The sequence below is a fragment of the Macaca mulatta genome, chromosome 6 (assembly GCF_049350105.2).
Source record: "Macaca mulatta isolate MMU2019108-1 chromosome 6, T2T-MMU8v2.0, whole genome shotgun sequence".
NCBI lineage: Eukaryota > Metazoa > Chordata > Mammalia > Primates > Cercopithecidae > Macaca > Macaca mulatta.
In genome coordinates this window covers 7493714-7637892 of record NC_133411.1, presented here as the reverse complement: position 1 = coordinate 7637892, position 144179 = coordinate 7493714, and the positions used below count along the sequence as shown (strand labels likewise).

Sequence of the window (144179 nt, the reverse complement as noted above, 5' to 3'; positions counted from 1 at the left end):
CTGAGCAGAATTCTTTGAGAACCTGCAAATCCATCACTAGACGATGACAAACGATACACACTGCAGAGGGAAGAGAACATTTCACATCTGCACACTTCTTTTTTTTTTTTTTTCTTTTTTTGAGACAGGGTCTCACTCTGCTGCCCAGACTGGAGTGCAATGGCTTGATCTTGGCTCACTGCAACCTCCACCTCCCAAGCTCAAGTGATTCTCCTGCCTCAGCTTCCCGAGTAGCTGGGATTACTACCACCAAGCTAATTTTTGTATTTTTAGTAGAGACAGAGTTTCACCATGTTGGTCAAGCTGGTCTCGAACTCCTGACCTCAAATGATCCTTGGCCTCCCAAAGTGCTGGGATTATAGGCGTGAGCCACTGCACCTGGCCTCACATCTGCACACTTCTAATGAGAATCTGCTCTGCCTTGAAATTAGGCCTACTAAATTTTTATTTTTTTCTATTAAAGAACAGCAGAAAAAAAATTGCTCTTTGGTGACTCTGGTGGTGACTGAACATCCTCAGTAAGCCTAAATTGGAGGGTTAGAGAGCTGAGAGTGGCTGTTGGCTCTGGCCTACGTCCTTTTCCTGAGGAGAGCAGTAAAATACAGCAGAATGCTTCAGGGGACCTGTACAGGGGAGAGAACCGTTCTTTGCCTGAGACTGAGTGACCACACTCAGAGGCCCTGGACTATTTAAAGACTGATGTTCTGCACCCTTGCACAAAGGGCAGGAGTGGAGCAGGTCATAATCAGGTGTTGCTAGACATGGTATTCTGTAGGAACAAGATCCAGTGAAAACCATTTAGCTGGTTTTTGCCTCTTGGTAAACTGTCTGCTTGTGGTGAAAGTCCAAGTTTGGAATAGCCCAGAGAAAGGAGAATCCCACCTTTAGTGGATCCTTAAGCCTCAACACGAGTGATGTTGACACAGAGGTATGGGACATTGGAGATGGGAGACAAGAAATCTGGGTCCTGAGGTCCCTGCAGGGGCCTCTTCTGTGGCCCTGGGTTGATGAGTGTGGGCAACAAGTGACAATCTGGACAATCTGAGCTAATAGCAGCTGGACTGGAGGTCTCTGTGGCAGGCTAACATGCCAGGTCACAGCCTGGGTTAGGAGACTTCTTGGGGAGTAAGACACACGGGCATGCCAGCTTCTGAGCCCCTTAGGTTGTTGAGGCCTGCATTTGTAGAGGGCCCACAGACCAGCCCTCTCTAGATTCTCTGGAGGAGAAATCATTTCTCTTGATCACCAGGGAAAGCAGCAGGTCCAGGGAGGAATGGAACAAATTTCTGCTCCCAGCTTGTGGACTCAAAGGAAGACAAAGGGCTTGGTCTTGCCCTGCCCTGGATTGGCCTGTCCCAGTACCATCTTGGTTGCCTTCTTGGCTCTGTGGGTCCTACGAGGCAAAGACTTATTGACAGGACCCTCAAAGGACAAAGAGGCTCTCAGGGTCACCCACAACCAGAGGCAGGGATTAACCTTAACCTGGTGAGATCTAAAGGCATTTAGCAAGGTGGTGTTTGTGGGTAGAAGGCACAGGTGTTTGTTGGGTAGAAGCATTCTATGGGGGAACATTTAAAACATTAGTGACAGATATGTTAGATACTAGAAGTTGATATGAATAAATAGAAAATAATCCCTCTCCCAGCTGGGATGACAATATTTTAAAGAAGATAGTCCTTAAATTGAGACATCCAATAATTGATTTTTTTGGAGGAACTTGATAAACTTATTATAAGATTTGTCAGAATCTAAAAAAACTCAGAAAGGAGTGGGAAAGGGGACTTGTCCTACTTGGTATAAGGACATTCGGTAAAGATGTAGTAATAGAAACAATATGGTATTTTCGAAAGAAAAAAACAGCCAAGGAAACATAGGACAGAGCTCAGAGAGAGAGAGAGAGAGAGAGAGAGAGAGAGAGATCCTGGGAATCTCACATGGGAATAGAATATACAACAAAAGTGGTACCTCCTTAAAATAATAGAAGATAATGTAAGTGATATCTTTGTAATATAGAGGTGGAGAAAGACCTGTAAATCCCAAAATGTCATAACTGAAAAAACTATTGATGAATTTAGTATTACCATGATAAAGATTTCTGTTCAACGCTACCTGGGAGAAGATATGTATAATGTCTAAAACCATTGAGTGAAAAATAAGTAGACCATACAAGGAAACATTGACATTAACAAGGAAAGGGCAAGAACCCCACTAGAAAAATGAACAAAGTATGCAAAGAGGCAATTTACAGCAGAAGAAACATCAAAGACTTGCAAAAAGAGAGAGTTGTTTAAACCCACTAGTAATTAAAGAATTTGCAAATTGAAAGACACACTTTACATCCATTAAAACTCTCACTTTATACCATTAGGCTTGAAAACATTTGCAAGTTGGATAATAATGTCACTTGTATCTAGGGATAGAACTTTCTCCAGGGTGGGGATGGGGGTGGAGGGTGTGGAGGGGAAGTATAGACTAGTGTACTCATTCTTTAGAGCAATCTGTCAGAATTAGTGACATTAGGTATACACATAGCTATGCCTAAGCAGGTCTGCTCCTACAAATGGATACTAAAGAGACTCTCACCAAGGTTCTTAAGGTAACCTGCATGAACATGTTCATGGCAGCATTCTTTATGTGGGTGAGAGTCGGCTCTAGGGAACAGATGGTTAGAACATGGAGCAGGCACCTGTGATGGTGCAGTCTTCTCTGTCAACCTGGAAGCCTCCAGTCCCCAGTTACTCAGTCAAGCCTCATGAAGGTGTTGCTCTAAAGGAATTCCGTAGGTGTAATTAAGGTCTACAGTTGTTACTGGAAAGGGTTCCCAATCCAGACCCCAAAAGAGGGTTCTTGGACCTCTTGCAAGGAAGAATTTGGGGGGTCAAGAGTAAAGTGAAAGCAAGTTTGTTAAGAAAGTAAACGAATAAAAGAATGGCTACTGCACAGGGAGAGCAGAGGTGTGGGTTGCTTAACTAATCATACTTATAGTTACTTTTTGATTATATGCTAAACAAGGGATGCATTATTCAGGAATTTCCTGGGGAAGGAGTGGGCAATTCCTGGAACTGAGAGTTTCTCTCCTTTTTAGACCAAATAGAGTAGCTTCTGGGCATTGCCATGGTATTTGTAAGCTGTCATAGTACTGGTAGGAGTGTCTCTTAACATGCTAATGTATGATAACTAGTGTATAATGAGCAGTGTGGATGACCAGAGGTCACTTTCATTGCCTTCTTGGTTTTGGTGGGTTTTGGCTGGCTTCTTTACTGCAATCTGTTTTAACAGCACACTGAGCCCTGGCTCCCACGGGCTGCCTCCTGATGCCTCTGTCATGGCCCCCCCTTTTTTTTATGAGATGGAATTTCAGTCTTGTTGCCCAGACTGGAGTGCAATGATGCCATCTTAGCTCTCCACAACATCTGCCTCCCAGGTTCAAGTGATTCTCCTGCATCAGCCTCCCTAGTAGCTGGGATTACAGGCATGCACCACCATGCCCGGCTAATTTTGTATTCTTAGTAGAGACAGGGTTTCTCCATGTTGGTCAGGCTGGTTTCGAACTCCTGACCTCAGGTGATCTGCCTGCCTTGGCCTCCCAAAGTGCTGGGATTACAGACGTGAGCCACTGCGCCTGGCCTATGGCACTTCTTAACACTTCAGCAGCAAACACCAGGCAGCTGTTGCCACTGGCCTCCTAGCTCCTACTATAGGGCTTGGGGGTCAACTCCCCCAGGACTTACCTTCCAAAACCAACTTTCTTCATTTTGTATTCTAGGTACAAGACAGTGATTTACTTCTCTTTTCTCCTTCTTCCTACTGTTCCTCCCCACGTTTTCAGAAAACACTTCTGTCTCCAGTCCCTTCTTGGTCAATCTGGTTTTGGTCAATCCCTGTTCCTGATCGTCTTTTCTCATCTCCCCACGATGCAGAAGGTGGTGAACCCAGGAGCTGAGGAAGGAGGTTTCCAGTTCATTTACATTAAGGGCCTTGGGGGAGAATAAAGCTCAGAGCAGGAGGGAATAAGGAAACATTTCCTTTGTTTGTATTTGGTTGGAGTTTCTCACATTTGAAAACACTGCAGTATCCATGAGTTGGCCTTGCGGAGGGTGTTCCTAGGTAGAGATGAGAATGGGGAGGCAAGCTCCCAGGCACCAGGCAGGAGGTGTCTTGTTAGCTAACTGGGCAGAGGTGGAGGTGCAGGGTCATCTGCGGCTCTGGAACTCTTCCAAGGCCTACTTTCCCTTCACTCAGCCTCTTAAGTAGCGATTCCCCTATTGTGGGGATTGGACCCCAGAGTCCTCCAAGGAATCTTAACTGGTTGCCTGCATCTTTGGCTTCGCTGTGATCTAATTGGAGGAGGGACCAGTTTCTGATACTCATCCTCTGATTTATACATATGCATTTTTCACCTCTGGCCTTTAAATGGCCTCAGCCCTAGCTACCATATGCCCCTGCAGTTTGCACTTTAACTGATCGTAGTTCAGCTGGGGTGCTTGTTTTATGGGAGTTTTGATTGATTTACCTGCCCTCCCACCTTCTTTTTAATTCCATGGAATCTGAGGTTAATATGAGGTTTTGGAGAGGTTATAGATAAAAATACCAGTGGCAGTTACTCAAGTCCAATATCCACTGTTAGCTTCCTTGAACTCCAATTCTTAACCTATATTCTTGCCAACCTAGCTATTGGGTATAGGTTTGCCTTTCCTGGAGAATTAACTGGACAACTGGGGAGTGTCTCAGGATAGCATAGGCCAAGGTAGGGGAGTAAAAAGGAGGTTGGGCAAAAGGGAGGAGTTTTCTATCCTGTCCCAGATTTCATATTCAATTTGATATCCATTACTGTTGTGGGAAGTCAGGGACCCTGAACGGAGGGACTGGCTGAAGCCATGGCAGAAGAACATAAATTGTGAAGATTTCATGAACATTTATTAGTTCCCCAAATTCATAATTGTATAATTTCTTACACCTGTCTTTACTGCAATCTCTGAACATAAATTGTTAAGATTTCATGGACACTCATCACTTCCCCAGTCAATACCCTTGTGATTTCCTATGCCTGTCTTTACTTTAACCTCTTAATTCCATCATCTTCCTAAGCTGAGGAAGATGTATGTCACCTCAGGACCCTGTGATGATTGCGTTAACTGCACAAATTGTTTGTACAGCATGTGTGTTTGAACAATGTGAAAGCTGGGCACCTTGATAAAAGAACAGGATAACAGTAATGTTCAGGGAACAAGGGAGATAACCTTAAACTCTGACTGCCAGTGAGCCGGGCAGAACAGAGCCATATTTCACTTCTTTCAAAAGCAAATAGGAGAAATACTGCTGAATTCTTCTCAGCAAGGAACATCCCTGAGAAAGAGAATGTGCCCCTGAGGGTAGGCCTCTAAACAGCCCCCTTGGGGGCAGCTGTCTTTTATGGATCGAAGCCAAAGGGATGAAATAAGCCCCGGTCTCCTGTAGCATTCCCAGGCTTATTAGGACAAGGAAATTCCTGCCCAATAAATTTTGGTCAGACAGGTTGTCTGCTCTCAAACCCTGTCTCCTGATAAGATGTTATCAATGAGACTGCGTGCCAGAAACTTCATTAGCAATTTTAATTTTGCCCCATCCTGTAGTCCTGTGATCTCACCCTGCCTCCGTTTGCTTTGTGATATTTTATTACCTTGTGAAGCATGTGATCTCTGTGACGCACACCCTATTCGTACACTCCCTCCCCTTTTGAAAATCGCTAATATAAACTTGCTAGTTTTATGGCTCAGGGGGCATCACGGAACCTGCTGACACGTGATGTCTTCCCCGGACACCCAGCTTTAAAATTTCTCTCTTTTGTACTCTTTCCCTTTATTTCTCAGACCAGCCGACGCTTAGGGAAATGGAAAATAACCCACGTTGAATATTGGGGGTGGGGGTTCCCCCGATATCTGGTGCCCACCATGTCTTTTCTACTTCCCTGCAAATAGGTATGATCTTTATTCCCACTGTATAGTCTGTTCTATCTTCTGTCTCCTATCAGGCCCTGTTTCTTTTCTCTTTTGTTGATATCTTGAATTTTGTCCCTCCATCCTTAATCCCCACCCCTCCTCACCATGCAACCAATGATTTAATCCAGGTACCACTAGGGGCTAGTACCACAGAGGCCTCATTGGGGCGCCCTTATATCATACCACCTGTTTCTGTGGACAGGGAATGACTCGCACTAAAGGTACCTTGCAACTGGCTCATATTATCAGAGGACCCTGGTCCTTTCTAAATCTCTAGCCTTTCTTCATATCCCTCATCACGTGTTTTAAGATGTCTGTGGGAAGCCATCAAGGCAAAAGAGAACTTTAAGTTCCTTGTTCCAGCCCAGAATTTTGGGAAAGAAAGAAAGAAAGAAACAGAGAGAGAGAAAAAGAGAGAAAGAGAGGAAGAGAGGAAGGAAGGAACAAAGGAAGGAGAGAAGGAGAGAAGGAGAAGGAGAGGGAGAGTCACAGTGATGTAGGATTGGAACCTTTCTGCCATTTTGGCTTGCAGACTGCCTTCTATCCCAGAACAGCTGAGAAATCTATGAAGCTGAGATTCTGAAGGACCCAGCTTAGGTTCTTCCTCTTAGGCCTCAGTTCCCTTCCTTTTCCAGTGGCAGCCTTAGCTCCCATGGCCCTGAAACACACATTTATCACTTCCTTTCCCAGAAGCCTCTAGTCCCCCAGAGCACCCAATGCATCCTTTTTACAAATGGAAGAACTAGGATGGCTTTCTAGATGTTTCATTGTCTTGAAACATCTTCACTCCTGCACAGTGGGGCTCGGAAACCACTTCTCCAGGCTTCTCCCTCCCCCACCCCCACAGAAACAGGATCTGGTCTTAGCTTCTGGGTGATGGGCTGCCTTCCCTCTACTTCCTACCAGATCTTCTGCCTTCCTTTGAGCTCTGCTGGGCTGGGGATCTTAGTGTTTTTAAATTTCCCAGCTCATTTTTTCCTTCTGGCCAGTTTTTTTGAAGGCAGTGGGGGCAGGGGTGCAGTGTTCTGTTTTGTTGTTGTTGTTGTTTTTGTTTTGCTTCTTTTTTTTCTTTTTATTTATTTATTTTAATTTTTATTTATTTATTTATTATTATTATTATACTTTAAGTTCTAGGGTACATGTGCATAACGTGCAGGTTTGTTACATATGTATACTTGTGCCATGTTGGTGTGCTGCCCCCATCAACTCGTCAGCACCCATCAACTTGTCATTTACATCAGGTATAACTCCCAATGCAATCCCTCCCCCCTCCCCCCTCCCCATGATAGGCTCCAGTGTGTGATGTTCCCCTTCCCGAGTCCAGGTGATCTCGTTCAGTTCCTACCTATGAGTGAGAACATGTGGTGTTTGGTTTTTTGTTCTTGTGATAGTTTGCTAAGAGTGATGGTTTCCAGCTGCATCCATGTCCCTACAAAGGACACAAACTCATCCTTTTTTATGGCTGCATAGTATTCCATGGTGTATATGTGCCACATTTTCTTAATCCAGTCTGTCACTGATGGACATTTGGGTTGATTCCAAGTCTTTGCTATTGTGAATAGTGCCGCAATAAACATACTTGTGCATGTGTCTTTATAGCAGCATGATTTATAATCCTTTGGGTATATACCCAGTAATGGGATGGCTGGGTCATATGGTACATTTAGTTCTAGATCCTTGAGGAATCGCCATACTGTTTTCCATAATGGTTGAACTAGTTTACAATCCCACCAACAGTGTAAAAGTGTTCCTATTTCTCCACATCCTCTCCAGCACCTGTTGTTTCCTGACTTTTTAATGATTGCCATTCTAACTGGTGTGAGATGGTATCTCATTGTGGTTTTGATTTGCATTTCTCTGATGGCCAGTGATGACGAGCATTTTTCCATGTGTCTGTTGGCTGTATGAATGTCTTCTTTTGAGAAATGTCTGTTCATATCCTTTGCCCACTTTTTGATGGGGTTGTTTGTTTTTTTCTTGTAAATTTGTTTGAGTTCTTTGTAGGTTCTGGATATTAGCCCTTTGTCAGATGAGTAGATTGCAAAAATTTTCTCCCATTCTGTAGGTTGCCTGTTCACTCTGATGGTAGTTTCTTTTGCTGTGCAGAAGCTCTTTAGTTTAATTAGATCCCATTTGTCAATTTTGGCTTTTGCTGCCGTTGCTTTTGGTGTTTTAGACATGAAGTCTTTGCCCATGCCTATGTCCTGAATGGTACTACCTAGGTTTTCTTCTAGGGTTTTTATGGTATTAGGTCTAACATTTAAGTCTCTAATCCATCTTGAATTAATTTTCGTATAAGGAGTAAGGAAAGGATCCAGTTTCAGCTTTCTACTTATGGCTAGCCAATTTTCCCAGCACCATTTATTAAATAGGGAATCCTTTCCCCATTTCTTGTTTCTCTCAGGTTTGTCAAAGATCAGATGGCTGTAGATGTGTGGTATTATTTCTGAGGACTCTGTTCTGTTCCATTGGTCTATATCTCTGTTTTGGTACCAGTACCATGCTGTTTTTGTTACTGTAGCCTTGTAGTATAGTTTGAAGTCAGGTAGCGTGATGCCTACAGCTTTGTTCTTTTGACTTAGGATTGTCTTGGAGATGCGGGCTCTTTTTTGGTTCCATATGAACTTTAAAGTAGTTTTTTCCAATTCTGTGAAGAAACTCATTGGTAGCTTGATGGGGATGGCATTGAATCTATAAATAACCTTGGTCAGTATGGCCATTTTCACGATATTGATTCTTCGTATCCATGAGCATGGTATGTTCTTCCATTTGTTTGTGTCCTCTTTTATTTCACTGAGCAGTGGTTTGTAGTTCTCCTTAAAGAGGTCCTTTACATCCCTTGTAAGTTGGATTCCTAGGTATTTTATTCTCTTTGAAGCAATTGTCAATGGAAGTTCATTCCTGATTTGGCTCTCTGTTTGTCTGTTACTGGTGTATAAGAATGCTTGTGATTTTTGCACATTAATTTTGTATCCTGAGACTTTGCTGAAGTTGCTTATCAGCTTAAGGAGATTTTGGGCTGAGACAATGGGGTTTTCTAAATATACAATCATGTCATCTGCAAACAGGGACAATTTGACTTCTTCTTTTCCTAACTGAATACCCTTGATTTCTTTCTCTTGCCTGATTGCCCTAGCCAGAACTTCCAACACTATGTTGAATAGGAGTGGTAACAGAGGGCATCCCTGTCTTGTGCCAGTTTTCAAAGGGAATTTTTCCAGTTTTTGCCCATTCAGTATGATATTGGCTCTGGGTTTGTCATAAATAGCTCTTATTATTTTGAGGTACGTTCCATCAATACTGAATTTATTGAGCGTTTTTAGCATGAAGGGCTGTTGAATTTTGTCAAAAGCCTTTTCTGCATCTATTGAGATAATCATGTGGTTCTTGTCTTTGGTTCTGTTTATATGCTGGATTATGTTTATTGATTTGCGAATGTTGAACCAGCCTTGCATCCCAAGGATGAAGCCCACTTGATCATGGTGGATAAACTTTTTGATGTGCTGCTGAATCCGGTTTGCCAGTATTTTATTGAGGATTTTTGCATCAATGTTCATCAGGGATATTGGCCTAAAATTCTCTTTGTTTGTTGTGTCTCTGCCAGGCTTTGGTATCAGGATGATGTTGGCCTCATAAAATGAGTTAGGGAGGATTCCCTCTTTTTCTATTGACTGGTATAGTTTCAGAAGGAATGGTACCAGCTCCTCCTTGTACCTCTGGTAGAATTCAGCTGTGAATCTATCTGGTCCTGGACTTTTTTTGGTTGGTAGGCTATTAATTATTGCCTCAATGTCAGAGCCTTCTATTGGTCTATTCAGGGATTCAACTTCTTCCTGGTTTAGTCTTGGAAGAGTGTAAGTGTCCAGGAAATTATCCATTTCTTCTAGATTTTCTAGTTTATTTGCATAGAGGTGTTTATAGTATTCTCTGATGGTAATTTGTATTTCTGTGGGGTCGGTGGTGATATCCCCTTTATCATTTTTTATTGCATCTATTTGATTCTTCTCTCTTTTCTTTATTAGTCTTTGTAGAGGTCTGTCAATTTTGTTGATCTTTGCAAAAAACCAACTCCTGGATTCATTGATTTTTTGAAGGGTTTTTTGTGTCTCTATCTCCTTCAGTTCTGCTCTGATCTTAGTTATTTCTTGCCTTCTGCTAGCTTTCGAATGTGTTAGCTCTTGCTTCTCTAGTTCTTTTAATTGTGATGTTAGAGTGTCAATTTTAGATCTTTCCTGCTTTCTCTTGTGGGCATTTAGTGGTATAAATTTCCCTCTATACACTGCTTTAAATGTGTCCCAGAGATTCTGGTATGTTGTATCTTTGTTCTCCTTGGTTTCAAAGAACATCTTTATTTCTGCCTTCATTTCGTTATGTACCCAGTAGTCATTCAGGAGCATGTTGTTCAGTTTCCATGTAGTTGAGAGGTTTTGATTGAGTTTCTCAGTCCTGAGTTCTAGTTTGATTGCACTGTGGTCTGAGAGACAGTTTGTTATAATTTCTGTTCTTGTACATTTGCTGAGGAGTGCTTTACTTCCAATTATGTGGTCAATTTTGGAATAAGTGCGATGTGGTGCTGAGAAGAATGTATATTCTGTTGATTTGGGGTGGAGAGTTCTATAGATGTCTATTAGGTCTGCTTGCTGCAGAGATGAGTTCAATTCCTGGATATCCTTGTTAACTTTCTGTCTCGTTGATCTGTCTAATGTTGACAGTGGAGTGTTGAAGTCTCCCATTATTATTGTATGGGAGTCTAAGTCTCTTTGTAAGTCTCTAAGGACTTGCTTTATGAATCTGGGTGCTCCTGTATTGGGTGCATATATATTTAGGATAGTTAGCTCTTCCTGTTGAATTGATCCCTTTACCATTATGTAATGGCCTTCTTTGTCTTTTTTGATCTTTGATGGTTTAAAGTCTGTTTTATCAGAGACTAGTATTGCAACCCCTGCTTTTTTTTGTTCTCCGTTTGCTTGGTAAATCTTCCTCCATTCCTTTATTTTGAGCCTATGTATGTCTCTGCGTGTGAGATGGGTCTCCTGAATACAGCAGACTGATGGGTCTTGACTCTTTATCCAGTTTGCCAGTCTGTGTCTTTTAATTGGAGCATTTAGTCCATTTACATTTAAGGTTAAGATTGTTATGTGTGAACTTGATCCTGCCATTATGATATTAACTGGTTATTTTGCTCGTTAGTTGATGCAGTTTCTTCCTAGCCTCGATGGTCTTTACATTTTGGCATGTTTTTGCAATGGCTGGTACCGGTTGTTCCTTTCCATGTTTAGTGCTTCCTTCAGGGTCTCTTGTAAGGCAGGCCTAGTGGTGACAAAATCTCTAAGCATTTGCTTATCTGTAAAGGATTTTATTTCTCCTTCACTTATGAAACTTAGTTTGGCTGGATATGAAATTCTGGGTTTAAAATTCTTTTCTTTAAGAATGTTGAATATTGGCCCCCACTCTCTTCTGGCTTGGAGAGTTTCTGCCGAGAGATCTGCTGTTAGTCTGATGGGCTTCCCTTTGTGGGTAACCCGACCTTTCTCTCTGGCTGCCCTTAAGATTTTTTCCTTCATTTCAACTTTGGTGAATCTGGCAATTATGTGTCTTGGAGTTGCTCTTCTCGAGGAGTATCTTTGTGGCGTTCTCTGTATTTCCTGGATTTGAATGTTGGCCTGCCCTACTAGGTTGGGGAAGTTCTCCTGGATGATATCCTGAAGAGTGTTTTCCAACTTGGTTCCATTTTCCCCCTCACTTTCAGGCACCCCAATCAGACGTAGATTTCGTCTTTTTACATAATCCCATACTTCTTGCAGGCTTTGTTCATTTCTTTTTCTTCTTTTTTCTTTTGGTTTCTCTTCTCACTTCATTTCATTCATTTGATCCTCAATCGCTGATACTCTTTCTTCCAGTTGATCGAATTGGTTACTGAAGCTTGTGCGTTTGTCACGTATTTCTTGTGTCATGGTTTTCATCTCTTTCATTTCGTTTATGACCTTCTCTGCATTAATTGCTCTAGCTGTCAGTTCTTCCACTTTTTTTTCAAGATTTTTAGTTTCTTTGCGCTGGGTACGTAATTCCTCCTTTAGCTCTGAGAAGTTTGAAGGACTGAAGCCTTCTTCTCTCATCTCGTCAAAGTCATTCTCCGTCCAGCTTTGATCCGTTGCTGGCGATGAGCTGCGCTCCTTTGCCGGGGGAGATGCACTCTTATTTTTTGAATTTCCAGCTTTTCTGCCCTGCTTTTTCCCCATCTTTGTGGTTTTATCTGCCTCTGGTCTTTGATGATGGTGACGTACTGATGGGGTTTTGGTGTCGGTGTCCTTCCTGTTTGATAGCTTTCCTTCTAACAGTCAGGACCCTCAGCTGTAGGTCTGTTGGAGATTGCTTGAGGTCCACTCCAGATCCTGTTTGCCTGGGTATCAGCAGCAGAGGCTGCAGAAGATAGAATATTGCTGAACAGTGAGTGTACCTGTCTGATTCTTGCTTTGGAAGCTTCCTCTTAGGGGTGTGCTCCACCCTGTGAGGTGTGGGGTGTCAGACTGCCCCTAGTGGGGGATGTCTCCCCGTTAGGCTACTCAGGGGTCAGGGACCCACTTGAGCAGGCAGTCTGTCCCTTCTCAGATCTCAACCTCCGTGTTGGGAGATCCACTGCTCTCTTCAAAGCTGTCAGACAGAGTCCTTTGCATCTGCAGAGGTTTCTGCTGCTTTTGTTGTTGTTTAGCTGTGCCCTGTCCCCAGAGGTGGAGTCTACAGAGACAGGCAGGTTCCCTTGAGCTGCTGTGAGCTCCACCCAGTTCGAGCTTCCCAGAGGCTTTGTTTACCTACTTAAGCCTCAGCAATGGGGGGCGCCCCTCCCCCAGCCTCGCTGCTGCCTTGCGGTTAGATTGCAGACTGCTGTGCTAGCAATGAGGGAGGCTCCATGGGTGTGGGACCCTCCCGGCCAGGTGTGGGATACAATCCCCTGATGTGCCCGTTTGCCTAAAGCGCAGTATTGGGGTGGGAGTTACCCGATTTTCCAGGTGTTGTGTGTCTCAGTTCCCCTGGCTAGGAAAAGGGACTCCCTTTCTCCCTTGCGCTTCCCAGGTGAGGTGATGCCTCGCCCTGCTTCAGCTCTCGCTGGTCGGGCTGCAGCAGCTGACCAGCACCGATTGTCCGGCACTCCCCAGTGAGATGAACCCAGTACCTCAGTTGAAAATGCAGAAATCACTGGTCTTCTGTGTCGCTGGCGCTGGGAGTTGGAGACTGGAGCTGTTCCTATTCGGCCATCTTGCTCCGCCCCCCTTTGTTTTGCTTCTAAGAAAGCAATTACCTTTATTCCTCTCCCAACATAACAATCGTGGTAACGGAATGTGATTGCTGGTTTACTGATGTATTTAATGTAAGTAAAAAAAGGAAAAAGAGAAAAAACCCAAATATAACTATTTACATTGTATTAGATACTATAAACAATGTAGAGATGATTTAAAATATGAGGGAGGATTGCATAGGTTATGTCAAATACTATGCCATTTTATTTTTGAGTCAGGGTCTTGCTCTGTCACCCAGGCTGGAGTGCAGTGTTGTAATCTTGGCTCACTGCAACATCCGCCTCTGGGTTCAAGCTATCTTCCCACCTCAGCCTCCAGAGTAGCTGGGACCACAGACATGCACCACCATGCCTGACTGATTTTTGTATTGTTTGTAGAGATGAGGTTTTGCCATGTTGCCCAGGCTGGCCTCATACTCCTGAGCTCAAGTGATCCTCCCACCTCGGACTCCCAAAGTGCTGGGATTACAGGTATGAGTCACTGCACTCAGCCTATGCCATTTTATATGACACTTGAGCATTCTTAGATTTTGGAATCTGTAGGGGTTGGGGGTGGTTCTGGAACCAATTCCCCATGGATACCGAGGGATGACGGTACTTCATCTTGGTGCTCATTTGGAGAAAATGCTGTGGTGTGGCCACAAAGGCTGGTTGCTTCCCTATGTCTATTCTCCTCTTCTTCCACAGTAACAGACCCCAGTTTTGTTTGAGGCATAAATAAATGAAAAATGTTTCTACCTCTTTTGGAGTCAGCTTTTGTCCAGTAAGACGTAAGCAGAAATGTTGTGTGAAGTGTCTAGGAACTATCTTCAAAAGACAGAGGCATAACTTTCATCCTCCCGTCCTCTTTCCTGTTGTCTGGAATGTGGATGTGATGGCTGGAGCTTCAGCAGCTGCTTTGGATGATGAGGCAATGTACTGGGAACAGGAAGGAGTTAGAGAGAAGTAGCCTGGGCCCTGGCATCCATGGGGTCACTATACCTGTCTCCCAAATAAACCTCTGGTGTGGAGGCTCCAGACTTTTCATGCTAGAGACTAAGTCAGGACTTCTTTCAGAGACTAACCATCTGAGGTGATTTTATGTGAGATAATAATATATTTTTATGTTTTAATTTCTGTGGGTTGGAGGTTTTTTGTTATAGGTAGCTGAATCAAATCCTAACATACTTAAGGAAGGGAGATTAAGACTATTGGTTGATTCATCCTGGTGGCACAAGACGTGAGTATTGATGAGTAGTTGGTGCAGGAGGTGTGAAGAAAAGAGAGAGGTTCAGATGCTACTCACGTTTTATGCTTGAGTACTGCACTGGCAGAGCTGGAGGTGGGGAGAGAAGTACATCAAGGAATGTAACGATCTTGGTTTGGGTCAGAGAACACTAAGGCTATTGGAAATGGGGACCTGGAATTAAGGAATAGGCCTTGGGTACAGATTACACTGAAGTAGTAGGTAGAGACGTACAATGAGTGAGATCACCCAGGAGTTTAAGTTACAACATAAGATGGTAATCAGTTATAAGTAGCAGGCAAGAAGGAAACCAGGAGGAGCAGGGGAGTGGGCGGTGGGATGGGAGGCACAGGGGAGAGAGGACAGAGAGCAGAGCAGCCTCCCCAGACAGAGAGATGGGGTGGGCACCAGCCAGCAACACCAGCTGCTGCTGTTCATCAGGTAGCCACTGGCCAGGTGTCCACACTTAGTTTTCTAGAAAACTCCCAAGTGGGAAGGAAGTTTTAGGGAAGTAATGGGCACTGGCACAGCAGGGAGGAAGCAAAGGCTTAGAGGTGCTGCCAGGAGCAGAGCTGACGGTTCCTGAGTCCAGGTGGCTGGGGAGCGAGTGTAGCCCGAAGGGGCCTGGAGAGAGGGTACCTGGAAGGGGTGAATGTCAGGGCAGAGATTGCTATGAGGATGGGGACCAGAGTCCATGGGAAGGAAGAGGAGTGAGGAGATAAAGGGTGGTGTTTGGGGTGGGCACTCAGAGCTTAGAGGTGGGCTCAGATGTGGGTGCACAGTGCTTCCTCTGGGTGTTCAATGGGCCAGTGGTAGCCTGCAGCAGGTTCCCGGCCCAGGAAGCTGAGGGTGAGACTCGCCGGCCTCTCTGAGGAGGGAAGGATGCCGAGGTCCTCATTCCCAGGGTGGGGGATGCCCAGCTGACTCCTTTATAGCCCCTCTGATTCTGGCTGTTCACGCCAGGACCTTGAGCCCATTAGCAGGCACTCTCACTGCGTCCCTGTTCCAGGCAGGGGTCCCCTTGGTGCTCTGGGGCTTGTGCTTAGCGTGGTTGTGATACCAGCTTGGAAGGTGCTGAATGCAAAAGGAGGTCTGTGTGACTCTAGAACACTAGAAAGAGGGGCTGAGTTTTGCGGGCAAACTTATTCGGATGGCCTGACTCAATTTATCTTTCAAGAAAAGGTGTGATATGGGTCCCACTCAAAGCACCCAGACAGCTTCCATGGAGGCCCTGGAGGTTCTGCGCATTTAGAGCCCGCTGCTATCCCTTCCCCACCCAATGGGCGTTGGGGCCAGACCACAGCTGGCTCAGCCACCCTGCCTGCAGGGAGACCCGCAGCTGCTGGCTGGCACCTGTTCCCCAAAGGTAAATGCTGGCTCCTTCTCTGATGTTCACTGTTGTCGCTTGAGTTTGGCAAATGCCTCCCACAATATTTACTCCAGCATTCCTGCTCTCCAGGAGATTCTTAGTACACAGTCCCTACCTAATGAGAGGGTCTCAGAGCTCCTGTAATAAACAAACCCGCCTTCCATGGCTCACCCAGCACAGTCCAAGGTGACTGGGCTGAGAGTCTTTTCCTGAAGGTTCCAAGGAACCCGATCCTGTCTGGCTCAGCCACCTGGCCCTGACTGGCCCTTTCTGCCCCTGGTGACCTGATTAACCACAAGTCTATTCCAGGTTCCTTCTTACTCAACCCCCTGTCTACACTGACTCCTCTCGCCACATGAGAGAGGATTATAAAATTCAAAAGGCCCCAAAGATCCAACATGTTCAAGTCTATAAAAACACATCCACCCTAAAATGCAAATCCTGATAGTGCATCAGGATCTAGAGTGTTTTGAGGTCTCACGAATGCATGATTCTTGTCAAAATGAAGCTTTTGGAGAAAGTATATCTCCCTAAGATTTCAGCTATATCCTTTTGTTGTTAGTAATGTAAAAAAACAACTTTTTCTAGTTTTTTAGTTTTCTGTCCTAGCATATGACTACCTGCAGCTAACTCAGTGGATTGTAATATTTTTAAAACCTCTCTTTGACTATTTGGGTCCAGGTAAATGGCTTGGCTGACTTTCCCCCACAGAGTAACCCAACTGATTGGGGATGCTTGTTTGTAGCCAACACACCCATGTCCACACACTCTCCCTACCTGGCTTGCTGGCCTGGGTGGTGACGTCCAATCTTAAGTATGGATCCCTGTTGTCTTGAACACATTTCCTTCCTTAAAACCTTCAATTAGAGGAATGCAATGGGGATTTTCATCACACTGAATACCACATCTCAGTGGCAATTACAGAACAATGAAGACAGATCAAAACTTGTCAGTAGACAGACATTTAGAAGGAAAAACCTTTTCAGTATTTTGAAAGAAAAATAAACAGAACTCAAGTCAACATACACATACTCATGCATCATTGGAACTTCTCTGTTAAGGGGGATGTGTTTAGATCAAGGTCCACGTGAACCCCAAGTAAATAAATGCTATCGGGGGAAGCAAGGGGCACTAGAGGTGGCAAGGGGTGGGGGTTGATGGTGTAACTGGTGCCAGATGGGGTCCTCTGACCAAAGTCTGGGCTTTCCTGGGAAATCTCCCCACTCTGTCCACATAGAGATGGGGATGTGTTATAGTTGGAGTTCTTCAAAGAAACAGAATCAATAGGCTGGAAATTTGGGAGGAGTTGGGGTTACTGTCTTGGGTCTGAGTCTCACAAGGCAGTGGTCTGGAAACTCAGGCAGGATTTCCAGGTTGCTGTCTTCAGGAGAATCCCTTCTTCTTTGGGAAATCTCGGTCTTTGCTCTTAAGGCCTTCAACTGATTGCATAAGACCCACCCATAGTATGGAGTGTCATCAGTTTTAGTCAAAGTCTTCTGATTTAAAGGTTAATCATATCTCAAAAAAAAAAAAAAAAAAAGCCTTCATAGCAACATCCAGACTAGTGTTTGGCCAAATGACTGGGACCATAGCCAGACAGGTTGACACATAACATTAGCCACCACAATGGGGGAGCCTTTCTCCCTGGACCTCTGCTGGTTGGATGGGGTTTCTGATGTCACATTCCCTGCTGGTGAGTCCCTTAGCATGTCCTTACCTTACTTTCCTCATTTCTGAAATGGGATCGTAATTGCTCCCTCCCCATGGGGCTGCTGTAAAGGTTGGGTTGTGGTGAGGCTCGGACAGTACCTGCCCCCGGCCAGCTGCTGCAGGGTGCTGGTGAGAGATGCACTTATTCAGGTACGTGATTTGGTGTCTTCTCTCTGGTTTCTCCCTACCCGCTATTTCATGGGGTGACCCGGTTTTCATGTTCCTTGTTTCTTCAGGTGAGGTGAGTGTGAGTCATATTACACGGTCAAAACAGAAGCCATTTGTAAGAAACTTCCCTCCCTGTATTTGAGAAAAGTGGAAACCAAGGGTGGAGGTTTGCTGGATGTTCAGGTGTAGGTCCCAGATGTGGAGGGTACAGGGTGCTCTGGGGTACAGGATGCTCCAGGGTACAGGATGCTCCAAGGTACAGGATGCTCCAGGGTACAGGATGCTCTGGGGTACAGGATGATCTGGGGTTTAGGATGTTCCAGGGTACAGGATGCTCCAGGGTACAGGATGTCCTGGGGTACAGGATGTTCTGGGGTACAGGATGCCACAGGTACAGGAAGCTCTGGGGTACAGGATGCTCCAGGGTAGAGGATGTTCCAGGGTACAGGATGCCCCAGGGTACAGGATGCTCCAGGGTACAGGATGCTCCAGGGTACAGGATGTTCTGGGTAGAGGATGCCCTGGGGTACAGGATGCCACAGGTACAGGAAGCTCTGGGGTACAGGATGCTCCAGGGTAGAGAATGTTCCAGGGTACAGGATGCTCCAGGGTACAGGATGCCCCGGGGTACAGGATGCCCCAGGTACAGGATGCTCTGGGTACAGGACGTCCCGGGTACAGGATGCTCTGGGTAGAGGATGTCCCGGGCTACAGGATGCCCCAGGTACAGGATGCTCTGGGGTAGAGGATGCTCCAAGGTAGAGGATTCTCCAGGGTACAGGATGCTCCAGGGTACAGGATGCTCCAGGGTACAGGATGCCCCGGGGTACAGGATGCTCCAGGATACAGGATGCTCCAGGGTAGAGGATTCTCCAGGGTACAGGATGCTTCAGGGTACAGGATGCTCTGGGGTACAGGATGATCTGGGATTTAGGATGCTCCGGGGTACAGGATGCTCTGGGTACAGGACGTCCCGGGTACAGGATGCTCTGGGTAGAGGAAGCTCCGGGTACAGGATGCTCCAGGGTAGAGGATTCTCCAGGGTACAGGATGCTCCAGGGTAGAGGATTCTCCAGGGTACAGGATGCTCCAGGGTAGAGGATGCTCCAGGGTACAGGATGCTCCAGGGTACAGGATGCTCCAGGGTACAGGATTCTCCAGGGTAGAGGATTCTCCAGGGTACAGGATGCTCCAGGGTACAGGATGCTCCAGGGTACAGGATGCTCCAGGGTAGAGGATTCTCCAGGGTACAGGATTCTCCAGGGTAGAGGATTCTCCAGGGTACAGGATGCTCCAGGGTAGAGGATGCTCCAGGGTACAGGATTCTCCAGGGTAGAGGATTCTCCAGGGTACAGGATGCTCCAGGGTACAGGATGCTCCAGGGTACAGGATGCTCCAGGGTACAGGATGCTCCAGGGTACAGGATGCTCTGGGGTACAGGATGCTCCAGGGTACAGGATGCCCTGGGGTACAGGATGCTTTAGTGTACAGTTGAAGTAGACACAGGATTTGCAGGTACGTTTGATTTTCAGATAAAAACAATCAACATTTTAGTGTAAGTATGTCCCATACCAAAATCACTAGCTGTTTATCTGAAATTCAGCTTCAACTGGGCAGTCTATATTTTTGATAGCTAAATTTGGCAACCTGCCTGAGATAGGAAATGTGACCCTGCAGGGACATGATTCAATAATTCAGGACTCTTTTTTTTTTTTTTTCTGGGTTTCCACAGGACCAGCCCCCTCTGACACCTCATCAGAATCCCTGGGGATTTGTTCACACTCCTCCATTTGTTCTTGTAACAGATGCTTATTGAGCACCTGATGACCAGGAAACTGGACTTTGTAACAGTGGGGTGAGGGCTATGACCCAGTCAGGGTGTCAGGAGGAGAGGGGCAGGTGTGGAGAAGCATAGAATGGGCAGGACCAACCCAACCTGGAAGGGGCACGGTGGCCTGTGTGGGGCTGATCTAGCCTTGCCCCAGGCCAGGAACAGAATGAAGTCCACTCTGGTGGGCAGAGAAGAGGTGAAATTCGGGGAGGCAGTGAGAAATGGGGGGTTCCTCCGTGCCAGGTAGTGCCTAGGCAGTTGAGTGCACCCATGCACAGACCCTCGCCCCACATAGAAAGCCATAAATTCCAGTTCAATACACAAGGAGCGCACACCGTGAAAGCTGTCAGATTCAAAATGGAGTCACTTGTGTCAAACTCTGACAAATAGAGCCAGGGAAGCAGCAGGGGTCTCACATACCATTTGCCTGATAACAGGAACTCTCACAAGAAATCATCCCAAACTGCAGCTCACTAATGAGTCACACGAGGGCAGCCAGCAGCACCAGGACAGCCCCCTGCTTACACAGGAACACTCGTGTGGCACACTGTTGCACAAGCCCCATACAAAACGACAAGATTTTGTATATATGACGAACCCTAGCTAACTAACCCTAGCTCTGAGACTGCAAGTCACACCCAGCAACTGCTCACATTTGCCCATTGGCATGCACCAGCTCTGGCAAGTCACTGCCAGCCCCAGTGAACTTTCTTTCAAAACAACTCAGGCAACTCCTCTTTCCCCTATCAACTCTAACTTTTCCTTTGTTCTCTGTACCCACCAGAGGTCACCCCGGTCTGTATGGATGTTCCAGATTGCAATCCTACTTCTTGTATATTATTCCAAACAAAACCTTCTTATTTAGAGATTCATCTCTATTTTTTTTTTTTATGTTGACATAATCTGGTGTCAGAAGTGGTGTTTGAAGCTGACTTTCCTTGAAGAGATCAGCGCCCCTGGAAGGATTGCATGGGGTGCCCACACTGGGGCTGCTTGAGTGTCCCTGGCCCTGGCTTCCAGGGGTTGCCTCCTCCGCTGGTCCCATGACTCTTTCTTGAGTTGAGCTCTCATTTTTGTTTCAGTTGAGTTCTTTGGTTTTATTTGGGATTTGTTTGCGAGGGGTCTTTTCCCCTTCTGCTGCTGAGGTCTCCTATTAAGAGGGGTGGTATGGTTTGGCTGTGTCCCCACCCAAATCTCATCTTGAATTCCCACGTGTTGTGGGAGGGACCTGGTGGGAGGTAATTGAATCATGGGAGCAAGTCTTTCTCGTGCTGTTCTCTTGATAGTGAATAAGTCTCACGAGATCTGATGGTTTTAAAAAGAGGAGTTCCCCTGCACAAGCTCTCTCTCTCTCTCTCTCTTTTTTTTTTTTTTTTTGCCTTCTGCCATGCATGTAAGATGCGATTTGCTCCTCTTTCCCTTCTGCCATGATTGTGAGGCCTCCCCAGCCATATGGAACTGTGAGTCCAATTAAACCTCTTTCTTTTGTAAATCGCGCAGTTTAGGGTATGTCTTTATCAGCAGCATAAGAATGGACTAATACAAGGGCCTTTTCTTCCCCTGATTTATGGAGGACTTTCCCTCCTGTTAAGGAAGGCTTTGTTGTCTTTCCCAGTGAGCACATACCTTATTCTTTGGCTTCATTTCGCACACCTGATATTTTGCTTTTATGTGTTTGGCCTTAGTGCTGACTTGCCTCGATACATTAATTTAAAGTATGGGCTCTTAAAGTCCAAAGGCAGGCTAAGATCGTTCCTCTCTTCTGGGACTCTAGCTGGTGACACGTTCAAACATTCTGGAGGTCATTCAAACAGTTTGTTTTTCTTAGAACTACACGAAAAGACCCCGACTTAAAATCAGATAGTCCAGATAGGATGGGCATCTCCGTGGGTCACGCAAAGCTTCAAGCTGCACCCAGGACTCAAGGACTGCCTTGCTGCAAAACACTGCCTCGAAGCCAGCTGGGCTCTCTCCCCTTGGGAGCCTTGCCCACCTTCCCACGCCTCCTCCTCAAGCTAAAGTCTATTTTCCAAAACTCCTTGGCTATTCTGGCATACTGACTATATAAGTAACAACACTTGAAAAACAGCAGGTACAAAAAAGAATCATTTGACCTTCATGCTGTTTCTTAAAAGCAAAAGATGCAATTCCCATGTAAAAGACACACTCCCTGAACCAGAAGGGAAGACAGTCTTATCTTCAAGGACTAGGAATTAAAGCGAAGGAAATACTGCACAGACCTTGTTAGAGTAACTTTTATCTTTGAAGCCTCCTCACACAATTTGGTTCAGAGCCTTCATAAGATTAGCTATCCGGGCTAGTGAAAAGCCTCCGAGTTTAGCCTTGTTCCATTTTTTCAGACATATATTTAGAATTCAATTCTCTTTTTATAAACTAATGATTTTGTATTACTATGTTTTATTCATGACAAAATGTTTTAAATAAAAACTGTAAGATCTTTGTCTATATGTTTATATAATTTTAAAAATATTTATATGCTATATGATATGATATTTTTCTACCAAAATGTGTAAAATAACTCTATTGGCTTAAAGAAAAAACAAACAAGTAAAATAATTTATCACAAATACAGTAATCATCCTAAATTCCTTTTAGTTCACCTGATTTAATTATCTTTGATAAATAGGCTGACTTTAAATCGGCTGACAAAATGAAAATGAAGATACCTTCAGAACTGTTAGTACATTTTGTTTTTTTTGGAGGCAGGGGCCTGGGTTTCTTGGCCAAAGGTTATGTTTGTCTCTGTTAAATGATTTAAAAATCATAAAAGTATGTGTTTGACCAAAGAACAAAAGTACAGATAAGAGTACAATGCAATGTCCATTGTTTCCTGAATATTAAAGACAATAATTTAAATATTTGGGTTTTTCTTTGACAGGAAAATAATTTGAAATAATAACTAGCTCTGTCTAACATCTCAGTTTGCATAAGTAATCTAGGTACAATTGTTAAAAATAAAGTGAATATAAATGGAATAAATGTCGATAGTTAAACTTTGCATGAAATTTGGAATCTTAGATATGTTATATTGAATTAAATAATAGAGACTCATAAAATAGCTGAGTCATTTCTTTTTTTCTTTTTTTTTTTTAAGCTCCTGGATACATGTACAGGACGTGCAGGTATGTTACATAGGTAAATGTGTGCCATGGTGGTTTGCTGCATCTATCAACCCATCACCTACGTATTAAGCCCAGTGTGCATTAGCTATTTATCCTGATGCTCTCCCTCCTGCCATACATCCTCTACCTTCAGGCCCCAGTGTGTGTCGTTCCCCTCCCTGTGTCCATGTGTTCTATATCTGGGTCATTTCTAAATAAAATACTGAAACATGAATTGCTAAACATAGATTCAAGTTTACTTTTGGTTTCCTAAATTGTATAAAAAGACAAAAGATATTCGGGTCTATTAGTAAATAAATGTGTCTTCCTCCACATTGAGAAGTTGCTCTATAAAATATGTTTTTATATATATATATATTTTAAGACAGAGTCTCTCTTGTCACCCAGGCTGGAGTGCAGTGGCACAATCTCAGTTCACTGCAACCTCCGCCTTTCAGGTTCAAGCGATTCTCCAGCCTCAGTCTCCCTAGAGGCTGGGATTACAGGCACCAACCACCACACCCAGCTAATTTTTGTATTTTTAGTAGAGATGGGGTTTCACCATGTTGGCCAGGCTGGTCTTGAACTCCTGATCTCAGGTGATCCGCCTGCCTTGGCCTCCCAAAGTGCTGGGGTTATAGGTGTGAGCCACCGCACCCAGCCGAGATTATAAAATATATAGTCACGAGCTGTTAATATATACACAATACATAATAGTTTTTGGGTTTTTACTAAAAATTAAGGTTACTAAAAATTAAAACTTCAAATTAATATATGTAATAGATGTATATTCTGTATGCAAAATATACACAAAATAATTTTTTGTATGGGAAAGGATGTTGTGTGATCTCAGGGACAAAGGGAATACAGATGATTTTTGTCCTAAGGTAAAATAACTGAATGTTTCAATATAAAAAGGGGGAAATGTAGGACCAAGACTGGGGGCGTAGGAGAATGCTGAATGGGCTGAGCAGCTCGTGCGGAGTTTGTGAAGAACGGTCCTGGCACAGGGAGCTGGAGTTTCGTGTGTGACCAGGCTGGCTGGGATTGGAAGGGAATCGTTTACAAGTGTTTCTGAGAATTGAGCACTGATTCAGGGCACACTGATAAAGGCCTGGAGACTGTCCTGTATGTTTGGAGCACGGTTTCCTTAAGATGTTGATTTGCTCTTATGAAAAAAACAAAACAAAACAAAGCATTGTAAGGGGTTTTGATTTCAATTTTGAAATTGGTTTCTTTAAATTTCCAGCCATCTTTTGAACTACAGCTTTTCCTGTTTTGCAGTTTCTGTTTAATTTCGAGTCGGACGTACTGTCTTCTTCATTTAAAATGATAATTTTATTTCTCAGTGTAGAGTTTTCCTCTTAAAGTGTTCCTGATTCAGGTTCGTAAGGGTCTGGCTTCTTCCCATGTCACTACATGCAGTCTGTGAGTCATGCATCATTGCCTTCCACTCCTCTTCCTTCTCTCCTTAAAAAGGCACATCTTTTTGCTTAACTAAAGTGGTGACTTTCTCCCTCAATTTTTTTGTCCTTTGCTGTAGCTTTTACCCCTCCAGATCTGACTCTGCTATTGCGGTTTGATGCTGAGAGTGCTTCTCTAAGGCCTAAGAGAACATTTTCTTTTATAGAACTTGATTCTGTACTCTTAGATTTTCTCGTGGTGCCTAAATTGCTCTATGTAACCAGGCCGTCTCACATTCTTTTAGTTTTTCTGAAAGCCATGCATTCCCCTGCTCAGGTATTGGTTCTCTTGATTATATGATTCCTCTATAATATCGGTGTACACGAACAACCTTAGATGCCTACTATTCCGTTACCTGATGGAATTCAAGTGCTTTTTCATCAGGTTTGCCTTCCAGGTTATCTAAACAGGCTTCCTCTAAAAAGAAACAGTCATATTGTAGGAAATGTGTTTTGTTTTGTTTCTACCTTTTAGATGAACAGCCTAAGAAACAGAGATAATGTGTTGTAAGGCAGGTTCGTGTGCTTTGTGCCAGCTTTATTAGGTTTTTGATTACTTGGGAAAATGGTCATCTCTAATTCAGGTCTAAGATTTTTTTCCTCTCAACTGTGTAACTTTTTGTGTTTGCTTTTAATATCTTTTAAATATCATTCTGGGTAAATAAGTGACTATTATTTCTCAGTGGCAGGTGATATTATTTTAATTAAATATTTTAAGCCTTTTAACATCTTTGACAAACTTCCCAAAATCAGATTATAATTAAAGTCTTTTTAACCTAAAATTGACTTTGGGATTTTTCAGTTGGTTTCCTTAAAGGCCTCAAAGGAGGTATTTCTCATTAGGCTTATTTGATCTATTAGATTATGGAAAAAGCACTGCCAAATAATAAAGTGATACTAGATCTTTTAAAACTTATATTTAAGTGGATATGTTATTGATGTGAATATTTAAACATATGACATTTATAAAAGTCTTATAGTTCTGATGTGATGCTGTCAATCATGATTCTGGTTGTTATCTTAAAATGCAATAGAAATAACTGAATTTTCTTGTCGATTACTGAACTTCATCGAATTTTAATTATGATCATTGTAAGTTCTTGTCATCTACAGGTAGACTTTTCTCTAAAGGCATCTGCTATCAGATTAATAAAAAAAGACTCTAATGAGTGCTCTTAAATATAGGCTTCTACTAAGTTTTAAGATCAGTGGACTAAATAAAAATTTCTAAAATTCAAATGAAAAACTGATGGATTCATGAAACTTCTAATCAAGATGAAGCAGAACAAAACTTAATTATGTGAGATTGAATAACTGATTAAAAATTATGATTTTGTTGATATTTATTTGAATTATTGTTGGTTCTTTATGTGAAACATTGTTGATTCTTAAATGTTTTGCTTTCCAGATTAAATATGAGTTTCTGTTTTAAGCTACCCATAGTTTGCAGCAATTTGGTGAAGTATAAGTGTTATAAATGAAGGTGAAAACATTTATTTTTTTTTCTTCCAACTTGATCCTTCAAAATTCAAAAACTGTTTGTGAATTTTTAATTTTATGGTGATATAGCTATTTACATAAGTTCAATACAAATCTGTTTTCTTTATAACAGAATGCATCTAGAAATGTTAATTGTATTACCAAGATTTTAGTAACACATCATGTTTAAAATTGTGTATAGGCACTATAGATAAAATCCAAAGCTTGCCTTGAGGCTCTCTAGCCTTAAAAAAAAAAAAAAAAAGTTCAAGCCAAGATTAAATCACGATTCTTGCTACACTTATGTAAATAATCAGGCCAAATCTGATGAAACTAAATTTATTTTACAAGTGAATTATTCTTACTCTGATTATCTTTGGCAAATATCAGAATGACTATCTATCACCTGCCGTTGGACTGCAGCTCTGTGCATTGTTTTGGAGTTCTTGTTATCTACCTGCAGGCTGTACTAGATCCTGAATTCGAGTTCTCCTCAATATCTGGTTACAACCCTCCCAGGAAGAATGAGAACTGTTGTCTTCCTGAGGCCCTGTAAGCTGAAACTGAATGCATTTCAAGGGACAAATCTTGTGCCTAATGTTTGGACCATACAGAGAGTTCACCAAACTGCCCAGTGCCATAATCAGAGACATTTGCACAACAGTTTGCCAACTTCACGCTATAGACAGCTTTTCCTAAGACATCAGAGCAAGCCTCCATATCATAATGAGACTCCTATACTCTTACCTTTGTTGCTTGTCAGGATTATGCCGAAGGTAAAATTTCACAGTTAGTAACTGCTACGGGTAACTTGACAGAACTTGACATAAAAATTCCTTTAGTCCATCTAGTGGGCAACTTTAACAACAACCTTAACACAGCTCTTTGTTCAAACTGTACCAGTGGTCCCTTTTGTAGAGCTGGTACTCTGCTTTAATTCAGCCAAGTCATGGAATGCTACTCAAAGTCTACAACAGGCCTTGCCCAGCTCCCCCTAGCCTTTTGATTAGTTTAGTTGTTGCCCATAGGCTTGGGCTTGTGCTCTTGATCCAAAGCCATTGAATATACTGGATTTTTTTTTTTTTGAGACAGATTTTCCACTCTTGTAGCCTAGGCTGGAGTGCAGTGGTGCAATCTCGGCTCACTGCAACCTCCGCCTCCCAGGTTCAAGCGATTCTCCCACCTCAGCCTCCCAAGTAGCTGGGATTACAGGTGCCCACCACCACGCCTCGCTAATTTTTGTATTTTTAGTAGAGATGGGGTTTTGCCATATTGGCCAGGCTGGTCTTGAACTCCTGGCCTCAGATGATCCACCCACCTTGGCCTCCCAAAGTGCTGGGATTACAGGCGTGAGCCACCACACCTGGTCATAAACTCAATTTTTTATGCTCCTACATAATAAATAATTGTTCTGGAACATAATTGAATTGTGCATAATTCAATTTACTCTGAATTATTTCCTTTAAACGTTGTACCTCTTGTCTGTCCAACCTCTGCAGGAATGACACTCCAAAAATAGTAATGCTGGCACAGCACTTTAAAATGATAGCCAACACTTATGGAACTGACAACATGAAACTTTACAGTGGACTCCAGGTAGACTTAGCCTGAGAGCTGCTTTCTCCAGACCGCCTTGGTTGCTGAAATGTGGCTAAGAGGATTTTGACACTAGCTCCTATTCACCAATCACTTCCACTGAAATAGGACCAGACCAGCAACCAAGGACAGGTGTGCCCTGGCACAGCAGGACAATCAAAACCTAACCACAGAGTAGTTGATCCACAATACTTTCAGAGAAAGATCTTCATCAAAAGGGGGAAATGTAAAAGTTGTAAGACTCACAGTGGAATCACTGGTGTCAAACCCTGGCAAATGGAGCTGGGGAGGGTGAGAATGGGGGTGATATGGTTTGGATTTGTGTCCCCACCAAAGCTCACGTTGAATTGTAATCCCTGGGTTTGGAGGTGGGGACTGATGGGAGGTGATTGGATCATGGGGGCAGTTTCTCATGGTTTAACACCATCCTTCTTGAGATGCTGTCATTGAGCTAGTGAGTTCTTGTGAGAGCTGGTTGTTTAAAGTGTGTAGTACCTCCGCTATCTCTCTCTTGATCCTGCTCCAGCCATGTAAGATGTTCCTGCTTCCTCTTTCTCGTCTGCCATGATTGTAAGCTTCCTGAGGCCTCCCCGGAAGCAGAAGCCACTATGCTTCCTGCATGGCCTGCAGAAATGTGAGCCAAAGAGGTTTAATTAAACCTCTTTTCTTTATAATTCACCCAGTCTCAGGTGTTTCTTTATAGCAGCGTGAGGAAAGACTAATACAGGAGGGGCTTTCATGCATTATTTGCCTGATAATAGGAACTATGACAAGAACTTTTTCCAAACCACAGCTGACTGGATAAGTCACACAGCACAGCTAGTTGCTTATTCATAAACAGTTGCCCAATGCACTGTCTCACAAACCCAGTACAAAACTACAGGGGTCTAACTCTAATTCCAAGATTAGAAGTTGTATCTAGCAGCTACTGACACTTGCCAGTCAGCACTCACCAGCTGTTGTAAAATGCTGCCAGTGCCAATGAACTTTATTTTAAAATAACTTCCATAACCTCCTCTTTCTCCAGGAAGCCTTAAGCTTTCCCTGTATTCTTTGAACATGCCAGAGGCCATTCTGCTCTGCATGTATGTCCTAGAGTACAATCCTACTTCTTGCATATTATTCCAAATAAAACTTTGAATCCAGAGATTTCATCTCTTTATTTTTTTAAAATGTTGAAACATCTCAGGTAAGGGGCAGCAAAGTTCAGGGCAGGGCAAGGGGGTCCGGGAGATGGGATGGGGTGGAGGAGGTCACCATCACGGACAGAGTGGACAGGAATGGGCCTCACTGTGAAGGCGCATGTCAATCCAAGGCTTTTGGGTGAAGGCTGGCTAGTAAGTATTGGGGCAGGAGCACCTCAGGTGGGAGAAGGCAAAATCCCCGAGGCAGAGAGCAATGGCTGGCACACTCCAAGGACTGGGGGAGGAGCAGGAGAGGGGTCCCAGTAGAAACGGAGAATGGGAGGCCTGTCCTTGGGGGTCACCCGGAGGCTGTGCAGTTAGTGAAGGGAGACACTCAAGGGTGTTCTAGAGAGGCCTGGCATGACTCCCCTGTCTCCAGAGCTGAGTATTCTGTGGGGTGTTAGGGTTGGTCAGTGATTTCTAGACCAGACCCAAGTGGCTCTTCACAGGCCTTTCTGGTTTTCACCGGAGAAAAGGCATTCTGGGGCAGAGCAGGACCACAAAGGCCAGCCAGGCCCAGGCAGCAATCCAGCCAGGGAGGTGATGGAGAAGGCGGTGCCCAGCCATGGGTCCTGGTCCAGGATCAAAGGCCAAGACTGGGTGGGTGTTGGCTGTGTGTATGGGAGCGACAAGGACTCCAGGATGGGTAGAGGGTGGGTTGTGGTGACCTTCACAGAGGAAGGCAAAATGAGTACACAAATGTTCAGGTGGTTGGCGAGTCCCTTGGGGACAGTTGAGCCTCAGGTGCTGTGGGTGGACACAAAGACCAGATGCTGTGATGGAAGACGTGGCTGAACACGATTTGGGAGTGTCGTCATGGACATGTCTCAGAGTGAAGCCCCAGCAATCAGCCTGGACTCCTCACACCGCTCACCGCCCCCGGGGAGCACGCTGTCACCAGGTGCTGCCACAAGTCTCCGTGTCTCCCCTTCCCCACACCATGGCCATTGCTGCCCAGATGTATGGTTGGCCTCTCTTTACTGGATGTCTGTAATGAATGGCCTCCCTATCCCGGGCCTTTCTGGTTTGGGCATTGGGGACAATCAAAGACGGCCATTCCTGTGCTATAGCCTCTCATTGTTCTAGAAACACAGCTCAGCCTTCCCTGTGCTTGTCTGGCTCAATGCGCCCATTGCTGGCTGTGCACCCCTCTGTTCCTCCAACCATTCCCACCATTTCTTGCCGCTGTGGCCTTTGATGAAGCTGCTCCGCTGCCAGGGATACTCCCTGACCTGGGCACGGCAACCCAAAGGTCAGAAGCTGCTCCCCAACCGCACTTGCTTCTATAGGAGCCAGGGCCCCCGAGCTGCTCCCCAGCTCACAGCGCTCATGGGAATCTGCCCTTGTCTGTGCGTCTCTTTCCTTCACTGGGACTTCTCTCTTCCAGGAGAGGCAACTTCTACCAGGGCACACAGGGAATTCGTTTATTTTGTCCCCAAAGTTCATCAGGTGCTGGGGCACCTCAAACAGAGGTCACTGACCCCCAAGGTAGCTCTCTGTACCCTTCCAGGGCTGGGGGGCATGCTCTCCCCTTGTTCTTTAGGCCTGGGGTGCTCACAGGTCAGGTGCTTCTAGACCCAGGTGCTGTACTGTCCCTTGGGGATCCTACACCCCCACCCGCCCATGTCAAAGTTTCTTTGTTAAACCCCCGGAATCATTCTCACCTTCAGAGCCCCACTCCCTGTGGCCCTGGCTGGATGACGGTCAGATGTGATAAACATGGGAACAGCGCGGCCCTGGGACTTCCAATGTCCTGTGAGCGTCGAGGCCCCAAGGTCACCTGCAGGGACCTTGTGTCAGGCTGTTCTCGCATTGCTATAAAAAATACCGGAGACTGGGCCGGGCGCGGTGGCTCAAGCCTGTAATCCCAGCACTTTGGGAGGCCGAGACGGGCGGATCACGAGGTCAGGAGATCGAGACCATTCTGGCTAACACAGTGAAACCCCGTCTCTACTAAAAATACAAAAACTTAGCCGGGCGAGGTGGTGGCGCCTGTAGTCCCAGCTACTCGGGAGGCTGAGGCAGGAGAATGGCGTGAACCCGGGAGGCGGAGCTTGCAGTGAGCTGAGATCCGGCCCCTGCACTCCAGCCTGGGCGACAGAGCGAGACTCCGTCTCAAAAAAAAAAAAAAAAAAAAAATACCGGAGACTGGATAATTTATAAGAAAAGAGGTTTAATTGGCTCACGATTCTGCAGGCTGTACAGGAAGCATAGTGCTGGCATCTGCTTCTGGGGAGGCCTCCGGAAGCCCCCGATCATGGCGGAGGGGGAAGCTTGCACGTCACGTGACAGAGTGGGAGCAAGGGAGAGAGAGTCAGTGCCACACTTCACAACAACCGGCTCTCTTGAGAACTCACTCACTCTCATCAGGACTGCACCAAACCACGAGGGATCTGCCCCTGATGACCCAAACCTCTCCCACCAGGCCCCTCCTCCAACACTGGAGGTTACAATTCTATATGAGATTTGGAGGGGGCATCCAAACTACATTAGACCTGCAGCTCAGGTAGCTCGCCTCCAGGCTCAGGTATGATGGTTTACTGTCACTGCCATCACAAAACACCACAAACATAGTGGCTTAAAGCACACACACCATGCAAGAAGTCAGGAATCCCAAAGTCAAACTGTCAGCAGGGCTGGCTCCACGTGGGGGCCCTGAGGAGAATCTGGCTGCCATGTACTGTGACTCCTGGCTTCTTCCTCACATCACTCCGACTCTTCCTTCTGTCGTCACGTCTCCTCTGACTCTGCCCCCTTTCCCTGCTCGGCTGGGACCCCTGTGATGACACTGGGCCCACCCGGACAATGCAGGGCAACGCCTGCAAAGCCTTCACTTCATCACCCTTGCAAAGTCCATTTTGCCCCTCGAGGTGACATAGGCACAGGTCCTGAGGAAGACATCTGTTAGGATGTCCTCAGAGGCCCTGAGTCTGCCGGTTGCACCGGGCCAGGCCTATGTTTTCGTCACCCCTGCTGGTCTCACCCATGGCAGGTCTTGGGCCTTTTATGTTCTGCTGGGATGGGCTGGGCTGTGCAGTGTCCTCACCACTGAGAAGTCTGCTCTTTGGTCACTGGAGAAGGGCACCCGGCCTGAAAATTACTGTTTGATAAAAGGGGTGCATGACCTGTGGTCCCCAGGCTGTCCCCGAGTCATTGCTAAGGGTCTTTCAGGAGACCTAACTGGGTTAACTTGCACGTCCTTAGAGGCGCATGTGCTGCAGGGCGCACACACGGGGCTGCTGCAGAGGCTGCTGTTGAACTCAGAACAACCCACCTCCTTTCTTCTCTTACCCGCTCCTCTCACCCATGCCAGCGCCGGGGTAGAGTCAGGTGACCCCCATCCCTCCCGCTCTGTGTTCAGCCTGACATTGCTGCAACCCCTTAAATATTAGATGCCCCCCTTCAACTCACACCGTCTCTTGGAGCCTCCTGGCCACAGATTTCCTTTTCATTTCTGCTTTCTTACTGCTCCCTTTACCTTTGATTCCTTTTAAGTAAAAATGGACAGGAAATATAAAGTGTTTTTCCCTACTAAAATGGGGGAAAAAAAAGAATCCACAGAAATAGAATTTGAGGAAGCTCAAGTGGGCAATTTGGGCCATTCTGTGTGAATTCTGTCACTTGCCGGCCCACGCAGCCCTGCTTCCTCCCAAGGAATCTTTGTTTCAAGGGCACCTCCCTGGCAGGCCTCAGTGGAATCAGTGCAGCCGCAGACCAGGCGACCCCAAGCAGGATGGGAACCTTTTATGGATGCGTCCCGCACTTCCACTCCATGTTCAGAATGATGGGGTAGGAAAACGGAGCTTTAGAAAGAAAGAAGGAAATGAGAGGGAAAGTAAATTATAGGGCACACTCTGGACTGATATTTTTGCTCAGGTCTTGCTCATGTGGCGGGCTCGTGTTCTGTTTGTGGTTGGGAAATGCCAGTCTTCTGTTGGTGGCTTGGGATGGGAAGGCACATGTCTTCCCGCAGGCAGGTCTTGCCAGCGGGTCTGCCTGGGCACGAACCCTCTGCACCGTAGGGCAGCACCAGAAGCTTTCGCCCCCCCGCCCGGATTCCTGTGCAGGGCTGTCTCCAGGACCATCCATTCCAACAGAAATTACTGGCATCCGGCTATCCTGGAGAGATAATCTGATCTAATGCAGCAGTCTGATTATTTCACACATGACTCTGTGTTTCATGTAGTCCTGGCCTGATGAGCTTTGGGGAGAAAAGTGATGAGCCTGGCCCAGAACCTCCCACGCATTTGCACACGCGGTCCAGAGGCTGCTGGACATGGGAAAGGGGCGGCATCTGGCCTCCGTTGCCCTCTTCTCTTGGTCCCTATTTCTAATTTCTCTTTCGTTAAAATGTTCCCTGTTTCTGTTCAACGCTGCACCAAGTCTTACAGAATCCACTCTGCACAAGACAGCTCTACCAGGGCTATGCATGGGACTGAATTCTGGCAGGCGGCTGGGAACAAGCAGGTGCTATTTAGCATTGATGCAGGCCCCACATGTGTGTTGAAGGGGGCAATGAGGGAATTTTGTTTTTCAGAAAGCAGCAATGTTTTCTCGTGGTTATTGGTGATGAAATTATAATGACTAGCCCCTTCCTTTCCTGGAAAGATTGATCTTTTTGTACCCAAATCATTTTTTTCTGTTCTTTCTCCTCATGCTCGAATTGCCCCTAAAGACGTCTGTTCCCAGCAAGGAGGAGAACAGGCGATGAGGGCCGATGAGTCAGGACTGCAGGGAACATCTGCAGAACCAAATGGCAGGACTGGGGTGGTCAGCTGGTGACTCAGCAAACATTTAACTGCAGGTTTTCATTACTTAAAGCAGAGTCAATAGAGGAAAATCCAATTAAAGCAAAAAGGTACACTTTGGCAGCTGGTGATTCACTGTCCTGAAGGAGCCAGTGTGGGGTTGCCTAATGAAATGAGCTGTTCTGACGCTGTCCTTTGTGGACCCTAAGACCAAAGAGAACCACAAGTTCCTTGCTTCCTCTTTTCTCCCTGAACAAAATCTCCACTGGAGAAGCGGAAGGACCAAGACCGCGTGTCCCTCCTGTCACTGGCCTTGGCCTCAGGTGCACTGACCTGCTCAGTGGGGCCAGGCCCTGCCCCGACCCAGCACAGGAAAGATGGAGCTGAGCGGGCTCTGGTGTGGCAGTGCCATGATCATGGAGCAGTGCGGGTGGCAGGGGTCTGCAGATCACAGAGGAGGGAAGGGCTTCCCCTGAAGCCAGCCACAGGTGGATGGGAGAGGCAGATGTTCGTGCTGATCTCCATGTTGACAATGATGCTGGAGTGGGTTGAGAAGTGGCCCTCACGAAGATATGTCCACGTCCTAAACCCTGAAACCCTTTCTTTTCTTTGGGAAATGGGGTTTTGTAGGTGTAGTTAAATAAGAGAGCTTGAGATGAGATCATCCTGGTCTATCTGGACGGGCTCTGAATTCAGTTCAGCTGCTGTTGAATCCCATGGAAGTGCCCTTGTAATTGGAAGGCAGAGGGAGATTTGACACAGACAGAAGAGGCTAGAAGAGGAGAAGGTCATGTGAAGATGGAGGCAGAGACTAGAGTGAGGCAGCCACAAGCCAGGGAGCACCCGGGGCCACCAGAAGCTGGAGGAGGCAGGGACGTTCCTCACCTAGAGCTTTTGGAGGGAGCATGGCCCAGCCAACACTGTGATCTTGGTCTTCTGGCCTCTGGAACTGTGAAAGAACAAATTTCTGTTGTTTTAATTGACCCAGTTTGTGGCCATCTGTTATGGTAGCCCAGGACATAAATAAAATGCCCAAAGGCACACGTAACCACGTCTAAATAGCTGGACAAGGACAAGCCCTCTGAATTCTGCCAGAACCACCTTTTCATTGCTAAGCTTGATGTCTCAGGGTAGGGGCAGACCAGGGCAAAAATGTGAGCTTTGCCAGGTACATTAGTGGCTGTGTAATAAATTACTATGAATTTAGCAATTGAAAAAAACATCTATTTATTATCAACCTGGGTGGAGTTGGAGACCATTATTCTAAGTGAAGTAACTCAGGAATGGAAAACCAAACATTCTATGTTCTCACTTATAAGTGGGAGCTAAGCTGTAAGGACCCAAAGGCATAAGAATGACATAATGGACTCTGGGGACATGGGGGAAAGTGTGGGGGAGGGAGTGAGGGATAAAATACTACACATTAGGTACAGTGTACACTGCTCGGGTGATGGGTGCACCAAAATCTCAGAAATCACCACGAAAGAACTTATCCTTGTAAGCAAGCACCCCCTGTTCCCCAAAAACTATTGAAATAATAATAATATTCAAAGAATCCCTCAATTTTTTATTAAAAAAACATCTATTTATTATCTCCCAATTTGCATGGGCTGAGAGTCTAGGCACATGGTCTAGCTGGGTCCCTTATGCAAGACCTCACAAATTTGCAATTGAGGAGTTGGCTGGGCTATGTCTCTTTGTGGGCATCGGGGGTCTTCTTCCAAGCTCAGGAGGTGGTTAGCAGAATTTAGACCCTTGCAGCTGAAGGACCGAGGTCCCTATCTACTGTGGGCTGTCAGCAGGAGCCACTTTTAGCTCCAAGAGGCACCTACAGTGCCCTTCCCTGTAGCCTCCTCATAATTTGGCATCTTATTTCAAGACCTTCAGGAGGATCTCTCTTTTTAGAGATAGCCTAGGCATGCCTTTAAGGGCTCAGCTGATTAGGTCAGATTCACCCAAGTTAATCTCCCTTTAGATGAACTGGAACTCAACTTACTGTCCTTAATTACATCTTCAAAAACCTCTTCATCTTTGCCATATAACGTAACATAACCATGGGGTGATATCCCATTCCCTTTGCCGTATTCTATTGGCTTCCCCACTTCAGGGCAGGGGATGATGTGGGTGTGACTCATTGGGGAGGTCACCTCCAAGTGTGGCTGGCTCACCTGCAGGGACTTCTTTCCTTGCTCTTCTTTGCAAGCTTCTGATTTCTTCCTAGCTCCTTTCCTTCCTCACCTGAAGCCCAGCACCCATGCACTGCTGGGATCTTTGCTCTTTCCTCCCAGTGGGACAAAGCATTGATGGCACTAAGGCCTTGGCGCTTGAATTTTCAGAAAGACCGAAACTTAAAGGGATGGCTTTCAGTGAATCCAATAATCTGCCACCCACGAAGGAGGAATCCTGTGGAATTTATTCTATACTCGATTCTGCTCATCAGAGTGTGGCTGAAGGTGGGTCAATTCAGCTCTTTGGTGTCTCTTTTCCCTCAACTGTGAACACTAACGTTCCCTCAAATGTTGACACTAACATGACATCAGATGAACGTAAATGGGACCATGAGTTTCCAGCTGTGAGTCTAGTGTCTGGCAGGGGCTCCCAATGCCCGGCCGCTCCATGACCTGCAGCCCTGTCTGAAGTGGTCCTGTCCCTGCAGGATGCTTTGATGCAGAGGGCAACAGAGGCCAGATGCCGCCCGTTTCCCATGAAACATGCATGACTCTGTGTTTCATTTAGCCATGGCCTGATGAGGTTTGGGAAGAAATGTAATGAACCTGGCCCACAACCTCCCACACACTTGCACATACGGTCCAGAGCGTCCTGCAGGGACAGGATCACTTCAGACAGCCAAGTGCCAAAGTCCTCCTAAAGGCTTCTCTGAAGGCAGATAGTTTGGAAAAAGCCAGGAAAAACATCGAATTTTAACTTGCTGCCTTCTGTCCAGGATCTTAGGGACTTCGGGAGCAATTACCCAGGACGTAGTACAGGATATTATTCTTTGTGCTCATGAAGTATGTCTGAAAGGCAGTAGGAGCGGCACAAAAAATAAAAATTCCAAACTCTGTTATAATAGATACTAAGGATGCATTGGAGGTCTTATCAAAAGAACAAGAATAAATATAAATAAAACATGTAGTGAACTACATGGACATAGAAGTATATTATCTAGTAATTTCTGCTTTGCATTTCTTGTTTTGACATGGCAGGAAACCAGGAGCAAACTTTCCATATGCCTGAGGATTTCTTACTTACAGCACTCTTATCTGTGAGGTCCTGGGTGATTAAGATGTGGTGGGTGGGACTTGAACCTAAATTCTGGCCTGGACTACCTGGACACCAGAAGGGGATGTCTGCCTGGAGGACACTCTGGCAGGTACAAGCTGCGTTCCTGGCTTGCGCTTTGCCCCACTAGGCTCAGAGGAACCCTGAGCACTGGTGGGGGTGGGAGGAGGGGCTGTGTCTTCTGTAAAGGAGAACTCTTCGTGTGCCTCTGGCCTTTGGTACTAAGAAGCAGAATGAACTGCTTCTTTAGGCTCCTTTCCTGGGTCCCCATAGCCTAACCTGAGGCCCTATGGGAGAAACAACCTTGCCTAGAAAAAATGTCAAGGGAAAAATGATATTTTCATGGAAGGCCCACAGGGTAGGCCTGAATCATTCACCATCCACTATCTAATCTATTTATTCATTTATCTATCCATCCATGCAACATCTATCCATCCATCCATCCATCTATCCATCCATCCATCCATCCATTTATCCATCCATTTATCTGATCATCTGTCCCTCCATCCATCCAGTCATCCAGTCCATCCATCCATCTATCCATTCATTCATCAGTTCACCCAACCCATCCATCCAATCACTCATCCCACAGCCCTGCCATGGCCTGGGTCCCACATCCTTCACTCAGAGACTCCTTGTCCCGTTGCACAAACGTGCCTATTAAATTCCCAGCTCCTGGCCTTGTGTGTTGGCTCTTGCCTGTAATCCCGGCACTTTGGGAAGCTGAGGCAGGCAGATCACAAGATCAGGAGATCGAGACCATCCTGAGACCATCCTGGCCCACATGGTGAAACCCTGTCTTTTCTAAAAATACAAACAAGTTAGCAGGGTGTGGTAGCGTGTGCCTGTAGTACCAGCTACTTGGGAGGCTGAGACAGAAGAATCACTTGAACCCGGGAGGTGGAGTCTGCAGTGAGCTGAGATCGTGCCACTGCACTCCAGCCTTACCACAGAGCAAGACTCCATCTCAAATTAAAAACAAACAAACAAACAAACAAACAAACTCAGAAATTTATTCTCACGGTTCTTGAGGTCAGAAGTCCAAATCAAGGCACTTCCAGGGTTGGTTTCTTCTATTTTCTTTCCTCAGGTTCCAAGGCAGTGCCGCACTCCTGGATTCATCCTACGCATGTGCAGGCAGATATACTTTATATTTCTAAGGCAGCAAACTGAAGTCACAAGGGCCCCATGTCTGGTCCCAGCATCGTAATACATTAGATGAGGACCCCCCCCCCGACTCTGAATTTAACTTCCTGTGCTTTAAAACAATCTTCCAGAAAATGGGGTCTCTGGGTTATACTTCCCTTGTCATAAAGAATCCTTTCACTCTTAGAAGTCATTGGACTAGGCTAGTTTTAAACCCCTCTACGTGAAGGCATGGAAGTGTGTTTGAACAGGCTCTGAGCTGAGGACTGAGCCTGGGGCAGACAGAACCCAGTTAAATCAGGGAGCTGATCCTAAGAATCTCTGAGGTCCTTTCCATTTATTTATTAAGTAAATAATTGGCATGAAAATTAGAAGTCATAGGCTTTGCTTTAATTTTTGATGCTATCTTTCTAGAGTAAATTTTAACAAGCTCCAAAATACCATTTACCAAAAACAGCTTCTATTCCCATTTGAATATGAGAAGGCCTGAAGCTTGGATGCCATGAAGTCCATGGCTCTGAGGATATCAGACAGGGACACAAGATCCCTGGCAGGCAAGAAAGGAGGCCCCCCCACCACAACAACCAGGAGCACAGAAAAGGAGGAGAACAAAGGAAGCAGTGTTACAAGAAACTGTATGCTGTTTTGGAAATTGGCATGTTTAATGGAAAAACAACACCATAACATGTAGAAACTAGAGTAAAGTGAGAAGAAAACCCTTGAAACAATGAGAATAGGATTACATAAATCAAGTATGTATGTGTGGGAGTATACACAGCATTTGGTAAAGGCGAGGAACATTATCTAATGCAAAATTATGGGAATCATTTAAAAGAGGTAAACTGCAAAGTTGTAGCTAGAAACATCCTTGAAGTTAGAGACTTAAAAGTTTAGTATTGACTTAATGTAATGTTGTAGTGACACAGGAAATTAATTGACCATGTTTAAGTAAAATCAGATTAGAAAAATCAATTATACTTAATGCCTGCTTCTGATCTATAAGCTGCACACTATTGCCTACTACATCTGCATCTCATGTTGCCTAGGGATGAAATGAGAAGACAGTTCTAAAAGGTATTTGAGAAATTAAAAACTTTGCAGATGTAGGAAAAGAAAAAAAAAGGATGTTTTCCTATGTGAAAGTTTATTCATGCTGCTTAGAATTATTCCATTGGATGTTACCTTCAAAATTATTTATTCAGAAACCTTTAATGACTCAAAAAATACTCTGTGATGGGTTTAAAAAAACATTATACTTTCAAAACTCATCATATCCTGACCTTGTTGCTGGTATCCTGGCTCACTGCTGTACAGTTATACATAATCCCGACACTCGAAGGTTGAACAAAGGAAACATGATCTATTTCAACTCCATTTTGTCAAGCAGTTTGTGTGTATATCTACTTTAATATCTCTATCATTTCCCCTTGTTTAAGTAAAAATAACTTGTTTCCAATAACATTTATTCCGGCATGGAAATAGACCTGCAGTAGTCCATTCTCACGCTGCTATGAAGAAATACCCAAGGTTGGGTAATTTATAAAGAAAAGAGGATTAATTGACTCACAGTTCCACATGTCTGGGGAGGCCTCAGGAAACTTACAATCAAGGTGGAAGGTATCTCTTCATAGGGTGGCAGGAGAGAGAATGAGTGCCAAATGAAGGGACAAGCCCCCTTTAAAACCACCAGATCTCAGGAGAACTCACTCATTATCACGAGAACAGCATGGGGGAAATTGCCAGGTCCTGCCCTTGACACGTGGGGATTATTATAATTCAAGGTGAGATTTGGGTGGGGACACAGAGCCAAACCATATCAAGACCTCTCTTAAGACAAACGCCTAAGTGGCGAAGAAGAGCTGGAGAGTGTGAATTTTATACAGCTCTGCCCTGCACCTAGCCTACTGACACAGAACACACCTTGGATTGCCAATGTGAAAGGCCAGGGCTCTGTTCGATCCTGCTGGGTCTCTTACTTTTGCCTTAACAAAAATACGTCCCTGGACACAGATCACCCAGACCACTGCCTGATACTCTGACACAGCTGAGGTTGGATGCACTGTGGGGGGGAATTTGTGATTTGGCACACTTCCATCTCCATCACCCCACAAGTTCAGAGTCAATGCCCTATTGATGGTGTATCTTTCATGCTTTCACCCAAAGGAAAGGATGCAAATTCACCTTGATGAAATGAACAGCCTGGAAGTGGATCCTAACTCAAGTGGTCAGCTTGATTGTGCCAAACCAATCTCACTGTTATTTGTAAAATAATGTACTGAGTTCCAGTTACACATCAGGCCCTGGGCCTGCTTCCCACACATTGCCTGTCTTGTCACCACAGCCCTCAACAGTAGATATGCACTTCAGAATTTCAGTTTGGAAAGTGGAAGCCAAGTGTCTGGGTGTAAGGCTGAGTGCCTTACCTACATGTGATAAGAGGCGTGGTTTTCTGATCAACAGCCCAGGACTGTTCAGTACTAAATTAGCCACATTTTGAGATTTTTAAAAATACGCTCTTGATTAGAAAATGATCTTGAATATTGACTAGGGCTGAGAAATTCCTCGGGTAAATGGCTTAAAACAAAAACTGAATACCAACATACATGTTAGTGTGAAAAGTGAGCTGAAGTGCCTCTTCAATAAATGGTGCTTAGGGCACTTGAAAATTGTCATTTTCCAGAATTGTTACTCTATAAGTTCTCCAAAGAAATATCTCTATAGTTCAGTAGTAGTTTAGGCTACATTTTGTGCTGAGCACACTATTTCACTTACATCAAGACATTTTAATGGAACTCTTTATCAATAATGTTTACGAATCTTTGTAATGCAAATGGCAGCTGAAGGAGAAATCTAAGTCACACTGATTACATTAATTAGATTTGGTTCAGCTACATTTCATTGATTTTTTTGGAGAACACCCATGATATACTTTAAGGTTTTCATTTGGCAAACCACAAAGGAGTCAAAGGACAAAAGATCAGAGGGTGCCAAGTGGGTCTCACTCACCATGGCTGGTGGGGAGAACACACGTGGAGACCCAGATAAATCCTGAGAGTTACTGAACACAGACCATGCAAGGACACAGCAAGCATTCTGTGTAAAGACGTTTATTGGTTTTAAAGATTTGTTTTCCAGAATCATTGTTTTTTTCTCATTAGGGCAGTGCCTCTAGATTATTTGACTCATGCACTCACCATCTTCCAGTGGTAAACATTTCTTTCCTATTGATTTATGCCACATGCATTTTTTTCTCTGCTTCTGAGGATCACAGAAGAGGATAACTCTGGAAATAGGATACACCAAAGTCTCCCCATGAATTGCAGTGAGGGTCTGAAAGTTCGCAGTCACTCACGGTATACAGATCAGCATCCTAGCATTGTCATGATGGCAACCACATTCATGAAATGAAGTCACATTGTAGAGAAGGCAGGCAGGAATGAAACCAAGCACATCAGGTGACAGCAGTTTCTGTGTTAGCTCAAGTAGTGTCATCACCAGTGATTGCCCAAGATCTAGAGACACAAAATGGTTGCATGTCTACAAAGTAGGACAGTCACTTAATTTACCACCAGTAGAAGAAAAGAGAAAGCCACCTCCTGGTTTTAACTGTGCAAGAGACACAGGGTGAATTGGCAGTGGGGGGCAGTGCAGGGATCTTTTTTTCCTTCTATGCGGCCTTACTGACCTGGGAGGACGGCCTCGCACCTGACCCCCTCATTGCACTCTATTTGTCTGGCCTTATCATGACCTTGAAAGAAAATCTTACTTTCCTCTGTTTTGATTGTTTCTGTTTGGCCAGCACACTTTGCTCCCGTGTTTCTTCTGGAACCAAACTAACATCACTTATTGCTTTCCCGAACGTCAACAGAGTTTGTTTGCCTTTCCAGTTTATTGACCACATTCTGTGGATCAGACAGGCCCTGGGCTTAAAAATGATACTCAATACTATGTGAATTAGAGGCTGCAAAAATTAGAAAGAGAAGTAGAACCTAGCAGAAAACTAAGAACAGAGCTGTACATGACTTCAGTCTTACAAAGTTCTGACTACAGTCCCACGGGCTGAGCTCCAAGCCCCTTACAGAAGCTTCCCAAAGCAGTTGGAGGGAATTTCTGCCCTCTGCTCCAATTTGCTTTGGGCACAGAATGGATCATGTGGGTGTTTCCCAGCTGGCTTGGAAGACTCGTGACTGTACTGATTCAATGGTTGGGTGAAGAGTGTGTGTTTGATGAGGGCAACATGAATTGCCTAATGGTCTCATGAAGCAACATAAAGGATCAGAAAGCCACAGTAAGGCAGTGGCCTTGTTGCTCCTGTCCTACTGTGGACAAGCCCCTCAAAGTCTCTGGGCTCGCCTCCTTCACTGCAGAGGGTGTAAAATTAGACTAAGTGGTCTTCCAGATTCAGTGACTCTACCCTCACTACAGTCAGGAAGTAAGCTCTGCCCCTTTAGAAAGCAAATGCCATTAAAATTTCGCCTGCTGTTGGATGGGGACATGGAAATAGAATTCCTACGCACAGGGCAAGCTCCACACACCAGGCTAGGTTGTCAGGTGGGACTGTGTCCTGCTTCCTGAAATCAGCTCCATGAATAGGGTCTCTGCAGGTGACAGGTGGCAAGGAGACTCCAGTTCTCCCATTCAAGGCCAGTGAGGACAGAGTCCACACTCCCTTTCAAGGTGCCCTCAGCCCCTCCTATTTCTACACCTGCCCTTCTTCTTCCCTTTGCCCAACCATGGCTCAAACCTGATTGACTCCATGAAATCTTTCTGGTTTTCAGTCAGAAAATCTCTGGACTTGCACAATGTCTTTAATTTCTGCAATGCAGTTTGGCACTTGCCTTGCTTGGTGCTGGTGCCTGTGTGCTATTCCTATCTTTTCAGTTGCTATCCAGGGAAGGGGCTGTACCTTAATCTTCTGCACGCCCTGCATGTAAGAGGAGAATGCTGAGTGAGTGGAGAGATGGTCAGTTGTTATTGGTTGATTTTTGGGTCAGTTGGTTGACTTAATGTAAGAACTGGGGACAGAAAGCAAGTATACCAGGTACGTGTATTTTAACCACTGTAATTGATCATTCTGAGTCGATATCTATGTGGGTTCTAATTAAAGCCTGCTGTAATGTAAATTTCCTGATACTATGAAAATGACACTTACATTTTGTTGACAATCTTTAGTCTCCAAAGCACTTCTGCTGCATCATTTTGGCCAATTCTCACACTGACCTGCTAGGAGTACACAGCTGAGGAAACCGAGGCTCAGGCAGGTGGAGTGACTGGCCAGGGTTACACGGATACATGGCTTTTTGTCTTTCAATCCCAGGTCTTTTTCACTCGTCTACATATTTTTCTCTTAAAAAAAGGTCAAATTTTGACAGATGGAGCTGAAAACTTTAAGCCTACATCCTGGTTTTTCTGAGTAGTGGATTTTAGAGACAGCAAGTCTTTGCAGGAGTATTGGCGTGTGTGTGTGTGTGTAAAACTTGGGGGAATAACCTTGCTGCTTACATAGAACTCCCTAAGGCATAAGCAGTTCTCAGTCCACCCAGACCATACGCAGGTCTTACCCAGCAGCGGAGAAGATACCCAATAACAAGGGTGATTGGTTCAGGAAAACTATTGGATGGGAAGGAGTTTTGCATTGAGAAGAGGACAGATGAGTTTGTGATTTTCTGTTTGTTTGGCTCTGTGAGCTCTGGCTTGGTTTGAGTTTCCACAGATGCATGGGTGTGTGGAGCTATCGGGACATGAACATTTGCAGCCACTGTCTGATTATTCCCTCGCTGTCTGTCCAAAGAGGAAGAGGTTCCTTGGCTTATGTGGGACTGTGGCCCCAGGGTCTAGGGCTCTCCTTCTCACCTTGGGCTCCAGAGGCAGGTGTCCACTTCAGCAGGGTGGAAGGAGGCTATGGCCAAGGCATGGGCAGCCAGGCCTGTGCTCACTGTCCTAAGGGTGCCTCCATGGCTGGGCACAGCCATGCTTGCCTATGAAGGGAGTCCACCAAAAAGGGAGTCTGCACTCCTAACAGTCCAAGCAATGGTTGAGTTTTACATTACTTCCTACTGCTTTTAAAGTGAGAAATTCTTACCAATTGAAGTGAAAAACGGTATTTCGTTCACTAAAGAATTGATTTCTTCTATAAGTTTCTAATAAACCCAATGGAAATGCCATGCAAAAAAATCAAACTCTGAGTGTATGGAAGGGGCGACACTGAGCTGAGTGTCTCTCTGCTCTGTCACTGGCTGTCACCCAGCCCAATCCGGGGTCAGACCAGTCTCCTGGCTGCACCCCTTGGTGCAGTTCTCAGAGACCAACGTGAACCTGTTTTTCAATCAGGTAATAAACACTACCGAAATGACCTGCCTGTGGATGTATTTTTCCCCCTAAAGTAAAACTGCTTTTAGTTTTCATTAGAAGGGGAAATTATTTAGAAAGGAATAAACTCAGGTGCTTTCCCTAGCAAGATGTTTCTGTCCTAGGTCTTTAATCTCCACAGTGTAATTCCAGGATGGTCAATAGCTCCAGGGTCCAAAGACTGTCAGCCAAATGTCAGGTTTCCGGGATGGAGAATGCCACCATAGAGGGTTGCATGAATGAACATTGTAAGTTCACTGTCATCAAGTTTCACGACTATTATGACCACAGGGAACCTGAGCAGGCCCTGCATTCTTAATACACTGTCATTCTGGTCTAGCAGAGCTGCTGTGTGCACTTGGGGGCAAATAAGAAAGTGGTAAAGAAAAACAAAAGTAACAATAAATTTGGTGAATGGCCAGCCCTGCTGAAAGGCATCAATCCTTGTTCTTGAAGGCGAGGCCTCTTGGACCTCTGAAAGCCTTGAACCAAATGGGCAGGTTCCCAAGTAGGCAAAACTGCCTGAAGAATTGAATATATTATCCCGGAAGACTTCTCCTCCCTCACAGTGGTAAGATACAATTGGCAACATCTGAACTTGATCCAATCATCCCTTCAGATCCTTGGCTGTTTCTGGGGACCATTTCAATCTACCTAATTTTTGCAAAGACTATGGGTTCCTAAGACTCATTTCCGGTACCTGACTTAGACTGCTGCTCTAGAATTACATGTTGTAGTATTTGCAATATTTAAAAAATTTAAGAATATCTGACATATTTTAAATGGAAGGATAGCCCACAATGACTGGATCCTTGAGGCAGTGTATCAGGTATGCATGATTTTATTTAAAATGTGTCCAATAAGACTTTCCACTTGGAATGAACATTTTTACCTCTTTCCTCATATTATTAGAAACAGTATTTCCTCATTTCATGGAGTTTCTTAGAAAGTTCTAAGTAACTTAACAGAAGAGAAAAATGAAATTGTGGGGAGATTAAATAACAGGAAGTTTACACCACAGCAAGGGTGCTCACCCATCCCAGTTTCGGGGGACACACAAGTGACTACTGGGTGAAAGAGACCCGGTCATGCAAATCATCATATGATCACTTGGTATCCTTTGGCAGTTCTGACATTCCTTGTCACTAGCACAGATAATAAAATGAGTCAGATGACCGCAGTGAATGGGAAATCGTCTTTTGCTTTTGGTGGTGGAGAGAAGACAGGAACACAAAGGCGTGGCCATAGGACCATTTCCTAACATCAGACGAGACTGTTCGCAGCTGACCACCCGTTGCTCTGAGCCCCAGAGGGCGCATCTGGTGTCCACGCCACCGTCTGCCGGGGGTGGCCGCAGCGTCCTCTGCCTTCCATCTAATGGCACTGGTTTATCTGTGGACAGCAGCACACCACAAATCAGCATCGAGGGCACATTTCCACCACGTGGGCAGTTGTGGTTTTAAATCACTAGAACCTGGCAATGTTAAATTTGTGTTTTCATGAGCCAAAGGTCATAGCACAAATGAGGTCTAAATGTCATCACAGCGGACCATGGGCCACAGAAAGACACATCTTCAAGTTATGTTGACTTTCCAGGAAGAAAAACAGAGATACAGAGCACAGCAAACACGTGCTGGGGACGCACGGCGGCGATGCACGGCGTCCCTATGAAATATGAACGGCGCCATTTACATGGAAATGGAGCCAGCAGGGGCACTGAGTTTCCTGCCGGCTCGTCGGAGCTGCTGTCATGGAAAGAAGCTCAGGGCAATGTGACCGGGGTGGGCAGAGGGGCAGGCAGGCTGGGAAATGTCACCATCTCAACATGTGTTCTAAAGTGACTTCGAGGTGATCATTCATTTATAATCGAAACAGAATCCGAATGGCGTTTGCTCCCGCTTCCTCTCTGTAAACACATCTGTTCATAAATAACTTAAACGTCTCCTTGGCATTCAGGATGCAGTTCTGGCTGGAGTAAAAAAGGGTGGAGGATGCACAGCGTTGAGGAGATGTCAGGGTACTGGTGTGTGTGTGGACAGGCGCTCGAGCGTCTACTGCACGTGGCAGACATCAGCCATCGGACACGGGCGGGGTGACCCAGCCATATTTTTCATGTGTCTTCACCAAACTCTTAAAGGTAGCTTCAGCTTCCTTGCGACTGAAGGACTTTTTTGATTTGCCAGCTTTCCTACAGATCCGTCCCTGCGTGAGATGAAAAGAAAAACCAGGTTAGAAGGTCACTGGGAATTCTGTTTCCTACCATCTTTATTAAAAACACACGGAGTCGTGGGGATTTCTGATGTCTGAATCAATGCAATGCACTGTCCACCAGCAGGGTGGGGGCAAGCCTCACTGCCCAGATGCAGAACAATTCAGCTCTGGCACCAAACAGATGGGGCAGCCTGGGGCTGGCAGCCTTCTAGGGGAGGGGGGTGCTGTCTTTACAAACCCACACACAGCATTGGCTGAATCCAAACTTGCTCACTTCACGGTGCCGGAGAGCAATCTCTGGCCCAGTTCCTGAGATACGCAGGAGGGGCCAGCCTTATCGAAAGGGCATCACTTCACAGCCAAGCATGCTCTCCCTGAGGCAATAGACTGTTCGAACTTTCTTTCCCCCCCTCCAAAGAATGCCTTTAATTACCACTTCAGATTCCATCTGTGATAACAGTGAAGATAAATGTATTTATAGAGAGATGTGTATATTTGTATATTTCTACAGATATTTTAAAACTCTATTTTTTAAAATTCAAGTTCCAGAGCCATTAGTGAATTTATTGGAATTTGTGTCACTTCAGCACCATTTTGTGAGGTGACGGTGGACATTTTCATGGAAGAAGAGACCTGTCCTCGAGGTCCAAGAGGGGGTAGAGCTCAGGGCAGGTGCTTTGTCACACAATCCCAGGAGGGGGTGGGGCTGGTGGAGAGAGCCACGTCCCCTCACAGTGACCAGGCGTGTTCTGCTCCCAAGGACAGAGCACTTGTCTCTGCAGTGGTCAAAAGGGACTGACCCATCTTCAGATGGCACAAGAGGGCTCTGGACTATGAGAAAGAAGAAATCAGGCAACACTGCCCATGTGACAGTATCTCGGGAAGCCCTGGAAAATGTGGCATATCTGGCACCAGAGGGGAGGAGCAGATGTAAGACAACCAGGAGTTGGGGTGATGCTCGCCTCAGTTGGACCTGTGGCAGCTCTCACTCTTCCAGTCTCAGTTACTCTTCATTAAGCCTCTTAATGGTGGATCAACTGAGACGTTCCCTTAGCCTCTGAGGCACATTTACTTCCACTGAGCCTCCCCCAGGCTCTCCTGGAAGATCTGCTCCTCTCCTTGGGCATCCCATGTACATGTTTTGCAGATGGGGCAGAAATGCCTGGAAAGACCTGGCTGAGCTTCGTCTACTGGCAGGTGCATGATTACCAACCATCGCCTGCTGTTCAGGAACCTTGGCGAACAGAATTTCTCTCTGAATAGACCCTCTGCACTCCCAATACGGGGCACTGGTGCTACAGCACAACTGTGGGCACATACTGGGATGTGAATAGGGTCCAGGCCTCCCCACCAGCAGCTCCAACACACAGCAGCCAGGAGCCTTGGACAGCCATAGAGGGCAGAAGCCACATGGGTCTGTGTGGCCACCAGCAAGTACGATCCACCCGATCCTGGCTCTCTAATAACCCACTGACAACTCCAGTGGGAAGGCAGCTGCAATGACCTCTAAATCTACTGGGCAGATGGTGCCTAGTCACCTGAAATGTGGAGGGGAAGAGGCCATTTCACATGCCTGTATTCGGAGCCTACCTAGGCTTCCTTCTCAATAATTGTCTTTTCAACAGTGGACACACAGGCCGATCCTTAGTTGAGGAGTCAGGAGTCCAGGGTTACCAAACTCTGCCTGCTCTGGATATCCCTCTGGTTTCACTTGTGCATCTGTCATTGGGGGCAGCAGGACTTTTCCTTTTTTAAAAAAAATTTTCTTTTTATTTTTCTTTCTTTTCTTTTCTTTTTTTTGAGACAGGATCTTGCTCTGTCATCCAGGCTGGAGTGCAGTGGCATGATCGTAGCTCAACAGCAACCTCAAACTCCTGTGCTCAAACAATCCTCCTGCCTCAGCCTCCTGAGTACCTAGGACTACAGGTGTGAGCCACCGCACTTATCTAATTTTTTATTTTTTATACAGATGAGGTCTCACTGCCCAGGCTGGTCTTGGACTCCTGGCCTCAAGTGATCTTCCCACCTCAGCCTCCCAAAGTGCTGGGATTACAGGCATGTGCCACCATGCACACCTTTTCAAAAATGCTGTATAGCTCACATCAGAAGAGTTGCTAAAAGGATGAAGGAAGATCGGAGGAGAAGACGACAGGAAATGGCCATTTATTTACTGCTAGCAACATCCCCATGCCTCACTAGGATTGACTCCTATTTTGAGTTTTATAACTTCAAGCATATTTGCTTATGTGATGTAATTATACTTGATAAAAAGAGACCACTCTGGCTCACGCCTGTAATCCCAGCACTTTGGGAGGCCGAGGCGGGCGGATCACAAGGTCAGGAGATCGAGACCACGGTGAAACCCCGTCTCTACTAAAAATGCAGAAAATTAGCCGGGCGCGGTTGTGGGCGCCTGTAGTCCCAGCTACTCGGGAGGCTGAGGCAGGAGAATGGCGTGAACCCGGGAGGCGGAGCTTGCAGTGAGCCGAGATCGCGCCACTGCACTCCAGCCTGGGCGACAGAGCGAGACTCCGTCTCAAAAAAAAAAAAAAAAAGAGACCACTCAGAGCTCATATATTCATAATCATCATCATTGTGGGCTGAGATCAAAGTCCAAAGTTATCTTATTAAACATATGAAAACACATCTTTCACATCTTTGCGAGGATGTTAGCATCAATTTCTTCCTTCTTTTTTTTCTCTTGAGACACAGTCTCGCTCTGTCATCCATCCAGGCTGGAGTGCAGTGGTACAATCATAGCTCAGTTCAACCTTGATCTCCTGGGCTCAAGAGATCCTCCTGCATCAGCCTCCCAAATAGTTGGTACTATAGGCATGCACCACCACATACAGCTAGTTAAAATTTATTTTTTATAGAGACAGGGTCTCGCTTTGTTGCCCAGGCTGGTCTCGAACTCCTGGGCTCAAGCAATCCTCCCACCTTCATCTCTCAAAGTGTTAGGATTATAGGCATTAGCCAGTGTGCCCGGCCAGCATCAATTTCTACATCAAGTGACAGCAAATATCAAGGGTTGATTTTTTTTTGGCTAAAACGATTTTTTTAAACCATCTCTATCCTTTTTCTCTATAATACTGAAAATCTATGGTATTATATGAAAATCCTGAGCTAAAGGTAGCTAGACAAATAGAGGCTCACAATCATATTGGAATATTCTGTGGCTTTTGGCATGAATCCACACTTTGCCTACTCTTTGTGAAAGTCTCAATTGTTACAAGAAACAACAAACAAAACCCCAAAGGAACAGACCACTCTTTGTTGCCTTTTCTTCCCTGTTAGAATTATGAACAGAAAGTCCCAGTGCTTAGTCAATTCCACAACCGGGAGACAGAGCCCGTTATGAGTCAGTCAGAGGCTCAGCGCATTTATTGCACTACACTGTTGATAAGGAGCTCTCATCTCATCTCCTGTCTCTTACACCCACGTTTACAATTAACAATTTTTTTTTCATAGGTTCATCTGATTCTGATTGGCTGTTTAAATTTGACACAGTGAAATGCTGGACTTGGAAGCCACTCCCTGCATTCCCCCTTTATTTTCTGGCTCTCCCAGTGTCACAGAGCTGTTTTTCTGACATGCCCTTGCTGTGCCCACTACACCAAGAAGAGGGGAACCCCTCCATCCTGTGTTCCCTGCTTGCTGCAGATGTTTGGGCACTCCCATTCATCCTTCCAGGATACAGTCTCTTGAAAAGTGAACTTTTGGGAATCAAGTGCAGACAATGTCACACATCATGACGAACGTCCAATAAGATAATGCATTTGAAAACACTGAGGACTTTGAACTTCATACAATTAATAGCGTTTTTCTTATTCTCATAACACTTACCTTTCTCCCTTGTCCAGTTCTATTTAATAATCAAAGAATCTAGTCTGAGATATTTCCTTTGAATGACTCTCATTTCTTCTAAAATATCTCTACTTGTGCTTAATGTTAAAGGGCGTGGATGTGACTTTTCACTCATCCACTACAACAGCTTTGTGTTATCACTCAGTGTTTACAGCAACACTTTTGATAAGTTACAATTTGTCTCTTTCCTGAGCCACACATGGTAAGTGTGTATTTATGAACAACTACAGGATTTTGCCATCACCACCTTAAAAGTCTCACTGTAATATCGAAGCCGAACAGTGTTAATGAGAATACAATTCTCCAGGGCTGCATCTGTCAAACAAAACCAGTAGGTGGTACTTTGATTTGATTCTTTTTTTCCCTTATGGCCTTTTGAGGGCCAATAGCAACGATTCAGCACGAAAACATTTCAACACAGCTAATAAGATGACAAGTGCCCCCAAACTTAGTCCCCAGTTCAGTCCCCATGTACTTGAATTTCAGCCTGGCACGTCTGCATCTCCCTCAATTGTCTAATGTTTCTCATTCATTCATTTATGCATTTATTCAATGTGTTGGGTGCCGGGTCTAACAAGACAAAGTGATACCAGGTCCCTGCCTTTAGGGCTTAGAGTCCGTTACGGGCAGATAACCAGGCATGTTGCAGCTGCTGGGACAGAGGGTGTGGAGCAGGCAGGGTCTCTCACTCTTGGTATTGTTGGCATCTTGGGCCAGGTAATTCTTTGCTGTAGGGGCTATACCTGCATGGAAGGAAGTTAGCAGCACCCCTGACCTCTACCAACTAGATGCTAGTAGCACCCCATGAGTAATGACAAGAAATTGTTTCCAGACATTGTTAAATGTCCCCACAGGAGCAAAATCACTCCTGATTGAGAACCACTGGTGTGTAGAACTAAAAGAGCCAGAGGCAGGAAGAGTCAATTTATTCTTTATTCATTCAGCAGTCGATTGCTGCAGGTCTTCCCTCAGTCAGGAACTGTGCTGGTGACCCGGACTGCAGAGCTTTCTAAAAAGAATAATTCTGGTCCTTATGGAACTTACAGCCCAGAGGGTATGATGGATTCTACATTGGGGAAGAGAGAAAGAAAGGAGAGGGAAGAGGGGTGGTGGTAGTGATTTGTGTGTTCAGAAATATTTCTATTGACAATAACGTAAGCTGAGCCTTGAGACACAGGTGGGCAGGTGTCTACCAGGCTATGGTGGGAGAGGACAAGGGGTCCCAAATTGAAGGTGTGAAATGGCTCATTATACTCATGGAACGATGGACAGATGCTTGGGGAAGGGCGAGGCTTGGGCATGGAATTTAAGAGTGTGTGTGTCTGTGTGTGTGTGTGTGTGTGCGTGCTTGTGTGTGTATTTGGTGGGGAAGGAGTTGCATAATTCAATAGACCTGGCTTCAAATCCCTGCTCCAATACTTCCTGCTGTGTGACCTTGGGTGAATCACTTAACCTCTCTGAATTCTGACCTTCTCATATGTAAAATAAGCATTATAATAGTATTATGTGGCACTAGATTCTATAAGAATTTAATATGTTAAAACATAAAAGATGCTTTGCTCCATGCCAGGCACAGGGTGAACACAATAAATGGAGCTTCTTATTTTTTCAACTATCTCAGAAGGTCTTCTCCTTTGGTAAAGATACTTTCATTCTGTCCTCTTGAAAGAACACACAACATTTCTGTCTTTTCATGTAGATTTTATGACTTATTCAGTCACAAAAATGTCCACAGGCAAATAAAGCATATTGCATTTACATGGCTAATTGCTTAGACTTTTGAATTATGTCTGTCTTAACAAGTTGACATTAATACATTAATTCTATACTTCTTACGATTAGAGTTTTCTTCTCATTCCTTTTCATTGCAAACTTACTTTCTTGGTATTTTTGTGTTTCGCTTGCCTATGAATTACAGACTTTTGCCCTCTAAAAATAGTTAAAATGTTCAGACTCCTTACGTAAAGTTTTGAGTTTCCTGAACTCATTTCCTGAGCCAAAATTATAGAGCTGCTACTTGTTTTTAAAGTCTTTGAAGGAGTAATTGTCAGTCTAAAAGCACTCATAACCTTGAGCTCCCTGACATGGGTTGTAAACGTGTGCAGGACTCATTTTAGGCTTCCCCTAAAACTTCTATCTGGGAGCAAAAATTAAAGCTCACTAGACTCTGGGCTTGAGGAAAACCAATGCTTACAAGCATCTTTCAAAGGAGGTCTGCTTTGGAAAGACATTGGGGATTTCACCTTTCTTTTAAGGTTTAATGTTCAAAGCAAATCCTAGAAAAAATTCAACTTGTAAGTTTCTAAAGGACAAATGAGACTCTACAACAGATTAGACTCTTCTAAGAAACACATTCCCAAATCAGATCAATGACATTTAAGCCACTGACAAGCAGGGGACTTCAGCTGGATCTGGTCCGATGAGACAGGAAACAGAAGGATCCGGAGAAGGTGACTATAGCCCTTATTGTGAGTCTGGGCGTATGTGCGTGTATGTACGCACATGTGTGCATATGTGAGCATGTGCCCATGAGTAGTGCATGTACATACATGTGCATTTGCATATGTGTGCACGTGTGCTCATTTGTGTGTTTGTGGGTACTTATACACACGTATTATGTCACATGTGAGCATGTGTGTTCATGTGTGCACATGCAGGTGGCTATGGTGGGGACCATATGTGAGCCTCCCTGCAGGGACCGATGTGAGCCTCCCTGCTGTGGAATGGCTGCTGACTAGAGTCCACAGTAACCTGCGGGAAGGCTCTCAGCTGAGTGGAGGGAGCCCCAGGCCACATGAGCCAGTTTGATGGGCAGTCCCTTTGCACAGGGAAAGCTTCAGCCTGGTGGGCTCCGAATCTGCCAGAACCCTACCCAGCACCACCCAGAGGGGACAAGCAGAGAGGGCTGGGAGAGCAGAGACAGGGGAGGGGAAAATGACAGGGTGGGAACATGCTGTCGGAAACGATGAGCCGCCAATGAGGTCATGTCGAGGTTCTGTCTGAAGTGCAACCTCAGAGACTACTGAGTCCCCACACCGCCCACAAATGCCGCGGCGACTGCTCCATGCTCAGCCCCACTCTGATGTGGGGCTGCTGCGTGGCTGTTTTCACATCCCATCTCATTAAATGTTGACCTGGGCAACCTTTGCAATGAATAGGAAACTGGGCTTCCATTAACCAACTTGCCAAGGGCTATAGAAGAGCTGGGTTCAAATCAAGGACTCCTGAGACTGAAGGCAGAGGCACCACAGAAGAGTGGCCTGAGGGCACCACGAGGGGCGAGACCAAAGACAGGTAGCCTCAGGGCCAGGGCCTGTGGAGGGCCCCAGAATCATCAGGGAAAGGGCTGGAGGCAGCCATATGGGCTGGTGACTCCCTCCAGGAAACCAGGCCTTGGAGTATGCAGACCAGCCCTCCCCGCTCACCGCCCCTCTGACGCCAACATGGGGTGCTCAGGCTTCTGCGATCCCCGTTGGGTTTCACTCAAAGTTTGTGCCCAATGTGGCTTCGGGTTCCTTTCATTGTTCAGACACCAACAGCAGACTCATTCATACACACCCCCCATGACTAGTTGTGATTTAGTTCCTAGATCTGGTAGCTAAAACATTTGTTGGGTGGTTTCTGGAAAGTGTCAACTCAAAATAGTCACCTCGGAAGCCATAAACGTGATCTTTTGGTTACACTTTGAGAACGCACTGTTTGCCTCAGAGACCTGCTGACTCATGCCCAAGCCAAACACATACAGGCGACCAGAGAAGTGGCTTCACAAAGTAGATGACTAGAACATCCCGCCAGATCTGAGGCCACAGAGGACAGTGCATTGGGTGGTGGGGCAAAGGGGCCACATGGCTACGTGGACCAACCACACAGGGACCAGCCACAAGGGGACCAGTCCTTGGCGCGGTTTTAGGTGGAAGAGACCACTCTCCTCCATGGCCCTGCTCCCACCTTGATAGAGATAAGTAGTTTCTGCAGAAAAAAATGCACTGTGAAACCCATTCCCATTATAGTAAAATTCTCTCTCTAGCGAGAATGTTTCCAGGCCTGGGACTGGGGATGGAAGGGCTGTGCATGTCCAGGAGAGGCGAGCAGAGTCCCAGCAGGTGATGCGGTGTTCTCAGGAAGAAGGCTGGCTGCACCCTGCTGACATGCAGAGAACACAATCCTTCACTCCAAACGCACCTTCCGAGCATCACATCTGTGGGCTTCTCATTCTTTTTTTTTTTTTTTTTTAGACGGAGTCTCACTCTGTTACCCAGGCTGGAGTGCAGTGGCATGATCTCAGCTCACTGTAACCTCTGCCTCCCAGGTTCAAGTGATTCTCCTGCCTCAGCCTCCCAAGTAGCTGGGATTACAGGCCTGCACTACCACGCCCAGCTAATTGTTTTTGTATTTTTAGTAGAGACAGGGTTTCACCATGTTGGCCAGGTGGGTCTTGAACTCCTGACCTTGAGTGATCCACCCACTGTGGCCTCCCAAAGTGCTGGGATTACAGGCATGAGCCACCGCGCCCGGCCAGGGCTCTCATTTTTAAAGGCGAGTTTGAGCCCATCAAGATGTGGAAGAGAGTGTACAGAACACGGTAAGCACGTCTTTTCTTCTTTGGGTGCTGACAAGAGCATTGATCTGATCAGAGAGTGTTGGACTCGCAGCAGGGAGGCCCTGCTGGCGTGGTGGGTGGTGCACAACCATGGATGTGCACTTTTCCCACTTGGAGCTGGGAGACAAGATGAAAACATCTGGAATGCCTGCAGGAGCAGGTGTCCTCTAGATGAGAGTGCCTCTGCTTGGGCCTTGCTGACGCTGGAGCTGGATCATTCCCGGCTTGGGGGCTCCTGTGGACTAAGGGTGTTCAGCAGCCTCCCTGGGTCATTCCTGGCCATGTGCCCCGAGGGTGTTCAGCAGCCTCCCTGGGTTGTTCCCAGCCATGTGCACTGAGGCTGTTCAGGCTGGCCTCCATTCTCTGGATGCCATTAGTACCCCTCTTCCGAGTGGTGGCAACCAAAAACGTATCTGCCTATTGCCAAGCACTCCCTAGGGGGCTGAATAGCCCTGTGGAGAAGCCGTGGTCTAGAGTGGACTGTGGGGGTGCAGGAGGGGGCACCGAAGGGGGCTGGGGGCCCGGACGGGTGGAGGAGACTTCCAGGGGAAGGTGGTTCAGGAGCTGAACGCAAAAGACAAGTGGCAGTGATCCAACCAGAAAGCAGGAGAGGGGGCAGCAGGAGCAGACGCCGTGTGAGGGTGGGCAGTGAGCATCCTGAGGCTTCTGGGAGTCAGGGCTTGCTGTGGGGTGGAGGTGGGGAAGGCAGGGATGGGAGGTGCCCTAGTTTCCTGGGCCTGCTGGAACAGAGCACCCCAACTGGGGGCTTGAAACCACAGAAATGTGCTTTCACAGTTCAGGTGGCCAGAAGTCTGACATGGAGATGTGGGCCTGGGGAAGGGTCTGCTCCAGGACGCCGTTCCAGCACTCGGGGGCTGCCAGCACCCTCGTGTGCCTCAGCTTGCGGGCACAGCGCTCTAATCTCTGCCTCCGTTGCCATACGGCGTTCTTTGTGAATCTGTCTCTGTATCCAAATCTCCCTCTTCCTACAAGGACACCAGTCATTGGATTAGGGACCACCTTAACCCAGCAAGACCTTGTCTCAACTCGATGACTTCTGCAAAGGCCCTATTTTCAAATAAGGTCACACTTACAGCCACAGGGGGTAGGACTTCAACTATTTCGGGGAGGACACAACTCTGCCCACGGCAGACGTAAAGCTGACAGAGTGGCCTTTCACCCGTGCCTTAGCACTCGCGCCCATTCTGCAGGTGGGAGCACATTGGACCAGGTTTTCCTTGTGGGTGGGTCATTTGGGAGGTGGTGTGGCCATCAGTTTTGGGGTCTTGTCCAGTTAGGTTATTGTCATGGTCCAGAGAAGATGGCAAGGGCCTGGCAGAGGCCACTCAGTGAGTCCAACTAAGGCCACGTGGGCAGGGCTGGGGGAAGGATCAGTGGGAGGCCTGAGCCACTCCAGGCTTCTGCAGGACAAGATACTGAGTTCTGTTCGGGTTGGCTGGCTTTGAGGTGTGCACAGAAATCCAGGCAGGAGGCTGCTGGGTATAATGGTGGGAGCTCACACCAGGGAACCTAAATGATGAGGTTCCACAGGGAGAGGTGTGTGGGGAGGGGAGCGGGCCTCCTCTCTGCTCTCCAGCTACAGGCCCATGAGCAGGTCACCCTCCCTGCACCTAGTCGCTGCACCTGTGTCACTACCTGCCCACACCTCCTGCATGGGGATAATGAGCATTGGCATGCAAGGCGAGATGGGATGGAGGTGGTGAGCCACTATGGCAAGTGACCCGGGGCCAGGCCTGCAGAGAGACACTGTCTTAGGAGCAGGCTGTGGGGTCCTGGGAGGATGGGTGTGTTTGGCTGGGGACAGTCAAGAAGAGAAGCAAGAAATCTAGGAAAGGGGGATTAGGGCGGGTGCAGCTGCAACGAAGCGTGCACAGGTGAAATGGCCCGAGAAGCATGCTCCGGGCCAACTCTTGGAAAACAGTCATCTGAGATGTGTGATGGTTATTTTATTTAGAATAATATCAAAACTTTAAAAACTCTTTTTGACCTTATTTTTTAGCACTCTTTGCACATTAAGAAAAATCTGGTTCTTTAAAAAAGTGTAGCTTAGCCATGAACAAGTTCAAAGAGAGCAACCTGTAACCCCAGAGGTTTATGAAATACTTGCCACCCCACAGACCTCAAACGGGGTATTAGGTAATGCTGGCACTCAGAAACTGTTTCTTCAAACGGTGAAACCTCTCAGGATGACAAAGCCAGCATCAGTTTTGTGTACACTTTGGTGATATGCATCAGGAATTAAAGCGAAGCCACTCTACTTAATATCATACAAAATCCTCCAGCTCCAGCAGCACCAAAGGCACAGTTCATAGATGCTTACAAAACAGAGGCAGCGCTTGCCTCTACATTTTAAAGAAAGTTCTAGCAATTGCTGAATCTGTTTTGAAACAGATGGTACTTTCTTGGTGGAAGCAAGCACAGAGAAAGGAACTTTTTGCTAAAAATGTCATGATACGAGATCATTCTCTCAAGGTTATTTTTTGGAGATCCCACTAATACTTATACTTTTGCATAGGCAGCTGGATCCCAGTGGGTTTCATTAATGTGCACTTTAAGACAGGTAAGTGACAGATATGCTCATTAATGGCATCGTAGTGGCTGTATCAAGGCTTTCTGAGCCAGGCCCTGTTCTCAGGATGGGGCAAACACTCTCACTAAACCATGCCAAGACACTCCACCAGTGGGCTCTGCTGTTATCAGCCCTATTTTACAGAAGAGAAAACGGAGACACACAGATCAGTAAGATGCTTGGAGTCACTCAGCTAGGAAGTGGCCAAGGCCAGGATCCCAGTGCAGGAATTCCTGGCTTTGGAGGCCATACTCTGAACCCCAAGGCCAGGCCAGCTCTCGGACACCTGGGGAAGGGTCACAGATTTAAGAGAAGGCAAATAAGTACTGATCATTCACTCAAAAAACAAAAAAAGTGACCTGCCTGGCTATGCCCCCTGGCATGGGACGCTCCTTGGTCACCGCTTCCCTGTGTCTCTCTCACCATCATCTCAACAGGGAGCTCCTGGCCAGCCATCCTGTCATTTGCCACACGGTTTATGTAAGCCCCGAGATGATCAGGGCCCCGAGTCTACCTTCACTGCGTAGATTCTGGTCTGTGCAGCCCATGTGAGGGCCTCGGCACACACTCCCTGCCTGACGTGGTGAACAGGGCGGGTGACCTCCCCGGTGAGTCTCTGTTCCGAGATGATGGGGGCAGTCTGTGTTTGTCATTTTGGCCAGGCCCAGAATTCAAAAGGAAGGCTGCACCCAGGAGGCTGCACTGCACTCTCCCGGCTGAAACACTTACTCAGCACAAAGCAGACCCCGGTCTGTGTTTTCTCCTTGTGAGATCATTCCAGCTGTCTTCACAGAGGATTCTGGAAAAGTCTTAACAAGCATAGCCCCTGCCCTTGTTACAATGGACAGACTCACCGGAGGATAGAGACATCAGCACCTCTTCATTTACTTCAACACTTTACTCCTCGGACTTGGCTCCATTAAGGCACATGTTTCCCTGACTAGCCCCAGAGACCCCCGCTTTCTTACTGAAGTTGCCCCTAGTTGAAGTCAGCTCTGTCTGCTGCTATGCTCAATGAGTGACTTGCAAGAAACAGTGGTGTTCTCCTACCCAACCTGACCTCTTAGGGCAGAATCTGGCCAGCTCTTTTCTCTGCACAGTTGGTCTTCCTCAGCGTCCCGTGTTTTTCCCTCTTCTTGGAACACATATTGAACAGCAAGAGAATCCAGGGCCCCATCGCTGTCTCAGCCCACCCATTCTCTGTGGCTTAATTTTCACTTTTGCCCTCCTGTTCCAGCGGTTGGGACTCTGCTCACTCAGCTCTGTGGCCTCCCGTCCTGTGGGTCCCTAGATGCCCACGGCTGCCTCCATCCTGCCACTCCTCCCTGATTTCAGGATGGGGCACTGGGGATCCAGCACATTCCTGATGCTGCACACGACAGAAGGGATGCCCCCAGGGCAGGCAGCTCTGTCATGAGGCCTGGCCTTCCTCATTCCCAGGAAGGATGAAGCCCTTGAGCAGGAGGGAAGCAGAGTGGAGTGGAGGGGTGAAGCCCTTGAGCAGGAGGGAAGCAGAGTGGAGTGGAGGGGTGAAGCCCTTGAGCAGGAGGGAAGCAGAGTGGAGTGGAGGGGTGCCAGGGAGATCAGATGCACCGATGGGCACCCACTCACCACATCTCCTGCCTTTTGCCTGTTTCCCCACAGAATGCATCTGCACTTCCTAGGACCACTCTCCCACGTGTGCAGGAGATCATCCACCTGCCACCCTAAGCCCTTGCCTGTGGTCTGCTGTGGCTTTGATCACCCCTGCCATTGGGTGATCAGGACACTTCATTTCACAACTGCTCTGGCCCACCCTTGCTGCGGAACAGTTCTCTCAGCACAGATAGTAGGTACGGCAATGCTGTTGAAGGGAAAAGTCCAAAAAAATGAAGGAGACCAAGAATGTCACTAGGAAATGTGACAGGAATCAGAGCCTGGGAATGAATTTGTCAAAACAGAGGCAGCCACCATTCACTATCTGCCCCTGCTAGCAGGAACTTCACAACTTGGACCAAAGAGTCCAAACTTAGTTGTTCTAGAAAAATTGCATCAAGAAGGAACGCATGATTTTCACAGGCAACCCAGGTAAATGGCACCTAGTGCTTTCGCTACTGAGATGCCTTCAGGGAGGCTTGACGGTGGTAGTTCACAGCTGCACTCTCTTTCCAAGCCATGTTACTTACAATGACAGAGAAAGCTCACGTCACACAGCATGCTCAGCACTGGAGTTTCACAATGCAGAAGAAAATTCAGCAACGTCAAATAAATAAAGTAAATGAGATTTTGGAACCACTGGAAGTCTTCAGATATATTTTCAGGGAAAATTTCAGTGTGAAAATATTATGATTTGGGCACAAATTCTATAAAAGATAGGTTACTTTTTCAAATAGTCTGTTTTTGCAATAAAACACAGCAATAACAAGACTTCTACATGGATTATTTACTTCACCTACTGTGATACTTTTCTGATTTTTAAAAGAAGGAATTGTGCTTATAAAGATAATGAGATTTAATTTATGCTCCTAGAGATCCCCAATACCTGCCAAGGAGGTATTTGACTTTGTTCCAGGAGGATGGGTTCCGGGGAGACACCAGGTCTGTCTTTTGTCTGGCTTGCCTTCTTGAGGCATTGAGTGAAGCTGCAACTCGTGCGATATGGGATATGGATGAAACCTCCTGGAACAGCCTTGCATATACAATTTGTTTCCAAAGAACCACCCAGATTTGGTCAACAGTCCACTTGGTCTTTGGCTTACAGGTGCCACATGGGGAAACTCTTGAAATCCCCACCTGCAGCCTCTCTGTGCCACCCAAATGCCAGTTCCACACACCCACGTCCTGCTGGACACTGGCACCAGGCCAGCAGCTGCTGTCTCCATGTGCACGTTGTAAGATCTAGCTCATCAACTTTCTGCCTAAATGGTCTCTCTTTTAACCTCTTTATTTTGAACAAAGCCCCACTGACTTCCAGTCAACCATTTCCTTAAAGTCTGGAATGTCACCAAAAGCCCAGGTAAAGCCTCTTGGGTTTTGGAGGTTGGGGTGGTGGTTGTAGGGACTCCGGGCGCACCTGTCCTCAGCAGGCTGACCTCCGGGCGCACCTGTCCTCAGCAGGCTGACCTCCGGGCACACCTGTCCTCAGCAGACTGACCTCCGGGCACACCTGTCCTCAGCAGGCTGACCTCCGGGCGCACCTGTCCTCCGCAGGCTGACCTCCGGGAGCACCTGTCCTCAGCAGACTGACCTCCGGGAGCACCTGTCCTCAGCAGACTGACCTCCGGGAGCACCTGTCCTCAGCAGACTGACCTCCGGGCGCACCTGTCCTCAGCAGGCTGACCTCCGGGCGCACCTGTCCTCAGCAGACTGACCTCCGGGCGCACCTGTCCTCAGCAGACTGACCTCCGGGCGCACCTGTCCTCCGCAGGCTGACCTCCAGGAGCACCTGTCCTCAGCAGACTGACCTCCGGGCGCACCTGTCCTCAGCAGGCTGACCTCCGGGCGCACCTGTCCTCAGCAGGCTGACCTCCGGGAGCACCTGTCCTCAGCAGACTGACCTCCGGGCGCACCTGTCCTCAGCAGGCTGACCTCCGGGCACACCTGTCCTCAGCAGGCTGAACTTCAGTGCAAGGGGTTGTGCTCCAGGCACAATTCACCAAGAATCTTTGTCATGACTAAAATGGTGACTTGGTCTGCAATGGTGGCAGGGTGACTGGGATGAGGTCACGGCCAGGCCCAAGGTCAGTTTGTGAGGCCCAGTGAGGTCTGGGGGGCACGTGGAGGTCAGGATGGAGAAGCACACAAGGTGGGCTGTTTGAGACAGTGTCACGGTGATCACTGGCCCTAAGGGTGGTGGGCACTGGTGTAGGCGTGGGGGTGTGTAGAGGGTCCTACTTACTGCCCCCATCCCTCCCCAGGGCACCCTCATGTGACCGTGGGCCTCCAGCACTGATGTGGGCTGGTGGTCTGTGGGCTCCCATGTGAGCCATCCTGGGGAGGATGGGGTGAAGGTGGGAATTTCGGGATCCCTGGAGTTGGGATCTGGTTTCCAAGGGGAAGGGGATGTTTCCACTCTCTCTATGCCAAGAGGGGGCCACTCCTGTCCTTGTGAATGGCAAATCATTATTGGTGGCAGCTAGTGTCCAGTGTCCAGTGAAGACAACACAGTTTGTTTTTATAAATCTCAACTACATTTTCCTGTGAGGAAACCCATTAATTAGCGAGTGGGCATCTCTCATGTGATATGACCAAAGGTCACTCCAAGCAATGAAAGGAACCAAAAGGTACTGTCCCAAACCTGCCATGTATTCGCAGAGTGTGCTTTGCTTTTTGCAGCAGTTCACAAATATTATATGGTAAGCTTAGGAGCAGGTAAAATAGTGTACCCCTGAGGGGTGCCGCATGTGGCTCTTTAACCGGCCCCCCAGATGTTTCAGTTTTACGAGGTCATTGTCTCATTGAGTCAGGACAGCACAGCCCTAGCAAAGCTGCTTCCTGCAGCAACACTGACCCAGTAGCTCCGTGACCCAGAGGGCAAACCCCAAATACATTCTTAAAATGGGATGTTTTCCCCCGTGGGAAAATTAGACCTTTAAGTACTGAAAAACTTTTCATAACCAAACACCTCATAATAAGCTGGAACCATGCTTGGTGCCTTTGCCCCGAGGGCACCGCTTTGACTGCTTTGTGCCTTGGCTGCTCCTGAGGTGCTACTGAGGTGCAGGCTGCAGAGGCAGCGGAAGAGCGGAGGCGTCTCCTCTGCACAAACATCGGGACCCCCCACCTCCCTGCTCAGGCCCTGCCTGCTGGGAAGAAGGAATCCCCAGTGCCACTGGCTCCCTGAGCTTTCCAGATACTCATCCATGACTACACAGGCATACCCCACCCTGATTTTGAAGTCCGAAAACTGTTTTGAGCCATTTCAATGGGTGCAATGAACTTAACACAAGTTATCCTGATGTACTTTTAAAAATAAGTGTATTTCATAAAGCATTCTTTCTGACAGGTCTTGGGGTGAAATCCAGCACCTATTAGCAGGGTCCAGTCCCTGGAGAGCCTGTGCATTTCTGTGCCAGATTTGGTTCTCCAGCTTGCTCCACAGGGACGGGGCTTGTCTTGTGGGCAGGGTCCTCTCCACTGCAGGCTGGAGGGCCAGTTCCCTTCCAGCACCTGACAGAGCTTTGACTTCAAGGCCAAAGTCTAATGCTCCCTTTACAATGCCCCTGCCTCCTCCAGCATCGCCCCCTACCCACCACGCTCACACTTTCCTGTCATTGGCCCTGCCTTCCTACCCCTGCCCTCGGCTCACACTGGTTTCTTGTTAAACTAAGAGCTCTCAGTGAGACTCCACCCAGCAGTGTCCTACAAATACTGGATAAAAGGAATGGACTGAAGCCATTTCAGGGCTACACAATATCATTCCACCTTTGCAGATTGGCTGGTGTTATACAGGTGATGGTTCCAGTGTAAATGAAACCCAGAACACACTTTATGTTTGCAAGGAAACAGGGGACAAAGACATGACATAAAATGGCTTAGTCAGTGTAGACAAAGCAAGTTGGGGATCTCTGCAGACAATGCTGCGTTCCATTATCATAAAAGAGTCCTAAGAATGTAATCAAGAAAGGAAGTTGATTCTAAATTCAGATTCCTAGTCTCTGGCTGAAAAGCTTAGAAAACTAAGGGACTGCTTTTGATTGACCTAATAAAATTAACAAGAGATTTTCTATAAGCAACTAGGATGGCTATTATTACTTTTAGGTCATGACTTTGGGAGATGTTCTGATTTTAATTCTTTTATTTGTATAAGGGCATTGCAATACAATCTTGGCTTTTTGATTAAGAATCATAATAGCTAAATAAAATAATTCAATCAGTGATTTTTACAAGCGTCACTTGAAATCTTCAAACACTGTTTACTTTATGATAGAATGTGGGGAAAGCTGCGCCAGTCACTGCCTCAAGCACTTCACATGCACACACGCTCAGTCCTCATCGGGGAAAGACTGCTCCAGCCTCTCCTCATGACAGAGGCACGGAGGTTCAGATGTAAATTGCACAGTGCCATGCAGCTGGCAGGCGCTGGAGGTGGGATGTGACCTGGTGGGACTCCAGTTGGGTTCTGGAGACTGCGCTCACAGCCCCTTCTCACCACGTGTGACAATGGAACCTCCAGGTGATGCCCCACCATGCATTATCCCAGTACTCAAGTGCTCATTGCCCCTGTCTGGCGCTCAAGCTTATTTACATTAGGAATGAATGACGAAGCCTGTGGGGTTCTCACGACCAGTCTGAAGGCCCCTGCGTGCCACAGTTAGAATTCTAAAGAAAGGATGGTATGCATGTTGTCATTTTCCAAAATGTGTCCCACGCAGTATTTCACATGTTATGTCATCCAATTCTCACCCAGGAGGGAGATGCACTTGTGATTTTTCAAATGATGGAGTGAAGAATGAAGGAGCAAGTAACTTCTCCGCGGAAGTAGAGGCAGGAAGAGGCAGTGCCTCACGAACCCAAGCCTCATCCTGGAACTGGAGTTGGAGCCCTGTGATGTCTGAGCATTGGCAGGAAATATCAGCACCTTGCTGGCTCTGGGAATTTTTCAGTAACGCCTCCTAAGACAGGACTTCCCAACCTTCTCCGGCTATAGCATGCCCCCCTCCCATGCCATGCATGTACTCCTTGTTGTTAACCTCCTAAGCACAGGTGCTCCATGCTGGATGGAAGATCCACATGCAGGCACAGACTGTGGTGTGCCAGCCCTCAGGCTGTACCACTACACGCCACGTGCACAGGCAACATCATTTTAGCCCTATAGGCTTAAAGCTTCTGCCAGCATTCAAATTCTGATCTCAGCTTCCCAATAAATATTTTTTAGAAGGTAAACTTTTTCAGAAAACTGGACTTTCAAAGTAAAGTCTTTCAATTTTACTGAACAGACCATATGGAATATGTTATGTCTGCAGCCAATAATTTTTTGAGGGCCTATTGTGGAAGGCACTAAGTCAGAAGTCAAAGGGAGCTAAGAAGTAAGTCATTAAAACTGCCCTTTTCCTAGTAATGGAAAAGTTAATCCCTAGTGTATTTTGTGATATTTTAAATGGCATAAGAACAATTTTACAGATTAATTTTCCTGGCTTTGTTATTGTGATATTTACATTGGCTTGTGGAAAGATTCAAAGGTGACAAAAAATCAAGCTTCTTCAATCTCCATATTTGAAGCAGCAAAAATAAGTTTTGTGCTGGCTTTGTTTGCCTGGCTCTCATGGTACTGAGTTTTTCTGCGTCACTGGGATGTGACTTTCTGTTGACCTCATTATTTGTAGATGCTAGAATTGCCTACATAGAAAATCCTAAAGGCTCAGCTATTTTTGAGGAACTGGATTTGGTAGACAGCGTTAATGCTCCACAAATAGCCATGTGGGTCCTTACATTTCTGCCTCCCTTGCAGTCAGATGGGGGCCATGTGGCCAGTTCTGGACAGTGGGTGGTGCCCAGAAGGAGGTGTGTGTGTTTTGGGTGGAAACAGTCGGGCGCTGATGCCCTCACCCTGCTCTCACCCACTGCTGCTGTAAATTTGGAGGCCGTGTGCTCCAGGTAGAGAGCAGACACTGGCCCGTATTAGACTCTGTGCCAGAACATAGTCTTCCTGTGTTAAACTGCTGAGATTTCAGGCTATGCTCTTGTGTGGAAATGAGAGTTCACTGTGCACAGTAAAATTCTTGACAAATAATTGAAAAATTACAAGGTCCATAAAAAGCTAAGATGATTTTGAAAAAGAAGAGCAGAGGGGGTCGTACTCTGTTGGCTGTTGGACTAGGAGGCTGCATTCTTAAAGGCAGTGTGGTATTTGTACGGGAGTAGGAAAACTGGGGAACCAAGCAGAAGAGGGAATCGTATTTACATGGGACTGTCATGGGATAACAATGGCAGCAGAAAGCCGCGGGAAAAGACCAGGTGGCTCAGACAATGGGGTCAAGGAAAGTGTTTACTGCAGAGAAAGGAAGCTGGGTGTCTGCCTGGCAGCTCACATGGAGAAGGGCTCTAGATGGATGAAATCCAAAATGCGAAAGGAAAAGCTCTAAAGCCAGTGGGAGGAGGCTCAGGAGGATGCCTCGTGATGGGACGGTAAGGAAATGGTCTTTCCAAACAGCCTCGATCGTAATGTAACTTCTTCAAAATTAGGGAGGGTTTTTTTCTCCCCAATAAAAGACGAGAAAGAGAAGAAGATAAAGAAAATTTGGGAAGACAATATTTGTGATGTCTAACACTTGCATAAAATATTAATACCTGGAAAAAAGAAAAATTTTCTGAAAATTGAGAAGAAAAATAATAGATAGCCAGGACACAATGTAGGGAAGGGAAAGAAGATCAACAGATGTCTAAAGAAGAGACCTGGATGGCTGACCAGTGTGCAGTGTGATGTTCAGATCCCAGTCATCAGGGAAGCGCAATGAAAGCAGCAGTTAGATGCCTCTAGGGTCCTGTCAAGGGGCAAAACTGAGAGAGGAGGATGATGCCAGGTGTCTGCAGGGAAGTGTGTCGATCGGCCACTTCCAGAATGTCAAAGACATTCTGGAAGTTTCCGGCAATACCTCGAGACAATCCACATACGGAGGCTCATGCACTTGTGAGCTCACAGCTGGGCATCAAGCCCAGAAGCTCTGCTTGCAGGTGAGTAGCCGTGTTCCTGTGACCACAGGGAGGTGGGAGATTGCTGGCATCCCCAGGGGAGTGGATGAGCAAAATGTGATCAATTCACATCTCGGAAAAATATGCAGGTGTGAAAAGCAGTAGGCCAGACATACAAACAGTGACACAGCTGGCCCACCAGCCCAAGTTCTGGGTGGAATAACTAAGATTCAGAGCAAGGTACAGAAGACAGCACCGGCTGGGCCAGTGAAACACACATATGCATGGAATGACATGACACACCTGACAGGATGAAGTATATTTAATAATATCCGCTAGAAACAGAATGGGCTCCCATGGGTCTTGCATGGATGGACTGGTGGGCTATCATTAACCTCTCCCTACACCTGACACACAAAGTGAAAGTCACAATACAAATGTGGTTGACGTGAACGTGTATGCCAGAATTTATTATGTATGTGTAAAAATGTGATAGCTTCTATACACATCAATAACTGATTTGAACATACAATGAAAACAGCATCTTACTGATGTAATCAGCAAATATTATGCTCCTGTATCGGGCAGCCCCTAAGCTGTCCCAAAAGGATCTCCAATTCCTGGTGTTCACTCCCTGTTTGACCTCCTCCCGCTGAGTGTGAGGGACCTGAGCTTCCGTCTATTGCACAGAGGATGGCGGACTGATGGAAAGTCACTTCTAAGAGTAAGCCACAAAAGACTGCAGCTTTGGTCCTGGGTGCCCTCTCTCTCTCCCTAGCTCCCTATGAGGGAGGCCAGCTGCCATACTGTACGCGGCCCCATGGAGAGGCCCACAGGCAAGGAACTGAGGCCTTCAGCCAACACCACCCAGGAAGTGCATCCTGCTGCAGCACATAAGTGCTCATGGGAGCCAATCCTCCCCATTCAGATCTGCAGATGAGACAGCAGCCCTGGCCTTCAATTCCCCTGCAGCTCTATGACAGACCCAGAGCCAGAGGCACCCAGGCAGGCAGCACTCAGATTCCTCAACTCCACAAACTAGGAGAGAAGAGATGTTGGTTTCTTTAAGACACTGAGTTTTAGGATAATGGGTTATGCTGCAAGAGATAACAAATGCTGAGGCCTGGGAATCAACTTGACAAAAAAATTCCTAAAGATAATAAGATAAATAACAATCAAATGAAAAATGGACCAAGGGCAATATGAGAAAGTCAAGTGGCCAAAACCCATCCCCTAAATCCCCCCACAAAAAAATACAAAAACCCAACTGTATGAAAGATGCGACACCTGAATAAGATACAAAATATGTAAGCAAAAAAGATGAGATATGCTTTGTCAGTGACATTAGGAAGTAGTGAAATCAGCAGGGTTGGAGAAGCCTGGGAGATTTCCAGCCTCCTGCTGCTGACAGAACCATAACCTGGGGTAACCTTTCTGAAGGGCAATTTGGCAGCACTGTATCCAATCAATATGGAGGGTGTTCCTGCCCTTTGATCCAGTACCCCACTTCTGGGAATTTCCCTATGGTAATTAGGGTACAAGGAGCAAACATGACATGCAGGACCGTCCCCGTGGGTTGTTTAGGGAGGGAAGAACTAGAGGCCTCCTAAACTGTCAGGCTGGCTCAGTCGTCCACAGCACCCTGCACCCTTGGGGGCTTAGCAGCCTTTTGAAGATTTAGTTGACCAGGAAGATGTCCAGGGACCTTATGAGAAAAGATGTGTACACTTCAGACTATCCTGAAGAGCATGGACCCACTGCTGAAAAAATCACGTGTGCCTGTGGAAGTGTGTGTGTGTGCACATGTGTGTGTGCATGTGTGTGGGTTCAGGGGTGCAGAAAAACAGCCAGTATTTCTAACAGGTGGAATCATGAATCTTTTCATTCTCTACCTTAACATGTACTATTTTCTATAATCAGAAAAAAATTCTTAAGAGTTTTACAGGTTCGACAACATAACATATGCCATTACAATTCTGTGCACTACCACACAATCCACGCTTTTCCCGGCCTCTTCATGAAATACCAAAGCACTGTAAGATGATCATAGTAACAGTAAGAGCAATCACAGCGTTATATAATTGGCGAGTTGCAGGCCTGGACACACGTGGATCAGCTGGAGGTGCACAAAGGCACAGGCCCTCTGGGGAGCACCAGGCATTTAGAGGTCAAAGTCATCACACCATGTTCCGCTCTCTAAACAAACACGATCCTTTAGAGGAGCTCTGTGTTCAGTGCTGGTCCACACAACAGAGCGGCCTCTGGGCTGTGAACACCACGGCTCCAGCATCACTGTCGTCTCGGTCTACGATCGCCATAGACCACTGCAGGGTCCTGCCCGGCACTATCACAGAATGTCCTCTGCATTCACTCTCATCGCGGAGGGGCGCCTGATTCCAACGGAGTAACATTTGTTAAAGCAAACCAAATTAGAGCGATCTCCTTCTCTAATAAATTGTTATCATCATGAGGGCAGATCAAAGTTGGCAGCAACAGAGAAAATCTATTTATATTGTTCTCCATTTAATTGGCTTTTTTGGGTTAAGTGCACTTAGAGGAAGAAAAAAATCCCTATAGATCATTTAAATTATGACATTGTGAAAGTCAGGGGTGTCATCCTGAAATTGAAATGTAAACATATAAGTGTATACTATTTGAATAAAAAAATTTATATAACTAGTTTAAACATACATTTTCATTTTACAAAGAGCCTTAGTGTGTATATATGTATATATACACACACACATAATCTAGGATATATACATACATAATTATATATGTTTAAAATATATATAATCTGAACAATATAGCTTAACACCATAGCTTACATCTATAAGCCTTAGATTATATAAATATATAGATATAAAATATGGATTAAAATATTTAGATATAAATGTATAAAATATAGATTATGTTTATATACACATATATAAAGAACCCAACCATATAATATTTTGATGGATTCTGACATCTCTGAAGTTTATGGAAAATCCCTCAACTAGTGAAGCATCTGGAATGGATTGGCCTGGGTCCCTGAGCATGGATATGATGCTTAGTGTTACCTGCCCAGCTGTGCATCTGGACACAGGAAGATAACAATGGTATGGAGAAGACGCAGCCAGAGCTCAGGCAGATTTGCTGCCCTCCATCAATGCTGGTAGAGGAAACCAAGTCGGCCCTGCTCTTGCAGAGTTCAAGATTCCAAGAAGGCAAGAGACAGGAGGCTGGGCAAACAAGAACGTGAAGAGATACAGAGGCGGTGGGCTGGCTGCACGCACAAGTCTGTCAGCCTTTGTGGGAATCATGACGAAGGCCATCCTACCGTCTTCTCAAGTCTTGTGGCAGACTGGTGGTGTTAACTGAGGATATTTTAATGAATTTGTCTATTTCTGAGTCAAATAGGAATGCATGTAAAGTGCAAATGACAGAACATAACTCTTCTTTCTGATGTGCCTTGTGACTGGTCTGGTGTATCCCTCAAACTCTTGGTAGGTGCTTGTTTCACACAGTTTGATCAATAAAATTAACAACTAATGATCATTTCCATAAGTAACTGTAAGTCAAATGAGTGAAATTCTTATAAGAAGTAGAACTGAAGGCTTTCAGAAAGCATCTTCCATCTAAATTTGGTAAAACGTTTAAAATGATGAAAATGGTGATGAAGAAAAAGCATCAACTTGGTACGTGAGCATCAAAACCAACGGAATGAAAAGATTCCCCAGGATCATTTCAGCCTCAGCTCCTCACTGGAGAGCCACCTTCAAGTCTCACTGATACTCCAGGCAGTTGTTTGAAATAAGGATTCACCAGTCAGCCCCTGTCCGTTGTCCCGCCTGAGTGTCTACACTGCCTGCCTGACTCCTCTCCTCCACACTCTCACTTTGCCGGGTGCCCTCTTTCTCCGCCCTCAGGCCAGTGCACACAGCAGGAGTATCCCTTCACCCACCCCGCCCCCCGCTCCAGCTCCAGGGAGGATGACCGGCTTCCCTGAGCGGTTAGCAGTGGTGAGGTGATGTTCTGAACCAGAACGAGGGAACAGGGCAGGGGGTTCGCTCAGCCAGGGCAGGGCATTTTCAAGACGGCAGTGGCTGGAAAGCAAGGAGAGAAAGGAGCACTGTTAACCTTGGACACGTGCAGAGGAGCAGCATGAGAACAGGGATGGGGGAGATTTATACAGACAGTGACAAGGGAAAGTGAGACAAAAAATAGTGTTATCCAGGGATCACAGGGAAATGGGAAAAGTGCCAAGGAAGATGGATCGAGTCCCTGTTCATTGATCTGCACGAGAGCAAGGAGAGATGCCCAGCAGACAAGGCAGGAAGAATCCTGAAGGTGGAGGGAAAAGTCAGGCATAAGAGATAAAGGCGATACAGTGATCTGAGAAAGGAAGAAAGAAAAAATTCTGGGACAGCTAAGAAAAACAGATAAACCTGCAAAATCTAAAGTTTGTGAGGAGGGATGTGTTGATGCTGCAGGAACAAAGGGGGAAGGAACACAGTCTGGGGGGCGCGGGGGCCTGCAGGCAGCGCAGGTGGAGAAGTTGGGGCGGTGGGGCCCGCAGGGCAGAGAACCCAGGCAAAGACAAACGGGAGGACATCTGCGAGGCAAAAGCTGCAGGAAAGAAGACAAATGACATAAACTTCTACGTGCTTGGAAAGCAAGGCTTCCTGTGGGCTGAGCTGTGTCCTCCCAAGTTCCTATGCTGAAGTCCCAACCCTCAGCACCTCAGAACCAGATTTGGAAATGGAGTCTTTATAGAGATAATTACCTTAAAATGAGGTCATCAGGGTGGGGCCTAATCCAACAGGATTGTTGTCCCTCTAGGAAGAGGAAATTCAGACACAGGTAGAGTAGACAGACCCTGTGAGGACACAGGGAGAAGATGACATCTACAAGCCAAGCAGAGGCCTCGGGATCCAGCCCTGCCACACCTCGATCTCAGACTTGCCATCTCCAGACCGAGAGAATGCATTTCTGTCGTTTAAGCCCCCAGCCTGTGGGGACTTTGTTTTAGCAGCTCTCAAATAATAATATAGGCTAATGCAGGCTCCAAGAATAAAAGTCACAACTGAATGGAAGGAGGAAAGGGGAGGAGAGGGAGGGAGACAGGGAGAGAGAGCAGGGGGTGAGGCGGGGGGTGGGGGGGTGGGGAAGAGAGAATGAGAGAGATTGTGGGAAGAGAATGAATTTACACAGTAGCATAGAAATCTCTAATCAGGGAAGGACTACAATGAAATAAAAGGTATTTACAGAGAAGTTATTCAAACGACACACTCTTAACATTCAGTTACTTAACAAAATAAACAGCAAAGCCTCATGTGCCGGGTGACAGTCCCAGTCCCAGAACAGTGAGCAGACTCCTCCACTTACTGCCTCTTGACTCAAAATACAAACCTCTCTCAAACGTCCTGCCTGGTGTATTTTCCGGCGAAGGGTATGATGACATTTCAAGGGCACACGATTAAAAACAAAACCCCATAAAGCTTATTCTCACGTACTAAAACACTCTGACCAATCAATTCGGTGTTTAGAGAAAGATAATTCACATGACGTAGGGCACACACGACGCAGGGCTGGAGTGACATGCCGTTGGCAGTCAGCATCACCAGAAAGCCCTTTGATGGCCCTGGCTTTGTGGCTAAAAATGTCCATTTTCCTGACACTGCAATTACGGTGCACTCCATACCCTTCATCTTTCTCTGACGGTTCATGATCTCGCCGTGCCTGAAGGACATCCACTCAACCTCATTCTACAATAGGTGCTGAGCGCTTCCTAGGCGCGGGGCTGGGCTGGTCCGGCAGGCCCCATGTTGCTGCCCGCCAGGGGCCACACTGCCCAGCCCCACCTGGGGGAGCGTCCAGCCCCAGATTGGGAGACAGGACACAGCCCCCTAGGAGGCCCACAGGCCACAGCCAGCTGCAGGTGGCATGTTCTCAGGTGGGGAAGGCGAGAGGCCGTGGGAGGAGGCAGATGGGTCGGGGACAGTCCAAGAGGACACCTGGCTTTGGGGTGTGAGGCGGCTCGTGGGCAGCTCACACGTCCTGAGTGCTGAGCAGCCCGCTCCTCATGATGGCTGCCTGGTGCTGACAAGGACTGGGAGGTGACCCTGGTTCCAGTTTTTGGAAGAGGAAACAGGGAGAGGAAGAAGTGGCTAGTTCCACTGTGAAGACGCTGGGTGCTGCACCACCCTGGCTGCTGAGTCATTGGGGAGGTCTCAGCCCCTCCACGCCTCCCTGGGAGGGTGGCGGGGGCAGAGGGAAGGAAGAGGGAGGGTCAAGAAGGGAGTATAGAGGGTGCAAGGGGAGTGTGAGGGGAGGGAGGCCACCTGGGGCCCCGGACAGCAGAGGGAGACAGGCTGGTAGTGAGGGGGAACAAAACGAGCAAATACACTAAGAGGAGAAAGTGGAAACGCTTTGCACGGGGGAAAAAGCAAACGTGGAAATGCGGAAATGGCGAGGAGTCCAGGTTCCACCCTCATGGAGGCAGGTTTAAGGTGGGCAAGAGCTCTTCTGCTGCGCCCTGGAGCTGGCCTCGGGAAGCCCAGACTGTCAGGGTCCATTTCCAGCAGCGATTCCCACGCAGGAAGTGAGCGAGGGGTCATCCCGGGGGGGCTCTTTCCTCTCCAGGACACGGAGCAGCTGTGTCTGAATTGCTGGGGGGTGCAGAGTGGGGCACCCTGAAGCATCCCAGAGCCCCCCCGAGAGTTCCTGTTGAAACGAGGTGCACAGCACCCTCCACCCCCAGGCACTGCGGAGTGGAAACTGAGGTTGAGAACCACTGGATCCTGAGATTGGGTCTTGGAGAAAATTACTTTTTGCTCATCTCCCAGTTTTCTGTTATGAAATGAAAATATTCACTCCTATTTAGACTCAGCCTCATTACTGTCTGCCACTTCACTTGGCTCTGCAATACATTAAGAAAAAGTTTAAGAAAACGAAATGTTTTCCAGCTCTATTTCCCAACTCTGCCTAATTATATAATTCTAAATATTTGTTGTTTTTTTTTAAAGGTCTCAGAAAACGAAAATGCTGATGGTGCGTGGTGGCTCATGCTTGTTATCCCAGCACTTTGGGAGGCCAAGAACGGTAGATCACCTGAGGTCAAAAGTTTGAGACCAACCTGGCCAATGTGGTGAAACCCCATCTCTACTAAAAATACAAAAATTAGATCGGCATGGTGGCGCACACCTGTGGTCCCAGAGACTCGGGAGGCTGAGGCTTGAAAATCGCTTGAACCCAGGAGGCGGAGGTTGCAGTGAGCTGAGATCGTGCCACTGCACTCCAGTCTGGTTGGCAGAGTGAGACTGTCTCAAAAAGAAAAAAAAAGAAAGAAAAAGAAAAGAAAAAGAAAACTAAAATGCTAGTTATAGTTAAAAAGTGCCTGAGCCTGGGGACAGTGCCTCTGCAGTCATACATGAGGGTGCTATTGGTAATCCATTGAATTGTAGCTTCTTACCAAGGGACCAGCACAGATGGCCCTGCAGAGCTATGAATGCGGCTGACTGCAAGAGGTTAAAATACCCGGAGCAGAAATTAGCTGCACTCTAAGTCCAAATCAATCTCTATGTTTGAGGCATCATTAAAGCATTTAAAATTCTACTGAGGGTGACCTGAGGCACTTGGTGTCACCCATCATTGAAGCCCAGAGAAGGCAGACACAGTCCTCCCTGCGGACCCTTTCGGGCCTGCTGGTTGCCAGCATGTTACTGGCTCTGAGCTCCGTAAGTCATCTCCTTGTTCTTTCTTTCCAACCTCCACAAACTGTTCAAGATCCTCTAATGAAGAAGTGCAGCCAGCAGTGGCCAAGAACCCTCAACTACAAGACAGTGAAATCAGCTACTTCTGATAAAGACCTTCAGAACCGAATCAGACACAGGAACAAACAAAACCACAACGTATGTGCTCTGATTCTATGGGAACGCACTGGGAGCTATTTCCCGTTCCTTTTGACTTGCGAGACATCTTGTCATCTTGAATTTGGAATTGTTTTTTGATATGGGATTGTAAATCTTTTGCAGTTTCATTATTCCTACTGCAGGACCAACAACAGTCATGTATTGGGAAGATAATTTTCTCTGAGTGGTTAGCAGGTGCCAACTGTAGCATAAAACATCACTCAACAGCTCAAAAGCATCACCGAGGTCTGGGTTTACAACTGACCTTGTTTGCTAGGCCTTTTTTCCAATTCTACTTAATTATGTAATTCTCAACATTTGTGTTTGTGTTTTTAAAAAAGCCCTTAGAAGGCAGGAGAATCACTTGAACCCGGGAGGCGGAGGTTGCAGTGAGCTGAGATCGCGCCATTGCTCTCCAGCCTGGGCAAAAAGAGTGAAACTCCATCTCAAAGGGGAAAAAAAAGCCCTTAGAATAATCTGGAACAAAAATTTGGTGCAAAATAACAGCATGAATACAAAGCCTACCTGGGTTTAAGGTCTGGCTCCTGGTCCTGCTGCTCTCAGAGTGTGGGGAGGGGGTGGTGGTCACAAAATCACGGGCGTTTGCAGTCTGCACCACGCAGAAAAGTGAGGGCACCACCCTGTTCCTCAGCGCCTTCCTCACCCAAGGCCCTGCACCAAGGACATGCCAGGCTCCTCTTCACCTGTTCGCGTGGCCCTCTTTTCACTGCTATCCTCCAAACTCAAATTCTTTCCCCAGCCTTTCTTTAGGGTCACTGTATTATACACTTAAAACATGTTTGCAAGCTCTGGGATAAATAAAAGAATTTACTCACTCTATTTCAGAGTGAAACCTTCTAGAACAATTTGAAATATTTTTAAGAATACCTATCAATCTGTAAATACCATGACTTACTGATTTAAAGGAATAGCAGGTAATAATGAAATAAATGAGACTGAAGGGAGATACAATTAAGATTGGGCACAATGTACCAATCTTTACTGTAATTATGTCAAGAAAATAACAACATCAGAAGAAAGGAAAAGAGTCAGTAGCAAAGAAATGGATGATTCAGAGATGCACACTTCTGAAAGCTTTTACTTACGGAAAATGCTGCCTTCCATTTATCATTCACTCAAACTGTGCTTTATGCCTAAGACTGGTTAATTGCACAACATTATTTTTGTGAAAACCAAACAAATTACACATCAGCCTTTCATGCTAGGTTCAGAAGCCGGAAATGTCAGATTCCTTTTCCTGCAGCAGACATCTTACATTTCCCTCAACTTAATTTAATGGTGGGCAACTTAATTTAATGGTGATGTATGGAAGTTTCCACAGAACTCTATGGGGAAAGTCCCACAGGGATTTTAGGTGAGGCTTATTCTGCCCTAAGTGCACGCTGAGTGAGGGTGCCTTCTTCTTCCTCGAGCCCTTCAGTAGGTCATTCTGTCCAACCCTGCGGTTAGTGGCCTCTCATACCTGGCACTTGACAGCTCCTCCTTGATGATGCTTCCCCATGAGGCAGCACAGGGAAGATGCCCCCGGGCAATTCTCATTAAGCAGAAGCAGGAGGAGCTGGGCCCTGGCAGCTCCTTGAGGAGCGCTGGTCTGCTTCAGCCACGCCACCCTCGGGAGCTTAAGAACACAGGAACTGGCCTCACTCCTCAGTCCAGGATCCCTCCCTTGCCTGAGCTTCTGGGAAAGCTCACATGCCCCGTCCACAGGAGAGCTGAATGCAAATTGTGGGGAGGGGGCCCTGCTTTGCCCTTGCCCTTAACCTCAATGCTGGCCCTGCAGCTGCCGGCAGATCCCCCTCCTTTCTTGATGCCAGGTCCCTGACTCTCAGGGTAGCCCGTTGGCTGCTTTCTTCATACGCCTCCTCCCACGTGTGGGTCTTGAGTCCTAGGTTGAGATTGTCTTTCCTGGTCGAGTCCTGACCAAGAACCAGTTCTGAAGTCTTGGAGCATCTTCTGGTCACAGTGACAGCATGGGGTGGTCTGAAAGGCCTGTAGAGGTTACATGACCATCACCCTCGCTTGGGCTTGTCCAGCCTACTGGCCTTCATCAGGGCCTATAAGGTCAAGTGCTGACCAACAGCTGCTGCAGAGTCTGCTATGTTCACCTTTCCAACAAAGCTGGGGACGCCAAGGGCTGGGAGAGCCTGAGGCTTATCCAAATGGGACATTCGGTGGAGCCAGGAAACCAATGGGACCCTGAGACCTCTAAACGGTGTGTGACTTGAGCCAAGGTGGGGATGGAAGACCTTTAAGATTTTTCTGGGGATAGGGTGATTTGAATCATCTCACTGAAAGATTATGTGACAGCTAAATAATGTATTTAACAGAAGCAAAAAGGAGACATAAATAAATATGGACAAAAGGTCTGAGCACTGTAGGGCAGGTCTGTTTCTATTTGCTGATACTACAAATCTAGATCAGTAGTTATGGCAACACCACCCAGGCCCAGGAACTGATTTAGATATCACTGCAGGCTCCATTTCCACGTAAAGGATAATATTCCTTCCTAGAATGATATGCAGGTGGGGCGGGTTGGGGGCTGAAATACACTGGGGACAGGAGGATGCTTTCTGCCTATAATGATCTCAGATGAGGACATTTCAATATTTCTAAACTATGGGAAAATCACTGGGAATACGAAAAAAAAAGCGTAGAAATCCTGGAGGATCAATTAACTGTATCCCACACCCTGTCCTGTGACAATGCAGATTCTACCCACTTAAGTCTTCAGATTGGGGGAGAACCCTCGAGATAGCTAGTCAGTCTCTTCCCACATGCAGAAAGCCTCACCCTAGATTTTGGGCCAATGCTCAAGGCCTCAGTTGACTGACCAGTTACGAGAATGTGAAGCAGGCATTGGTATTCCACTGTTGATTAGCCTCCAACTGCCATAAGAGCACATATCACATCACAGGTGTTTCTGAGAAACTCGGCAATTCCTGCAGGCCGAATATTTCAGCTAGGTTTCTCTTAAATTCTACTAAAGAAAGGGTCTTTCCTAAAAGTATTAATATTAGAAAGGATCCATGTAATTGACTACAGTGAAATTCTCTTTCAGTTGTACTGAAACAGTCGATGTTCATTCTGTGTGACTTGTGATAATTGCTAGAGTCCACAACTGTTTACAAATTTTAACATTTGATTTATGAACCGGCTTTTCACCTTGAAGCAAAATGGTAGCCAAGAAGTTTTCAAGTGGGCATTGCATTCTGTAACAAAGAATGAATATCAACAACACTTAATGGTTAACAAGGACATTTGGTGTGCATTTAGAGTACAGAGGTAAATGTTTTAAATACGAATATTCTTCTATGTAATTTTCTAACTTAACACCAACAAAAGAAATCAAGCCAGTTTAAAGATGTTAGCAATGTAATGGAATTCTTATGATACCAAGGTTGAAGAGGTGAAAAAACCCAGCTATCAATCCACACTAGAACAATAACATAATCCCATAAATCAGTCCCTGATGGTACAAAGTGATTTGATGATGAAAAGTCAGAAAAGGCAACAACAAGTGTCCACAGCAGTAGATTTAAGAGGGCAAAAAGGAGTTCTTCTGAGTTTCCTGTGAATATCTGTAACAATACAGTCATGTATGGAAATACCTGAGGCACCTGGAGGTGAATATTGCCATGAAACACTCATCGTTATGAAAGCAGATTGGATGCTGCTGTGTCTTGGTCATACATTTCTGTGCATTTAATTCAATAAATCTCCTTCTTCTTTAGAAGCAGGAACATCTATTGATCACCTTCTCTATGCAAGGAACACATGTCATCATTTCCTTCGAACCTCATGATTCATGTGAGCAGTTGGGTTTATGCTCCTTGCCTTTAGGGGAGGCCCCTGATGCTCAGGGAGGTGGGTGCCTGCCCCAGAGTGAGCCATGCTCAGGAGGGAGAAGGGGCTGGAGCCTTGCCTCTGCCTGCAGATCCCCGGCTTTATCTCAGCACCACCCAACAGTAACATGGGAGAACTGAGACACCTGTTGGGCTAACTAAATCTTGATCCCAATTGTTCTGGCCCTGAGCTGCAGAATAAGGTTTAAGATCTTTCCCAAGACAGCCATCACCACCTAGAGCCACACACTACCTGGAATTCTTAACCCGGGGCCCACGCACCCCTCGGGGTACATACATTTGGACGGGAAAAATGTCTCCATTTTCACTAACTTTGAACTTCAATTCAGCACTTCCTATAATTAGGATTGAAAGTTAAGAAACCATAGCAGCATTAGCAATGCCTTGGCTTCGTCACCAATAGACAAATATTTTAAAATCGCATGACAGTTGTGATATTGTTGTAGATATTTTGAAATGTCATTGGTGTTCATTATTGTCAGATTTGCAGAGTTGTTAGACCTGCCTCTAGATCTTAATATTTAATGTGGTAATAAAGTGCTTTTTAATTCATGTTATGTTTTAAAAACATATTCTGATAACTGTATTTAAGTATAATTGGTTTCCTATGAAATCCTATGCATTGTGTTTTGTGCAACTAAAGACATAATTCTGGGGAGGAGTCCGCAGGTGTCCCCAGACACCTCGAGGCCATGCGGTCCTCCAGGTGGCTTCGAGGGGTCTGGGGCAGCAGGAAGGGACTCCTGTGGTTGGCCGCCTGTTTCTCTTTGACTGATCATCAAGAATAAACAAGAGCCCTCCATCTCTCTTATGAAAAGGCAGATGCCAGGATATCCTTTGAAATGAAATTACTAATAAAATAAGCACTTTAATTCAATTCAACTCAAACTCACTTTTTATTAGATCAGTTTTATTTGTGAATTATGATAATGTCCTTTAAGCGTTGTGAAACTTTTATCTTTACAGTTAGAGTAGCAGCCTTGTATGAGTTCTCTAAGATAATGATATTTCACAGTGTACATTATAAAAGAGATCAGAGGAAGTCAGCAGGGCTCTGGAGGGGTGGGGTTGCAGCCTCCAGTCTCTGCAGCTCTCCTGCATTAGTTTTAGGCATTGTTCACATTGGATGAAGGCACTTCCCCTGGAGGACCCTAACCCGCTACTGTGGACAAGGCTTCTGGCTTTGCTGTGCTCTTCTTTCCCACCCAACCTGGAGGAGGAAGGCTCCCACTCCAGGGGCGCTGCCAGACACAGGCAGCTGTGCGCTGCAGGAGAGGGCTCGGATGAAGAACAGCCTCCTTGCACAAAGCCGGGTTAAATACATTATGATTCATTTAGCATTTTGATGACTCTTAAAAAGTCACCTTTTAAAGGCTTCTAATACTCAACTAGTTACAGTTAATTTAAGCTTGTAACTCACTCAATTCTGGTGATGTTTCCACTATAATATTTTTATTTTTCCTTGGCTGAGAAGCAGAGTAGTGTATGTCACTAATCATGTAGGACTCCGGCACAAATTAATCCTTGCAGCAATTGATCTTTACTTGGCACATACATTTGGACGGGAAAAGTGTCTCCATTTTCACTAACTTTGAACTGCAATTCAGCACTTCCTATAATTAGGATTGAAAGTTAAGAAACCACAGCAGTATTAGCAATGCCTTGGCTTTGTCACCAATAGACGAATGTTTAAAAATCGCATTACAGTTGTGATATTGTTGCAGATATTTTGAAATGTCATTGATGTTCATTACTGTCAGATTAGGAGAGTTGTTAGAGCTGCCTCTAGATCTTAATATTCCTGACAGACATCTTATGCGAAGCAACATGGGCACGCAGTCTGACACTAGGCAATCACGCTAATACATACATATCTATCTGTAAGGCAAAAATAATTGGCTTAATAATTTTGTGCACAAAATGTCCAAATTCATAAAATATTAATCACAGCTTTTTATTAGAGGACCAAAACATAGTAAATTCTGTAACTCCATATTCTGATATTTGGAAATGTCTGATCTTCAAGATCAAAAAAAGAAAAGTACCCTTAAAATATTTTTCTGGAAATTTTCCCTTCAATTCCCAAGTGAGCTGAGGACAATTCAACTTTACGTGTAACTGATCCTTTACCAGGCAGTATTTCCTTAGCTCCTACATCAAAGAACTCAGTGAAACACCTCGAGAATGCCTGCCAAATACTGTGATGAAGCATTAGGATTTATTTTAGAGAAATTACTTTAAGGTAACCATTTCTTCAATCTGAGTGATTTTACCGATGTAACATGTTCAGAAAGCATTTCTTTCTTGAGCTATTTTCAGAATCTCTAAAATGCCTTTCCCTTTCATATACAGAATAAATAAAGCTGTAATAATTATCTTTCTCCTCTGGTTTGAAGCAATCAACACATTCATCCATTTTGCGCAATCAATACAAGGAGCTTATGATGAATCTGGGCCAATACATTTGTCCAATGTTGCTGATAATTCCGCACCACGTGTCAGACTTGATGGATGCACCATCCGTCCTCTCGTGGATTGATTCTGAGTATCGTAGGAAAACCACACACCACGGAACTGCACAGACTCTCCTAACATCCATATGTACAATGAGGAACAATAATACTACACGTGGTACTTGGTTGGGGTGGCTTCTACTTGCCAACTAGACACCTCCTCAGAACCAGGTGGCTCTGGCACTGGACTGGTTGCCTGGCGGCAGCTCAGCTCAGTGCATGATTCAACCTCAGCAAGCCTCAGTTTCTTCCTCTGTAAAATGGGAATAACAATAGCACCCACCTCATAGGCTGCTATAAGGATTTAATCAAGTCGTTCACATAAAGCATTCTGCACAGCAGCTGACTCACAGCAAGCTCTTACGTTGCATCGCAAGAAGGGGCAAAACGAAGAGGATGGGGAGTCTGCTCAGGGAAACAGATCCTGTGGCAAACATTTATTTGGCACATACAAGGTGTTGGACATTTAGAAAAGAGAAGGGGCAATACAGTTGTAATTATGTAAACTGTCAGGATAAGCACAGAAATGAACTTTTTGTAGACAATGTACAGCTTCCTCCTCCGCAGTTCAGAGGAGGAAGTCCGCTTTTATTGAAGAAGTGGTTGAGGAGCTGTTTGCAGAGAAGTTAGGGGCATCTGGGCAGGGTTTTTAAGGATGGCCAGGGACTCACCTGGTGAACATGGGCAAGAGGGCTTCCAGGCAGGAGAGGCTGGTGGAAGAGGAGCCTCAGTGGGGGCTGTGGTGGACGGAGGAATGCCATCAGGGATGTACAGTGCTAGGAAACTTAAGCTCTATTTCGTAAGGTTCATAACAAGATGCAATAAAGCTAGGTCTGCATTTTAGAGGAGCCACGCAGGTGGCATCAGGGAGGATGGACAGGGACAGAGAGACTGGATGTGGGCACTGCAGGAATCTAAGCAGGTGACAGGCACCCATGAGGCAGGAGCACAGGGCTGGAGAGGAGGAGAGCTGGAGAGCAGAGCCTAGCACTGGAGAACAAGAACAGAAGAGGCTTGGTGAGTGCGGCTCCCTGACCACGCCCAGACCTGCTGGCCGGGTAAGGGGCAAGGTCGGGTAGCTTCTTCCAGCTTCTGCAGACCTACCCTCATCTCCCAATCCTTTGCCACCTGATTGGTCCCAAATCTGCTCTCCCGGTGTTGTGTCCTTGGTCCTCCCGCTGAGCTGGTTTCCTCCTAGCTTAGCCGAGTGGGATTAGCAGGCCAGGGAGAGGACCAGGGGAGTGTCGCAGACATTACGCAGAATGGGGAAGGGTCATTACAGGAATGCCAACGGCAATGTCACTACAGTGCTCAGTGAATGAATGAATGATGTGTGTAACCATGAAAAAATAACTGAACAATTAAACCTTAGCTTAGCTTGCCGACTTACCGAGTAGGAAAGTGTAGACATTACTGGAAACGTTTCTGCCATTACTACAACTTCTTGGTCAGTGTGGGGGCATGCCTGCCCTTTCCATTTATCAGCAATGAAACCATATTCCAAAAAGCATTGAGTAACTAATGCCCCATGTTAATGTCGAGTCTTGATCACCCTTAAGTAGAGTGTTCTCTCTAAGAACATCAGTCAGAATTTCTGAAGACCCTGTTGACCCAGGACCCCACTGTGCCCATGTCCCCACTACACACCCAGGCCACTGTCTATTGTCAGATCCATGGACATTTCCTAACTATTAACAAAAAGATATGTATGAAGCCACTTGGCATGTCAAAAGCAAATGTAAAGGGTTTTGTCTTCTCCCCATTAGAGGCAGGCACTTGATGTGTATCTGATCCACCAGTGACGCCTAGGAAGTTCCTGCATGACGGGAGGCACTCGATTCCTGTGCTGTATTCATTAGTCAGCCACGGCTCTGGAGGGTCCGCGCACACCACCCTCCGCAGCTGCGTCTCATCGAGGGTGGAGTGACTCATCCCTACATTTTCTTTTTCAGGGTTTACACTCCCTCATAGTCTACACAAGCAGTCCAGGGAGGAAGGCTGGCTTTAGGATGGCATCTGTACAGAAGTCGGGCTTTGAAGGCGCTGAGTCAGCGTTGACCTAGGACAGGGAGTCTGATCCAGGTGGGGTGGGGTGGTTGGGGGGATTAATTATCACCACTTCTGAAGCTCTGGGCTGTGGTTACTGGTGGGTGAGGCTGTGTCTGCCAGATGGGTGGAGAGGGAGGAGGTGGACCATGGCCAGCATCAGGCAGCTTTTCCAATCCGGGCTGCCCATTAGAATCATGAGGAGCTCTTCAGACCAGCCTCTGCCAGGGCCTGATCCTAGACCACAAAGTCTGAGTCTTTGAGGGGACAGCCTTGGTACTGAAATAATTTGCACCCTCCTCAGGGCATCTAATGTGCTGCCAGGGTTGGGAACCACTGGCGGAGAAGAAAGGACTAACACTTGCGGCCAGCCATCCTCTCCCCTCCTGCCTATCGCATCAACACATCTAGGGCAGCAACAACCTCTGACTCCAGGAGCTCCGAAATGTGGCTCAAAAATCCCGCCACTAGTGTCTGTTTTGTTTCCTTAACTATAAAAGTCATTTCTGCTGGTGCCTTCTCTGCCTCTGACACGGTACTAGTGAGGCTGCCTTCCTTCTAAACCTGGGTGTGGAAGAGTCTCTTCCCGGTGATGAGAAGGGAGACACTGACCAGGTTGCAGGTGTCAGGCTTTCATTCCGACTTCAGCTCAGTGTCCACGTGGGCACATTCCACTAAGAAACAGCCACGAACCTACATGTCCTTACACAGAAAACCAAATCTCCCCCATCGCTTAAGGGAAATCAGAAAAGTACACGAAAATACACTACACCCTCTTCCTGCAAGTTCAGATTCTCAAAGTCTCATTGGTGAAGCAAAAGTGGCTTCTACCAGGAGCTGCCCCACGCGCCCTGGGCTGAGCTGCCAGAGCTCTCCAAATGGGTGTGGGGCTATTTTTAGGATGCAGTCCTGCCTGTGTCCTCCTGCCTGCCCTACTTGATAGAAGAACAAGTAGCTATTTTTTCCTCTGAACAGTCCAGCATATCGATACCTCAAGCTGCAGAGTCATCGGTGGTGGCAATAATCTCTGTCCCCTGTACACAGCGCAGGGCACAACACGGTGACTCATAAGCACGCTACCAAAAATCCACGTCTCCCTGGACAAATCAGATGGCGTTACCCACCCCTGTCGGTCACTATTTTTGCTCTAGGTTGTTCTAGCTTCTCTCTGGGTGTGCAGCCATTTCTCTGCTCAAAGCTGCGGGCAACATTCTCCATCCAGTGCCTCCCTCCGTGTGGCTGCATCTATTGCTCTCAAACTAGCACAGCAGCTGCAGAAACAAGATGAGCAACTGGTTAAGATATTCCTGTTTGGTTTTGTTATGGGCTGAACTGTTTCTCCTCCAATCTCCAACGTACATGGTGAACCCCTAACCCACAGTACCTCAGAGTGTGACCTTATTTGGAAACAGGGTTTTTAAGAGGTAATTAAGTTAAAGTCAGGTCAGGAGGATGGGCCCTAATCCAATCTGACTGTGTTCTTACACGAAGAGGAGATTAGGACACAGACACACACAGAAGGAAGGGCATGTGAGGACACAGGGAGGACACAGCATCTACAAGCCAAGCAGGCAGGACCCAGGAGAAACGAGCCGTGCTGACACATTGATCTTGGACTTCCAGGTCCTCTGTTATGGCAGCCCCAGCAACCTAATACAGGGCCTTTAAACATTTTGTGTGTTGTATGGCTGGGCGAGGTGGCTCATGCCTGTAATCCCCATGCTCTGGGAGGCCGAGGTAGGAGGACTGCTTGAGCCCAGGAATTTGAGACCAGCCTGGGCAACATAGTGAGATCCCCATCTCTACAAAAAATAAACAAAATTAACTGGGCATGGTGGTGTGCACCTGCAGTCCCAGCTACTTGGGAGGCTGAGGTGGGAGGATTGCTTGAACCCAGGAATTAAAGATTACAGTGAGCTATGATCATGCCACTGCACTCCAGCCTGGGTGATAGAGGGGACTCTGTCTCAAAAAAAAAAAAAAAATCTCTGTTATAGCAAGTTAGAAGCCCACAGATTTCAGGAGCCCAAAGGGCTGTTCATCTTTGTCACTCTTTCTGATGAGACTGCTAGTTTTACAGTCATAAGTGCTATTTCTAGGCCTAGTATTTTGGAAGATGGGCTTTATGTATGTCTCTGTGTGTGTGTGCACGTCTATGTGCACTTGTGCTTCCCAGTCACACCATAGTGTAGCCCCCTTTCAGACCTAAGGTGGATTTTAGTGACATCACTGCATATCATTTCACAAAGCTGAGCTGTAGAGCCCTTTACTCTTTCATTACACTGGGACAAGTTTTCTTTATTAAAGTACATGCAGAAACCATCAGGCAAACAGAACTTGCCCTGAAATTGCTTGCCAATTTTAAATTCAAACAGTAAGACTGGAGGATGTTTTAGTCCTGATGTTCTGTGAATCTTCTGCGGATGGCTGGCTGAGCAGCTCTTCTCTGTGGACAAAAAGGATTATCACAATCGTCACGGTTAATAAACGACTGCCTGGAAACAGCAAGGTGCTTGGATGGCGCCTGGCCTGACTGCCATTTCCAACAGCTTTTACTCATCCTGATGAGATTTCAGAGCCTTGCCACTCATGAGCTGTTGTGAGAGCATGCAACTGTATAAACGCCACCTGACTCTGTGAAACTATAGTTTCCTCACCTGTACAACAACCACCAAAAGAGCAGAACCAGGGAGGTTCAAACATCCTCAAACATCCTCCATTCTCTGCTGGCCCAGAGTATGGCACAAGCAAGTACGAAATGCTTCCTGCTGCTGCTGCTGCAGTTATCATTATCAACACCGTGTCATGCCGAATTGTATGGTTGGCTCTGAGGGGCCAGGAGAGGAGTGAGGAATTGTCACTCAATTGCCATTTGGTTCCCTGCCCCTGGCGATGCCTAATTAACTAAAAAGGGGACACTCAGGAGGTGAGCTGCAGTGAAAGCAGGGCTCTGAGTCAGTGCACCATCAAGCAGCTTTTGGGGACCCCGCTGCTCACACAACTGCAAGAACAAGGTCCCCGGCCAGTCACGCCATCGTCCCACGCTCCAAGCCTGGAATGGAAGCCAGTAAACTCTGGCACTCTTCATGGCCAGCATCCCCCAATGCTGATGCTACTTTGTCTAGGTTTACAGAGTCCGAAAATGCAGTTTTTGTAGGTTAAGCTATGTCCTAGATGCAAGCACTGTGCTGGGATTACAGGCTACTTTCATTTCAAAACCAACATCTTCCAGTTTTTGAATGCCAAAAATCTTCCAATGGAGCTGTGGGTTGTATTCTTTTGGTTCAGTAATTAATAAAGGATGCAAATAATTATCTAAAAGTGTACTTTTAACATTTTCACCAGTTCATTCTAAAAGTACAGAGCTTTAAAATCCAATTATAAAAAATGAAGAGTTACCTAAAAATGCCTCTAGTCAAAAGAGGGTTTAGTAATATACAAAGGGGGAAGATATGTATATCATTATTTCTACATAGAATATATCATATGGGAAATTTATATATTAATTTAAGATAAACACAATTCATATAGCAACATGCAAGAGATTTTGGTAACACAGGCCAGAGAGCCAGTTAAAAGCCTCACAAAATGACTGAATTTATCACATGATGTGATAAACCTAAGCTTTTAATTGTACACAAAATTGTTAAGCAGATATTGTTACACACAAAACTCTTAAAATTGTTTTACGATTTCTCTAAAAGTACAGAAACAGCATATCCTCAATTCAGAAAGTTCAGCTGAGCAGTGAATGTTTTCCTCTATGAAAGAAGCAAACCAGCCTTTTCTAACTCTGTAGCTTACGAAAATGAATCCTAAAAAAGAAATCCCGACAAGTATCAGAACATAACTGGAATATAACGACTCTCCCTTTTAAAGTAATTATCGGTTTGGTAGCTGTCCCAGTTCTCCTTGAATACCTAATCAGGTATTTTGATTGCTTTCCCAAAGCATATTACCTCTAACTGAGGAAATAATTTGGTAACTACCATATGTGCTCTGAACAACCAGTAGGTAGTGAATTTGCAAAAGCACAGAAAGAGACAATCAACCTCAGGTGACCTGAAACACCGTCAGAATCCTTTTGTGGACGGAATCCTAAAACATTAATGACTATTCATTTCTTCCTTTCTTTCATTGCATTTTGAATATTTTATGTATGCCACACATTACTCTCTCTTAGACAGCTGTATGTTGGAAGCAGCATGAAAAAAATGCAAAGAAATTGAACCGGCACTTTAAAAAGTGCTGAGTTTTTGCCTCTATTTTAGATGTGGAATAGACAATATAATACCATATGCTAGGTGGAGGGCAATGGGTTCGATTAGGATTTTATTAAACTAAGAAATGAAAAAGTTGATAATTACTTTCAATAAAGAAATCTCTCACTTGTAAATTGTACATGAGAATCTCAATTTTAAATACAGAGAAAAGAAAATATACTTACAAGGACCCGTGTATTGATATACTGCCAATTGGCATATGGGCACCAAAGGAACTATTACAACTCAGAGCATTAATGTAAAAATGGGAAGCATTTAATTTCCTAAAGTTCCTCTCTCTCTTAAAAAAAATTCCCCATTTCTCATTTCAAACCTTTATTTTCTTTCATCTTTCAAAATATAGGCAGTGGTCCAGTTCATCTCTAAGATCTCTTCCAAGTCTTAAACATTAGGACTCTGTGATCCCAGAAGGGAATACACATTCCTCTTCCCCTGATCCCCAATGTCATCTTCACTGTGGAGAATGAAAAACAATAACAGACTGTTCCAAAGAATTCTGATTAGCAATGATTCAAGAAGCAAATAACCAAGGCATTTCTGCAAAGAATTCTTCCACATCATTTGTATAAATCCTATTTGAAAAATAAAACTGAGATTGCCTACCCCCCATGCTTACATTCTATCACATGAATCTCTCATCAGACTCAACATTTAACTGCAGGATGGAAAACAAACCTCTGATATTAAAGCACTAAGCCTCCCTCAGCTGAAGATGTTTTTCTAGAGTTGTTACATCCACGCGATTTCTAACTCGGGAAATATGTGGAATCTAAACCTTAGAAAAGAGAGCCTGGCAGGATGGGTCAGGAATTACCTGACCTTCTCTGCTGGAGTTAGGATGCTATTTGTTTGGAATCCCAGGGGTTCCAGCTTTAGTGAAATTGGCAGAACAAGCATTATTTGATTAGTATGAAACAGCCTGCAGTGAAAGGGACAGACACACAGGCCAGGCGGGGAAGAAGCGGTGGCTTCTGATAGGCCGCCTGTAGAAAGATCAAGCCGAGGTCATTCGGGGTCTTTTAAAGAAAACAATGATTTTTCATAAATCTAAAAGATGTCCACATAGCAATGTAATGTTCTTAAGTAATGCTTAATATTGATTCAGGAAAACACCAGAGAACTCAACCGCAGTCGACAGCATATAATTCGAGCAGATAACACCATCACGCACTCACCCTGCTCTCAAGTACTTTGGGGTTTCTTTGCGTAAAGCTGCCATCTGATGCAATAGGTGAGAGGGCTCAGAACTGTTTCGCCCTTATATTGGTATTGCGTTAAAATCTTTAGCTCTGATAAAGGGTTTTAACTGCTTGGGGCAGTGGGGTGAGGGGATGAGGAAAAAGAAGCAGGTCTGAAAGAGACCAAGACCTGGAACGTCTACCCCAGAGGTGGTGGTCCTAAGGGGTTCGGGGAAGGAACGGGGTGCTCTGAGGGAAGAACAGGCATTGCCGTGACGGGGTCTGGTCTTGTCCCTTAAGGGAATGCCCAAACCACACCTCCGCCTCTCTAGAGTGAGCTCCCAAGAGCAAAATTTTCACCTTTCCAGGAGAGGCAGCCCAGAAGAAGGGAGGGGGCGGATTTACAAGCAGGCAGCTGTCCCTCCCCAGGGCACCCACCTGCAGACCTCCCACCCGAGCCTTCTGCGGAACTGTGTGTGTGTGTGTGTGTAGGGGGTGTTGGGGGTGGGTGGGAGATCAGCTGGGTTGGACACTTAAATCCTGAGGTCCAGGAAAAGTTCTCACCTTCATAGAGATTATAGGGACAGGAGATTGAGGAGCAGACAAGGGAGGGGCGAGAAAAGGGGAGATGGAGGGGAAAGAAGAGTAGTGGAGCCAGGGAAGGTGGAGAAGGAAAAAATGGAAAAGGAATGGGGGTGGGAATAGATGGGGGGACAGAGAAAGGGGTGAGGGGAGAAAGAGTCCAGGAGGAAAGGGAGAGGACGGCATGGGAGAGGGAGGCTAAGGAAGAGGGGTGGGAGAGAATTATGGAGGGATGAGGAGAGAACGAGCAAGCTAGAGAGACCAGAGAGACCGGCAGAGACCGAGACCAGACCCGGACGGGAGAGACGGGACGGAAAGCAGGGGCAGGAAGAAAACGCTCAGGGAAAAGAGGCGGAGGCGCTCGGAGCATCCCCGTGGGGCGCTGGTGTAGGCAGAGCCGGGAGCTAGACGGCCGAGAGGCCGACGCAGGCCCTCATCTCCGGGCCCGGGCGCCCGGCGGCGCTGAAGACCCGATTGCCGCCCCGCGCCCCCAGCCCCGCCGCTCTGGCGCGCGCGCCTTACCTGGCCCTTGACCAGGCTGGCTGCGAACTGGCGCATGACGGCCTCCACGGTGTAGGCGCTGGACCAGCCGCGCGGCGTGAGCAGCTCCATGCAGATGGCGCCGCCGTCCAACACGTAGCCGTTCTCCAGGCGCGGGCTGAGCACCCGCATGAAGGGCGGCGAGAAGGGGAAGTTGTCGGGGAAGGTGAGATTGAGCAGAATGAACTCGGTGTTGGTTTCCTTCATGTCCTGCCACAGCACCGAGTCCTTGTCCACCTGGTGCAGCTTCACGTTCCAGTCGAACAGGCTCTCGTCAACCAGCTCCACGGAGATGAAGCGGTCGCTAAGGCGCGCGATGTCCTGCAGCTCCTTCATGAGCCGCCGGCTGCGCACCTGCGTGCAGTGCTGCTGGCGCGCCGCAGGGACCAGGCTGCCGCCCGCCGCCGCCGCCACCGCCGGGCCCGGCCCCGCCCTGGCGCCCGCCGCCCTCTCGCGGGGGCCCCCGGCCCCCGCCGCCGCCGCTGCTGCCGCAGCCGCCGGCGCCTTGTCGCGCGGGGCCAGCTCCGCCGCGCGCTTGCCCTTGCCCTTGCCGGGCCCCGGGCTGGCGTCGCCCGCGCCCCCTGGGTGCTGCTGCTGCTGGGGCTGCTGCTGCTGCTGTTGCTTGTGCCCGCCGCTCTTAGCGCCGCCCTTGCCGCGCAGAGACGCGCTCTGCTGGCCGCCGCCGCGGTGGTTGTGGTGGTGCTTGGGGTCCTCGGTGTCCCGGTTATGCAGGCGGATAAGCCCGATCTTCCGCAGCAGCGTGGCCATTTTAGGCTCGGCGCCGGCTGGGGGCTCTCGTCGGCTCCTCCCCCGGAGCCGGCGAGCCCGGGCGCGGGGCGGCGGCGGCGGGCGACCGCTCAGCGGGGCGAGGCAAGGGCCACCCCAAGCGCCAGCGGCCGTGGCGCAGCGGAGCAGGCAGCACGCGCGCTCGCCGGTTGCGGCGTCGCCGCTGTCATATGACGGGGCCCGCTCCGGCTCGCTCTCCGGCCACCCGGGGAGGGGAGGCGTGGAGGGGACGCGGCGCGGGCGGGGGTCCCCGGGCCGGTCCCTAGGCACAGCCCCCCGAGTCCCGGCGTCTGCTGTCCTTTGTGCGCGGCGGTGGCCGCGCTGGCCCCGAGTCCGAACGCCGCGCCGGGGCGCGCAAAGCCGCCCGCAGTGCCCGGGAGGCAGCGAGTGGCCGCGGGCTCGCGCCTGGCGCTCCTGCGGGCCGTGCCGCGCTGGCGGCTACCGCGGGGCCCTGGCTGCTGCCGCTCGCGTCGCCGCCGCCGCTGCGGCTGCTGACATTGCAGAGGCTGCTGCTCTGTCTGAGCAGAGCGCGGCGCGGAGGGGGCGGCCCTGCTGGCCGGGAGGGGGGGAGCGGGGCGGAGCCGCCGGCTTGCCTGTGCCGAGCCGCCCCCGCCGCCCGCTCCCGCGGCGACACGCGCGCGGCCGCTGGGGGGAGACCGCGGTGCGCGCCGGGCCGGCCGGGCTAGGGGCTGCGGGGGGCGCAGGTCGGGCCGGGGGAGCCGGGCGGGGGCTGGGCGCGGGGTGTGAGCCTGGCGCTCTCGCGGGGGTCTCAGGCACGGGACCCTCCTGCCCGGATCTCGGGTAGCCGCGGCCCCCAGCCCAAGCTTCAGACCCCATTTAACCCCGTTAGCGAGATCTGGGGAAGGGTGGGAGGCAGCCTATAGATGCCTTCGGGTCGGAAGGAGCCTGGGGTTTCCGCACAGCTCGGGGCCGGCTGGGGCCACGTTCTTAAGGACCGATCCAAGAATCGGGGCCGGGGAGTTGGGGGGCCGGGGAGTGTGATGTCCGGAGCGTGCCCGCCGCGATCCCCGAAGAGAAGCACCCTGAGTCACGACTTTGTTTTGCTGGTTGACCCCTCCTCGCCGACCCTGCTCCCCTTCCGCCCGCCGCGCCGAAGGCCTCCGCATTCCCAAGAGGGGTCCCGGGAGGAAGGGCCCGCGGAGCGCTGCCTAGTGACTCGTTTCTGAAGGCTGCGGAGAAGCGCGCCCAGAGCGGGCAGTCGGGGCTCAGGGGCAGGGCACCCCCTCTGCGGATCCCGGAGTGCCGGCGGCACGGGATCAGTCCGCCTTCCACTGGGATGCTGGAATCCCCGCCGCCCTTCCCTTCTTGAACCCATTAAACTCTCTCTGCCTCTGGCGACATTTCAAGCAAAAACCAAGTTTAGATCCCCAGGAACTGGAGGACTGGGAACCCCGAAGCTTCCACGTTTGCAGGAAGATCTTGCTCTGCACTGTGTGGTGTGTGTGTGCGAGTGTGGTGTGTGTGCTTGTCGTGTGGGGTGTGTGTAAGTGTGGTGTGTGTGTATGTGGTATGTATGAGTGTGGTGTGATGTGTGTGAGTGGTGTGTGTGGGTGTGTGTGGTGTGTGTGAGGGTGGTGTGTGAGAGTAGTGTGTGGTGTATGTGTGAGTGTATTGTGTGTAATTGTGGTGTATAGTGTGTGTGGTGTGTGTGGTCGTGTGAGCATGGTGTGTGGTATGTGTGAATGGTGTGTGGTGTCTGAGTGTGGTGTGTGGTGTGTGTGGTATTTGCATGGTGTGTGTGAGCATGGTGTATGAGTGTATCGTGTGTGAATGTTTCATATGTGTGTGATGTGTGTGGGGTGTGTGAGCATGGTATATGAGTATGTGGTGTGTGTGTGGTATGTGTATGTGCATGTGTGTGCTTGTGTGTGGTGTCTGATATGTGTGTGTGGTGCGTGTGACTGATGTGTGTGGTGTGTGAGTGTGGTGTGAGTGTGTAATATGTGTGTGGTGTGTGTCTGTGATGTGTGTGGTGTGCGTGTGTGGTGTGTGTAGTGTGAGTGTGTGGTGTGTGTAGTGTGTGTGTTGTGTGTGTGGTGTGTGTAGTGTGTGTGTGGTGTGTATGTGTGATGTGTGTGTGGTGTGTGTGTGATGTGTGTGTGTGATGTGTGTGGTGTGTGTGGTGTGAGGTATGTGGTGTGTGTGTGGGATGTGTGTGTGGTGTGTGTGTGATGTGTGTGTGTGATGTGTGTGGTGTGTGTGGTGTGAGGTATGTGGTGTGTATGTGTGATGTGTGTGTGGTGTGTGTGTGATGTGTGTGTGTGATGTGTGTGGTGTGTGTGGTGTGAGGTATGTGGTGTGTGTGTGGGATGTGTGTGTGGTGTGTGTGTGTGGTATGTGTAGTGTGTGTGGTGTGTGTGACTGGTGTGTGTGAGGTGTGTCTGGTGTGTGTGGGATGTGTGTGTGTTGTGTGAGTGTGTGGTATGTGTAGTGTGTGTGGTGTGTGTGGTGTGAGGTATGTGGTGTGTGTGTGGGATGTGTGTGTGGTGTGTGTGTGTGGTATGTGTAGTGTGTGTGGTGTGTGTGACTGGTGTGTGTGAGGTGTGTCTGGTGTGTGTGGGATGTGTGTGTGTTGTGTGAGTGTGTGGTATGTGTAGTGTGTGTGGTGTGTGTGGTGTGAGGTATGTGGTGTGTGTGTGGGATGTGTGTGTGGTGTGTGTGTGTGGTATGTGTGATGTGTGTGTGGTGTGTGTAGTGTGTGTGTGGTGTGTGTGTGATGTGTGTGTGTGATGTGTGTGAGTGTGTGGTGTGAGGTATGTGGTGTGTGTGTGGGATGTGTGTGTAGTGTGTGTGGTGTGTATGTGTGATGTGTGTGTGGTGTGTGTAGTGTGTGTTGTGTGTGTGGTGTGTGTAGTGTGTGTGGTGTGTGTGTGATGTGTGTGTGTGATGTGTGTGAGTGTGTGGTGTGAGGTATGTGGTGTGTGTGTGGGATGTGTGTGTGGTGTGTGTGTGGTATGTGTAGTGTGTGTGGTGTGTGTGACTGGTGTGTGTGAGGTGTGTCTGGTGTGTGTGGGATGTGTGTGTGTTGTGTGAGTGTGTGAGTGTGTGGTGTGTGTAGTGTGTGGGGGTGTGTGAGTGTGTGTGTGGGATGTGTGTGTGTTGTGTGTGTGGTGTGTGTAGTGTGTGTGAGTGTGTGGTGTGTGTGTTGTGTGAGTGTGTGGTGTGTGTAGTGTGAGTGTGTAGTGTGTGTGTGTGTGTGTGGTGTGTGTGTGCGGCTGAGCTGCCCAGTGGTGAGGCTACAGTGATGGTGAGGTACAGAAGAGATGACCCTGGAAGCTTACAGGGTTTAGGATTGTAAACCTCGCTGCTGCTGCTGCTGCTGCTGCTGCTGGTTTGACTTTGAACTTGAGGAGCGTCCGCGTTCTCCAGGAAAGCCTTTCATTCTGGGCGCCGTCATGGTGACTTCTTGTTTTTAACTTCTTTCAACATTTTTACCTTTTCTAAATTATTAGAAATTTTCACTGAAAAATAATTCTTCTGGCCACTGTGGAGACAGTTTCAGGCCTGAAGGATCTGGAGTGGGGCGATTTGGGGTTGTCTGCAGTTGACAGCGTGAGCTAAAAGAGCAGGGGTGCCTGCACGCCTGGGTCCCCGACAGACGACTGGCAGACGTGTGCGTCTGTGGAGGCCTGGGGGCCTGTGCTCTCAGGTGGGTGCCGTGGCCGTGGAAATCGCAGCTGCGACGGGAGGGCCTATTTGCCCTGGTTTTATGGTTGTTGTTTTTTTGTTTTGTTTTGAGACCCTGCTCTATCCAGCCCTGTGTTTGTTTGTTTGTTTGTTTGTGTGTGTGTGTTTATTTATTTGTTTTTGAGATAAGGCGAGAAGGAGGATGACAGTGTCTCTCGGTAAAGTTTTGTGAGCTCATCTGACATGAGGGACGGGGCAGGGCGCCAGGCCCTACATGTTTTATTTAACTTCCACAGAGGCCCTCTCAGGTTTCATCTGACCCCTTTCATTGGTGTAGAAACGGAGTCTCAGGGAGGCCCAGCCACTTCCCCAGCTCAGCCACGTGCTGGGAGGCCCAGCTGGGGTCCACACCCAGCGGGGACCCCCTGCGCCAGCTCCGTGCTTCTCTACCTGATGCCCCACGCCGGCTGCATTGCTGGGTCTCAGATGCAGGTGCGGTCTCCGTCCTGCCCCAGGAAGTGAGAAAGCGTCTCCTGGGCGTGATTGTACGGAAACCCGCTGACCTGGTTTTTTTTTTTTTTTGAGACGGAGTCTTGCTCTGTCACCCAGGCTGGAGTGCTGTGGCCGGATCTCAGCTCACTGCAAGCTCCGCCTCCCGGGTTCCCGCCATTCTCCTGCCTCAGCCTCCCGAGTAGCTGGGACTACAGGTGCCCGCCACCTCTCCGGCTAGTTTTTTTTTTTTGTATTTTTTAGTAGAGACGGGGTTTCACCGTGTTCGCCAGGATGGTCTCGATCTCCTGACCTCGTGATCCGCCCGTCTCGGCCTCCCAAAGTGCTGGGATTACAGGCTTGAGCCACCGCGCCCGGCCCCTCAGCAACTCTTTGTAGCAGTGACAACAACAGATCCCACTTGAAGCAGAGACGTCATCAGATGTGGTTTGGGAATAGTTTAGCTGAAATTGCGGGTGGCTCTATGTGAGGCCTCTGTTTCTAGATGGAGTTATTGCTAGGGAGATCAAATACCTTACTGTCTGGTTGTAGATATTTTTTTGAAAGTGGAAGGATCACAATTAATACTGATGCTGGGTCTAGGATCACGCCTGTAATCCTAGCACTTTGGGAGGCCAAGGTGGACAGATGGCTTGAAGTCAGGAGTTTGAGACCAGCCTGGCCAACATGGTGAAACCCCATCTCTACCAAAAATTACAAAAATTACCCAAGTGTGGCGGTACACACCTGTAATCCCAGCTACTTGGGGGGCTGAGGCAGGAGAATCACTTGAACCCAGGAGGTGGAGGCTGCAGTGAGCTGAGATTGGACCACTGCACTCCAGCCTGGGTGACAGAGCAAGATCCTGTCTCAAAAAAAAGAGAAACTTTTGCTGAGACAAGAGGCCAAGCCAGAACAGAGTGGCATGGAGATGGTCATCACCTCCCTTGTTCCTGTCCCTCACACTTAGGGCACCTTGGATCAACTCTTAAAAAGGCTGAAGCCAAACGTTAAAGATTGGAAACAACCTAAATTTACAAAAGAGGGGAAGTGTTAAGTAAATCACACTGAATCAACTTAGAATATATTTTGCAGCAAGAACGTTATAGTTATCAAGATTATATTGCAAAATGGAAATATTCATGATCTACATAATAATTTGAAGTGAGAAAGTAGAGTGTAAAATTATATCCACACGGCAGCTACAACTACATAGAACTATGCATGGAAAAAAAGACTAGAAGGAGAAATTTTGAATGGTGTTATCACTATTATCTCATTAGTACAGGTAGAACATCTCAGTTTAGTCCTTCCTCAGTTCTCCAGCCCATGGATCCAAACATTGCCTTCAGTGGCAGGATGGTCAGGTCAGGGGTGGGCAGAAGGGCCTGTGTGGTTTGTAAACCCCCCTCCTTCTCCCATCCCAGAAGATTCTAGAAAGTTCTGCTTTACCCCGGCATGAACGAATATTTACCTAGCCCAGCAGTGTGTAGAGCTTACATTGTGTTGTAGTTATTCCATTTTGATTTTCACATATCCTAAAATGGAATGTATACCAGTAAAAATGAAAAAAAAATTGTTACCGAATGTTGTCATTTTATTGAAGATTAGACTTATAATATTGAGACAGTTGAATTAAGTGCATTTATCATAGTTAAATAAAATAATTTATAAGGACAACTGTAGGTATCTAGCTCCTGCTATGTTCTCGAGTATTGAGGGGTGGGGAAAGGGAGTGGTTAGGGAATCTGCAGACAGCCTACACCAGTCTATCATGAAGGGAAGAAAGGAAGGGAGAGAGGGATGCTGGTCATCACGAGAGGCCCATCATCAGGGAATGAGTCCTATCTGCCAATGACTCCTCCGTGAGCATTCACCCAGTGGTCCCAGGTGCCGCTGTCTCCAGTTGCAGCTTTTCTGAAGACATGAAGAGCTGCGGTTTGCCCATTTATTATCTGTCTCAAAAACTGCCTCCCAGTTTTTCAGTTGGTCCGATTTCCTCATGAGCCCCAATCTCCTAAAGTCACCAAGACATTGCCTCAAAATACCTTCCCTAAATGTGTACAGGTTATTTACTATCCTAAACTAAGGTGTTAAGATCACTGCCAAAATTAAAAAAAAAAAAAAACACTTTATGCTAAAATAATTCACTGCAAGGGAGCATAGTGTAAGTCTGTGATATTACAGCTCACGTGTCCTTTTATGCCCTTCCCTTCCCATCACCAAGCCTGGCACTTAAATGGCACTTACATATCTTGAGCGCCATCCCGAGCACTTTACATATGTGGACCCATTAAATCTTTGTGACAGCCCTATTAAGTAGGTACTGTGCTTATCCTTACTTTGTAGACGAGTAAACTGAAGCAGGGAGAAATTAAGAAACTTGCTCAAAATAATGCAGTGAACAGTCAGTGGAACCCGGATTCAGACCCAACTTTGGCTCCAGACAGAGCTTGTAGCCACTGCTCCAAGAGCACTCACTGCATGCAGTCGCTGTAGAGACAGCAATGAAGAGATCCTAGCCTCCTGCAGCTGGGGTGCTAGGGAGGATGCCTTTCTCATCTTCTAATCACTCTGCAGCAAATGGCTCCAGATGCTGAAGGAAAGAGCTTGGGGATGTCAAGGAATGCCTCAGGCTTACCTCTGCATTTGCTCAAGACACACGATGGGCACACACACATTTTTGCTGTTGAATTGAAAACCCAACCCAATCTTTATTTCACAGCACAGACATCTGAGGTCCCAGCAGTGAGTCTTGCCCAGAGTCACACAGGAGGTTGTGAGAGAGGAAGCTGGGTCCCTGGTCCTGATACCTTCTCCAAGGTTATTCTCATGGCCGCAGTGCACAGGCTGCTGGGCCTCTATGGGGGGAAGGGCAGAAGGGAAGGAAGAGAGGAAGGTGAAGCGGGCCTGAAAAGGGGAAAGGGTGGCAGGGCAGGAGGTCAGGCAAGTGCTACAACCTGACATGGGTGGTGAGGACTTCTGTCATGCTTGTCATCCTCTGGCACCGTTGGCACACCCTTCCTGTGCTTGCAGAATTTCTCTCCTGAGACAGATTGTATTTTCCAAAGATGGCCACGCTGACTTTGATTGCACTCTTCTCATGGAAGGTTGGGCTCTACGTTCTGTTGGCATTGAATCTGAGTAGTGGCTCAGACTGCTCTGACTAGTGTGGGGACACACAGAAGCCATGTGACTTCCAAGACTAGGTCATCATAGGATACTGCTTTCCTCAGCTTTTTCTCAGGATGTTTCCGGGGAGACCCAGATACCATGTTGAGAGGAAGCCCAAACCACATAGGGTGGCTGTTTGTGTGAGTTTTCCAGTCAGCAGCCCAGTTGAGGTCTTTGCAGACAGCCAGCAGCACCCACCAGACATGTGAGTGAGTGGGTCTTCTGATGATTCTGGACCCCAGTCTTTGAGTCTCACATCTGAGGTGTCAGTCATTATAGAGCCGAAACTATTCGTTCTCACTGTGCCCTGACTGAATTCCTCACCTACAGATACTGTGAGAGATCAAAAAGAATATTGTAGATTTAGATCAGGCAAGAGAAAGAAATAAAGAGCACACAAATAGGAAGAGAGGAAGTCAAACTATCCCTGTTTTCAGATGACATGATTCTATATCTAGAAAACCCCATAATCTTGGCCAAAAATCTCCTTCAGCTGATTAAACAACTTCAGCAAAGTTTCAGGATCAAAATCAATGTACAAAAATCACTAGCATTCCTATACACCAACCACCATCAAGCCAAGTGCCAAATCAGGAATGCAATCCCATTCACAATTACCACAAAAAGAATGAAATGCCTAGGAATATAGCTAACCAAGAAGTGAAAGATCTCTACAATGAGAATTACAAAACGCTGCTCAAAGAAATCAGAGATAACACAAACAAATGAAAAAAGTCCCATGTTCGTGGATAGGAAGAACCAATATCATTAAAATGGTCATACTGCTCAAAGCAATTTACAGATTCAATGCTATTCGTATCAAACTACCAATGACGTTCTTTACAGAACTAGAAAAAACTATTTTAATATTCATATGGAACCAAAAAAGAGCCTGAATAGCCAAGGCAATCCTAAGCAAAACGAACAAAGGTGGAAGTATCACATTACCTGACTTCAAACTATACTACAGGGCTACAGTATGGTACTGGTACAAAAAACAGACACAGAGACCAATGGAACAGAACTGAGAGTCCAGACATATGGCTGTACACCTATGGCCGTAGGATCTTCAACAAAGCTGACAAAAACAAGCCATGGGGAAATGACTCCCTATTTAATAAATGGTGCTGGGATAACAGGCTAGCCACATTCAGAAGATTGCAACTGTACCCTTTTCTTACAGCATATACAAAAGTTAACTCAACATGGCTTAAAGACTTAAATGTAAAACCAAAACTATAAAATCCTTGGAACTTAACCTAGGCAATGCCATTCTGGACATACGAAAATTAAGAACTTCTGCAGAACAAAAGAAACTATCAACAGAGTAAATAGACAACCTACAGAATGGGAGAAAATATATGCAAACTGTTTCTCTGACAAAGGTCTGATATTCAGCATCAATAAGGAACTTAAACAAATCCACAAGAGATAAACAACCTCATTAAAAAGTGGGCAAAATATATGAACGAACACTTTTCAAAAGAAAACATAGATGCAGCCAACAGGCACATGAGAAGCTCAACATCACTGATCATTACCGAACTGCAAATCAAAACCACAATCAGATACCATCTCACACCAGTCAGAATGGCTATTATTAAAAAGTCAAAAAATAACAGATGTTGGCTAGGTTGTGAGAAAAAGGAACACTTATACACTACTGGTGGGAGTGTAAATTAGTTCAACCATTGTGGAAAGCAGTATGGTGATTCCTCAAAGAGCTAAAAACAGAACTACCATTCGACCCAGCAATCCCATTCCTGGATATATATCCAGAGGAATAGAAATAATTCTACCATAAAGACATGCATACAAATGTTCATTGCAGCACTATTCACAATAGCGAAGACATAGAATCAACCTAAGATGCCCATCTATGACAGATTGGATGAAGAAAATGTACATATACACCAAGGAATACTATGCAGCCGTAACAAAGAACGAGATCATGTCTTTTGCAGGAACATGGATGGAGCTGGAGGCCATTATCCTGAGTAAACAAAAACAGGAACAGAAAACCAAATACCACATGTTCTCACTTTTAAGTGGGAGCTAAAGGGTGAGAACAGATGGACACAAAGAAGGGAACAACAGTCACTGGGGCCTATTGGAGGGTGGAGGGTGGGAGGAGGGAGAGGATCAGAAAAAATAACTATGGGGTACTAGGCTTATGTTATGGTTTGGCTGTTTCCCCACCCAAATCTCAACTTAAATTGTACCTCTCAGAATTCCCGCGTGTTGTGGAGGAACCCGGGGGAGATAATTGAATCATGGGGGTTGGTCTTTTCTGTGCTATTCTTGTGATAGTGATTAAGTCTCACCAGATCTGATGGGATTATCAGGGCTTTCTGCTTTTGCTTCTTCCTAATTTTTCTCTTGCTGGCACCACGTAAGAAGTGCCTTTCACCTCCCACAGTGATTCTGAGACCTCCCCAGTCATGTGGAACTATAAGTCCAATTAAACCTGTTTTTCTCCCCAGTCTCGGGTATGTCTTTATCAGCAGCGTGTAAATGGACTAATACAGCTTAGTACCTGGATGATGAAATAATCTGTACAACAAATCCCTGTGACACAAGTTTACCTATATAACAAACCTGAACATGTTCCCCTGAACCAGAAATAAAAGTTAAAAAAATTTAAAAAATATACTGCTGATTTAGGCCGTTATATTTTGGAGTAATCTGCAATACAGCAATAGGTAACCAACACAGCTTATCATAATCCTTGCTTCCTTGAAGCCAGAAACTTGCTTTCTCAGACTCACTTGCAGCCAGGCACAGGCGTGTGACCTGGTCTCAGTCCATCAGACACCCCTGAACAGAACTGTAGGCTGGAAAAGGGAAGCCCAAGGAGAGATCCTTCTTGTGAGTAGGTGGGGAGCCAGCCAGCTTCCGGAGACAGCAGCAGCTAAGGTTCCCATGGGACTTTCGAGCCCAGTGTCACTGGCTCTGTCTAGAGTGCTTGTACCTGGCTAAAGCTGGTGTCTTCCCTGGGGTGGTTCAGTGTTATAATCTTAATTATACCACTCAGATTTTAGGAGTGTCGTTCTAGGCTGTGTAACAGAGCTAGGCTCTGTTCCTAGCTAAATTCTTGACTCTCCTAGAGGTTCCTCAAGTGACATCTCTACATTCCTTTTGGTCTTGCTGGGTTGAACTCTGCTGTTTGTAAGCAAGGACTCTGACTTACACACCTGCAAGCCAGTTTAGACTGACCTTGCTGGAAATAGTGCCTGACACAGAGTTCACACTCCAGATGTTTTTTTGTTGTTGTTGTTGCTATTTACTATTCAGTGTGCCCTAACTCATGGACCTTCCTGCTCCTCTTACTGTCTCAAAGTCTTCACTTCAGTGACCATCCCGGTTTGCTGTTTTCCACACAGACCTAACTCAGGATGGCAAGTAGATTTTATCTCTTCACCAAATTGGGTCAATTAGTGGAAGCTGCCAGTAGAGAAACACTGTGTTAAGAATTGGTGTTGGCTTAGAGGAGAGTGTGGTCATCGATGAAGAATGTCTGCTCTAAGTGCAGGGGGCGGGATTTGGCGTTTGGAACACCTTGCTGTCTTTGACTTAACTTCAAGGAGTCTGGGACAAAATAATTTGGTGAAACTAATTCACATAAAAATTTAAATAACATGTAGTTCCCTAGGAGCATTTATATTTTAAAACAATACACCTTGTATGAGTTAGAACACTGGTTCTTTAACAGAAAGCCATCCGGAGGATCAAGTCAGAAGTTTCTCTTCTATGGAATATGCCATGCAGTTAACTCATGGCTTCCATGGTGGCTCCAGCTGCTGCCTTTTCCAGATTCTGGAAGTGACTGTAACTGAATGACCTGGAAGTTACGCACACCACCTTTACTCATATCCTATTCCACAGTAGTTCCAAGGGGCCCGGGAAATGTGGTCTTCAGCTAGATAGTGTGTGTCCAGATTAGATCCACTAGAAATAAACAGGGACATATGGACACTGGGGACCAGTTAGGAGTCTTTATTACATACACTTTCCTAAGTGGATCATAACAGCTCACTTCTGGAGAGTGAAACTATAAAGTCAAGGATTTCAGATACTGCATGGATGCATGTGATCTTTATTAGGCTTTTCCTCTAGCCTGAACCTGGGTAATCTTCCACTCTGCCCTTCTGATTGGGACGCAGGTTCCCACCCATATAAATTAACACCATCTTGCAATTCTTTGGGGGTATAAGCTATTTTCTCTTGGGTTAGACATGGCGTTTGTCCCCTTAGGGTGTGCTGGGCTCTGGTCTGGTGGGCATGAGAGGTACTGGGTGAGTGCTGAGGAGAAACAGTGTTCCCTTGCAAGGCAGCTTCCAGGTAAGAGTAGCATGAGGGCTTCAGCAAAGGGAGGCCAGTCTCCCAGCCAGGTCAAGAGAAATGACTTCTGTGGGTGAGGGAGGCAAAGCGTGTGAGGGGTGTAGGTTCTCAAAGGTTTCTGAGTCAACTCAAATGGACTCATTTCGGTTTTTAGGGTCAGATTTACTTCCAGTCCGTGCTCTGATTCTCACATGGGAGGTTTGGCACAACTGTGAATTCAACACATCTTGTAATTCTGCAACCTCATCAGCCAAATTTTTGGACTGATTTTCAGCAGTATCAGTCCTTCAGCTAGAAGAGCTCTGGTAATCTTTTAGGGCTTTCATGGAGTGTTTCACCTGTTCTGACTCTTTTTAATTATTTATTGGCTCTCTTATGGTTGCAAGATGGCTTCCATACATCAACAATTACAGCTATTCTTCCCGTGTACCTTTTAAAAAATAAATAATTTTTAAAAAATTGGCAAATAAAAATAGTTTCTCTGACTCTTGTTGAGGTTTTCAACCTCGGAGCTTGTCCTTTCCATGGCAGTCAGAAGCAGCCTAATCCCCGCCCATCCTTGCTACCATAATGGTCAAGTTCAGCAGCGACTTACTCCCCCCGAGCTTTCCTTTCCCTGTGTCCTTTGCCTCAGGCAACCACAGCCGGTAATAATTGTGGAATTGTCATGCTATGACTTTACACTAACTACTGGTTTTCCCATTTTCCACTGACTCCAACCCCATTACTGAGGTCAGGGTCAAAGTTGATTAATAACCTCGATCTTTAAACCCACTTCTGGCACAGAGCCCTAAGTCAATATGCTAAGTGTTTCAATGGAAGGGTTGTTGTTGTTGTTGTTGTTGTTGCTGTTAAGAGGCAGGGTTGGCTGGGCACAGTGGCTCATGCCCATAATCTCATCACTTTGGGAGGCTGAGGCGGGTGGATCATTTGAGGTCAGGAGTTTGAGACCAGCATGGCCAACATGGTGAAACCTCATTTCTACTAAAAGAAAAAGTAAAAAACTTAGCCAGGCGTGGTGGCGCATGCCTGTAATCTCAGCTACTAGGGAGGCTGAGGCAGCAGAATTGCTTGAACCTGGGAGGCGGAGGTTGCAGTGAGCCGAGATCGCACCATTGCATTCCAGCCTGAGCGACAGAGTGAGTTTCACCTGTTCTCACTCTTTTTAATTTCAAAACAAATGTTTTTTTTAAAAAAAGAGAGACAAGGTCTTGCTTTCTTGCCCAGACTGGAGTGCAGTAGTGCCATCATAGCTCATTACCGCCTGGGCTCAAGCAATCCTACTGCCTCAGCCTCCTGAATAGCTGGAACTACAGCCTCAAGCCACCATGCTCAGCTAATAGAAAACATTTAATTCAGATAATTGGTTATAAAGATGTGGAAATGTTCAAGGAACAGAAGGAGAAATGAGTCATTAGTCTAAGGCTTTGGAGCATGAGCCTACCCCTGGAGTTGTGCTGCTTTGGTACTAGCATGGCTGCAGAGGTGTTGTCAACATGGACTGCTCAAATCCACAGTGGCTTCACCTCCACGGTCATGGCAGCAGCTGCTAGGAGCTGGCGTAACATCATAACTCGTTTGTGAATTTATGACCTCCAAATGTCCACTGTTCAAATGCAACACACTGGGTTTGTAGACTGCCTGGAACCGTCTTCGTGAAAATCTCTGAACGATTCCTCTTGGCCTATAGTGTACTTAGCTTTTGCAGCAGAGAAGGAACCTGAGATGGCTTTTGTAATTATGGAGTATAGATTTTCTCTGGCAGTTGAAGGAATTCTTGAGTGGTGAAATGAGTCATGCATTCCTTTCTGAAGAAGAAACTGCTTGGTCCTAAAGAGATTTCCAGAGATAATAATCTAATTTTTCCTGTCCCTTTCATCTTTGCTCGAGGCAAAGGCAGTTACTTTCTGGTTGTGTGGAAGTATAAAATGACAGCTGATATTGCATGTCAAGGTAGCGTCTCTATTCAATGCTACCTTAAATATTAGGTCTAAATATAGGTCCAAATATAGTATTCTGAGAAAGAAAAAGTCAATTCTGCTTCCTGACATGGCTGTGGGGTGGTGAGTGAAATAGTATAATTAGTCGAAATTGAGAACATGTATTATATTTATAGGAAGCATTTTTAAAGCATTAGAATGTAATGAAATCTTTTGAATCTTTTTGCCAGCAGTTTATGACAGTAAAAGCCTTCTTGCACCCATGTCAACCTAGAAAAATACAATTAGGCTGGGTGCAGTGGCTCACGCCTGCAATCCCAGCACTTTGGGAGGCCAAGGCAGGCAGATCACTTGAGGCCAGTTCAAGACCAGCCTGGCCAACATGGTGAAACCCCATCTCTACTAAAAATACAAAAAATTAACCACGCATGGTGGCATACACCCATAGTCTCAGTTACTTGGGAGGCTGAGGCAAGAGAATTGCTTGAACATGGTAGGTGGAGGTTGCAGTAAATTGAGATTGCATCACTGCACTCCAGCATGGGCAACAGAGTGAGACTCCATCTCAAAAAGAAAAAAAGATAGTATCTGATTTTAAAAACTATTTTAAATAGAGAGTTAATTTACATACAGTGAAGTGCACACATGTAGTTGTACAACTCAGTGGGTTTTGAAAAATGGTTCTCACCTGTGTAATTTACCCCAATTAAGGCATGGGGAACTCTAGAAAGTTCCCCCATGTTCCTTTCTGGTCATGCTCACCCCACCCCTCCACCAGAGGCACCCTCTGTTTTGATTTCTCTCATCAAAAACTAGTTTTGCTTATTTCTGAACTTTGCATGAATGGAATGATACAGTACGTACTCTTATATCTGGCTTCCATTAATCCATATATAATCTCATGGGGAGACTGGCCCATGCTGTTGCATAGGTCAGTAGTTTGTTTTTATTGGCCAGTAGTATTTATTATATGGATATTCCACCATCTGTTTATCCATCCTCCTTTTGGAAAGCATTTGGGTTGCTTTGCTTCTGACCATTGTGTAAATAGATGAACAATGAACACTTGTGTGCAAGTCTTTGTAGACACTTATTTTCATCTGTCTTGGGTAAATGCCAAGGAGTGGACTTACTGCATCAAAGGCTAGGTATATGTTTAAATCTGTAAGAAACTCCCCAACTCTTTCCTAAGCTGGCTGCACCATTTTACGTTCCCACCTGTAAAACTTAGAAAATGAGGAAAAGAACCACCAGTGGACCTGGAATTGGGAGAAATCCCTGAAAGACAACGGTAGATAGAAGCAGATGGGCAGACAGGGTAGCCCGGAATATCCACAGCAGGTGTGTCCTGCCACAGAACTTGGAGCTATTCCAGAGGAAGCAGGAATGAAGAGCAGGGCACGGAACACAGATCCTCATCATAGTTAACCTGGCTGTGCCAGCAGGAGGCGGCACTGGGAGTAGCATCCAGGCTCAGAGCAAAAGCTGCATGCATCCAAGGGACCCCACAGGATGAGCTGGGAGCTGGTCTCCTTGATGACAAGTACCAGTTCCTTCCTTCTGGAAGTGTGCACCTCATTCTCAATCAAACATCTGATGAAAAGCAACCTTAAGCAAAGAATTAACACCCGAGGAAACAAAGTTAAAAGAATGAGAGAGAGAGAGAGAAATATATACAATGACTATCTTCAAGAGAGATATGAGATAAATGTAGTCTCTCGCAGTGCATAGATTTCTGAATTCATTCTTACTGAATGATAGAATATGTGCATAAATAAATTAGTCCAGGAATGGATATTTAGATGGAAAAGCTTGTGCCCTAATCAAAGCAATCCCCACTGGTGATACCGCCTTTCCAGAAACATATTTGTGCAGCTTTTCTCCTGCGGATCCAGGTGCTACAGATAGGGAGGAAGAACATTTCAGGCAGCTGGCTCTGGCAAAGTCCCACATTGCTTTGAGAGATATGACTGCACAGACAGTCAGGCAATACGTGGAAGAGAAACCACCACTGATTGGTCCCCACGGTGGAATGAGTCGTGACTGCAGCAAAGACCATGACGACGACGCGTCTGCCCTGAGCTCAGAATCCCTGACATGGGGCTCAGGGAAGGGTTTTATCATTAGCGTGTGAGATACATTCATCCACAGGAGCGCCCCGGCACAGACTTCTTTCAAATGCAAGGAACAGGCTGGGGTTAGAAAAGAATAAATGATATTTTAGCTTAATTTATGTTGTTTACTGGGGGAAAAAAGAAAGATAGGAAAAACTTAATGTGTCAAACATGATGGTGATTTCAATGGAATGCAGAGTAATAACTAAGGTGTGTGCTCTCCCCACACCATCATGGCTTTAGGATCTGATACCATTCTGAAGTGCAAGAGTATTAATTTAGCTGAAAGAAAGCTAGGTATAGGGGATGGGAGACACCGCTGATTAGGGACTCCAGATATTTATTTTAGGGTCGGTGATACTTTGGTCTGTGTTATCTCTATACCTCTATACCCATATTTGTGTTTCACTTTGTCTTTTGTTTAAAACGTACATTTTGATTATAACTATTTCTGCAAAAAGTGATGTGTTTTGGAGGCATGAGATATGTGGGTGGGCTTTCACACAGAGAGACACGATCACAACAAAAATCTATAGTACTTTACTAGAAGTAAATCAACTGTATTTGAAAATGTCTAAAACGTCCGATTTTCACATTGGAAAAGGTGGTGCTTCAGTGCACATCGATACTGTCACGTTCCTTTCCTCTTTGTCTCCAGTTGCATCTTTATTGAGATCAGCTCATGATACAACAAGCAACTAGATTGGTCTGCTTATTGCTCTCTGGGCACCCAAGCAGAGATACTGCGGTTTTACCATCTGATCATGGTCCTGCCATCCCATAGAGCTTCCCAGTCCTCCCTGGGATGTCATACTTGCTCACGTGAGTCACTCTCCAGATCTTCCCTGTGTGTTCTCTCTTAGCATAAAACGCCACCAGGGCAGCATTAACCCTTTCTGTCAAGAGGGTGGGTGATGGGTGAGCGAACAACAGAGTAACTGCTCTTTGACCTTGAAAGAGTTCAAGGTTTACACGATATTTACCCTTCCTATGTGCATAGCATTGGAATATTTTATCATTTTTCCTATCTAATTCAGTCTAGGGTATTCTAGTATTTCATTTTTTAGAAAATGCTAAATTGGGCCGGGCGCAGTGGCTCATGCCTGTAATCCCAGCATTTTGGGAGGCCAAGGCAGGTGGATCACTTGAGGTCAGGAGTTTGTGACCAGCCTGGCCAACATGGTGAAACCTCGTCTCTACTAAAAATACAAAAATTAGCCAGGCATGGTGATGCATGCCTGTAATCCCAGCTACTTGGGAGACTGAGGCAGGAGAATCTCTGGAACCCTGGAGGCAGAGGTTGCAGTGAGCCAAGATGGTACCACTGCACTCCAGCCTGGGCGACAGAGCTAGACTCCATCTGAAAAAAAAAAAAAAAAAAAAAAAAGCTACACTGATTTCACTTCTTTCTAATAGGCTTTGGTTCGCAGTGTTAAAATTCTACTCTATATCATCTTCTACTGATAAAATAGAACCTTCTCTCCCTCCACACACCACAAAATTTTTGTTTCACCGAAAGCTTTGATAGGTAGGAAAGCGGTATTCTGGGCTATGACAGGAACACTCAAGATGAAGCCATCTTTTAAAGAAAGGGAGTGGACCTAGTACGACTTCAGGAGTCATCACCCTCAGTTATTCCTAAACCGTTTGGAGCCTGCCGCTCCTTGCCCACTGGGGTGTGAGTCAGCTGGAGCTCACCCAGTCCTAACCCGCCCTGTGTGCCTGTGTGGGCAGAACAGCCCGAAAAGTTTATTTTGTGCTTTGCATTCACAAGTAGCTGCAGAAAAGCTCATAATACATCTCTCTGAGTCTTATCACTTTGCAATCTCATCTTTTCTGAGAAAATATTCTATTTTTTTAGTGCTGCCTTTTTGCCTAGGCTGGCAATTTTTTTGAAGATAGATTTATTCAGAGTTAGCCTCTGCAGAATAAAAAATTAGGCAATTTAAAAAGATAGATATTACTTTCTCAAAACAGATAAGACACAAGTTGTACATATATATATATATATATATATATATATATATTTTAAAAGCAATTACCATCTGCCCGATAGAGAAGAATAACTGTTGGAATTGAGGTTTATTGTGTAGTTTTATAATTAGGATGCCTCCGAACAGAACAATATCCTTATCAGAATTCATGAGGAATGCCTTCTAATATTTTCCTTTTATTTTCAAACTCATTATGTAAACAGTCCTTTGGTTTTCAGCAAGAGGAATTTAGAATGTAGAAGGTTGTCTGGCAGGGCAGAGCATTTGCAAAGATATATATATTTTCTAAAGGGTTTCAAGAGGTGGAGGGGCTACTTCAGTAAGCTGAGAGCCAGGTCCTTTGTGATTGATATCACTCACGTCACTCTTGTCAAGGGTGCGTGCTGAACTAGCTGCTGACTCTCAACCCCGAGGCCAGCTCCTGGCTGCATGAGATGTGGGTGGGACCCACTGACAAGGCTGCCCTGTGGTCCCCAATGTCCCTGCCTCCTGCAGGGCTCCTCCACATTCGGTTCTGCCTGTCTCTGGACCACTTATATACTCTGATCTGGGACATGGTCACTCTCGTGCTACCAGTCAAGAGCCTCTCTTATCCCTGAGATGCCCTTGCCTCCCCTTCCTTAGTTACCTGTGGTCTCCCCAGAGTGTGGACTATTTGGATCATTCAACTGGGTTTAAATGAGCATGGGCTGGGGGTGAGGAAAATGCTGTGTCCCCCCAAGACACACACACAGAATGTCCCCTGTTCAGGACTGAATTGTGCCTCCTCTAAATTCATATGTTGACGCCCTAACCTCCAGTGCTTCAGAAGGTGACTGCACTTGGAAATAAGGCCTTTAAAGAAGTGATTAAGGTTAAACAAGGTCATTGGGGTGGACCCTAACCCAGTGTGACTGGTGTCCTTATCGTAAGAGGTAATTAGGAGGACATAGCAGGACGCTAAGGAGAGAGGCCTCAGAAAAAGCCAACCCTGCCAACGCCTTGATCTTGGACTTTCAGCTTTCAGAATGGTGAGACAATCCATTTCTGTAGTTGAAGCCCCCAGTCTTTGGTACTTTGTTATGGCAGCCCTAGCAGATGAACACACCCCCGCGCCAGGAATCTGTTAACCCAAGTGGCATTTCACACAACACAGAGGGGAGATGTCTTTGAGCAAAGCTTCCTTGCCAAGTCTAGATGGCAGTTGCTTCTATTTTCAACCTCCCTCCGTAAGCTAGTTGTAGTTGATGGTGTAAAACACAGGCAGACCCTGACTTTGGGAAGGGCTGTGTCCCCAAGGCTCACTTTTTTTTTTTTTTTTGAGACGGAGTCTCGCTCTGTCACCCAGGCTGGAGTGCAGTGGCTGGACCTCAGCTCACTGCAAGCTCCGCCTCCCGGGTTTACGCCATTCTCCTGCCTCAGCCTCCCGAGTAGCTGGGACTACAAGCGCCCGCCACCGCGCCCGGCTAGTTTTTTGTATTTTTTAGTAGAGACGGGGTTTCACCGTGTTAGCCAGGATGGTCTCGATCTCCTGACCTTGTGATCCGCCCGTCTCGGCCTCCCAAAGTGCTGGGATTACAGGCTTGAGCCACCGTGCCCGGCCAAGGCTCACTTTTAAGTCTGTTAGAAAACAAACCATATTTGTCCTAAAAACACTGTTATGCACGGTGATTAGGTCCCCAAACCACTACACAGTGGCTTTTAAAATCCTAATATATAGAATTATTTCCTGGCTGGTCTATGTCCTCTCTTACAAGCCATCAGACAGACAGACTTAGTTCCCACCCACAGAAGGCTATATTGCTTTCTGTTTTGCTGGTACCACTGGGGTTTTTCCTGGGCTCATCCAGCACAAGGTGCTGGGATCTGAGATGGTGTGGGAGGGGGATCCTTAAAGTCTTTCTCCATTCCTATATTTGAAGACTTTCATGTAATAGCTGGCTTTGCTTACTCTTTCCTGCCAAGTAGGTTATGAACAGCCTATAAGTAGGGTTCTCACCTTCTCCTCTTCTGCACCCCTCAATGGCCAGCAAAGCCTGGCACCTGTAGGTGCTTGAAAATGACCTCTGAGATTGTGCGGATGGAGAAGGCTGTGGTCTCAGTGGAGGATGTCGGGGACCCGATGGGAGGGGGCTGGCTTCCCCTTCCCTTCCCTGTCCTTCCCCTCCCAGATGGGCCTTGGCGAATTGCACTTGGGGAGATAGAAAGGTCTTCTCTCCCCTCTCCTCCCCTCTGTCTTATTGATGGTGGAAGGGTCAGGCCCCAAGGGCTCTGGGAGAGGAGAGCGAGAAAGGAGGGCAAACTCAGGAAGGGAGCGGCCCTGGGCTGTGGCCGGCCGCCTGCCAGCATGGAGAGTCAGCTTTCCTCCCCAATCTCCTAGCTGGAAGAGCCTCAGAACGCATCTAGTCCATCCCTGGATTCAGGGACAGGCTCCTAAGTGGCAACACTGTCACAGAAAGACTTCACAGGCGGCAGCAAAAGCAGATCCAAAGACTTCTGGGTCCCGGCAGGCTCCGAAGCCTGGGGCCCTTCTGTTTGGGTGGTTCTCCAGCTCCTCTGTGTCCCCACTGGCCCCAGGCCCGGGAACTTCTCCAAAGGAAGACAGAGCAGTGATGAACGAGCTCAGGCTGGGAACCAGAAAGGGCTATTTTTACAAGTCATACACAGAAGCCGAGTCTGTGACATAGAACGAGTCTGTGTACAAACAGGAAATGTGACCCATCTTGTGACGACTTTCAAACGTCACAGAGTCTGAGGTCATGATGACATATGAAAGGAATGTTTCCTCAAGGTCTAGGATCTGCTGAGTTTTATGCAATAATAAAATTTGGAAATATTCAAATATGAGAATAGTTTCTTAAAATATCCACATTTGAAAATAGTGTCAAATTAGAAATACAAGTATATGACAAATTGCCTAATATCACTAAGGATGAGAAATGCAAATCAAAGCCACAGTGAGGTCTCATCTCATGCCAGTTAGAACAGTTACTATCAAAAAGGCAAAAGTGAACGAACGCTGACAAGGCTGCCAAGGAGAGGGAATTCCCACACGGGGTGTGGGAATGTAAACTAGCACAGCCACTTTGGGGAACAGTATGGAGGCTCCTCAAAACACTGCAAATAGGAATATCACATGATCCAGCAACCCCACTAGTGGGCATTTGCCCAAAGGAAAGGACATTAGTATATCCAAGAGACATTACACCCTCATGTTTACTGCAGCACTTTTCACACTTGCCAAGATATGGAATCTACCTAGATGTCCAACAACAAATGCATGGATAAAGAAAATGTGGTATATATACACCATGGACTACGATTCAGCTCTAAAAAAGAATGAAATTGGGAGGTTGAGGTGGGTGGATCACCTGAGGCCAGGAGTTTGAGATCAGCCTGGGAAACATGGTGAAACCCCATCTCTACTAAAAATACAAAACATTAGCCAGGTGTGGTGGTGGGTGCCTGTAATCCTAGCTACTAGGGAGGCTGAGGCAGGAGAATCGCTTGAACCTTGGAGGTGGAGGTTGCAGTGAGCCAAGAGCACCCCAGTGCACTCCAGCCTGAGGGACAGAGCAGGATTTTGTCTAAATAAAAAAGAATGAAATTCTGTCATTTGTGGCAACATGGATAGGACCGGAGGATGTTATGTTAAGTGAAATAAACCAGGAACACAAAGTTAAACATCCCCTGTTCTCCCTCATATGTGGAAGCTTAAAAAAGCTGATCTCATAGAATTGAAAAGTAGAACAGAGGATACTAGAGGTTGGGAGGGGAGGGCAGCTAGGGAGAGATTTGTTAAAGGATGCAAAGTTACAGGTAAATAGACAGGAGGAATAAGTCCTAGTGTTCTAGACCAGCAGTCCCCAAACTTTTTGGCAGCAGGAACTGGTTTTGTGTAAGACAATATTTTTCATGGGCCAAGGTAGGGGATGATCCATCTCAGATCATAAGGCATTAGATTCTCATAAGGAGTGTTCAACCTAGATCCCTGGCATGCGCAGTTCACAATAGGGTTTGCACTCCTTTGAGAATCTAATGCTGCTGCAGATCTGATAGCAGGTGGAGCCCAGGCAGCAATGCTCGCTGGCTTGCCACTCACCTCCTGCTGTGCAGCCGGTTCCTAACAAGCCAGGGTGCTGATCCATGGCCCGGGGGCTGGGCACCCTGTTCTATGCCACTGTGGGATGACTGTGGTTAACAATAATATATAGTTTCAAACAGCTAGAAGGAGAATATGGAATGTTCCCAACACAAAAATGTGCTAAATATTTGTGAGACTGGGTCCGCTGATCACCCTGGTGTGATTACTGTACATTATATATACTGAAACACAATTTTATGAAATTCAGCAAGCCCTAGGACCCATAAACACGTACAATTGTTATGTGTCAATTAAAAATGCACAAATAAGGAAAGTCTTGAAAACAAGCCTGAAAGTATTACCCTGTCTTAAGGAAAGCTCCCTGAAATGGTGGGTGAGACTCGATTTATTCTGAAGCGCAACTCCCCAACTCCCCATACTGTCTCCTAAACTGAACTCGTCGGATATTAGTTTAATCTTCCTCCCTCTCTCCCTCTCTTCTCCTCCCTTTCTTTCTCTGTCTTTCTCTCTTTCTTCTCAGACAAGAACATCTGAATGCGGAAATGGTCAAGCCTGGGAAAATCCATGACCCGCTCAACCAACTTTTGTCTTTGACCACTGCACCAAGATCTTTCAGACTACATGGACAAGCAATTGTCGATTGATGATTGAAGATGAGGCACAATATTAGGCCTAGTCTCAAGAGGGTTTCCAGAAAGATGTGATTGTCCTTTCAGGTGGCAGTTGCATAAATGTGCTCCAGACAGCCTACTTTCCCATGAGAATGGCATGGAAGCATTGTTCATGAACTCGCGCAGCATCTTGTGGCTGAAATGTATTCTTAGCTTGCATTGACTTTTGTTGAGTATGGAGTTCCGCAGGTTTGCTCACAGTGGCGGGGCTGCTCTTCCTTTTGCCTTAGGCTTGCATCTCTCATGCTCTGGCGAAGCTGTTTTGTTGCAGTAGAGATTTTGTTGAGTGGTCTCTGTTGGGTTGATTTTCTGGGCACCACCAACAGAATTACTTAATTGGGAGTAAGTTATTTAACTTCTGTGAAATTTGTGTTCTCATCAATAAAATGAGGATAGTCCTTTCTCATACTGATTGCTAGATTAGATGTAACGTTTCCAGAATTCCTAGCTCATAGGAGTCACTCAGATATCTGTGATCTGAAAGACATCAGTAACGGTTCCCTTCAGCTTTATTTTCATCTCAGGTGTCTACAGCATCATGATTCAATCAGGGGATTTTCGACTTTGGCACTACCAATATTTTGGGCCGAGTGAGTCTTGGTGGTGGGGGTTGCCCTGCACATCCTAGGATGTTGAGCAACATCCCTGGCTTCTACCATCTGGATACCAGGAGAAACCCCTATGCCGGGTGTCTCCAGACATTGCCTAGCATTCCTGTGGGGGCAAAACCCCCCTGGCTGAGAATCACTGATTTAACCTAAAAGGATAGAGTTTTTAGTTATGAACTTCAGACTCATAGTGAGTTTGGGGGATTCTCCAGATGCCACCCTACAGCTTTCTGACATGTCTCCAAGGCATGTTAGCCCACCTCAGCTTCCCTAGTAGCTGGGATTATAGGCATGTACCACCAGGCCTGGCTCTTTTTTGTATTTTTTGCAGAGACCAGGCTGATCTTTAACTCCTTGGCTCCAGCGATCTGTCCATCTCAGCCTCCCAAAGTGCTGGAATGCACCCAGGCTGTCTGTGCAAAGGGAGGAATAGGTGCTTGAACAGAAGAGAGATGCTGCTCAGAACTACTTAGGGACTGAATAGTGTTGTTAGAATCTGAGTAAAAGGATGTGGTTTTGAGGCTATGGCTACCCCCAAAGAAGATAATTGGTACTAGGAATTTGCCGTGTCCTTAATTACTGTGACCATCTTTAATTTTCTGTCTGCTTCCAGAGAAATGTTGGAATAGTTTTATGAACAGTGGTTGTACCAAGCATGATAAACTTTATTTCCTTTTTTTGAGATGGAATTTCGCTTTGTCACCCAGGCTGGAGTGCAATGGTGCGATCTCAGCTCACTGCAGCCTCTGCCTCCCGGGTCAAGCGATTCTCCTGTCTCAACCTCCGGAGTAGCTGGGATTACAGGTGTGTACCACCATGCCTGGTTAACTTTTGTATTTTTAGTAGAGATGAGGTTTCACCATGTTGGCAAGGCTGATCTTGAACTCCTGACCTCAGGTGATCCACCTGCCTTGGCCTCCCAAAGTACTGGGATTACAGGGATGAGCCACCGCATCAGGTCATAAACTTTACAGTGCTTCTACATGACAAATGTCATTTGATTCAAGATCTATGTCTATACATCAATAGATGCATTCATGCTTCCACCTATTCATTCATTCTTCCATCCATTCATCTATTCGTCTGTCAAAGTCCCTTAGAGGTAACCTATCTCAAAAGGCAAAAGGCTAAATGTTTTAGTCAAGTGCAGAGAGAATCAGGATCTCCAGTATGATCTGCTTTTAAAGATGATATATGTGCATATATATACACGCCTATAGGTATATATGTTTAAGTATGCATAGATATATGTAACATATATTTTTAATATATGATATGCATATCTATTAACACATATGTTATCATAAATGATATAATTAGAATCAGATACTCTAGGTATATGTTCTCCAGTAAAAATGGCATCAGGCATAGAACTTGCATATGTTAGTGAGAGGGAAGACAATTTCTGTTCTCAAGGACATTTTAATCCAGTGAAGCATAGCATATGAATTAACAGTATATTTTTAAGAAAAAAGTAGCAGGAAATAAGAACATTGTTATTATTATCACTGCTATTATCTGAGACAGAGTCTCGCTCTGTCACCCAGGCTGGAGTGTAGTGGCACCATCACAGCTCGCTGCAGCCTCGACCCCTCGGGCTCAAGTGATCCTCCCACCTCAGCCTGCTTAGTAGCTGGGATTATAGGCGTGCACCACCACGACTGGCTAATTTTTGTATTTTTTGCACAGACAAGGTTTCACTATGTTACCCAGGCTGGTCTTGAACTCGTTAGTTCAAGCAATCTGTCCACCTCAGCCTCTCAAACTGCTGAGATTACAGACATGAGCAAGTGCACCCCACCAATATCACATTATTAAATATGTACTTTCTTGTGAAGGAGAAAGATGGCTTGGTAATTGGGAGACTGTTATTTTCCTTATGAAAACTTATTTTTCTGTGCTCTTTGAGTCAGTGATTTCCTTTTGCTGAGTCTCAGTTTACTCACTTTTAAGATGTTTTCATTTGTATCTACTGGAAGTTCTTGCTAGAGCTTATTCCACGAGAAATCTGGGACTCCTGCAATGACTGATACCACCTAGTCAATTCCTATTTTCCTCCTTTACTTACACATTTTCAAAACTATTTCTTAATCTCTTGCTTGTCTGAAGGAGGTTTTTTTCTACTGTGTAAATGTTTGAGTCTAGCTGGTTGATTTTTATGAGCTGTTTGCCTGAAGCTTAATAAATAAGACATCATTTTAAAAGGGCTTTTACTTTATGAAGAATGAGAAAAGTTAAGCTGCAGTATTCCCAGATTTGATCCACAGCACGCTCGATGTCACATGTACACTTACAGATGTTTTTATTGGAAACCCCCTTTTATTTGTCAGTTTTCCTCTGCTTCCCGTCTTTACAAGTTGTGGCTTATGTCTGCAACTCTCCAGATTTCATCTATTTCCAAAGTCAAATGATTTTTCATTTATTTGAATCAAATGAGGTCTGCTGTTAGTCAATTTTGCAGGTGTGAAAAAGATATTGTTCATTTTTTCTACAACATTTCCCTTTCCTGTAAAATGACAAATTCTAGCAAATCAAAATTTGACGGGAAAGCAGTTCTCATATTTACATGCTTAGAATAAGCAATAAGCAGGTAACTTTTAAAACTCTTCCTTTTAACCTAAGAATTTAACTCTTCCTTTTAAGCTGAGTAATAAATAAAAGTTTCGTTCATTCACTCTTCATTCATTTAATTAACATTTGGTGAATGTGATAGATTTTGCTGGGCTTTGATAGAAAAAGAAAGCAAAGAAGGAAGGAAGGAGAAGGAAGGGAGGAAAGAAGAAAGAGAAGGAAGGAAGGAAGAAAGGAAAGAAAGAAAGGAAGAAAGAAAGAGAGGAAGGAAAGAAAGAAAGAGAGAAAGAAAAAGAAAGAAAGAAAAAGAAAGAAAGAAAGAAAGAAAGAAAGAAAGAAAGAAAGAAAGAAAGAAAGAAAGAAAGAAAGAAAGAAAGAAAGAAAAAGAAAGGAAGAAACAGAGAAAGAGAAGGAAGGGAGGAAAGGAGGGAAGGAGTAAAACACACCACCAGGGGTTTCCAGGCCTATCTTCTGGTTCCGCCATTCTCTCCCTGGGCACACACAGACTCAACTGCACAGGGGTGTGGGGCTGTCTGGGAAAAAACTGGCGCTTGGCTCCCTGAGGGCCAATGAGCTAGAACCTCTTGGGTGAGACTCCCAGGTGTAAAGTATGCAAGGTTGGAATTGCTGGCCTCGTTAGACAGGCAGGTAAACAGATCTCCCATGTGGTGCGCTGAGTGCCCTAACAGAAGCTAGTGCCAGTGCCAGGATGGAGGATGCCTTGGTTCTCTGCCTGGTAGACAGCACGCCCCAGGAGAGACTGGGCTGGACGGGGAGGAGTAGCCCCTCACAGCTGTGCATGAATGCCTGGTTCTTGGGAGCACAGCAGCCTTCCAAACGCACTCCTGCTGGGTGAGGCCCACGCTGTCGTGCTGTGGAGTGTCCTACATGGTCAGTGTGGCCAATGTGAGGTGGACGGTGCTCCCCTCCAGGGCCACACACTGACTCTGGATCCCCCAAGGTAACTGGCTGGGCACCAGGACAGACTCAGACTCTGAGAGGGGGACGACCTTGGTACAATCATCCCGTAAGATGAGGGCGCTGGCCTGTCACCCGAGGGCCACTCCCTGGTCTGCATACTCCACTGTGGTGAGTAAGAGACACATCCTCCTGGATGGGGACAGAGGGCACGCCACCAGATGGATTTGCCCAGCTGGGACAGCACAGCACGATGGCCCCCTCTGCCCCAGCGATCCCAGACTGGAGGCAGAGATTCCATCAGGAAAAAGGGACTGCAGGGATAGCACCCCTGGTGACTCGTAGAGTTAAAGTTAATCAGACTTCCTTCCTTCCTGTGTTTTTCCTCTAGATGGAAACCTTTTAAAGTTTCAATTCATTATTAAAGAATGCTGACAGATCTGCCCTTGCTCCATAGAACCAGTGCTTCCTAGCACACCGCAGGGTCCCAAGTATTCCAAAGGGCGTCTGGTGGGACTGAGAAGCATGACTGCAAGGGACTGTTTACAGCTAGCTTTAGTTTTTGTTTGTGTTCTCTGTGGCCCTCTCTAAGTTCCTCCTTGGCCCTTAGAGTGTGGTACATATTCGCTTTCATGCCCACATCACCTCTCTCTGGTGAGTGCTTTTCTTTGAACAGAGGAAGTTGGGCCAGGCAGAAACTCAGCACCATTCAGGTCAGCAGTGACTCAAGAGGAGCCCTGAGGGACAATGAGGCTGGGCACGGAGTCCAAGTGCACGAGGCTGGGCTCTGGCCTTCACCCGTGCGTCCCACAGCCCTGCCACGGCCTGGGTCTCATATCCGTCCCTCAGAGACTCCTTGTCCCCTTGTGCAAATGTGCCTATTAAATTCCCAGCTCCTGGCCAGGTGTGGTGGCTCTCACCTGTAATCTCAGCACTTTGGGAGGCCGAGGTGGGCAGATCATGAGGTCAGGAGATCGAGACCATCCTGAGACCATCCTGCTAACATGGTGAAACCCTGTCCGTACTAAAAATGCAAAAAGTTTGCCGGGTGTGGAGGCGGGTGCTTGTAGTCCCAGCTACCTGAGAGGCTGAGGCAGGAGAATCGCTTGAACCCGGGAGGCGGATGTTGCAGTGAGCTGAGATCGCGCCACTGCACTCCAGCCTGGGTGACAGAGTGAGACTCTGTCTCAAAATAAATAAATAAATAAATAAATAAATAAATAAATAAATAAAATTCCCAGCTCCTGAACAAAAGAGATGGTCAACAGGGAGTGCTGGGAAAACCGAGGTGATCATCCATTTCCAAATACTTGTTTTTGCTTTTGTTTTTGACAGAGTCCCCCTCTGTCACCAGGCTGGAGTGCAGTGGTACGATCTAGGCTTACTGCCACCTCCATCTCCGGGTTCAAGCGATTCTCCTGCCTCAGCCTCCTGCGTAGCTGGGACTACAGGTGCCCGCCACCACGCCCGGCTAATTTTTGTATTTTTAGTAGAGATGGGGTTTCATCATGTTGGCCAGGATGGTCTCGATCTATTGACCTCGTGATCCACCCACTCAGCCTCCCAAAGTGCTGGGATTACAGGCATGAGCCACCACCCCCGGTCAGTTCCTCCCCTTCTTCCCTCTTCCCCTCCTCCCCTCCTCCCTTCCTCCCCTCCTTCTCTCTTTTCTTTCTTTCTCCTTCCTTCCTTCCTTCCTTCTTTCTTTCTTTCTCTTTCTTTCTTTTCTTTCTTTCTTTTCTTTCTTTCCCTCCCTTCCTTCCTTCCTCCCTTTTCTCTTTCTTTCTTTCTTTCTTTCTTTCTTTCTTTCTTTCTTTCTTTCTTTCTTTCTTTCTTTCTCTCTCTCTCTTTCTCTTTCTTTCCCTCCCTCCCTCCCTCCCTCCCTCTCTCTCTCTCTTTCTTTCTTTCTTTCCTTCCTTCCTTCCTTCTTTCTTTCTTTCTCTTTCTTTCTTTCTTCAGCTTTTTACCACTAGCAAAATTTCTCACATTGACTTTTAATGAAGTGGTCTGTGCCTCACTGTGGGAGCCCAGCAGAACCATAACAGGGAACATGAGTAACTGACGGAAAGTGGGCTGGCTTCCTGGAGCAGCCGTAAGGAAGCACTGCACACTGTGGGGCTTAAAACAACTCAGATTCTTTCTCTCGCCGTTCTGGAGGCCGGAAGCCCAGGATCAAGCTGTTGGTGGAGCCACGCTCCCTCCAAAGCTCCAGCAGGATCCCTCTTCACCTCCTCTGGTATCCAGGGGCTCCCTGCCATCCTGGCATTCCTAGGTTTGCAGCTGCCTCACTCTGATCTCTGCCTCCCTTGTCATGCAGCCCTCTTCCCTGTGTGTCTCTGACCTTACATGGCATTTTCCTCTTGTTTTCTTTCTTTCCTTCTTTTCTTTCTTTCTTTCTTTCTTTCTTTCTTTCTTTCTTTCTTTCTTTCTTTCTTTCTTTCTTTCTTTCTTTCTTTCTTTCTTTCTTTCTCTTTCTTTCTTTCTTTCTTTCTTTCTTTCTTTCTTTCTTTCTTTCTTTCTCTCTCTCTCTCTCTCTCTCTCTCTCTCTTTCTTTCAAGATGGAGTCTCGCTCTGTCACTCCATCTGTCAGGCTGGAGTGCAGTGGTACCATCTCGGCTCACTGCAACTTCTACCTCCTGGATTCAAGTGATTCTCCTGCGTCAGCCTCCGAGTAGCTGGGACTACAGGTGCGCATGACCACGCCCAGGTAATTTTTGTATTTTTAGTAGAGACGGGGTTTCACCATGTTGGCCAGGATGGTCTCAATCTCTTGACCTCGTGATCTGCCCGCCTCGGCCTCCTGAAGTGCTGGGATGACAGGTGTGAGCCACGGCGTCTGGCCTTTCTTCTTCTTATAAGGACACCACTCATGGGATTAGGGCCCACGCTAATGATGTCATCTTAATGATATCTGGTAAAAAACCCTATTTCCAAATAAGGTCACATTCACAGGTTATCGGGTTAGGACTTCAACATGTCTTTTTAGGAGGCACAATCCAACCAGCTGCAGAAGATGAGAGGAAATAAGAGTCATGCTCTTCTGAAAAATGGCAAACATGAGCTAGCAAGAAGGTGTTGGTGAAGGTGGGGAGCACGATCTTGGGGGGTCTCCAGAGACATGAAGATGGGGCAATGGCAAGTCCTCTGCCATGTACCATTGCCCCCAAAACACCTTCCAGTTCCCGTGGCAGTGGTTTTTCACTTGTGAATACGGTGTTATGTCATTGACAGAATGTAAATGAACAGAATTTAACCATCTTGATTTGTGGGGCAAAGTCCACAGTCTGTCTTCCAAGCCGAGTTTTGGCTGGACTGGAAGGGGGAACTGGGTCAAGGTGAGCAGACACAATGAAGAAGGCGGACGATGACTTCATCTGCGGTTCTGACCTCAGGCACATGCTTTACAGCATGGCCTGGGCACCACGTGGCACCTCTGCGATCCCTTTCATGTCCTCCTTCTGGTTATGCCTGCCGCCCTGGGAGCTGTCCTGGCAGTGTGCGTGCACCCGTGGAGCTGTGCAGCCCTGCCTCTGACTCCAGAGGCAGGGACTTCTTCAGTTTAAAAAGCAGAACACAAATCATCAGATCCAAATGCTCCAACACCATAATCACCATACTTAGAAAAATAACCATAAAGCTGAAGGGTTATACTTGTCCTCTAAGTTAAAAATGTAAAATTGTAGAAGTGAGTTTTCCAGTGACACATTTGTGACACACAAGGGGTTTCTGGTTTCCTCTAGGGGACCTGTAGGGCTCTTAGATGCCATAAGGCTAAATTAAGACTGATTTGCTTTAATTACCAGGACGAAGAGAAGCACTAGAAAGTGGCAGGTTGGGCTGGTAAGTGCATGAGCTTTAGAATTGGTCAGACCCGGCCGGGCACGGTGGCTCACACCTGTAATCCCAACACTTTGGGAGGCCAAGGTGGGTGGATCACGAGGTCAGGAGATCGAGACCATCCTGACTAACACAGTGAAACTCTGTCTCTACTAAAAATACAAAAAAATTAGCCAGGCATGGTGGTAGGCACCTGTAGTCCCAGATACTCGGGAGGCTGAGGCAGGAGAATGGTGTGAACCCGGGAGGAGGAGTTTGCACTGAGCCAAGATCGCGCCACTGCACTCCAGCCTGGGCGACAGAGCAAGACTCCGTCCCCGCCCAAAAAAAAAGAATTGGTCAGACCCAGTTTTTAGTCCTGATTCTATAAGTGCTAGCTGTGTCAACAGGTCAAATCATTTCAGACAAATGGAAGTACATTGAACCTCTGCCTTGGGCTTGTGGTGGGTTGTGCCTGAGACTGCGTACAAAGGACTTGGTGCGATGCCTGGGACTTGGTGGGTCCTTGGCAAGTGTGTCTCTGCACAGCGCACTGATCAAGGATCAAACCCATGAATGCGGTGTGCTATGGAGGGAACTGTGGTCCCCCCAAAAAGATATGTTGAAGCCCTGACCCCTCATACTTCAGAGTGTGACTTTATTTGGAGGTAGGGTCCTTACAGAGGTAATTAAAGTTAAAGCAAGGTTATTAGGGTGGTTCCTAACCCCATCTGAGCTGAGTCCTTGTAAAAGGAACGTGGGGACACAGAGATAGCCATGCACAGAAGGAAGGTATGCGGTGGAGTGGGTGGGACACACGGGGAAGATGGCCACCTAGGAGCCAAGGAGGGAGGACAGGAATGGAGCCTTTCCTGGCAACTTCAGAGGGAGCATGGCCCTGCCAACACCTTGATCTTGGATGTGTGGACTCTCCAAACTGTGAGCAATAAATGTCTGCTGTTTAAGCTCCCAGTCCGTGATACTTTGCTGCGTGCGCCAGGACATTAATACACAAGGGTTGAAGCATCACCAACGCAGGAGATTGGGGGCACAAATTCAGTGGATGCTATAAAAGTTGGGGGCTGTTTGCACCGTAGGGTCCAACCATATTCAGTACAAGATCTGCATCAGCTCCAGTAAATGCCACAGCCGTCAAACACCAGCGAAAGCACAAATATTCAATATAAAGGTGCCCTTTTTAGCAGCCGCCTTGCAATTTCTTTCTCTATTTTTATTAGTTAGGTCTATAAAAAGACCAGAACATCTTGAAGATTGGGAAAGCATTTGGATGCAGCATAGCCACTGAAAAACCCCCACCAGAGAGAAGAGTTCGAGTGCATCTCTGACATCATGCTGTAACAATGTATAATTATAGGAGATATTATTAAATTGTAAAATGTGAAGCTGGGAAAACATGTAATTTGGTAAGCTCGGTCTCCTGCCTGGTATAATTACACGCCTCTCCTTCCGTTGACATTGTATTTACAGGGCGAATATTTTCTGGGCTCTTGCCACAGTGGTTAATGTGAGACACGTCAGAGAATATGCCAAGGTGACAAGTCAGGGTCGAAAAGAACACTCATCTTATTTAGCACCTAATTTTTTATTTACACTATGACGTGATAAGATTGATCATTCAGTTTTAATGAATGCCGACTGGAAAGTTAATGGTGACTTCCTTCCTTACATTCTACTTTCTTCTGTGGGCTTTGTTTTGTGTGACCCGCTTTGGTATTTATGATGTGATCATTTATATATGTAAATTAGTAATGATTGGATTAGATGAATGACTTGAGTTTTAAAACATTGTAACAACTTAGAGCCTGAATCTTTGGGGATTAGAGCAGATTTTTCAGCCTCAGCACTGTTGATGGGGTGGGGTGGGATGGGATGCCTGTCCTGCACATTGCAGGTGTTTACAACACCCCTGCTGTGACAAGCAAAGTGTCTCTAGACACTGCCAAGTGACCCTTGTGGGACGGGGGATACAAAATTGCCCCAGCGGAGAATCACTGGGCTATGGGAAGAGGGTAAAGGATTATGCAAGGATTAGTCAAGGTCAAATCTGGCGTGAAATCGTAGCAGCTCATGCACCATGCCTGATGCTGGAGTAGTAGAAAATCAATGTGGATTTTTATCTTTGGACAATTAAAATTCCACTTTCCCAAGTCAATTGTCTTGTTTGTTTACCCAGTTTTGCATGACGAAATCAAATACGTAGTTATTGATAAAGCTGAAGTGAATGCTAAGATTGTAATTCTGTCCAGATGTACTCCCAATATATAATCAATCACAGAGAATGGGGAGAAATGAACCCCTATCCTCTTTAAGCAAGGTCTTTCCTTTCTAGCACTCCTTGTCCCCGCTGGTGGCATCATCTTGTTTGGGGCTCTCTGGCTGGTCTTAGAGCTCCCAGGAAAGTTGATTTGGAGGGTGTGTAAATTAGCTGATCATTAAAATGAGCCCCCATGGCCTTGGAAGTAAGTGATGTTGGAAACTCATTGCAGATTATTTGTGGACTGGGGTGCCTCATGTATGAGGGGCATGAGGTTGGGTGGGAGATCAGGGCCACAGCTGACTCAGGCCTTCTCAGGCTGCCAGCATGGATGCCACTCATTGTTTTACCATCTGACACCTGCTTTTCCTCTTGCCCTCCAAGATATTCAAAGAGATGATTGGGGCCCTTCATGAATCTTAAAATATCCTGTGGTTTCTGGTATCCAGGGTCCCCTTCATTTCTCTTCCTGTGAAATGGGTGGTGAGGTCAAGGGCATTCCATTTTCTTCCACTCTTAAAACCCAGGGCCTGTCCAGGTCTTCAGGCTTCAGCTCCTCCTTCTAGGCCCCCACTGTCCCTGCACACCCTCACCAGGGGGGCACATGACCCTATAGCACCGCAGTCTCCCTCATGGCCAGCAATCCACCAGAGTGCCTCCTCACTTCATTGTCAGTGGTCTGTGGTCCCCAACCTCTTTGGCATGAAGGACTAGTCTTGTGGAAGACAATTTTTCCATGTACAGGGTGGTGGGGGAAACGGTTTTGGGATGAAACTCTTCCACCCTAGATCATCAGGCATTAGATTCTCATTAGGAACTGGCAACCTAGATCCCTGGCATGCGCAGTTCACAATAGGGTTCCTGCTCCTATGAGAATCTAAATGCCAACACTGGTCTGGCAGGAGGAGGAGCTCAGGCGGTGATGCTCACCTGCTGCTCACCTCTTGCTGTACGACCTGGGCTCAGTTCCTAACAGGCCATGGACCAGTACCAGAGTTGGGGACCCTGGCTCTTAGTAACACAGGAATGCACCTGCTGCATCCTCACAGGACCTTCCACAGGGCTCTCTGGTCAGAACTATATTTTTGAGAAATTTCCCTCCCTTCTTTTTTTTTTTGAGACGCAGTCTCACTCTGTGGCCCAGGCTGGAGTGCAGTGGCGCCATCTCGGCTCACTGCAAGCTCCGCCTCCCAGGTTCTTGCCATTCTCCTGTGTCAGCCTCCTGAGTAGCTGGGACTACAGGCGCCCACCACTACGCCCAGCTAATTTTTTGTATTTTTAGTAGGGATGGGGTTTCACTGTGTTAGCCAGGATGGTCTCGATCTCCTGACCTCGTGATCTGCCCGCCTCGGTCTCCCAAAGTGCTGGGATTACAAGTGTGAGCCACCATGCCCGGTCTTCTGTCCCTTCTTGATCCAATGTCCCTTTTAGAGATGGTCTCTATGGACAGGCTCCTTCCTGTGGTCCCCAGGAAAGACCACGCCTTCTGGGCACCGCCATACTACCCTGCCTCGTCTCCCAGGCCAGCACAGTCCCACGTTGTACGGATGCCCTTCGTTCTCCTGGATTCTCATCCCTTTGAACGAGGTCTGGGTTAGCAGCTCCTTTTCTTCCTTTCTCCTCCCAGAGTGACTTTATCATCAAGTCAAAGCCAAGGAGCTTCATTTGTGCTTTTACAGTTATTTGCAATTGCTGAAGTAAGATGCTTGTTAAATATACTAAAACCTCACCACATCGGCAAGCAGCAGACGTCGCTTCCCCGCCTGTCCCCTGAGGAGTCGTTCCTGCGCCTTTGGACAGTGTCTTGCCTCTGATTTTTAAACAAAAGAAACTGTCTGCCTGTGTGTTGTGGGTGAACTGGGGCTTCTGCAGCCCTCTGTGACACCCCGCACCCACCGAGGTCATCACTAACACTGCAGGCCAGATCCCTTGCTAAGGGCCTGCGTGGATTCTCTCACTCAAGCTGTATTTTTGTCCATAGGAACTAAGGCCTGGAATGATGGAATCACTGGCCCCAGGTCACTCTGGCAGCTGTGAGCTTCAACCATAGTCTGAAATCAAGGTGTCAGGAGGGCTGCTGTCCTTCAGGGAGCTCTCAAAGGGAATCCTTCCTGTCCTCTTCCTGCTGTTGGCTCCAGGTATTCCTTGGCTTGTGGCTGCGTCTCTCCAATCCCTGCGTGTCTCTTCACCTGGTCTTCTCCTCTGCAGCTCTGCATCTTCTTCCATCATAAAGACAGTCTCATTGGATTTAAGGCCCACCCGAATCCAGTCCAGTGTTTCATCTTGACCTTGACCTTAATTACATCTGCAAAAACCCTGTTTCTGAATAAGCTCATGTGCCGAGGTTCTGGGAGGGCATGAATTTGGGGGAGACACTACCCAATCCACTACCATCACATCAACAGAATACCTCCACGGCAACACCCACATCAGTGTTTGGTTGAATAACAGTGCAGTAGCCTAGCCAAATAGACACGTCAAACTAACGATCCTGGGGGCAACAAAGCTACAGGACAGTGGTATTCGTGCTTGGCCATGATTTCCGTCTTTTAAGTTAATAGTGTTGTGCTTCCTTCATGGTCTCCAAATGCACGGTCCCCAACAGAAGATATGCCACAAATGACAGAATTTCATTCTTTTTTATTTCAGACTATTGGTCTCTTGAACAGCGAGGGAATACATTTCTGTTCTTTTTCAGCCTGCAGTTTTGAAATGTGCTAAGATAGCCTTAGAAATTAGTATAACACCCCACAGCCAGCTCCAGGCTTAGTCCGGATCCTGGGGGCTGCAGATGGTTAACAGAGTTCTGGATTCAGAGACAGAGAATTTGGTTTACGTCCCAGTGACTTCTCTCAGAGCTGCACGGACTTGACCATATTTCTTCATTTCACTGAGCCTTAGGAGAGGACTAATACTCATTCACCTGTGTTTTGAGATGTATCGTAGATAATGCCTGTAACGAGAGCCTGTAAATCGTCATGGAATGAAAAGGTTCTGCTCTGATGTATATACACCCACACGCAATGTTCCCTAAATGACCTGTGAAACTCTCCCCATGCTGGAAAACGGACTCTGGAGGTTTTATTCTATAATGTATTTTTGGTTGTTCAAGGGTTGACTTTTTAGTTCTAGGATTTCCAAAAAAAAATCAGTTTGCTGCTATTTTGGCTTTTTGCCCTTTTCCCGATTCCTCGTCTTTCTAGCATGTCAAGAGACAAAAAAAAAAAAAAAAAAAAAAGGGTGGCGATTGCGGATCTTTCCTTTATCCGGGCTGCAGCTGGGAAACACTCGGTGGGGTCGGGGGCAGATCGAACAACTGTTTACTTTTTTATGCAAACTCTGACTCTACCTTTTGAAATGATCACTGGTTTTGTTTTCTAAGATGGGGCTTTAAGAATCTTCATTTAAGCCCTCACGGTGGCTCATGCGTGTAATCCCAGCAGTTTGGGAGGTGGAGGTGGGCGGATTGCCTGAGGTCAGGCGTTCAAGGCCAGTCTGACCAACATGGTGAAACCCTGTCTCTACTAAAAATACAAAATAAATAAATAAATAAATAAATAAGAAAAAAAATTTGCTGGGCGTGGTGCTGTGCACCTGTAATCCCAGCTACCCGGCAGGCTGAGGCAGGGGAATTGCTTGAATCAGGGAGGTGGAGGTTGCAGTGAGCCGAGATTGTGCCACTGCATTCTAGCCTGGGTGACAGAGCGAGACTCTGTCTCAAAAAAAACAAAGCAAAAAAAAAAAAAAAAAAAAAGAAACTTCATTTAAACTAATAATAAACTAGTTGATTATGAGGCTCATGGTCCTAATCTTTCTTTCAGGACATCATTGGTACAATGAATACCATTTGAATATGAATTATGCATTAAATAAATGGTGTCAATGTTAAATTTTGATACTAAAGTGTGGTTATAAAAGGGAAGTCTTTGCTTTTGGGAAATATACAGAGAGAAGTATTGAGTGATAAAGGGATATGATATTGCTAGCTAACTCAAATGATTCAAATGATAATAATATATACATAAACAGAGAGAATAATAAAGCAAATAGGGAAAAATGGAAGTAACTGTGAATATGAGTAAAAGATATACTGAAGTTCCTCATTCTATTCTTGCCGTATTCTTGTAAGCTAGAGATTATATCAAAATAAAAAGTCACCAAAAACAGTTAAAAAAAATAAAATTGTCACTGAAAATGGATTAATCTTGTTTATCTGAAGAGTTTTTATCAGTTCATGTTTGGACTTCATGATTGTCAGAGCATGATCTGACACAGATAGCACCCGGCAGACAGGAAGAGAGGAGTGGACCTGATCTAACGTTCCATCCTGCATTCTCACGTCGGGACTCGGAGAAAAATCAAAAGCTCAACAGTGCACTCTCTGCAGTGAGGAGCAGCTCTGAGCGGGTGACCTCAGGAGGGGCAGGAGAGGCTGGGCAGCTACGTCCACACCTAGCCCAGCATCTCTCTGGTGGACCCAACCATGGGACCCAACCCCTGCAATGTTCCCTCCTTTGTGCTTAACTGTCTTGAGCAAAAGCATCCCTAAACCTAGCAAACTCAAACCAAACAGCCCCACAGCTGTGTGCAGCCAGCCACCCTCCAGTACTGACCACATTCCTTCTGTTTCTGACTCTAAACTTCCATGTAGAATGTTGCATTTCTCAAGGACACTTTTGATTTCATGAGCAGCCTATTCTGCCTTTCCTGCGAAAGCTGCCAAGATGGGGGAAAGGATTCCTGCTCTTTGGAGGAGGAGGAACAGGCTTCCATTTATTTGACAGCTGCGCCGGCCACTGAGCCAAGGCTTGGGGATACAAGAGGAGCCACAGAGCTTGGCCCTGCCCTCACTGCACAGAGAGGAATTACATCTCACAAATCAGTGGCTTCCGACTCTGTCCACAATGAGGAGGAGAGGTTGACAGAACTAGGAGGCCTTTGACCATGAGTTTTATCTCGGGGGAAATCAGAGAGGGCTTTCTGGAGGAAGTCAGAGCTGAGCCGAGATGCTTTTAGAGAAGAATGTGCACGCTTGTTTTAGAAATGAAGGTCTTGATTTTCTCTATGTGATTGACACCCACCAGGACACTAGAGTTACAGTGAAACTGGCTATGCTAAAATGCAATTTGGGATTATTTATTTTAAGGAATTTCATAAAGTTTTTCTAATTAGGGATACTCCCCTGAATACAAACAGAGAGCCCCAGACAGTATTAAAGGAGAAAACTGAAATCTTTTCTGCTTTGCTGTATAGAAGCAAAGGTGCCATGAGCAGAAGGGCTTGGCCCAGGAGGTGCGGAGGATGATGTGGTGGAAGTGTTTCTCACAGAGATCTCTGGTTTGCTGTGATGCAAGGACCTAGAACAAGTGCAGAACCCCGCAGGTCATTGGAAACGTCAATCAGGAGTGGTGGTCTGGGAACAACTAGGGCCCAGAGTATTTGAAACAACTGAGAGGAGGCACTTTTAACCCTGGGGCATTTTGGGAGGAGTTCCCTCCATCCCCCACCCACCCCCACCATCTGATTTTGGAGATAATTTCAGATGTTGTTCGGAGAGGAGAAACTCTACCCAGAAGAGAATGGGGCGAGAGTTAGTCTCTGATTCTCAACCAAGGTTGCACATTAGGATTAACTGAGAAAAGACAATGCGAAAAGTCTAAAACAATTAAATGAGAACTTTTAGAAATCTCCCTGGTTTATTTTCAGGTGCAGTCAGAGCAGTGAATCCTGTGCTAGAACTACTCTCAGAGAGAAAGGAACTTTCAGGGCCTGGAAGACAGAGCAACGCCAGGTTTGGGAGGAGCCTAGACTCAGAGCTCTGGGATTGTTCTGGGCCAGGAGTTCTCGAACTTTACTGCCCGTCAGAATCCCTGGGGCGTTCCGAAAAGTCCAATGTCCACACATCGGTCCTCATAGAAACCAAACCATAATCTGTGGTGATCAACATGTTAGCATTTTTTAAATCTATTTTTAAAAAAATTCCCAGTGAGAGATCAAGCATTTTGAAAACACATACAGACCAGTTGGAGAACCAGGCTCCTAGATCAGGGGTTCTCGCCCGTGAGGCTGGGTCGGTAAGACCCCGCGAGAGTTCATTCACAGATGGCTGGGCCCCACCTCCAGAGTTTAGGATTCAGCCTGGAGGAGGGGTGAGGATTGGCATTTCTGACAAGTTCCCAGGTGGTGCTTCTGCTGCGGGTCCTGGCACACCCTTTGAGAACCATGGTCAAGGTCCAGCTGACCCTCCTGGTCTCATTAGCCTGGCTATGTGCTGGTTCCTGCTGGCTCCGAACGAGGCACCCAGCGCAGACCAGGCCCATTACGCCGCAGTCCTGGGTTGCTGCTCTGAGGACTGAGGGTCATGGTCTTCCTGTGGCTTCAAGGAAAACACACCTGACCCTTAGTTAGGTGCTTCTCGGGGGTTCCCATTTGTCATCTGTCTTCATGGACCCTGGCTTGGACTGTGACTGAAGAGCGAGCAGAGCCAAGCGGAAGCAGGCCGGCGGAAGGACAGCCGCCTTCCAGCCACAGGGAGCCCACACCACCCTCGGGAAAGGAGACAGCCAAAGCCTGTAACAGACAGAAGGATTTATTCTGGGCGCTCATGTCTGAGAACCCCTTTCCCCCAACCCTTTAGAAAATAAAGCAAGGGTTGAGTTATTCAGGATAAGAAGTAGAGATAAATTATTCAACCAGTTAGGTTGACATTTAAAAGGCTATTTATAAAAATGATCATTTCTCCAGAAAATAAAAATAGTGAGAAACTCAAAATTGGCAGTTCTAGCAGAGGGAGATATAATGTTATGCAGAAAGCATTTTCGAGGTTTCCTGAAAACATATTTTGGGTTTATTCAGTGTTATTTCTCCTCACTGACATTCGATTAATCCTCAGGCAAGGTTCCCTAATCCTAAACCTTCTTTTTCACCTTGTCAATTAAAAGAAAAAAACTTACTTGTTCATTATTGTGTCCATGCCAACCCTGGCATCAGATAATTCTGGAGGGGGCTGGCTCCCCTCAGCTCCCTGGAGCTGCACGGTGGAGGAGGAAGAACTGGCAACTGTGTTTTCCACGCGTGGGTGTTTCGTGGCATTACACCGGAAGTTACGTGGCACTGCACACATGGGAGAACTCTTTTTAGCTCTCGATTCCAGTAGGAGGTGACTCTTCCCCCCAGAAAAAGAATTTAAGTCTCTTCCCTCCCTCCACATTGCCCCATGCCTGGTTGCAGTTTATTGAGGACACAGCTGACAAAAGCATCCACCCTCCAGAGTGATGTCAGGTGGGGAATGCCCGGATGGGAGCTAGAGACCTGGAGCCCCATGGCGTTCACTATTTCAGTTAACACGTGAAGGCCGAAAATCCCATGGCCAGCAGGCATGGGGCCACCAGGCAATAGCATCCTCCCAGCCAGTCCAGATCACGGGAGTCCACATCGGGATGGGCCACCATTCAAGACCCGGCTGGATGCTGTCCATCCTGATTTAGGACTATGGTCAGTCCTTGAGGGAGAAGAAAATGGCAATTCTCATCAGAACCCATAGTATATTATCCATGGTGCCTATGAGAATTACACAGAGTCCATTAATACATCAATGGCCTATGGGCCAAACATCCTCAACTTAACTTAATGGGTTTATAAAGCCTCAAGTTAAAGAATCCCTTTAGGTATCGTATATATGGATACTTTACCTGGGGAGCTCCTACGTAACTATCATGCCCAATATTTGGTTGCTGGGACCATCAAATGCCAGTATCTCCTGTACTGCACTTTTACCCCATAGGTCCGTGTGCACCTGGGTGGCATGTACAACCGGATGACCCTTCTCTCCCAGACCTGAAGTGGGCTGGACCCTCCTGGACATTGTGTGTCAGATTCTCCCTTTCTCTTGCTGAGCATGTAGCTGTTTTGTACCCTAAATAAGATATTGCAAGATTCTAGCCAGGGCCTTATTCTTTAATAAAGTTTTTGCTTTGGAATAATTTTAGATTTGTAGAGAAGTTGCAAAGATAGCACAGGGTCATGCAGGGATGGTTCCCAAAGTGAGCACCTTCCTAAATTCACACTCCGGGCACCTCGCTTACCTACACCTAATCCTAGCTACATTCCCGCATGTCCTTCACCCAGCTTCCTCTGATGCTCCCATCTAACGTGACCATTGTGCTTTTGTTACAGCTAAGAGATGAAGGTTGGTGCGTTCCTATGATCCAAACACTAGACTTCATTTGGATTTCACTTGTTTTTCTACTTATGTCCTCTTTCTGATCCAGGATCCCACACTGCTTAATCTTAGTTTGTTTGTGCTGCTGTAACAGAATACCTAAGTCTCAGCAGCTTATAAATAACAGAAATGTATCTCTCACTGTTCTGGAGGTTGGAAAGTCCAAGATCGCAGCGCCGGCAGGTTCTGTTGTCCAGTGAGGGCTGCTCTTGGCTTCCAAGGCGGCACTTTGTAGCTGTATCCTTCAGAGGGGAGGGACATTGTGTCCACCTGTGGTGACACAGCAGAAAAGCAAGTCAGCCAAATGCTGCACGAAGCCTCTGTATCGGGGCCTTAATCCTATTGACAAGGGAGAAACCCTCACAGCCTAATCAACCCTTAAGGCCTCACCTTTTGATACTATCACATTGGCCATGAAGTCTCAACACCTCAGTTTTGGAAGGGACACAGTCAGACCACAGCATTGGTATGCCTCTTTAGTCTCGTGTGGTCTGTGACAGTTTCTCAGCCTTTCCTCGTTGTTTCTCCTGACCTTGACAGTTTTGAGGAGTGCTGGCAAGGCATTTTGTAAAACGTCCTTCCATTTAGCGTCTCTGTTGTTTTCCTCCTTTTTACACTGGGTTTCTGGGGAATTTTTGGAAAAAGTACCACGAAGGGGAAGACTCCTTTGTATTGCATCATGTCAAGCGTCCATGGCATGGACGTGACATCACTGGGGAGGATACCCTTGACCTGTTTGGTTCCGGTGGTGTCTGCCAGCTTCCTCCACTGTCATCATGTTACTACTTTTCCCTTCCTCTGCTCTTCGGAAGTGAGTCACTAAGTGGAGCCCACACTCGAGGGGGTAGGGGTAGTGTTAAGCTCCACGGATGGAGGGGAATGTTTGCATACATTATTTGGCTTTTTTTGAGAAGTGGGTCCACATGTACCTAAACTGACAACAGTTAACAAAAACATCAGTAAGGCAGACAGCTCTTGCTCAGTGATGACATGACAGATGTCAGTGTCTGGCGTCTGGATGGCCAGTGCTACAGGAGTGGCCATTGTACCCGGGATGATGGGGCACCTGACCAAAGGCAAGAGGTGGAGCGACGTGAGCCTGATCAGATGGCCTGCTGACCTCAGTCCTGTTTTGGAGAGCTGCACTGACCACTGACCAGGAAATGAGACTCTGCCCCAGCCTGAGACCCGCTGCCAGGCCTTGGTGGTGTCGGGGAATTGGAAAGCTTCCTGGCAATATATAGACAGTCATAATTAATGGAGACATCACAAGACAGTTTCCTGAATGAAGGTAGAACTGACAACCTCCTCTTCCAAGGCTATAATTAAAGAAGCAGTTGAGAAATGTTATCTTTCCAATCCTGCATATTCAAACTTATCTGTCACAAACATATTGTTAAACTCCCCCTTAGGTCTCAGTTGTCACTTTCAAATGCCTGCTTGCAGCAACGGTTTATTATGCCTTTACTCTTGAGTACTTTTATAGAGCACTTATGCCTTTCAAAGGGCTATCTAGGTCTTCGTAGGAGGGTGAGGGTTCAAAGCAAAGCAAATCCACTTTATGTCTTTATCAATTGTTCCAGTTACCTGTGCTGGGAACAATCTCATAAAAAGCCCAGCTTTTTTAGATGCATTTTCTCCCTATTAGGTTTTCACATGGGAAGATCAACCGTGTTATCAAAAACGGACTGGAGTCTGTAAGTCATTAATTGAGCTCTGTCCAGGGTGCCCAGGATATTGTTTCTCTCATTTAAAATCTTTTAATGCAGTAGCTTTTACTTGTGATATTTATTTATTGTTGAATCTCTTCAGAAGAGGAGAAGCACTTTTCACCCCTATGGCAAGATCTGTGCCTATAATCTCTGGAGGGAGCAGAGGTAAGGAGACTCGTATTGCATTTGCAGGGTCAGCACAGGACTGAGCCATCGTTTCCTTTTGTTGCAAGTTCGTGATGTTCAGATGACACGAGGCAGGATTTGTGCCTTGTTGCTGCTCAGGGCTGGCAACACTGTGGGTATTCCATGATCGTATTGTAATCACAAAGAAAGCAACGTGGTGGCTCCGAATTCGTGCCTGCTGGATCAATACGGCTCGTCTGGTCTGATTTGTTTGTTGTTGTCAAGTCAGGCTGCTCTGAAATTGGAATATTGAAGGGAATGCATTTTAGACATAATCGTGGGAAATCCTCAAAGGAACCACCCTAATGAGAGAGCAGAAAAACTTCTGGATAAGATCTGCCAAATACCTGAAGTTACAGTGTCTGAGGAGCTTATTTATTTCATCCCCAGGATCTGTTGATTACTCCCTCTCCCCATTTTATTAGAGGCACTTCCCCCACCATTGTTGCTTTGTTCTTGGAGCTGGTTGGGCAGAATGGCCAGGCTAGGCTCTGCTATGCATTTTGTTCATTTCTTCACCTGGAGACACACATCCCTCTGCCCTATGACGACTGACTCATTCCCAGGGTTTCCAGGCTGATGGTAAGGTAAACGCTCTCTTCTGTACAGATCCCATACCTTCTTTGAAACAGAATCCTATGAACGCTGAAAGCAATGCTGGTTCAGAGAGAGTTATAAGGGGTAGAGGGCGTGGAGGCTGGCACAAGGCTCGCAGATCCCTGAGGTCTTTGTTCTTCTCATCAGCAGCTCCTGCCTGGCCCTGCCCTGTTCGTTACGATGTTGAATCAGGTCACCACCCAAATAACAGCTGGCTTTGGTTTAACCTGTGTTTTTCCAGAGAATCCTTTGGCGTGGAATGGGCATTCCTGGAGCCACTGGAATTGTGTGGTGGCAGGAGGCCAGAAGCTGGAATGCCTCTGTGGGAGTGTCCTTGCTGAGGAGTGGGGGTTGCCACAGCTATTTGACCTCTAGGGCGCCTAACCCCCGTAGGAGCAGGGTATGGCCTGTGCAAGCAAAGATACCTGATCGAGCTGTGCATTTCTGCAGCCATTTGTCCCGTGGTCAACTCTGAGGGCTCCTGAGAGGGGCCATGCTACGAAATTGGAGCCGTCGAGGGGGAATGTTTCATTACAGAGATCCCTGCTCACCAGTGCTTCTGCCACAACGAGTCATGCCATCAATTTTCAAAGTGCTGATGCAAATGCCCATGGATCATGCTCGAGATTTTATGAAACTTAATTAAACAAGATTATTCACCTGTGTTATGTAACTGTACATGCATATTTGCACTTATAGTATTTCTAATTCAATGTCAGCATCACAATTCACAATGAAATATGACCCTGAAATTGAAAGGGAGGAGTTGATGTGAACACTTTTAAAAGATTTTTAATGTGCTCCTCACTGGGATAGGTAGCATTTTCAGCTTCTGTGCAATCTGAAATGCATTCAGCAGGTTGGTAAAGAGCTCTGCAGGTTTCAGTTAAAACAAACAAACAAACAAACAAAAAACCCAAACAGTTGCTAAAGCCAGAAGGGACATTTTAAATGGCTTGTTTTTGAACTACATTCCATGGAAAAATTTTATTTCACTTGTGACATAGAAATGTAGGCTGCTCAGCCAGGTGTGGTGGCTCACACCTGTAATCCCAGCACTTTGGGAGGCCAAGGCGGATGGATCACCAGGTCAGGAGACGGAGACCATCCTGGCTAACATGGTGAAACCCCATCTCTACTAAAAATACATTAAAAAAAAAAATTAGCCGGGTGTGGTGGCGGCTGCCTGTAGTCCCAGCTACTCAGGAGGCTGAGGCAGGAGAGTGGCGTGAACCTGGGAGGCAGAGCTGGCAGTGAGCCAAGACCACGCCACTGCACTACAGCCTGGGCGACAGAGCAAGACTCCGTCAAAAAAAAAAAAAAGAAAGAAAGAAAGAAACATGGGCTGCTGGCGCTGGGACAAACGCTGCGGGTCATTGGTCACAGAGCCCCATTTTGCAAATGAGTGACCAGAAGCCCAGAGGAGGAAAGTGGTCCACCAAGGCTGCCACTAATGAGGGGAGAACCATGCACTGGAGTCGGGACTGATGGCAGTTCTGGGCATGCCCACTGTTCGCTCAGGGAGATGCAGGCCTTGCTGGCTTCAGAAGTAACATCCGCGGATTTGACATCCCTGCCCCCATAGCCCCTATTATTCTCAAAGCTCCTTTTCTTATATTTTGAAATTTTCCTCCAATACTTTGCTAATATTAAGTTACTTGCTAAGAATTCTGGGCAGAAATAATCAGATGGAATAGCCAAAAGATTGGTTATCACATTCAACTAGTACAATCCTGCTACAAAACCACCTGTATTAAAACAGGGACAATGGCAGGTGCCAGATGGTTGAAAAGGGAACTTTGTGTGTGCCAGGTGGAATTGAGAAATTTTTGATCAACAAATATTTCTCGGACTGGGCATGGTGGCTCACGCCTGTAATCTTAGCACTTTGGGAGGCCAAGGCAGGTGGATCATTTGAGGTCAGGAGTTTGAGACCAGCCTGGCCAACATGGTGAAATGCCATCTCTACTAAAATTACAAAATCAGCCAGGTGTGGTGGGGGCTCCTGTAATCCCAGCTACTCAGGAGGCTGAGGCAGGAGAATCGCTTGAACCCAGGAGGTGGAGGTTGCAGTGAGCCAAGATCGTACCACTGCACTCCAATCTGGGCGACAGATTGAGGATCCATTTCAAAAAAACCCCAGCAAATATTTCTTATTGAGATTCTGTATCCTGACGTGCATTCATTTCAAAATTAATAAGTTTTTTATTTTTGAGACGGGGTCTTGCTGTGTCACCCAGGCTGCAGTGCGGTGGTGTGATCATAGCTCACTGTAGCCACGAACTCTTGAGCTCATGGAATCCTCCTGGCTCCCTCCTGAGTAGCTGGGACTATAGGCACAGGCCACCATGTCTAGCTAAAATTAATAAAATTTGAAAGTTGTTATTGGAACAAATGTACCATGTAAATGTATACTACACAGTCCTATTAAAACACTCCACAGAAAAGATGAGCTTCCCAAGTAAACTCTAGACACATCATCTTTTGTTGTTTCACTGAATTTCACTGCAAATCAAATAAAGGAAAGTTAATAAGGGAATAGAAATACATTCTTTAAAGTATTAAGCATACGTAAAGATTTGGAATCCAAAGTAGATTTCTGAGGAAATGGTATGAAAATAATGTCTCACAGCAGCTGGTTTGAGAAAATTCCCATCTTGAAGATCCCAGGAAATGTTTGGAGGAGCTTATCATTACCAGAATAATTTTAAAAATCATTAATTAGGATACAGCCTTATGTCTTCCTTGTAAGCACGTTAGTCACACAGAGATATAGCCATATGTGATTCCACTTTTTAAAAGAAAAATGGTCTGTGTGTATCTAGAATGAGTAGTCTTGGGGAATGTGTCAGCTGCTATTTAACCACATATCTGGATGCTCATGATCTGAGGTCCATGCACCTGGCTGGGGAACAGTGTCCTGTGGGTGACATGGCATAGTGAGTAGAAAAGCCCCAGATGGGAAAGCCCCTGTCAACCATCCAGCGCTGGCTGTTCTGTTCTCTGTCATTTATTCACTGTGCAAATCTGTTCGAGTTACTTATGCATTTTGTTCTTCACCTGTAAAATGAAGACATCAGAATGGCTCACCTCTAAGGCCTGTTAGAATTCCTAACACATTACAATTCGTCAAATCTCTGACTCTTCTTAGGAGCCATCTAAATCAGCTCTGACAGCTTCATAAGGAGGACTGAAGAACCATTTGGCTTACAAAAATTCACCTGCCCATTCAGACAATAATGGTTGGAATGGATTTATGCAAATGTGTCCAGAGGTGTCTTCCTTGTCCTTTAAAAGGCCACCTGAAATGCTCAGCTTATATTTTTCAGGTAATTTTGATATTTTGCAAGATCTGTCGGGAGTTAGAACACCCAAAATTTCTGCTACCGGGACTTACATCTATATATTAACACACCAGAAACGCATCCCAGCCAGTACCTCAGCTAGAATGCATCAACCCAAACCAGCAAAACTAGGGACAGACCTGTTATGGTTTGAGTGTTTGCATCCCTCCAAAATTTGCATGTTGGAACCTAACACCCACTGTGATAGTGTTGAGAGGTAGGGCCTTGTAGGAAGTGAGTAAGTCATGAGGGCTTTGCCTTTTTGCCACGCTACCCTTCCATCTCTTCTGCTATGAGGATTCAACATTCATCCCCTTTTGCCCCTTTTGGCCATGGGAGGACACAGCAAAAGGGTGCCATCTTGGAGGCAGAGAGCAGCCTCCACCAGATACTGAACTGTTGGTACCTGGGTTTTGGCCCTCCCAGCCTCCAGAACTATAAGAAACACATTTCTGTTCTTTATCAATCACCCAGTCCCAGGTATTTTGTTATGGCAGCACAAAGACAAGACCGAAGTGTTTTCACTCCAATCCCATCTCCCTTCTTTTGTCTCCCACTTGTGCTTATGTGACTTTGACATTTCACTTAAAAAAAATTCCTTGGGCTTCAGTTTCCTCATCTCTAAAATTAGAACTTAAACCAGGTGACTACTAAGGCATTTTCCACCTCTAAGACCGTGGCAAGTAAAGCTATCTAGTTTCATACATAATTTGAGGAAGGCTGATACACTTAAGTAAGAGGCAGCTATAAATAGTAGGAGCATGCATTTCAGGACAGACCACAAACCCATGCTGATGCACAATAATTGAAGAGTTCTGTTTCATTTCAGCTCCAGTCTTTACATGCAGGAAAGCCCTGTGGTTTTTGTACTCATCAGGGATGTTGTAAAAGTTTAGTCTTTATCATGATCTAAAAAGGTCAGACCAGTTTTTTGTCTGGGTTTGAATTCTGCTAGTTTTACTGGCTTCACAGAAATCTCTGATTAAATTTCCTTGCTCCTTACTGTAAGTTTTTGACATGATGGCAGCATATGCTATAGTTTTTAAGGATTAAACACTCCTCCAGTTCCCAGGAAAAATATCAAATTACTAGGAATTTGTTTCTAGTACAAGCAACAACAATAACAACAACAAACACAAATAATCCCCATGCCCTCATCTACCCTCTTGCCCGAAAGTAGAAAGATTTTCTTAAGGAATTCAGTGAGATGTTGGGGGAGAACTTAGGTAGTTCTGGAAACTGGTTTCCCAAGCAACGCACTCCACCGTCTTGCATTTAGGGACCCTGAAGCATAGGGGTCGCCTCCCACCGTCCCCAGCCAAGCGAACGGAAGGGAAGCTGGCCAGTTAATGAGCTCTACCCACACAGACTGAGCTCCTGGGCAGCTTTGCTCTGCTTTGTAGTTAACTGAGAAGGGTGAGAATCAATGGATAAGGAAAACCGATATTAGGAGCTAGAAAGACCAAGCTAGATAAACAGGAAACGAAATATGCCAAAGCAAACACAGCTAAACATGGAACAAAATAATACTTTTTTGGTAAATAAGAAATAAACCCCACTATTTTGTATTGTCAGAGATTCAAGATATATTGCTTCTGCTAAGCAAAAATACGGTTTTATAAGAAAAGGGAGCCATCGGAGAATAACAAAGAACGGCTGAAATAAAAGACAATTGCTGAAATTAAAAAACAATCAATGAAGTTTGGAATATAAATAGAGAAAATCTCCCAGAGGAGAGAATAATAGCAAAAGAGACTGAATACATAAGTAAAAAGGAAAGGACCTGAGGGAACAACGTAGGAGGTCCAATACAAGACTAATAGCCAATAAAAATAAAATCAAGCAGAAGGCATCGCATACACAGACATTATGAATTTCCCAGAATTAAAGAACAAAAGTGTTCAGACTGAAAAATTCCACTGAGTTCCCAATGTTATGAATGAGAAAATGTAGCCCCAGACACGTTCCTGAGGGATTTTGGAAAAGCAAGTAGGCAGGAAATCTCTTTCGGAAAACCAGCATCAGCTTGGAATAAGATCTCTTGCTCTCCACCATGGATCTAAAAAACTACAGTGTGGCATTATCCAAATTCTGAAGGAAAATGGCATCAAACCAAGATTTCTCTACCCAGCCAAACTATCAATAAAACACGGAGGCAGGAATAAAAACATTTCAATGTGTATGCATTCCAATATTTTATGTATCAATGTCCTTTCACAGTTACTTGCTCAACTTTGTGTGCAAGTAAAGCAAGAAACAGGAAGACAGGGGCTCCATATGCCAGGTCCCACCCAGCAGGAGGGCATCTCCCAGGGTGAGGTAGTGTTGCCTGGACAGCAGCCAGAGTTGGGCATGGCACCTGGGGAACCCCTAGACAGGTTTCTGGGGGGAAGAAGAACTTGGTTGAATAGAACAGACGCTGGAGAGGTGGAAGAAAATAATAAAAGGATGTAAAGAAGGCAAATTTTTAAAAAGTAAAAGGGATTAGAAACTTCAGGAAAAATAACACCAGTACAATAAAAGAAACTCAATCCAAGCACACTATTTGGTTGTAGGTAAGTATATTCTCATAGTCTTAGCAAGGTAAGCCCTGTTGGTTGGTTTATAACAACCTCCTAGATAAAGCACTGAAGAGTCATTGAGTAGGGGCTAGTATCTTACATATTTGAGGGTCATAATATGTGCATTATACTTGATGGAATAATAAATGAACGTGTATTCCTTCATATTACAAAGGAACCAACAGGAAAACAAAAAATAGTGATGCACTTCATTGGGTATAGTGATAGAATATAATTAAGTTAAACTCTCAATATCTCAGAGCATGCCATCAATAGCCAATGCTTAAATCGACAAGTTAAGTAATGCCCATATGAGCACATTAGTTAGAGAGATGGCAGAGACCACCAGAAGAGGTCACAGCAGGGACCGTTCACAGGACTTCTCAGTGGGGGGGACCGGGAAGCTTGGGGTGGAGGATACTTGCTCTTATAAGTCCTCCTGCACTACTGGAGCCTTGTATTCCTGTACTGTGTTATTAGGGAAATTTATAAAACTGTACACAACAAATGAAAAACAAACAGACAAAAGGTCTTTTGCCAGGATGGCCTGGGCAGGATAAAGGGTGGATGTGGGGTCCACCTGGACAAGTGCTGTGATGCTGGTCCTGGTTCTGGGCTCTGAATTCCATGCCCTTGGTGCTCCTGACACTCCTCACTTTCCTGGCTGCTACCCCAAGGATGCAGGCTGCCCTCAATGCCCCAGGTGTCAGGATCCGGTCCCATCAGAGTTTCTCCTGGGGACACACACAGGCCCTTTGTCCTGCTTTGATTCTTAGATGTCCCAGGGGACCTGCAAGTTAGGTTCATTCACGTTCACTGAAGAATAAATAAAAGATTTCAATAATAAAGTCAAAGATGATTCCTCAAGCAAGTGCTGTGGCTCTCTCCATTCTGAAAGTCCCCATCCACCCACCACCCCCCTACACACACATATTCACAGATACAGGCACATGGTAACATACATGCATACACATGCAGATTCACAGACACCCACATGTGCATGGTCACACACACGCAGTCTCACATGCACACACATATGCTGGGGAAGAAGCACATCAAGCTTCCGCAGGCTCCCACTGGACACAACCTGAGGGGATTCTTCTGAGTCGTGTCTGACTCACCCGACAGAGTGAGCTGTGGACTGCGGTAATTAATCAGCTGTGAGTTTCCCAACCTAGCATTTCGGGAACAGTTCTGGCAAGTCCGTGTGCGGAGAAACCACTGGCTGTCATCCCGTTTCCACCCGGAGGCATCCTGTGAAGAGGAACCCGTCACAGAGAGACGAGAAGAATGAGGCCAATGCACCAAGTAATAACAAAAGGAAAAATGGATTTCTAAAATTAATGACGGTAACAGATGTAACAATGCCTGCCATAGAACGGTTCTTTAATAACTGTTAGCTAAAAAGAAAAACAGAAGATTCAAGTCCCCAATTTAGCATCTATAAATGTGCCAAGTTTTGAGAAACGTGAATTCTCTCTCTTAAGAAATGAGAATTAATATGCTTTTTGCAAAATATGGAATTCTAAAAGCCAATAATTCTTACAGAAGCTGGGATAAAATATATACCTTAGAACAGATGATTGATCAGAAGTTTCTGGGTTAAGTGTAAAAGTCCTTTGAGAATTTTGTGGCCAAGCAATTCTTAGGTCAATGTACAGTCACGATAGTCACACATGTGTTATTTACACCTTTACTCAGAAACAAAGCTGGATAATTTCTATGATGATGATGCTTGTAAAATGTGTTACCCTCGTATCCACCGCCTGGAGATCAGCATGAGAAGAGGAAAGGTTAAGAAAATACAGTTCTGGGATGAAGATGACGTTATTGTGAACATATATACACACTATATGTGTGTGTGTGTATACATATATAAGTATATATAGTGTGTGTGTATGTGTGTGTGTGTGTATATATACATATATATACAACTCAGCAAAGCAGATACCAAGCATAGGCCCATGACCCTATTTTTTGTGATAGTTTCTGAGCAATGGGCAAAAAGTATACCCAGGAAAAAGAAAAACTGACAAGCCATGAAAAAACAAGAAGACTTTCAAAAAAAATTGTATTTGTCAGCTTTTGCTGTGACCACAAACAGCCTGAACATGTCAATGGCTTGCATCAAGATCTCTTCTGTCTTGCTTGTGAGACATGAAGTGCAGACAGGGGTGGGGCCGGCCGTGGCTCAACTGGACCTGCTCAGTTTGACTCAGGTTGGCATAACTCATGTCTTCTCACCCAGAACCCAGGCTGGAGGGACAGCCACCTTCTGGGACGTAGTGATTCTGTGGTGAGACAAGTGAGAAAGCCTGGACCAGGCCACAGGGTCACATGCAAAGGCTCTGCTGTGCTAACAAATTATGACACCTCTCTCCAAGATCTGGGAAAAAAGCATGGTATTGAAAGGAGCCAGCACCTAACCCTCGTAACAACTGGAGCTGACTAGTGCCGCATGGTCAAAAGACACTGAGGGAACTGCATTGTCATGGGTGGGAGGGGAGGCTATCACTCCATGTTATTGCTTTGCACGCCTTTTGAGTACCACTGGGAGGGGGGCAGGCAGTTGAGGGCAGCAGAAAGGCTTGGACGAGTGGCCTGGTTGAAGGGCAACTTGCTTCTCGTTCCTTCTGCTGTATGATGAAGAATCATTTCAGATGGTGAGAATGGGTTTGAGTGAGGGCAGAAAAAGTTGTACCATACAAAATAAAATTGAAATATATTGAACCTGAGCAAATCTTGGACTCAGTCACCAACTTCTTATTCTTGCTGACAGGTAAGCTGCTGTCAGACCCCACCTCACCCAGGCTCATGAAAATCTGAATTCTGCTGGTATGACATCAGATGCTCACACACTCAAGACTCCTCAAAGTACATTCCAGGTCGACAATCCATTGCTCGTAGAGTCTTCAAACACTCTCTGGGGACCTCACTTTCTAGGACCCAGATGTGGTAACAGGAACAGTGATATTCGGGACTTGAGGTGAGCAGAGAATGAGCTCAGGGTAGGCTCTGGGAGATCCTACATGGTTTTCATATCAGAGCATGTTAGTTTCCCAGGGCTGCCGTAACCAATCACCACCAACTGGGTGCCTTAAAACTACAGAAGTGTATTCTCTTGCCATTCTGGAAGTCACTAGTCTGAAATTGAGGCCCATTCTCAGGGCTCTAGGGGAGACTCCTTTCTTGCCTCTTCCAACTCCTGGGAGCTGCAGGCACTCCTTGGCTTGTGGCCGCATCACTCCAGTCTCTGCCTCCCCATCATGTGGCCTTTTCCCCTGTGTGTGTTTTTCTTGTTTTCTTGTCTTTTGTAAGAACTCTTTTCACTGGATCTAGGACCCACCATAGATGATATCCTCATTTCCAAATCGTAATTACAGCTGCAAAACCCTCCCCACTCCCAGCAAGATATGGTCACATCCAAAGGTTCCAGGGCCCAGGACAATGGACACGTATCTTCTGGGAGCTACCATTGGACTTGGAGCAGAGATCATCCAGGAGAAGCAGGACACCTGAGGGAGGATGTGCTGGTGGCATCTCAGTGAGCCTCATCGCTGGCGGCAGCACTGTGTGTCCTAGGAATTAGACTCGGGGCCGATGGCCACACTCAATCCTGGCACAGGTCTCCACAGGCTACTCAGACTCCCTGTGCGCCTGCTCCTTATCCGAGAAAAGAAGATAGCATTAATCCTTTAATAGCTGTTGAGAGCATTAAAGGAGTAACATGCACGAAGTGATTTTAAGGGAACCTGCCCATGCCAGCTCTGTGGAGTGTTAGCTTCAATTTTAACAGCCTTGCTGGGGATAAGGGTGTTGCCATCTATGACATGAACACTCCCAAGCCGCAGAGACACTGTTCAAGACCCCAAACCTGCATCTTCCTAAGGCCCTGTTCACTGCCCAGGTGCCCTATGATAGTAGAGCAGTCCCAGCCCCATGTGTCCCCACAAGGCCGTAGTTTCTACCTCCTCTAGGTGCCTCACATGGGCCTCGTCAGCCCGTGCTGCCCTATAACCTGCCTGGGATGGCCTGCCTGTGGCCTGCCTGGTGGCTTTCCCTGTCACCTGGCCTGTGGCCTGCCCTGTGGCCAGCACTGTGACCTGCCCTGTGGCCAGTGCTGTGACCTGCCCAGTGACTTGCCCTGTGACCTGCCCAATGGCCAGCCTGGTGGCCTACCCTGTGACCTGCCACCTGCTTGCCTGCTGCTGATGTGCCCGACTCCTGCCTATGACCGCGTCCTCTCTCAGCCCTCGGCCTCCCCGTTCTCCTACCTCTCTCCAGCACCTCGTGGTGTCCTCCCTCCTCCCATTGCTGGAGGCTGTCCTGCCCTGTTTTGTTGCTCTGCAGACTTCCCTGGCTCCCACCCTCAGCCCTCATGTCTCACTCCATGCTCTCTTTCAGCCATCCCACCTCTGACACGATATGGAGATTGACAGCCCGTGATTCTGAAATCTCCTAAACCTCTCTCTTCACATCTGTCACAGCCTTGCCCCCCCTACACAGGGCCACACACTCAGCTGCCTCCAGACGTCCCATGAGGACCTCAGCCTCACATCACTCCCTTGATTTCTCCTCTGGAATCTTCCATCATGTTTTGCTCTCACTCTCTCCACCAGGCATTTGAGCTGGAACCACAAATCATGGGCGACTCTTCCGTTCCTCTCTTGTCCCACCAACCCCTGCACCCTCCCGTCTCCAGCCAACTCCTCTCATTTCTCATGTGAATCTGTGCACCAGCCGGGGACCACTCTGTGCTGCGGATGAGGTCACACTCACCTCGGTCACCCTGGGAGAGACTCTCTGCTGGGGTAGGCAAAAGCCCTGTGAATTGTCCCTTCACAGGACTCCCCCGAAAGCCTGTGCTCCAGCTGGATGGGACCCACAGTTCTTGCCTAAACGCTGGGGTGGCCCCAGATCTGCATCAGCATTTGGGGTGTCTAGTTTCATTCATCATATGGTCGTGATGGTTAATTTTACGTGTCAACTTGGCTAGGCCATGATATCCAGCTATCTGGTCAAACACAATTCTAGATTTCTGTGAGGGCATCTTATTTTAAATGAGGTTAACATTTAAGTCAGGAGAATTTGAGGAAAGAAGATTAGTCCCCATAATGTGGGTGGGCCTTGTCCCACCAGTGGGAGGCCTTCAGAGAAAAAGACTGACCTCCCACAAGGAAGAGGGAATTCTGCCTTCAGACCTGACCTGCTGCCTCAGCTTCTTCATGGGTCTCCAGCTGGCAAATTGTATACTCGCCAGTACCCTCAACTGTGTGAGCCGATTCCTTAAAATCAGCCTCTCTCTCTCTCTATCTACCTCCTATTGGCTCTGTTTCTCTGGAGAACTCTGACTGAGATGATAGTGCCTAAATAGGATAGTATACACG

The 144179-nt window shown here is 46.4% G+C and overlaps 1 protein-coding gene and 1 long non-coding RNA gene across 2 annotated transcripts; one reads left to right on the top strand and one right to left on the bottom strand.

Moving 5' to 3' along the window:
* Positions 1-44768: 44768 nt before the first annotated feature.
* Positions 44769-90048, bottom strand: UBE2QL1 (ubiquitin conjugating enzyme E2 QL1). The gene is made up of 2 exons (XM_028849329.2): positions 88725-90048; positions 44769-46145 (listed from the first exon to the last, which is right to left on the bottom strand). The coding sequence occupies exons 1-2, from the start codon at positions 89508-89510 to the stop codon at positions 46014-46016; spliced, it is 918 nt and encodes a 305-aa protein (XP_028705162.1). The 5' UTR covers positions 89511-90048; the 3' UTR covers positions 44769-46013.
* On the top strand, positions 88143-115278 carry LOC106998644 (uncharacterized). The gene is made up of 3 exons (XR_001445158.3): positions 88143-88908; positions 105893-106056; positions 111833-115278. It is a non-coding gene; the product is annotated as an uncharacterized LOC106998644 (long non-coding RNA).
* Positions 115279-144179: the final 28901 nt, after the last annotated feature.

Bases quoted from the DNA above. Each gene is read 5' to 3' on its own strand.
- UBE2QL1 (XM_028849329.2), bottom strand. From the start codon at position 89,510: ATGGCCACGCTGCTGCGGAAGATCGGGCTTATCCGCCTGCATAACCGG. The intron at 46,146-88,724 runs GTAAGGCGCGCG...CATCTCACGCAG, and splicing joins CCAGCCTGGTCAAGGGCCAG to GGACGGATCTGTAGGAAAGC.